The sequence below is a fragment of the Vigna umbellata genome, chromosome 5 (genome assembly GCF_029865625.1).
Source record: "Vigna umbellata cultivar VRB3 chromosome 5, Vumbellata_1.0, whole genome shotgun sequence".
NCBI lineage: Eukaryota > Viridiplantae > Streptophyta > Magnoliopsida > Fabales > Fabaceae > Vigna > Vigna umbellata.
The window spans coordinates 22,328,078-22,472,256 of NC_142169.1; the positions used below are offsets into that span (position 1 = coordinate 22,328,078).

Here is a 144,179-nt window from a genome sequence, read left to right on the forward strand (position 1 = left end):
GTCGTTCGGTTTCATACCGAGCGTTCGTTATAAATGAGGCTCGGTCTCCAACTGAGCGTTCGTCCAAATAGTGCTCGGCCTCGAGCGTTCGTCCTAATAGTGCTCGGTCTCCAACTGAGCGTTCGTCCTAATAGTGCTCGGTCTCCAACTGAGCGTTCGTCCTAATAGTGCTCGGTCTCCAACTGAGCGTTCGTCCAAATAGTGCTCGGCCTCGAGCGTTCGTCCTAATAGTGCTCGGACTCCAACTGAGCGTTCGTCCAAATAGTGCTCGGCCTCGAGCGTTCGTCCAAATAGTGCTCGGCCTCGAGCGTTCGTCCAAATAGTGCTCGGCCTCAAGCGTTCGTCCAAATAGTGCTCGGCCTCGAGCGTTCGTCCTAATAGTGCTCGGTCTCCAACTGAGCGTTCGTCCGAATAGTGCTCGGTATCATTTTGAGCGCTCGTTCTCTTTTCCCATAAAATAGCGTTCGTCCAAATGAACAGCATCATACTTGGCCATTTCCCGAACTTAGTTGTTTTTCTGCCGTTCGTACTTTAATACGAACAAGCGTTCTATTGGTCTCGTTCACTGCGTTCGTTCTCGGTCTCCTTGGGTTGGGACGTTCGGTACATGATATTAATGAACAGTACATGATGAATAGTAATTGATGATGAATAGTAAATGATGATGAATAGTAAATGATGAAGAGATGAATGGAAATGTTGTGACTTTTGAAAGAGCGTTCCAAGGAGGAACGACTCAAGAATTGATTATTGAGATTTGTAAAGTATGAATGTGGTAAGCTTATCCGGTAGTTCATCCTGATGTTCCGTGAGTACTCGTCCTCACGTAGAGGGGGTATGTCATGTGTGGGAACGGCAGGAGGTCCTAGTCCTGGTGATTATTTGGACAGATAGGACTAACCTCGGGTGGCAGCTGATGAGAGTTCCAGTTACTACATCACCCGGGTGCACGAACACCGAAGCTACACAGATTTCATACAGTCCGGACAGTCAGTCGTGTTGAGTTTTATTTAGTCAGTACGTTGAAGTGGGTTGTTATGTAATGAATGTGTATGTTGAGATATGCATGTATGTTGAATTGTTTACCTGAAATTGTATGTTGATGCATGAGTTAAATTACGTAAGCTTACCCTTTCGTTTTCCTTGTGTTGTCCTTTGTCCTTGTACGTCCGTCTTGTCATTGCGATGATCATCCGTGTGGATGTGAGCAGAGGGAGACGAGCGTTTAGAAGAGTTGCTGGAAGAAGTGAATCTGGTAGATGTGGTCGTTCGATCACCTCTTGCTTTCGTTGAAGTTTAAATTCGACCATTCGGTAATTGTTTCTGTAAACCGTTCGGTCAGCTTTCTTGTACGTTCGGTTTATTCAATTGTAACTCTTGTGGAGACGTGCGGTTTTAAGCGCTCGTCATTATTGTTGAAGTTGCACTCAAGGACGTTCGTCCTTGAGCGTTCGTTTGTTTCAAAATTTTAAATTTTTAGTGGAAAAACTGTTTGAGATTATTATGAAATGTGATTTTTCTGAATTTATAGTTATGACTGTATTTTTGGGATGTCACAATTACAATATAAACTAATTAAATATTGAATATAAATATAATTAACAAAACAGTGACTATATAATAGTGTCTTTAATTGTGAAAATGGTTGTTAAATAGAAAGAAAATGTAAGAACAGAAAGAAAAGAAGGTTAAAAAGATGAGAAACATCACATTTTGTGATTAGAAAGGATTCTCTACAATGTTGTTCTCCAATGATTCAGATAAGTGTTTAATTCTGCAACACGTAGAGATTGCAATGCATGCTCAAGTACATGTATGTGGACAAGCTGCATTAATTCTGTACCATTTTTCAACTTTCTCATTCATTTATTTTCATTGTCATTCATTTCGAGCTTCAAAAAATCCTTAGTCATCTTCATTACTTATAATTTCTTTTTAGTTCTATAGTATTATATCATTTTTTTTTAATTTTTACGTTAATATAAGAGTTTTTAATAATTTTTATTTACTTATTGGTAAGTAAAATACTTTGAAGACAGAAAAACGTTTTTTTCATTTATTTTATGGTCAAAGTTATAAACTTTATGTCACCCTACCGTGTTCTAATAGGACTTGTTACGAAATTAAAATCTTAAATTGATAGTTTTAAATATGGTTCACGTCATGAATATATACATCTTTTCATAGATAAAATGAAAAAAAAAAAATCTTCATAATGAATGAGAAAAAAAAATTATTGAAAAAAAAATTAAAGTCGTTAGCTGAAAAATTAAAAAGGTAAAGATATACGTAAAAGTAAATAATAAATAACTCAATAAGTTATAACTTTTAAAATGATTATTCCTTTTTTTCATTAAGATTCTTTTTATCTTTTCTTTCATGTAAACCAAACCCAAAATTTAATTGTTTCGATCTCAAAACCTTCACGCTCTAGTATAATCAGTATTACTTAGACTTAAAATTCATTTAACTTCACAAAGTGGATGTATAATTATATATATATATATATATATATATATATATCCAAGTGGGATTTTCAAAATTTAAAATTTATTATAAATGGTTAAATAAACCTAATTCAATTCCTTAATACCTGTTAAGAAATGAGAGTTAACTATCTCACTTCAATAGGTACTCTACTTTACACCTTGGAGAGGATAAGAAATGGTGGAAGAAAATTATTTAATATATTAACGTATATGTTTAGCAAATCAAAGATAAATACTCTTTAAAGAACAGTAAACTTTATTATATAATATAAAATTAATTAATTTTCTCTGATTAACTTTGATGCTAAATTAGAATTTGATCTTTTCTTAAATTTTGATATGTTTTAATTTTTTAATCTAATTATATTAAATTTTTTTCTTCAAATACATTTTTTCAATAACCATTGAAATGAAAATATGTGAAACAGAATAAATAATTATTAAAAACTAAATAAAACATGTTTGAAAAGAATTTTTTTTAGCATAATTAAATTAAAATAATTATTATTAATTTATTATTAAAATTTGAGTATTAAAATTTTCAAAATTTAAAAACTACGAAGGTGCTTAATCCTGTCATCAATTCATTCTTACTCTTTTATATATAGTTTTGTTTAATCAACGACTTTAATATTTAGTACATGAATATATTTAGTGTTAAAAAAGCGAAACGGGTTGCATGGCCGAGCATTAGAGTTTCTCAACTAACTCCATAATTGCTGCATGTATCCGTACGTGTGAATTGTCACGATTATTACACGTCCATCTACCTCGAAGTGCACACTTCTTTTTTCTACTTTTTTTATCCCTTCCACTCGCAAATATATGTCAATTCTAATAATCTTTTAAGGAAAATGTTTTTTTAATAACATGTTTTTATAATATTTTAAAAACAACTGATATATTGTGATTAATTCATTTTAAATACACGGATTAATAAAATAATGACATATCATCTATTATCAAAATATTATTAAAAAAATGAATGTTATTAAAATATCATGGTACTTTCTTTAATTCTCAACAAACTTAAAAGGAAAGCGTAAAAATTAAATTAATTTTAGTTATTTAATAAAACATAAAGAAAATGAAAATAAAACTAAAAAGTTATTCAATCCAAAGATTACTGAAAAATCAATTTCTATAAATTACAGAAAATTAAAACCCGGTTTTATTATTGTTGAAATGTACAAAATAAGTCAATTATTTACTATAAATCTGACATCAAACTCACCTACCAAATGTACTAAACAACTTTTTCTTTTAAATTACATGACATGAAACAGTAATCTATTAATCTATCTTTATGATATCATCTTACAAACTGAAATTTTTAAATCCAACAAAAACTTAGTTTATAAATTCTTATATTTCAATATAATTTATATCAGTTAATGATATAAAAGAGGCGGTTTATACTTTAGCAGATGTCGTGTCTTGTACTGAAAACGTAAAATGCATGAAGAGTGAATTTCTGCAAAAATATTTCAAATTCAGAAAATATAAAAAAAAGAAAGAAATATCGATCCCTGTCAGATAAAGACGCACTCTTCAATAACTCCTATCAGGAAATCTTCAACTAACATGAACGTGTTCATGCAGTGCCATAATGAGATATCGATCCCATACAACCTAACAACGGTACTAATAAAAGTATACATATCTATTTATATATATATATATATATGTTGAGAGAGATATGTATAGCTACGAAAATGGAGTTGCAGAGTGATGAAGTTAATGCAGTGGAGAATAAGAGAAGAGTGTGTCTGGTTTGGGAAGATTTGACAGTGGTGGCTTCAAATGGTAGCAGTAGTGCAGAAAAGGAACTGCTAAAAGGTTTAAATGGTTATGCAGAACCCAACAGGATTATGGCACTCATTGGTCCTTCAGGATCTGGGAAATCAACTTTGCTTGCTGCACTTGCTGGTGCCTATGATTCTTTCTTTCACTCATACTTTTCTTTCTATTCTGGTTTTCTATTAGCTATACCTCACAATATTAACCATGAAATCACCAATTCTTCTCTTTAACTATATTTTCATACTTTCAACATACTTCAAGAGACTTCTCCACAAGTATTTTTAAGGTTAGAAAAGATTGAATAAGTTAAAGTTAATTTATGTAGAAATTGTTTCCAAACTATGATTTTTAGTTTATGTATAAGTTAATTATAATTTGTGGAGAATATTAGTATTTAATTTAGTTTTTCTTATAGTATAGAAAAAATTATCCAAAAGTATCTTTTGTCTCTTAATCCTAGTGCATAAATCACGAGTCCCTAATGATTTGTTGATTCTTTTTAGTTTTTAATCCTTTTTAATGTAAAAATGAAAGCAAGTTGGTGTAAATCTAAACTTCGTTAAATTATACCAATTCCCCTTTGTACCATGAGAATCCCAATTAGTGTGTAGAGTTTTTATCTAACAAGAATAATAACTTTAGTTATTGATTTGTGAAGTGTAATTCTATATTTAGTTGATGAGAGATTTATTTAGTGACAGATTTTTATCAGTGTTTAGTACATGCTGATTATTGAACTGAGGATTAGTTGAAAAACTTTATTATTTTTTGTCTTATTTAATTTTCAAATTTTAGAGTATTCTCTATCTCAAATGATTTTTCTTTTTTAGAATATATATATATATATATATATATATATATATATATATATATATATATATATATATATATATATATATATATATATATGATGTATAATTCTTTATTGTAACCTCAAGAGATAAACCTCCTAATAAATTCAGGTCCCACAACATTATATATATTCAACAGAAATTTTAAAAGGAAAAATGTTTGTCTAAATAGAAGGTACTTTTTTTATATAATAAATTGCTCTAAAAGATATCTACTAACATAAAAAGTTATATTGTGTTCAAAAAATTATTTAAATTAACTACTTTGAAATTGATATAAAAAAGTTAGGCGGCGATATTTCTTCAATTATTTTAGAAACTTTACATCTGGTAATCATGAGGAACATAAAATCTATTTTTGGACAGATTGTTATCAGTTAAAAATGTCACTGTTTAGGTAGATTGAAAGTCATAAATAAATGAAAGCAACCGAGAGAAAAAAAAGTACTTTTCATATATCAGCATCTGAGAAAAATGAAAGTAAAAGTATTTTTTTTAAGCATAGTGACAGTAATTATTAATTTATACTTCATCTATGTTTTTATTATAGTTATTTAATTTTTTAAAATTAAACTAAAAAAATTAATTTTTCAAATTGTAATTTTAACTTTATGCCATTGGAACAGGGATACTTCCCAACAATGTTAGGATGACCGGAAATGTGGTACTGAATGGGAGTACGAGAAGGACGACAGGCTGCAAAGACGTTGTAAGTTTACCAACACAACCACAACAATGTTTCTACACTATTTTATATGGACAATCTTTAAAAACGAAACCATTTCTATAAAATATGTTAGATATTTTATGATAAAATATATTGTTTTGGTATAACGTAATTTTAGAAATTAATAATTTAATTACTTTGAATTATAAAATTTAAATTTCACTTTAAAGAAAGCAAGAATTTATTTTTTATATTTTTCTTTTCATATTTTTGTTGGATCGATTTTAGTGGACATATTTTTAGTTTAGCTAAAATTGAGACTTGGTAAACTCAATCACAGTCAGGTTGTTGTTTTCAAATGTTAACTAGTATTATCTTTTGGTAAAGATTTTCTCTTTATACTATATATATATATATATATATATATATATATATATATATATATATATATATATATATATATATATATATCAAATGAATATAAAAATAGATCACTCTATCCTTCGTAATTAAATAATCATGTTATTTTTAAGAGTCATATATTCCCGATAAGAGAAAGTTGCAGCAGCTTATCTCTTACTCAAGCTTCACTTCATTGCTTGAGTTGTACAAGCTCGAGGCCATGTGTCAATACTTGAGCCATAGTAAGTTACCTCTGGAACATATTGCTTAAGTTACATACCGTTTGAGTGATACCGACTTAGATAATATATTTTCATGAACACATGTATAATTTCTAATTTTAATACTAATTATATTAAATACTTCAAAAATTCTACTTAAAATAAAACAACATTTATAAACTTATAAATATTCATATGCTCCAACAAAACCCAATCACTTAATATGTAATCTGTTTTTCATATACAATTTGTCAACAAATTATTTTTACATTTAAATACTATCTTATTGAATCAATTAACTTCGCTTACCTGAAAAATAATTAATGTGCCAATAAGAAAATATTCCTTCTACAATTCCAAAAGTCTTATCAAGCTTTTGGTAAGTTCTAAGTATCAAATCCTACCCTAACATCATCTGATCTTTGTGAAACACTTTAGAGACTGGAAAAAAATATATTAAATTCTTAGTAGAAAATGAACTGCTTATCGGAATCAAGAATCTGATAAATTAAACTTGATCTTTACCTTACTATCTAAGAACCATATTCTGATATCACAATAATATCTTAATTATTCTCTCATCTTAGAGAAAACTCAAAGAAACTGAAATTTATAGAAATACGAATAAATTATAATATAATAGTTTTGTTAAATTAAATTAAACTTAAATTCACCCTCTAAGAATATTAAGAATAATAACCAGTGTGTGTAGAATTACTTTGAGAGGTTTACCTCTGTAAATTTATTATACTTACGTTTAATACAACTCTTTATTTGATAGATTATGAAGATGAAATTCTATTTTTGATAGCCAAAAGCAGTAATTCTAAATCTAAGTTTCATCAATTGCAATAACTACACTTGTATGCACAAATACAACACTGGTTCATAGATTGTATTTCTGATGTTTTTGCAGTGTTATGTTACTCAAGAAGACTATTTCTTGGGAACTCTAACTGTGAAGGAAACTCTCACATATGCAGCTCGTTTGAGACTTCCTTCACATACGACCAGAAATGAGATTGAGAAGGTGGTAACAAATGTATTGTCTGAAATGGGTCTTGAAGATAGTGCAGAAAGCAGACTTGGGAATTGGCATTTGAGAGGCATAAGTACAGGAGAGAAAAGAAGGCTTAGCATAGGCATTGAAATCTTAACTCAACCTCGTGTAATGTTTCTGGATGAACCTACCAGTGGCTTGGATAGTGCAGCCTCTTTCTATGTCATTTCTTCTCTATCTAACATAGCACATGATGGAAGAATAGTCATATGCTCCATTCACCAGCCCAGTGGTGAAATCTTCAACCTTTTCGATGATCTGGTCCTCCTTGCAGCAGGTGAAGCTGTATACTTTGGACAAGCAACTATGGCTGTAAAGGTGACAAATTTTTCGACTTTTTACCATTTCAGAACACAAGATTTTAGCTTTTCTATGGAGCTGCTAAATTCTCTTCTTGTTCAGTTCTTTGCTGATGCAGGGTTTCCTTGTCCAACCCGAAAGAATCCTCCTGAGCATTTCCTTCGTTGTGTTAGCCCAGAGTTCGATAGTGTCACAGCCTTAATAAAGTCGAAAATTGAAAACGTTTGTATTGCAGCTCATGCAGCAGTTTGTTTCACTATTTTCAGCATTCTTCAGCATGGTTTTGTGGCTCATATGTAATGCTGTTGGATTGTGTTCAGGACGCTTCATCGTCGTGGAATTCTCTAATGAATATGACGACAGAGGAGATTAAATCGGAACTCGTAATGAACTACAAGAACTCCATACATTCAGAAAATGCAAGGAGAAAAATCAGAGAAATGAAAAAAATTGTAAGTCAATTTGCTTCATACCAAGAGCAGGAAATGACAATTACAATATTTGTCATTACCGTTTTTTCTTGACTGGAGTAACTGTAGTTATTGAAGGCTAGTGTGTTGTTCTCAGTTGCAGGAAGAACCTTTAGTTGGGAAGATATATGATACCAGCTGGCTGAAGCAGCTATGCACACTGACAAATAGATTCTTCCTAAATATGACTAGAGACTTTGGTTACTATTGGCTAAGGATTGTATTGTATATCATCATATCAGTGAGTGCTGGTTGTCTTCTTTTCAACATAGGAACAAGTAATGAAGCAATCATATCTAGAGGCAAATGTGATGGATTCATCTTTGGCTTAATGATCTTTCTGTGTTTAGGAGGCGTACCCTTTTACCATGAGGAATTAAAGGTATTCAAAGCATCTAATTTATCATACATCTCAATTTTAATTTGGTTCCATTAGACTAAATTCAACAAATAAAAATTATGGATCTCTTCTTTCATGACCATTAAAACCAGGTCTTCAAACGTGAAAGATTTGGAAAGCATTATGGAGAGGCCATCTTTGTACTCTCACATTTCCTCTCATCAGTGCCTTTTGTTCTTGCAATTTCCCTCTCTTCAGGGACAATACTTTACCATATGGTGAACTTTCATCCAGGCTTCTCTCATTACTGCTACTTTTGCATGAATATATTTTGCTTCATTTCTGTCACGGAGGGCTGCACATTACTCGTTGCAGCACTTTTACCCGACCTATTGGTAGCAATTGGAACTGCAACTGGTGTAATTGTGAGCAAACTCAAACATTCTCCTCTTCATTGAATTCTCGTAAATTTGAAGTTATATATATTTACCTAAAGAAATTAAGTTGTCTGCACAGGTATTCATGATGGTGCCATCTAATGTATTCAGAAGTCTAGCAGACATTCCAAAATTCTTCTGGCGCTATCCAATGTCCTATCTCAGCTACATTACCTGGTCAATACAGGTACAAATGTCTCCACAACTCTACCATGTTTCAATGAATTCTTCATATATTTAGACAATGATGTTAATGATACTCTTTTACAGGGTCAATTCAAGAATGACCTGATTGGTCTTGAATTTGAACCACAGGTGGCTGGGGATACCAAGATAAAGGGTGAACATATACTTCAAGTTATGTTTGGAATCAGGACTGATTATTCAAAATGGTGGGACTTAGGAGTTTTAGTTTGCTTCTTGGTATGCTATAGAGTGCTGTATTACTTGGCTCTTAAACACAAAGAGAGAGCTTCATCATTGTGGCAGATCAAAAGGACCATCCTACACATTTTTCTCAAAAAACCCTCTTTGAAGGACAAATATACATCTTCCAAGCGGCATCATTCCTTGCACCCTTTGTCAGTTCAGGAAGGTCTTAACTCTCCATTGTCATAATTCTCCCACTTTTCCTATTAAACCTTTCTCTTCCATGTCTCTGTATATAGATACTGTACTTACCAATCCTTCTTTTACACATTGTGACATTGAAATGTCAGCAACATAAAATTGTAACCATGCTATGAAGTATTGTTTAAGTCTGAAATAACGTGTACGGCATAAAAGAGTACCTTTGTAGAAACTCTTGATAATGGAATTTATGATAAAGTCAAACATTTTTTGTCCGTAGAAAATGTTGATCGCTATCTTGAACTTTCTGTCTATGGGTGATGATTCATCTTAAGTAGAAGATGGGATTGTTTTTCATGTGTTGAAAATGGGAAAATAAAGGAGGAAGAATTGGTAATGTGAAAAGTAGAACACATAAACGAGGAAGAAGAAGAAGAAAGGGTGATAAAAATGAATTGGAAAGGAAAGTCAAGAAAGTTGAGCTAGCTGCATTAGAATGTTCCATTTTAATGTCCAAGTGCCTCCGCCCCACACGTCGTTCTTTTACTTGTTGCTAGCGCCTGCGTGCATGTCATAAAAACTGATAAAGGTATAATTAACTTGTCCCAACACATGCTGATATTAGATTAGTTTGACTATAATCGGAAAGATTATTTAAGAAAGTTCTCAAATTTGACTTTCATAATAAATGAAAGAATATACTTTGTCAAAGAAGATTAATTAACTAAATTACTTACTAGAAGTTGGTCACTAATAATGTTGGTTGACTTTTCATGCCAATAATAAAGGAAAAAAAAAACTTATCCTAACACATTTGTTATTATTAGAATTAATGTTATTGTAGGATTGACATCACACAGACATCAATCTTCCTCTTCGTCAGTCAATCCGATCGGTAACCTGTCAAAAACGTTTTGATATTCAAGTATTGGATTAAGGCAGAATAAAATAAATATTATTTATTAAATGTTTTACCTACGTATATTTATATTAAAATTAATTTACTTTTCATTTATGTTTGTACATTTATTTTTATATATTTATATTCTGTTTTTATATTTATATTCTATTTTTATATTGTTTTAAATCGTTACATATATCAATTGTACTTTCTCCTTATATGATATAATAATATACATAATTTCATACTTTCTTTTCTTCTAACATGGTATCAGAAGATAATTAATTATTGCTCACGTTCTTCCGCAACCCATTCTATTACTGTCAAGATCTTCATCTTCTACCTTTTCCTCTTGGCCTTCCTAAAATTTATTCTCCTTCTATGACTACTCCATATGTTACTCTCGCATCGTTATGTTTTATTTTTTGACTTTGTTTTCTAGGGTTTTCAATGAGAAACAATTGGATGCTTTAATCACTCGTAGCCTTGGATTGATCTTTGAGGAATCTGGAGAAGTTTATGGAGATTCGGGTTGTGAAATTTTTTGTCCAATTTGAGGTTGTGAAATTCAATGGCTTCTACAGTTGTTCCTTCTTCTACTAATTCTCAGGCGCAACCACATTCCTCAACTCTGGGACTTTCTCAAGAGCAAATTCGTGGTCTATTAGCACTTCTTCCTCAATCTAATCCCACAGTCACACATTCTACCGATCTAGTGAGTTCTCATAATGTTTCCACTTCTTCTTAGGATCAAGGTAATATCTATTCCCAATGGATTCTAGACACAGTTGCTACTGATCATATATCCAGTTTTTTGTCTCATTTTATTTCTTATCATAGAATCTCACCAATTACAGTATCACTACCCAACAAGAACTCTTCATTTGCTCATTATTTTGGCATAGTTTCTCTTAGCCCACACCTTACTTTACATAATGTCTTGTTTGTTCCTAATTTTTCAGTCAATATTATTTCGGTCACAAAGTTAACTAAGTCTCTATCTTGTAAACTTACCATTTCTGAATTTTCATGTGAAATACAGGACAAGTCAACCCTGCAGATGATTGGGAAAGCTGAAGAAAGAGATGGCTTGTATATCATGATAGTTCCTGCATCCACACCCCTTGGTTCACCAGCTTCTATTACTCCTGAGAATTTCATTACTTGTTCTACAATAAGACCTAACTCTATAGATATTTGGCACTCTAGACTAGATCATCATTCTTCTTCTTGTTATATCAAATTACGCACCATGTATGCCACTTTACCTTATACAAAATACACTCATTGTAATACTTGTCACTATTCTAAGCAAAGGAAATTGCCTTTTCAATTAAGTACTACTGTTTCAAAAGCTCATTTTGATTTAATTCATGTTGATATTTGGGGCCCTATTCTACTTCTTCTGTTGATGGTTTCAAATATTTCTTAACTATAATGGATGATATGTCTAGACACACATGGATTAAATTGATGGCAAGTAAGTCAGATACAAGATCACAACTTATTGGCTTTGTTTCTTATATCAAAACACAATTTGGCATTGATGTGAAAGCTAATAGATCAGATAATGGTAATGAGTTTGCAATGACAAATTTTTATAGACAAAAAGGGATACAACATCAATTATCTTGTGTTGAAACACCTCAACAAAATGGAGTTGTTGAGCGAAAACATCAACACATTCTCAATGTTGCTAGATCTTTAATGTTTCAATCCCATTTGCCCATAACTTTCTGGTTTTATTGTTCGTTATGCTGTGCAACTCATTAATATTTTACCTTCCAAAGTTTTGACATATTTTTCTCCATCTCAACTGTTACACAATGTTAAACCTAACATTACTTACGAGTTTTTGGTTCACTTTGCTATGCTTTAACTCTTCAAGCTCATAGAACAATATTTCAACCTCATGCAAGAAAATGTGTTTTACTTGGTTTTAAAAAAGGAGTGAAAGGCTACCTTTTGTTAGATTTAAACTCTAGGGAAATTTTTCTATCAAGAAATGTAGTATTTTATGAAAACATATTTCCTTTTGTTACTAGTGACAAGCACTCACCTATTGATACACAAAATTCCTTGGATTTTGTCACCAAAATCATTTCCTCTCCATCACCTATTTTCTCAGAAGTTACTGGTCAACCCTCTTTACCACCTACATCTCTTCCTTCTATTGTTCCAAACCCTGTTATATTTTCTTCTCAACCTGTTTCTGTTGAATCTGTCACTGCTACTCCACAAAGGAAATCAACCAGGCCAAAACATAAATCATCTTATCTGTAGGACTATCATTGCAACATGTTATCTACTTCTTCCGCCACTCAGTCATCCACAGGTACCTTATATCCTATCTCTTCATATCTTTCTTATGATGCATTATCATCTCTTCATAAATCATATGTCCTTAATCTTTTCCAAGTTAGTGAACCTAAAACCTATAACCAAGTCATCAAACATGATTGTTGGAGAAATGCCATGGATCAAGAAATTGTAGCTTTAGAAAATTCCAAAACTTGAGCTTTGACTAATCTACCTTGTGGAAAGCAACCTATCGGATGTAAGTGGGTATACAAAATAAAGAGGCATAAAGTGGTCTTGTAATAAACTTTGACATTTATAAGTCTTTTGATAAACTTTTATATTAATAAAAACTTATTTACTGTATGATTGCCTGTTGGATTAAGGAATCAGGCGGCCGGTGACCAACAATTCAATATCCGTAAAGGTAATAAATAAAGTAATTAAAGAGTAGTGAATAACGATATTAGTGATTGATTCACAAGAATAATAACAATCATTAATAAATAATTAATAGGTCTGATTTTATTAAGAAATTTATAAATATAAGTTTGATATTGAAGTAAATGACATTTTATTCAAAACCCAATTTTTACTAAATTCCTAGAGAAATATTGTTGACTTGAGCATTAGAGTACTTTTTGCAAGTAAACTTTTGGGTGGACCGATCAGTTCAAGAGTAGGAGCCTGCAAGTTGGTGACTCATACTTCAAAAGAATAGAACTGCAAAGTAAGGAGACCGATTCTCGACCCCTTGAACATAAATATTTTGATGTTCACTGGGGTGCCGAAGACAAGAGAAAAAGTCCAATGGTAACCATAATGAACATGGGAGATCAATTGGATCCGATGGAGTTAATTCGAGAAATGTATAGACAAATACAGGAGATGCAAAGGAGGACATGATGAGGAGACAACGGCCTTGAGAACCAAGCGTACTGCTGGGCAAAGGAACAATATGTCCAACAATTGGTATCGCCTACTGATCATCTCTTTTCACGAGAAAAGATCGATGCCTACAATCACCTTTTCGAATGAAGATTTTCATGTCCTAAATCTTGATCAGGACGATCACATGGTCACAACATAAATAACTCGTTCCAGTATTAGTAAAGTGTTAATTGACCAAAAAAACTCCGTTAATAACCTTTATTAAAAAACTTTTGAAAAGAATGGATCTATCATAGGACTGATTATTTATTTCAACGAACATATTGTCGGATTTGACGTAAAAATGGGTTACGAATAAACTGCTTGTGAACAGTTCTTGAAGGTATATGGTAGGTGGAATTAGACTGTGAGCACCTTAGAGATGAATCATTCAAAGGGAGAGAGGAAACAAAGTCTTCACTGTTTTCGCAACCTAGGACACCTCAATCTAACATCATTTGCTTTCCAAATTTAACATCACAGACTTTCATGTCAATGATGCCATCACTCTGTTACAATTTTTCTGCTAACCTCCGTTCTCATTCTCATACGTATTTACTTAGCAAAATACCATTTTTTTTTCTTATGTATTTAAACTTTTAATTTTAAACATGAAATATTTGTTTACTATATTGTTTTTATAATTTAGGATTTTGTAATTATTTATATTTTACTTTAAACTCCTAAACCTTATTTTTTTTATTCTCATTGTTAATTATTATCTTCTTTTTTAATTTAGATTAAAACACGATTGTGTTGCTATTAGTTTCGTACAACACCACAAGTGTAAGTTCCTAGACAATTCATTTATGAGACTTCTTGAAATCAAACATATATTCAATGCACATCCAATTCTTTAATGAAAGAACCAAAGTTAATGTGCAATTGCGGTCAAGAAGAGTCATAAGCTATAATATATTTTTTTCATAGATTATAACTTACGGTAAATTAGATTTACAAAAATATTAATGTGGGTCAATTGATGGAATTATTTTAACTTACTTAACTACACTAAATATTGGAATGCTTTTATTATTCGACTTAAGTAAAATTATATATGTTAATTTCAAATTTTATTTATTTTTTCATAAAATTTGATTATTAATAATAATATTATATACGGAATAATAATTTAAAAATCTGCTATTAGTTCACTTTAATTAAACTAATATATAATTAACAATTCTTACACTCACTTATTTAATCCATTTTTATTTCTATTCATTCTATTTTTTTCTCTTCTTTAGACCCAATCACTGATATTAATTCCAGGACTGTGATAGTGATTAGGTAAAATCATATCTAAAAGTCAGTTTTAGGATTAAAATTCTTAGCCTTGCGAATAAATGTACTTCTGCTACGACTAATTATTGCTAGGTCTTTAATTTATATTACATGATTAATTATCTACAGTTTCATAATTTAATTTCTTCTGCCCATGAAGATTTTTTTGACCTTTTGATATTAAATCTATTTAAAATTGCATTTCAAGTATTTGGGTTTCTTACGACGACTTTTGCTTATTTTGTCATTATTAAACCTAACTGATGAAATTTCTTTTTAACCCTTATATTATACATATTTATTAAGTGACCCATAAGATTTGAGTTTGAATCTCAAGTAAGAATATATATATATATATATATATATATATATATATATATATATTTTGTAAGATCTAAACTCACATATTATTGTGGATTACTTAATAAATATGTATAATATAAGGGTTAAATTTTTTATTTCTAACTATTTTAAAAAGTTGTATTTCATCTTTAAATTAAATTATATATTATTTTTATAAAAAATATAAAACATATTTCTCACTAAATTATGTATTATAATTTATTATAAAATTTCATTTCTTAGACGAAAAATACTTCACAAATACTATTTATTGTGAAAAATATTTTGCATAACTTACATAAAATAAAAATCAAAATAATGTATAATTTAATTAAAGTAAAAACACAAACTTTTTTAATAGTTAAAAAAAACATATATTTGTTTATAATATATTGAGGTATTTAGTAATTATTGATTAGTATAGATGCTTATATTAAAAACTAAGTGTATTATATAATCGTTTGATCAGTCTAAAACAAATGGCCAATTATAGTTTTTGACGGTTAATTACCAGTTCAGCTAATAGGTTAGTGAACTGGTCATGCACCAGTCCGAGTGGTTAATCATAAGTCTGACAAATAGGTCGGTAAGCCACGACAATCATGTACCAGCCCAATGGTCAATCATAAGCTTGAAAAATAGGCTAGTGAGCCTAAATGGTAACACACCAACCTAGGTGGTCAATCACCAGCCTAACAAACAAGTCAATGAGCTCGCATGGTCATGCACCAACTTGGGTGGTCAATCACTAGCTTGGAGAGCAAGCCAATGAGTTTGACAAACAAACCGTCCAACCATTCATCTGACCAGATTGTCAACCATCAACCCGACAAACAAGTCACTAAGCCTAGACGGTCACCTAGCAAACCCGTCCAACCTTGAATTGAATCAATCAAACTATATAGTATTAAAACAAATTAATCTTAAAATTGATTAACTCAAAGTTAAAATATGATTATTCATATTTGGATCGGTTAATTATAATAAAAAACTTACTATGAAATATATAAATAAAAGTTTGAGATAAGAAAGCATGTTAATTACTTTCATTAACTAATATTTTCCTATATAGAAAACCACATACAAGATGCACAAAAGATCAATCTAGAGAATGTTGAAGATAATGTTTGAACATCGAATAACACAATAGAACGTATACCGTTAACCTTGATCCACACCTAATTAAATTAAAAAGTATATTTAAATTGGTTTTTACTTCATGACTTAATTAATGTAAGACTATCAGGTAACATGGCTGATAAAAAAGAAAAAGTAGAGTGAGAAGCTGAAAAAAGTGACTGTAAAATGAAGTATAGTTTTTTCTTCCAATAAATTATTGACCAAACCAATTGTTGTGTTTGCTGCATAATGGTCCGTGGGCGAACCAATTGCAGCAAAAAGCAACGCTATATATTAAGTATATATTTTGTCTGCATTGAAATTGATTGGTTTTGAGATAGAAAAAAAAGCTGAATGTGCTTCTTCTTCTAAAAAACGAAAATAAAAAGTGAAGAGAAAATGCAGGGGATGGAAGCAAGCACATTGATCAAAGTGTTCCTGTGTGTTGGAAGAAGGAGGGCTTGTTGGAAGACATGGAAAAACCGAGAGGGTCAAAATGGACATTTTAAAAAATACAATTATTTCACTTAAACAAATTAAAAATTGACATATGGATATGTGTCCAGGAATGTGTAAATACTTCATATTTGAAATTTCCTTTGTCAGGTAAGATCAAATTTAATGATGGTGAGACTGAGAGAAACTAAAATGATTGTTTCCTAAAATTAGGAAATTAAATAAAATTAAAGCTTTTAGTAGAAATCAATTTCAAATTTGCTTATAGTTGAAATATTAAAAACATATATAATTCTTAATTTATTTTTCAATTTAACTAATTTATATATTTTTCAAAAATATTCAATATAGTCCCTACTCACGCTAACAACTTCTATCTTGTGCAAGGCTAGCAACTTCTACATGTTCCAAAAGACGGAAACGACATCGTTTTAAAAATGGAATTGAACTTCTATTATTGTCCTTTGTTTTTTAATACGATTACATTAAATTTCTTTAACAAGAAATATCAGAAATAAATTAAGTAAAAATTGAATTGAGAAAAAACATTAACTAATTAATTGCCAAAAAATGTAAATATTAAATCATATATTAATTTTCTGATTTTAGTATGGTTTTTAGTTTATCTAATATTTAGTTGTATATTTGGTGTAATCTCTTGTATGTAGTAAGGGAGTGTTTACTCTCAAAAGACAATATAAATGTTCTGAAGTTCACTAAGATAATATGATTAAGATTAATTATTATATCTGAGATATTATTTGTTTTTGAAACTAGTATTATTACAACTTTATTACTAAAAAATATTTTAAAAGGTTAAAAAAGAAAAATATTTAAATATTTATTGATTTTGACTTTTAAATAATATAAAATTATTTTGTATATTGAAATATTGTTTGTTTGTTTGTTTTTTCTATATAGAGAGTATTTTTAAAATGATACATGATAATTGAAATTTGAAAATGTTAAGATTTATGTAACATATGTAAACTTTTAAATTTTACGAGCCTTTGGGTGAATAAAAATAAATATTTGAGTGTTTGAAACTTTGAATTAGTTTTTTTGAGAATAATATTAACTTTTCAAGAAACCTTTTTCCGAAACACCAAAATATACACTCGGCGGTCCCTTATTTTTCGTAATTAAAATAAGCATTTAGTTCAAATATGCCGAAAACGACTCTTTTAAAGATAATATATATTACAATTGTTATATAGGATAAAGATAATAGCTAATTTCAAAGTCGTATCCAAAGTAATTAATTTTAAAATCCCATCCATTTTATTTAATAGTTCCGTATGTGACTAGACTAGTAAAACACAACCTTAAACAATGCAATTTTGTGAGTTCACATTCATCTATCATATTTAAAGTGATGAAGGGAAAGTGACAGAAAGAATGAAAAGAAGAATTTCCTGCCTTGGAAGTTTTTTACATATCAAATATATTTTCAACTTGTTTTTTTCAATAATGTTTACCTCTTCAGTTTTCAAAATATATTAAAATATTAAAATAATTTTTAATATATTTCAAAGTATCAAAATTAGTTAATATCGATTAATATACCTTAAAAGTGAAATTAAAGAACACAAAAACAATACTATAATAATTAAAAAAAAATCAAATTCATATTTAACTAAGAAAAAAGTGACCATATTCGAATTTAATATCGTGGCACGTCATAGTCAATATAATTTTGTTGTGGACGCGGTTAACTTTATAGAACAGAGAAGCATCGCATTTGAATGGAAGAAAAAAAAGGTTATGAAATTGCACAGAAAGTCAAAGGAAGTCGCTTCCTTTCATGGAAAACCATCGAACCATTTCATCACTTTTGATGAAGAAATCAAACTCAAGTATCCAACTGCCAGTGATGGAGGAATTTGCACGAAAGAATATAAACAAAAAAAATAATAAACAATGGAGAAATTAAGAAAGTATCATCACACCTAAATGACTTAAACTAACATTATTTATGGTAGAAAAAAATGGTACATTGAGACAATCCCACCAAACACTCCCACGTGCAAAGTTCATCTTCTCCAATCTTCCATTCAAAATTTTAACAACGCCTTTTATAATGGGGTGCTGTTTCTCTCATTTCTTTAATCATCTTAGTCAAGTTGCTTTATCACATTTAATAAAACATATGTATTTATATTATTGGGTGTGCATTATTTTTAACTTTATGGTAAAAGAATGTGCATGCCATGTATAATATATATGTATAAATAAATAGGGTAGGCTTAGTTCTTACGTTTCAACTATTTATTCATTGTGAGAGAGGTTGCTATAGCTAAGGAGAGAAACAAGGAAAATCAATTAAGGTCTTGCAATTCTCATGAACTGTGGAGTCGTGTTGGGCTTCTATTGTTGGGGTTGGGAGTTCTTAACTGCCCTTCTTCTCTTCTCTTCTTATCATCCTTATTGATCTTTTCCTTCTCTTCAAAACCAAAAACTTACCATTCTTTCTTTTTAGATAGAACCACCAAAATGAAAATAACAAATAATAAAGGGTTGTTGTTGGAAGGAGGAAGAAAGTGTACTCCACCGCCGTTTTTGCTCAAGACCTACATGCTTGTCGAGGATCCGGCTACCGACAACGTTGTCTCGTGGAATGTCGACGGGACGGCGTTCGTGGTGTGGCAGCCGGCGGAGTTTGCTCGTGATCTCCTCCCGACATTCTTCAAGCACAGCAACTTCTCCAGCTTTGTGCGCCAACTAAATACTTATGTACGTAACACCATGAATTAACTCACTCTATATCTAGCATATAATTCTAGTAGTTACATGATTTGTGTTTTTTGTTTGTTTGATGTCATATTGTAAGTTTTGATGGTTTGAGAAGATTTTGCAAAACCAGAAAAATTTACGACACAATTTATTTGGTGGTTTAGTTTTACTATTTTGACAGCTTGACTTTAATTAAGTTACGTATAATGTCTTAAATATATATATTATAGACTCCATTTTCAAATTGGACATGAAGGGGTGAACGGAAATTTCCAGTGAGAAAGAAAAATAGTTAGCTTTATAATAAAAAGTGTTAAATATCTTCCCCTTTATATGAAGCAAGAGTGAAGTGAGGACACGAACATTTATATTTATGAAAATTTTATAGGTTAATTTTATGGTAAATATAGCTCAATTTTCTCACTTTTAAACATGTCTATGTTGTTGCTTTAAATGGATTGAATCCTCAATTAAAATTTCGTCAATAACAAGGAAATAAAAGGAAATTTTTTGGATATTAAGTTTTATTAGAAAGGAAAAGAAAAAGTTTTCTTGCATTGATGGAACTGGTTACCGATATTTGTTTGACCTGGCTTAGACTTTAATTCGTTTATACTATTCTTCATTTATTAGGAAGGAAGATATTTTATCTTTGTCCTTTCATAGTGGAAAATTTTTGTATTCCATTCTTCAACTTTTGTGCCAAAAAAAACAAAATCATTGAATGAACACGAACACGAACACGAACATTAAACAGTACAATAATACTGATATGAATGTGATGACTTTGATCATACTACTATGTTTGTTTGTTTTGAATTCTTACCCTATTTACGCTATACATATATATTGATTTGATGTGTCTGGTCAGAGCTCATCATACCTACTTATCAAACTTTGAAGACAAGCACTAACAAAATTCAACTTTAGTGGGCGTGAAGCCGTGCATGACTTAGTAACATTTTTTCTATGCCTTAAAATAACAAAAACAATAGAAATATGATAAAGTATTTTAAAAAAGATAAATATTCGTAACTTCATTTCTTAATTTTTTACCAAAAGATGAGTTGGCAAGTTATAAGGTTTACCTAAAGAATGATGAAATGATGTATGTATTTAGACCTACTTGTGTTGTTGGTGCATAAATTATTATATATAGCTTGTTCTGTACATGTCTGATTTGGATTTTGGTTCATGTTAATTGCATATTTTGCTATCAAAAGTTGGCAGCAGAACTAAAAAAGCATTTGATGATGTTTAGGGTTTTCGTAAAGTTGCAACAAGTAGATGGGAGTTTTTCAATGAGAGGTTCAAGAAAGGTGAAAGAGAACAGCTAAATGAGATTCAGAGAAGAAAAGCTTGGAGTAACAAGCAACAAGGAAATGGAGGAAATCAAGTGACAGCTCATGATTCTGATGAAGATCAAAGGTCATCATCAACTTCATCTTCTTGTGGGTACAGTACTCTGGTGGATGAAAACAAGAGGCTTAAGAAAGAGAATGGAGTGTTGAACTCTGAGCTAACGAGCATGAAAAGAAAGTGCAAAGAGCTGGTTGATTTGGTGGCCAAATATTCATCACATGCACAAGAGAAGGAAGAAGATGAAAGGCCAATGCTGTTTGGAGTGAGGTTAGAGGTTGAAGGAGGGAGGGAGATTAAGAGGAATAGAGCTGAGATGAGTGAAAGCGCAAGCATTATGCTGTCTCAGTCATGCAAATAGATCTGCTATATATATATATATGTAGAAGCTTAAAAGTGTTTCAGAATAGATGATATACTGAAAGGAATAATCATAAATTTTATTAGTTAGCTAGGATTCTTGGAAAGAGTGTTTGAGAATACAAACGAAGACACCCTCAAGCATATGCTGTAATTATGTAATGTGAATTAGGAAGATGACAACTAAAATAGGCTCAGGAGGCCATTAATTAGAGAATAAACAAAAAAAAAAGTGCATTGGATAGGGTCTTCTTTTTCACTTTACCTCCCCATCAAATTCATTGTTACTTCATGTCACTGACTCCATTTGCTTTCTCCTATACTTTTTCATTTTCGTTTTACTGTGTTCCTGTTGCACTTAAATATGTTAACCAATTATCAACGATTATTTCATCGATAATTTACCGTATTAGGTTATGTTATTACTGATGGATATTGATTGTAAATAATTATCGACAATTATTATTTGTTGATAAATATTAACAAATAATTGAACCCATTAAAAATATATCGAAAATCTAACATCATCGACGAATTTTCGTGTCATATTCCATTTGATAATCCACTTATCAATGATTATTTCATCGATAATATACCGCATTAAGTCCTGTCATTATAAGTGGATACTGATTGCCGATAATTATCAACGATTATTATCCGTTGGTAAATATTGACATTCAATATCCATCAATAATTGAACCCATCGAAAATATGTTGAAAATCTAACATTATTGATGAATTTTCTGATAAAATAGCAGAGTATGAAATTGACCTAAACATGTTATATTAACATCACAGTAACACATTCAGATCAAAAACAGCGGAAGAAAAAATGAAAGAATAATGTGCGTACCTCCTGCCATTGCAATTTTGTAAATCTAAACACAAGACAGCTTTGTTTTCTAAACCTTGACTCACTCAAACTCGATGGTGTGTTTTTCTGAATAGAGGAGTAGGCTTAGTGATCAAAACTGAGAGTAACCCATTCCCTTATATAAAGTCTGGCCATCACAGGTTTCAAAATAAATGGGCTTTACGTTTAAAAATTAATAACTGCTCTATAACCTCTATGCAGTTAAAAGCATAAAAAAAATGGCTTAATGGACCACTTTATGTTCCTTAAAAATAGGAACTGAAAATGCTATAATATTTATTTTATATTTAAAATAATGCTAACATTCTCCCACTTGGTCCATTTATCCAATTATTAACCACAACAAGTGACAGAATATATACGAGTCATGGCGATAGGTCCTCTGATAGTGAGTGTTATCTTCCATGTACCACAATATATATTTCTCTCAACATTAGCTCTCAACTTAATGCATAAACCATATGTTTATGCTAGATCAAAACTAAATGATATCTTCTCAAAATAAATGTGCACAAAAACATATGAGAAAAACATCAAACTGAATAAGAGTTTTATCAAAATGAAAGTACTTACAATGATTGTCACGTCATGGAACCAAGTCCCATTCGCGTTACATGATCCTTAAAATTCTTTGGTGGCATGCCTTTAGTTAAAGGATCAGTGTCGCAACCGGAATCGCGACGGGACGACGATCCAAAAAAAGAAACGGTTTTGGAAAAGAGATTTTGGAGTCGCCACCATAGTTTATTATGGGAAACTACGGAAAAACCATAAAACGATAAAGCACGGTCCACGAAAACCAGATTCTGGGTTCGGGAGTCGGTTACGCGTGGGGAAGGTGTTAGCACCCCACAACGCCTGCCCTAAGGCAGTACCTTTAACTAAATGCGCGAATGTGATGTGGTTTTCAAAATGTTTCTATCCCCTAAAATAAAATTTTAAAGAAACAAAATATATTTTTAGTTTTTTGGGCCCGACGAGGATTGACCTCGCTCCTACGTATTCTCATTCGGAATGAGAAATCAGGGTTACGTAGTTCTTTTTGAAAATGTTTGAGAGATTTGTTTGAGAAAATTGTTTAGAAAATTTTGTTCGGAAAATGATTATGGATAAATTTGGATTTTTGGGAAAGTGAACCTGACAAGGGCTAGCCTTGCTCCTACGTATCTCCATTTTTGATGGAGAATCAAGGATCACGTAGTTCTGGGTAGCAAGACTATTTGTTGTTTAAAATTGTTGATGTTTTCGGTTTTTTTGAAGATTTTATACCTTTTTTTGTATTTTGTTTAAGAAAGAGAAAAGGTTGTTAGCACAAGGACGATGCGTGCGATCACACATGTGCATAAACCTTTAAAACATATTTTTTGTAATTTCAATTAAGAAAGAGAAAAGGTTTTCAGCACAAGGACGATGCGTGCGATCACACATGTGCCTAAACCTTTAAAACATATTTTTTGTAATTTCAATTAAGAAAGAGAAAAGGTTTTCAGCACAAGGACGATGCGTGCGATCACACATGTGCCTAAACCTTTAAAACATATTTTTTGTAAATTCAATTAAGAAAGAGAAAAGGTTTTCAGCACAAGGACGATGCGTGCGATCACACATGTGCCTAAACCTTTAAAACATATTTTTTGTAATTTCAATTTAAGAAAGAGAAAAGGTTTTCAGCACAAGGACGATGCGTGCGATCACACATGTGCCTAAACCTTTAAAACATATTTTTTGTAATTTCAATTTAAGAAAGAGAAAAGGTTTTCAGCACAAGGACGATGCGTGCGATCACACATGTGCCTAAACCCTTAAAACGTATTTTGATAAATTACTTTATTTAAATTGTAAATATTGCATTATTAAATATATATTTTAGGATAAGTAAATATGTAGAATGAGTAGATAGAAGAAAATAAAATAATAAATAAAATAAAAATAAAAGAAATAAATAAAACAAATGAAATAAGATAGACAAAATAAATGAAATAGAATAAAATGAAATAAGAAAAACAAACGAATAAAAATAACGAGCGTTGGGTGGATCATAAACGGACTTTGGGAACGAAGTGAAATAACGAGCGTTCGTTTCGGGGATTAACGAACGTTTGTTGAGAATGAGGAGGAGGAACGAGCATTGGGGACGAGCGTTCGGTTTGGATTTGAATGACGAGCGCTCGTTGGGACGAGCGTTCGTTGGGGACGAACGTTCGTTTGGGAAAGGGTTGAATGACGAGCGCTCGTTAAGGACGAGCGTTCGGTTTGGAGTTGAATGACGAGCGCTCGCTGGGACGAGCGTTCGTTGTTGGCGTTGAATGACGAGCGCTCGCTGGGACGAGCGTTCGTTGGGGACGTTGAATGACGAGCGCTCGCTGGGACGAGCGTTCGTTGTTGGCGTTGAATGACGAGCGCTCGCTGGGACGAGCGTTCGTTGGGGACGAACGTTCGTTGGGAAAGGGCTGAATGACGAGCGCTCGAGCGTTCGGTCAGGAGTTGAATGACGAGCGCTCGTTGGACCGAGCGTTCGTTGTTGTCGTTGAATGACGAGCGTTCGCGAGCGTTCGTTTTTGGCGAGCGTTCGGTTGGGAGTTGGTCACCAAATGGTCCGTCCAAGAAGTGGACGGACAGACGTTCGTTGAGGAGGTAGGGGACGAACGTTCTAAAAAGGCTTAACGTGCGTTATTTATGGGCTTGGCCCACCCGGGTGATTTCTAACCTAGAATCTCCTAGGGGTTTGGCACCTTCCCTTCCATTCCTCACCCACTCAGATTCAAACACTCTCCCGCAAGCTCACTCCCACGACTCACACACTCTCCAGAGACCCAAGGTCTCTTACTCTCTTCGCGGGCTCGCCGCCGCCTACACCAGCGCCGGCCACCATCGCCTCAACCAGCACACGCCTTGGCCTCGCCGGTGACAACTCGCGCCACCAGCCCAACTGACGACCGCGGCGCCACTGCTTTCACTCCCTCGCTTCTCCCACACTAGCCTAGGGTTGAGGCTTTTCCACGCTGGGCACCTCCTGCCGCCGCCTCTGCCAGAGCCGGCCACCGTCGCCTCTAACCGGAGCGCGCTTCCTCACCGGCGCTACCTCCGTCACTTTCCTCCCTCTCCGTTCGAGGATTCTCTCGACTGCTAACCGTCCCTGCAACACCACCTTTCCCTCTCTTCTTCCCCTAATCTTCATCGTTTCTCCTTTTTATCTACTGATTGATTTGGCATTTGGTTTATTCATTCTTTGTTTTCCTATCTTGGTGCTCCTGCTTACACTATTATTTACGTGTTTTCCTGGATGCAAGTGAATGGATACTGGATTTTTTTGTGTGTTGATTAGATTATGAGAAAATGATGAATGAAGCTGAGAACTGGATTCGTACTGGAAAGCGAATAGGATGTGAGAATTGGGAGTGGAAGGAAAAGGTGATTGGAAGGGTGTTGGTAGTAGCCGTGAGTGCCAAAACATGGCCGTGGGTGAATCTGGATGGTGAAAGGGGTATCCCACGAGTGAATGGAGGCAAATAGACTTATTATCTGAATGTGGTTGCTGCAATTGATTCTCTGGTTTTCTGGTTTTCAGGTGATGGGATACAGCAAAGCCATGTCTATGGTGTTGGAGTGGTGTTAGTGATGGAGTTCTACGTGATGGGGAAATGGTGGGTTCGAAGCTGGCCAAAGAATCTACGTTGGTGATGGATGAATGGAAAACAAGAAAACAAGGGTAACAGAACCAGACCAGACGTAACAGGCGAAGTAACCTCTCAATATAATTTCATGTTTAATTCAAACACCATCAGACAAACCAAACCAAGCATCATCAAATCAAATGCAAGCCAATAACAATACTATGATCCCAAGATTGTAACATTTACGCTAGTGACCAGCGAAGCTTGAAGCTTGAAGGATGAGGACTTACCTTTTACGTTTTCCCCTTGTAGGTTTGGATGGAACAAAAGAAAAGGAAACCACTTATGTGATAATGGCAGGAAGACAACAATGGGATTATGAAGGAGAAGATGCGTCGTGTAGTAGCTACAGTTGATGCTCGTGCTACTTCTTCCCTCTGTTTTGCCACTCTTTTATTTCTTTCTTTCTAGCTTCTATATTCCTCTTCATTGTCTCTGTTCCAGTGATCCGTTCCTCACCAAGACCCTCCTCTCTTTGCTGTGAAAAGCTCCCCTGGTCTCTCTGCTCTCTCTGAGTGTTTTTTGTGCCAATTCTCTGTGTCCGAATCCCGTACTGATTTCGTACGTAAAAACCAAAACGCTTCTGCCACCCCCGCCACTCTGCAGAAAACGGTTTCTTGCTTTTCTGTTCCCCACGTTCCAGCCAACCTCCCTTTTCTTTTTCAAATCTTTTTCTTATATTTTTCCTTTACTTAATACTAAAATGAAAATAGAATAAAAATAAAAGCAATAACTAAATAGTAAAATTTTAAAATAAAAATAACGTAAGAAAAATATATATACATATATATGAAGAAAAATAAGATAACATATAAAAATAGATAAAACAAAAATGACGATAATAATAAATAAAAACAAAAAAAACAAATAATAATAAATAATAATAACAAACAAATAAACAAGTAACAATAAATAAATACAAGACAAAAACGAGAACAAAAATAAAGATACAAAGAAATAAATAATAGATTATAGTAAAGCCAAAAACGATCCGGACGAAATTTGGTATTGACAATCAGCAATCATCAACTCAGTGCTAACGTGCTCAATAACCACTTTCTTTTCTTTAACACGTTCTCTTATGGCCAGATATTTAATGTCGATGTGCTTACTTCGACTTCCACTTTTATTATTCTTAGCCATGAAAACAGCAGCAGAGTTATCACAGTACAACTTCAATGGCCTAGCAATTGAGTCCACAACTCTAAGCCCAGATATAAAACTCTTCAACCATACACCATGTGAAGAAGCCTCAAAACAAGAAACGAATTCAGCTTCCATAGTAGAAGTAGCAGTCAAGGTCTGCTTTTTGCTACTCCAAGATACTGCTCCATCAGCTAACATAAAAATGTAACCAGACGTTGATTTTCGTGAATCAACGCAGCCAGCATAGTCTGAATCGGAGTAGCCAATCACTTCTAAATTAGCAGTTCGTCTATACATGAGCATGAAATCTTTTGTTCCTTGAAGATATCTCATTACTTTCTTTGCAGCTTTCCAGTGGTCAACACCTGGATTACTCTGATATCTTCCTAAAACTCCAACTACAAATGCAATGTCAGGTCTAGTACAAACTTGAGCATACATAAGACTTCCGACAGCTGAAGCATATGGAATATTTTTCATCTGTTCCCGCTCAAGATCATTTTTCGGACATTGACTTAATTCAAGTTTGTCACCCTTTACAATGGGAGCTACACTTGGTGAACAATTCTTCATATTAAACCTCTCTAAAACTTTGTTGATATAGGTCTCTTGAGACAAACCCAAAATGCCTCGAGATCTTTCCCTATGAATCTTAATGCCGATGACATAAGATGCCTCTCCCATATCCTTCATGTCAAAGTTATTTGAGAGAAATTGTTTCACTTCATATAGCATACCCTTGTCGTTGGTTGCAAGCAAAATGTCATCCACATATAAAACAAGGAAACAAATCTTACTCCCACTGACCTTTTGGTATATACATTGATCCATGATGTTTTCTTCAAAACCGAATGAAGTGATAACATCATGAAATTTTAAATACCATTGGCGGGAGGCTTGTTTTAATCCATAGATGGATTTATTAAGCTTACATACCAAGTGTTCACTGTCTTTAGAAAAGAATCCTTCAGGTTGTTTCATGTAAACCTCTTCCTCTAGATCACCATTAAGGAATGCTGTTTTCACATCCATTTGATGTAACTCAAAATCAAAATGAGCTACTAATGCCATAATTACTCGGAAGGAATCTTTCTTAGATACAGGAGAAAAAGTCTCTCTGTAGTCAATTCCTTCTCTTTGAGTGAATCCTTTGGCAACAAGTCTTGCCTTATGTCTCTCAATGTTGCCTTGTGAGTCTTTCTTGGTTTTAAAGACCCATCTACATCCAATGGATTTTACACCATCAGGCAACTGAACGAGATCCCAGACTTTGTTGGATGCCATAGAATCCATCTCGTCTTTCATGGCATCATACCATAGGTTTGATTCTTTAGAACTCATGGCTTGTGAAAACGTTTCAGGATCATTTTCGGCTCCAATGTTGTAATCCGATTCTTGTAAATACACTTCATAATCACTAGAAACTGTTGGTCTTCTGATTCTAGTAGATCTTCTTAATGTTGTGTCAACATCTTGATGAGAAGCTTGTTGTTCAACTGGTTGTTCAACATTTACTTGTTGCTCCTCGTTAACAACTTGATCTATATTATCATTTTCAGCAATTTGTGGAACATCAATTATTGGTTGTTCAATACGCTTTTGAACTGAAGGAGCGTGAATGACTACCAATCTTTCATTTGATTGAGAGGTTTGAGCTTCATAGTGATCTTTTTCAAGATCAACGTCTTGATTTAAATCACTCCCACTAATCAAGTCATTTTCAAGAAACTTTGCATTTCTTGATTCCACAATCCTAGTGTTATGGTTTGGACAATAGAATCTATACCCTTTGGACTTTTCAGCATATCCAATGAAATACCCACTAATAGTCCTTGGGTCTAGTTTCTTCTCTTGTGGATTATAAATTCTTACTTCAGACGGACATCCCCAAACGCGTACATGTCGCAAACTAGGTTTCCAACCTTTGAATAACTCAAAAGGTGTTTTTAAAACAGCCTTAGTTGGGACCCGATTTACTATATACACAACCGTCTTAAGTGCTTCAGTCCACAAGAACTGAGGAAGTTTTGAATTACTTCTCATACTTCTCACCATATCCATCAAGGTTCGATTTCTTCTTTCTGCTACACCATTCTGATCTGGAGAGCCAGGCATGGTATATTGGGCAACAATCCCATGTTCTTGAAGAAATCTAGCAAACGGACCAGGTGCTTGTCCATTCTCCGTGTATCTACCGTAGTACTCTCCACCTCTATCTGATCTCACAATCTTAATTTTCTTTCCGCATTGCAATTCTACTTCAACCTTAAAAACTTTAAAGGCATCTAAGGCTTCATCCTTAGAACGAAGTAAATACAGATACATGTATCGTGAGTAATCATCTATAAAGGTGATAAAGTATTTCGGACTACTTGCATCCATATCCGGACAACAAATATCTGTATGAATAATTTCTAGTAAATTTGAACTCCTCTTAGCACCTCTTTTGGACTTGTTAGTTTGCTTACCCTTAATGCAATCCACGCAAGTCTCAAAATCAGTAAAATCCAAAGTACTAAGTACTCCTTCATTTACTAATCGCTTAATTCTCTCAATGGAGATATGTCCCAATCTTCGGTGCCATAAAACAGAAGAATCCTCATTCATAACACATCTTTTTAACCCAGCGGAAACATGCATAGAACTATAGGCAGCATTGTTTTGCAATTTAATAAAGTAAAGACCATCGCATAATTCCCCAAAGCCAATAACCTTGGATTTATTCAATAAAGTAAAACCAGAATCCGTAAAATTAAATGAAAAACCCAAAGGTGCAAGTTGTGAAATAGAAATCAAGTTCTTACTAAAACTGGGAACATAAAAGGTCTTTTCTAAACATAAAACAAATCCACTGCTTAAAACTAAATTGCACGTCCCAATGGCTTCAACATGTGAACTCATCTTGCTTCCTGAATAGATGCATTGTTCACTTCCCATCGGTTTCCTTAGGTTTTCCATACCCTGCAAGGTATTAGAAACATGGATTGTAGAACCAGAATCAATCCACCATGTGTTATGATTAAAACTAGTCAAATTAGATTCATAACAGACAAAAGCAAACAAGTTACCTTTCTTTTCAAGCCAATCCTTAAACTTTTGACATTCCTTCTTCATGTGTCCCTTCTTTTTACAAAAGAAACATCTGGACTCCTTCTTAATAACTGGCTGAGCAGGAATCTTTTCCTTCTTATTAACTTGGTTCTTCTTATTCTTAAATGAAGTAGTCAAGTTCACCTTCTCCCCTTCTTCCATCAATAGCCTTTCTTCTTCTTGAACACACATAGTCAATAATTCATTAATAGACCATTTGTCCTTATGTGTGTTGTAAGAGATTTTAAAGGGAGCATAATGGTGAGGCAAAGTGCACAAAATATAGTGCACTAGGAAAGAATCAGACATGGTAACTTCCAAAGCTTTCAGTTGAGCCACAATGTCCCTTATGCGCATGATATGATCACGCACTCCTCTAATTCCAGTGAGCTTTAAGGATGAAAACTGCATTATAAGAGTACTGGCAAGAGATTTGTCAGATGTCGTAAACTGCTCATCAATAGCCTTCAGTAAATCCTTGACATTCTCATACTGATCAACCGAACCCCGGATTCCAGCGGAAATATTGGTTTTTATGAACGTTACGGAGAGACGATTTGACCTCTCCCATTTTTCATAAAGTTCAATGGCATCTGAATTGCTAGTCTCAGTAATACCCGGTGGTTCAGGTTTTCTAATAGCATAATCTATGTCCATCCAGCCTAAATGAAGAAGAACTCTCTCCTTCCAAATCTTATAATTATCTCCTTTCAATTCGGGAATACCACACTTGATATCAGAAAAATTCACAGATTGAGAAACTGCAAATTCAAAGTTACATGCTTATTATATAATTTGAGACTAAAATAAATGTCATGTTTACCAATGTAAAACATGTCTTTACCAATAAGTCTATTAACATAAAACTTGCCTGTGGGCTAAAGTCTTACTCAATTAGACTCATTTAACCTAATGATAAAACTATTAAATTATATCACATTCCTAATTCCTGTGGGAAATTTAAGAATTATAATAAACATTTTATCCTAATTAATCATACAAATGTAAGGAAAATCCTGTGGGTATATTTCATCACATTATATATAATTAATTACAATTAATGTTTCAATAATGTGATCTTTATAATATAATTTAATTAATTAAAGATGCTGTGGCTACTCTCTAATTATTAAAAAATTATATTTATCACTAAACATTAAATTATCTTTAGGTCTTATATTTAATCTAAATATAAGAATTATATTATAAATATAATTAATATTCAAACTTTATTATACTAATATAAAATATTAGTAAATATTCCACGCATTACAGTAATATCCACGCATACCACTGGTATATATATTATATATATTATATATATTATATATATTATATATTATACGCATAACAGAAAACATTATATATTTATGTGCAGAATGAAAACAAAGCAAAGGAGATAAAACCAGAAGCGTACATACCAGAAGCAAGCAGCGTACCTTCATCACGTATGTGTACAACAGATAAAGAAGAAAAATAAAAACTGAATATATTTTTCTGAAAGATGCCCAAAATGAAACGCAAAAACAAATGTCGTTTCAATCATCTTCAACCTCCAGTATGGTTCCAACAAGCATGAACCCAATAATATGTGAGGGTTTTAGCATCAAAATTTCACAGAAAATTTCACAGAAAATTTCTTCTTTCTCCAGTTTCAAAACAATTAATAAAATTAAAAACACAATACGCAAAGGAGTGAACCAAACAAGGCAGAGGAAAAATAGCTCTGATACCAAATGATAAAATAGCAGAGTATGAAATTGACCTAAACATGTTATATTAACATCACAGTAACACATTCAGATCAAAAACAGCGGAAGAAAAAATGAAAGAATAATGTGCGTACCTCCTGCCATTGCAATTTTGTAAATCTAAACACAAGACAGCTTTGTTTTCTAAACCTTGACTCACTCAAACTCGATGGTGTGTTTTTCTGAATAGAGGAGTAGGCTTAGTGATCAAAACTGAGAGTAACCCATTCCCTTATATAAAGTCTGGCCATCACAGGTTTCAAAATAAATGGGCTTTACGTTTAAAAATTAATAACTGCTCTATAACCTCTATGCAGTTAAAAGCATAAAAAAAATGGCTTAATGGACCACTTTATGTTCCTTAAAAATAGGAACTGAAAATGCTATAATATTTATTTTATATTTAAAATAATGCTAACATTTTCGTGTTTATCGTCGAATATTCTGAGTTGGTAAGTTCCATATTTATTGTCAAATTTTCTAATATTATCTCATCTTCGTGGGTTTCTCCTTCGTTACGTTTGATGCCCTCGTCACCACCGTAGTTGGTGTTTTCTCTATTTTGTTTTGCGGTTTCCCGACACTCTTTGATTCCCCAATCATTTCATTTTGGCATCCTCGTCCATTTTTTAACCACCTTCCTAATTTGTTTCCTTTCCTCTTATTTTTAAATTCGTTTAGAAAATGTATATGATAATGTTTGTATATTGTTTGGATTATTTTGTTATTTGAATTTTTATAATTTTATTGTTTTAATTTATTATTTAGTATAATGCTTAGATGATGTTGTTACTTTATAGAATGAATTTTGTTTTTCATTTGAGATTCAATATAAAAAGGCTTAATTATATTTTTGGTCCTAGATTAATTATAACACGATTTTTATTTTCTTCTCTATCTCAAATGTTGATCCCATTAGGTTCCCATACTTAAGGAATGCATGACCTCCTTGTCCAATAACGTTAACTATTTTCTGGCATGACAAACAACGAATCACACTAACATTTAAGACATTGACAAAAAGCGAAACTTGTGGACTACATCCAACGTGATTTGTCATTTGTCGGTGGAAAATATGATAACTTGTTAGGTTGAGGTTGTCAGCGGAAAAGAATTAAAAAAAAAACTATGGAGGCAAGACAACTTGATACAAATTACATAGGTAGAAGATATAGCCTCAAGTACCAACCATCTTCTTCCACTTGCAGTGTTGAGGAATGTTCTTATCTCGAGAAGCTACTACAAGCACCTAATGACCCTGATGAGAATTTGAATTGTCGCTTTCAATCAAAATCTAGTTAGGAATTCCTATCTCCTGCTACCCATACTCATCTTAAACAACATCAGCCCAGCTTAACACTGTCCCAACAACACCCTAGTCTAGTCCACCTAACCTAACTTGTTTAACCGTATTAGTAGTAAGAACAAAATCTTTAGTGAAAAAACAATAATTCTTATAATTATGTAGAATGTTAGGAATTTATTTACATACTTATAAACAATATTTTATTAAGTACTTTTTAATATGTAGAAACATTGTCTATCAACATATATATTTTTAGTTTAGTAACTTATATTCTACTCTATTTGGATTATGTGATATAATATTGTAGAAAATTGAAACATATATGTAAGGATGTTTAAATGTTGGCAAATATTGTATGTTTCTATTTAGGTAAAATTATTGACAAGTCTGTATCGGTATAGAGAATATAACTCATTACCATTACATGTTTGTTTATATTGGTTGGTTTTTATTGTTTTAGGTGTAAGGAATATAGCTCACTAGTCAGGAAATATGCATTACATTTATTGGTAGATTATTCCATCGCTAATATAACATAGAGTCAGCCATCAATTTATTGACGAAATAATTTTTCAATAATCATCGATGATATTTGTCGGTAAATTAAGACTCATCAACACCAAGTTTACCAACTTAAATATCTCTCGATAAATACTAATGGTACAATATCCTTCAATAACACAAATTTGGCAACAAAAAATTGATTGTTTGTAATTAATGAAAAGTTTAAAGTTTTCGTTAATAAAATTTATTAACGATCATTTTATCGAAAAAATTTTATTCATTAAAAATTAATCCAAAATTTAGTTAACTAACAGTTAATTATCAACAAATTTTAATTGTTGGTAATATTTAATTTTTTTTAATGTAAGTTAAATGCATATTCACTAACTAAACAATAAAATCAAGTAAATGTTTTGCAATACTACATATTGATATCGATGACATGATTTTAAGAAGTTAGATGTAAGGTCTTATTAAAGATGTCAGTAAATAGCCTAACTAGGCAATTAATTTCATAGAAATTCGTGATATAAACTCAAAATGAAGTAATGACTAAAAAAATCACATGTTTATGACCCTAATCAACAATTAGGAGTATTAACACTAATGGGCACACACATTTCAAGATGATTGGGAGACTTGTAGAGGGGAAGAGGCGAACTCAAATGTTATGAATATGTGATTTGAAGACCTTTTTCGAACAATCATATTATTACTAAAGCTTAATACCATTGTTGGTCCAAATTTTTATCAACTTTGTTCGAAATTGTCTTCATTTTTTAGAATGTTCAATGTAATTCCTTATATCATAATTTATGTTCAATTTAGTTTTTTTGGAAAACGACGATTAAATCATTAATGACTAAATATCTAATTGAGCATGGACACTTTATTGCATAATGAGCTGGATTTATGTTTTTTGAAACTTATTTTCTGATATTTAATGACTCCCGGCCGCCATCGTGATATCCATAACCACCTCTATTTGTAAAATGTCCCCCGTCACCCATTAAAAAATTAAAATCATAAATACAAGTGTTATGCTTAAGGTTGAAGATGCAAGATGATGAAATAGTCAGGATGAAGATGAAAGGAGACAACCACGTCAGATTAAATAGATTACATCATTTACTAATTGTTTACTTTGACACTGTGTCGTTAACTATTTAAATGTAATTTACCAAAAAGACCAAAATTAAACATAAATTACGATATAAAAAACTACATTGAATATTCTAAAAAAATGATAACCATTTCAAACAAAGTTGACAAAAATTGAGACCAATAATGATGTTAAGTCTATTACTAACTTTTATTCTGTGAATTATGCCAACAAAGTTGAATATATTTATTACGTAACGAAAATACAATTAGTTTCGTACAGACGACATAGAAATTATATCAACACACGAACTCTCTAAAAAGCTTCTCAAATGCTATGTATAAAATACAATATGATGTTGGGTGATCCATGTTGCAATCGGACAATAATTTATAACAAAAATGGAGAAACAAGAATTGACATGATAAAGCAAAGACTAATACCATTAATAGAAATTCCTCAATCTTGCATCAGAATATTTTAAGAGACTGTTATGTAAAATAATTTTGCTATTATTTTTCATTCAAATTACAAATACATCTAGCTTGTTTATTTTTGGTCAGAAACAAAAATGCAAATATCACTCCAGTATGTTGGGAACGTTTTTAAAAGATCCATAAGACTGTTAAGGCTGATGGTCTAACACCTAAACCTTTTGTAAGATGTTTATCATACCAGTTAAAGCTTTTCAATCATTATTTATGCATAATTGATATCTAACTGATAATTAATATAAATTTCGTAAAATTTGAATTATTAAAAGTTTAGAATGTGTAAATGATGCATTAATTATATTCAAGTACTAATGAAATAAAAAATTATTTTTTCAATATGAAAAAATGATTGATAATAGAGAATTGTTGCATAACACATTAAAGATGATGCGTCTAATCGTCCATATGACGATGACATCTTCTGCTACACATCGCACAAACAGACAAAAGAGAACGAGCCTATGACTTGGGATGAGCGGATGAAAGATTCAAACATTTTTCTTTCTAACAAGTTCTTCAAATGTCATCACACAAGATGAATATGAACAATGAGACATCTTGTGTTAAATATAAATGGAAAAAACAAGAATTTGAAGGACATGATAATTGTCACCTTAGGAAAGTCACATCTTTTCAACAATAAATGACACATCTTGGTCAATCTCACCTCATTTTGCACAAGTTCAACCTTTTTCTAAATAAGGAAAACAGACTCTGAATTCAATTCTTTCCACTAATATTTTGGATTCCGTGTGTAAAGAAAGACATTTATAACAGAGTTATTACAAAATTTAATAAATTATTCATACGTCCATACAAAATTTAATAAATTATTCATTAAAAATAAATTTGCAAACCTTAGGCATTCTCAAATATGGAAGAACGCAATGTGTTATGACAACAAGTTGAGTAATTTAACCAACTAGCCCGATTTTAACCTGCATTACTTAAATTTTTAAAATCTAGCAATTCTAACATAACACAAATATATATTTTTTCTAAATAATTTGTTCTTTTGCACATTCAAAAGTAGATTAGTCATTCTCATTTCTTTCCATGATTCATTCTACTTCAATACCATTTCTATTTTCAATAAATTTATATTTATAAATTATAAAATTATTAATATGACTTATTTTAAAAAATAGACTTATATAAATTATCATTTATGCTAATTTAATTAAATAAAAATAAACTTCTTAAAATTTTTATGCGAATCATAAACCAATCTACCAATCAAGAGACCAAATGTTATACAGAACAAACTAAAAAAATGAACTCACAATTTTTATGTCCGACATGCTTTTTGTGGATCAAATACAAGACAAACCAAAACGGAACATGACCCTCAAGACTATCAAAAATCAAATTGGATGAATATTTCTTGTAGGCAAAAGTGATTAAGAGAATCTAGTTCTTGGTGCATAGCACAACAGTGAAAAATGCTGCCAATCCAAAATGTACATTCTGAAAATACATTTATAACTATACAATTTAAAAATATATTTAAGATTATACAATTTTATAAATATAATAAATTGAGTAATTAGTTATAAAACAAAGAGGAAAAAGTGACAATTTTTAATATAAATGTATATATAAGAAGAAATCATGAACGTACTAGAAGAAAGAGCTTGGTTAGTCCATAGAAGGACGAGCTCTTAAATTTATACTCACCGCATCTTCATCAAAATTAACGTTGACCAACTTTAAGAAGAACACCTTGCTCTACAAGGTCTTCAAAAAAAGTGCTAAAATGTAGCCTGAAATTTTAATTTACATAGATTTCCAGAATTTAGTTTTCAAAATATATTGCATTCCAAAAATTAAAATCCAGAACTTGAACTAACAATCAAAATTACGTTCTGTACACTAATATGGATAAAAATGATGTCCGGAAAAAAATTACAAAGGGTAAAATGCTATTGCCTGAGAAATAATAAGTATATTCATGATTGGAGCCCATTTTTTGAGTACGCTGGTAGCTAGTAGATGGCTGCGGTGCGGAGTGCATACCAGCGAACAATAACGAACTCCGTATTCTCCATCATTGGGTGTTAGAACGGAAAAATATTAATTGAGGATAATCCCAAGATGGATCAGCCCCTACCAAACAGTTAGATTGATGAAGGGACTTAGTACTAGAAATCTATTTACGATTCAGTGGCACTATAATCATTGACTGTACAATATACATCCAAGGACTCTATGTTTAATCCAAGCAGGAGTATCATCATTTTGATACATTTAGCACGTTATAACCAACAAACAACATTTTATGAAAGGGATTGTAAAATGAGGGCACCTCATGGATTAGCTGCAAAATGATTAAATATTGTCTCTAGAGTTGACTGGCTGATGCTGTACTCCGCAATCCCGAATGTATTCCTGTAAATGATATTTTGCTCAAATTTGGTCACTTTTTTTTGATGAGCAGGAAAAATAAACAAGAGGTCCCTTGCATTTTACCTATTTCTTTCAAGAACTCCAAAAACGTCTGCCAAGGAAAAATCCTCATTATATGGTAACTGCAGTCAACAAAAGATAAATTACTCTATCCACTGTAAAACTGAACCTGGATACACTGCATTCACATGCATATATAAATGTTCCACCTTGGCAGAAAAAAAGTGAAGATAAACTGGCGACCATCGATGGCAAGATATGTCTGGCATTATTCAAGACATCAAAACCTTAACCAAACTCTCTTTAAAAGGTTAAGGTATCAAGTAAAGAATCATGAATGATTTTACATCTCTACATACTCCCTCTTCATGCATCAGATATTAATCTTGATTTAATACGGATACAGAAATATGACAGTTTTTCTTAAAGTTTAGTATTAACAGATTTGGTATATAATACATTTTTGGATACGTTAACAAAGATTATAAAATATTTTATATGAAGTATAATATTGATAAATAAAGAGATGTTGATTCTAAGAGGCGAGAAAATAATGTATTAGAAGTGACTGTGTTCTAAATAATGAGACTAATTTAATTTTAATATTAAAAGTTCAAGCATATAAATAGAATTTCAGTTAATGAGTTTCATTATCTAAAACATACTATCTTTCTAAAAATTGTTCCCTAAGAGCTCTTTACCATTTCTCTAAGCCTTCTCATTTCTAGTTCATCTGTTTGAAGATCAGAGAGTGCCTAAGTGATCACAACGACACCTTCAAGTCAGTCTGATCAATTTTTACAAAAGAATAAGTTATGTCTATTCTTTTTCTCAGTTATTGAGTTTTTCCCTTGCATGTGTGAGCATTGTTCAGTTGCATGTGTCATTTGAGTCTTTTATAAGACTCTCTATTGATCAATGGTACTAACAGTATGCCATGATCATGATTCTGTGATTTGTAGGAACAAATAGAGTTCCTTGAGCTTGTGGAGTTGTTTTAGCACTTGTAGAGCAATTTGGTCCTTTAAAGGTAAGAGAAGCTAACTACCACTTTTTGATATTGTTGATGCTTTGTTAAAATGTGATGCATGTTTAATGTAGTTTGAAATTGATAATTTGGTATGTGGAGTTGCTGTTGTGGTTGTTGTTGGATGTGTGCTTGTTTTGGTTGAAGTTGGTGTTGAGTTGAGGAATTGAGAATTTGGCCACTTGAATAAATTGGTATTCAATTCGACACCTAAACCTATTTTAAAACCATGTATTGAGTCACGAATACCAATTTGGTCATTTGAACAGGTCTCTGGTTCACCAATTCAGAGTGTTGAAGTTTCCATCTTATGGTATGGTGCCGAGCAACCCTAATGTGGGGCTAGGAGCATTTTAGCTCTAGACCGTTAAGCGCCAAGTTTGTGCCGCTGGGCGACCAAAAGTGCAAATGGTATGGCGCTAAGCGGTGATAGGGTACCATTGAGTGCCAGGTTGGGAGCTATTTTTTTACTTTTTCGCTGAGCGACGAGATTGTCTCGCAGAGCAAGCAAAAGTGCGAGAGCTTTTGTGCTGAGTGTCAGTCTGAACACCAATGTATTGTTCTGTGATTTTCTGAAGTGGTTTACCATGGATGCTAAGTATGTTTAATGTGAATTTGTGATGCCTTATGAATTATATTATGACTATATGTATGAATCAAGTATGTAGTGATGAAAATTTCAAGGAGAAATTTTGTGATACGGTAAAGTTTAATGTATGCGTTGACACAGGGGGTAAAAAGGAAGGTATCTTGAACTCTAACAACTATTCATTGCTCAAATAGAGTGGAATGAGTTATCTGGTGAGAGTGGCAGGATGTCCTAGTCTATAGACACTGATTTGGGTTTTAGGCGCGAAGTAGACTAATCTTGTAGGTGGTAGGTGATAACCCCTTTGTTCATGACTCCACATAGTATAAATACCAATACAATTGCATGCTTGCATTGAAGCCCTATGTCAAAGGCATGTATCCGGATAATTGAATTAGTGTCAACTGTTTGTATGGACGTATGAATATGTGATATGTTTAACAAGCATAGTCGATAAAATTGTACATAATGAATGTGTTAGATTCTAAATTTTGGCACATTAGCTTACCCTTCTTTTTGTGTCTATTTGTTGTATTTGTTTTCTTGTTTTTAATGATCACCTTAATGGTGAGAGCAAATGAGGAGGTTTTGTTGAGCAGGTGCTAAGTGGTGATGGAGCTGAAATAAAGAGTAGGATGATATTCTTTTGTTTCTGAACTATTTTGAAAGACCCCATTACACTCTTAGTTTGGGTGTGATAATATTCTTAGTATCATAGAACTTGTATCTATATATATATATATATATATATATATATATATATATATGTGTGATGTTATTGTTATATTTTTGGATAACTATAATAGAATATTATATGTATTTCTTTAAGTGTATGTTTTTGTTTATTGAACGTGTAATGCTTCCTTTAGTAGTTATACACTATTAAAATGGGATGTTACATTGATCAATTCTCACTAATCCATAATTATGATGATCACAATTTTACAAAAAAGACATTTGTGAGTGTTAAGAAATGGACTTTAAGCCTAGCTCAATCCTATAAAACCGGCTTGAGTTAAGCTTAATGTCCACTTCTTAACACGGTATCAAAGTCATGAGTTAGAGTTTATCCTAACGAAATTTGATGTTTGTTAGGTCTATTATTTCACTCGCCATCAGGCTGTTATCAGACCATCTATTAATGTCTAGTCTCAAACTTGAGATGTATACACCTCTACGGAGGTGTGTTAGAAGTCCTACATCGACTAGAGATAAAGTCAATTTAAAGTATATACGTGGGTGCAAACCTTACCTTACAAACCGATGTTGTAGGGTTAAGTTAGGATTAAAGTTCACTTCTTAACATGGTATTAGAGCCATGAGTTTGAGCCTATCCTTGCAAAATTTGTTGTTTGTTGGATCTATTGTTCCACTCGTTATTGGACCACCCATTAATGTTTAGTTCCACACTCGAGACATATATACCTCAGTTTGAGCGGTGCGTGTTAGAAGTCTCACATTAACTAAAGATAAGATTAATTAAGAGTATATAAGTGAGTGTTGTATGAAGTCCCACATCGACTAGCGATAACGCCAATTTATAATATATATATATATATAAGTGGATACAAACCTCAACTTACAAGTCGATTTTGTGGGGTTAAGTTAGACTTAAAGTCCACTTCTTAACATGGTACCAAAGCCATGGGTTAGAGTCTATTCTAGCGAGATTTGTGTTTTTTGGGCATATTATTCCACCCGCTATAGGACTACCCATTAACGTCTAGTCCCACGTACGAGATGTATATACCTCGGCGTGAGGAAGGGGTTTTGGAAGTCTCACATCGACTAGAAATAAGGCCAATTTATAATATATAAGTGGGTGCAAACCTCACCTTACAAGTCAGATTTGTGGGGTTAAGTTAGGCTTAAAATCTACTTTTTAACAAAGTATCAGAGCCTATCATAGCAAGATTTGTGTTTCGTTCGGCATATCATTTCACCCGGGCCGCTATCGGACCACCATTAAAGTCTAGACCCACGCACGAGATGTATATACCTTGACGTGAGAGGGGTGTGTTGGAAATCTCAAATCGACTATAAATAAAGCCAATTTATAATATATAAGTAGGTGCAAACCTTACCTTACTAGCCAGTTTTGTGGGGTTGAGTTAGAATTAAAGTCCACTTCTTAACAAGTGCAAACCTTACCTTACAAGCTAGTTTTGTAAGGCTGATTTAGGCTTAAAGTCTACTTCTTATCCTAACCAAATTCGATGTTTGTTAAGTCTATTGTTCCATCCGCTATCGAACCACCCATTACTGTCCAGTCTCGAGATATATATACCTTGGCGTGAGTGAGGTGTGTTCAAAGTCCTATATCAACTAGAGATAAAGTCAATTTAGAGTATATATGTAGGTGCAAACCTCATCTTACAAGCCGATTTTGTAAGGTTGAGTTAGGCTTAAAGTTCACTTCTTAACAGTGAACATAGCAAGAGAAATATAGTTTCCACCTAAACATTAGTCTAACTCCAATATTGACTATAATAGCCTACAATCTAGAAACATCATTACTAAATTATTGTCTAACACTAGTTGTTTCATTCTTCTCTTCTCCATAACAGTCATACAAGAAAGAAAAAAGTGCAGTCTCTAAATTTGATTCATCAAGAGGTAATTCCACCAATTCAAGAAGTCTAACACTATGCCCCAGTAATGTCCCACAAATTTGTCTCTCCATTTTGATAGTTATATCTTTCATCTTTTCAACACAAAAGGTCAAAGGTTAATATTAGAAACTAGACTTTAAACTTAAGTCAATCTCACAAACTTACCCTGCAAAATGAGGTTTGCATTCATTTATATACTATAATTTGATCATAATTCTAGTCAATGTGAAATCTTCAACACACACACTTTCATCAAAGACTAGACATCTTGAGCGAAGGACAAGACATTTATGTGAGGTCCAATAGTGGCCAGATTGTAGGTGGCACAAAAAGCCCAACAAACTTTGTTAGAATAAACTTATATGTCCACATAGTTCAATCCCACCTCTTCCTTACTCATTCTTGAATGATTTTGACTCAAGGTTGGAAACTTCAGAACTAATAAAAGTCTTTCAAAACCTCTCAGGTTACATGGAAGTCATGTTGGAGAAAGGTAAAGATTCATTATTCTCGTCTACTTCTGGCACTTTGAATTCCTAGGATGGGTATGTAAAAGAAGGATCCAAATATCTCTAGTTGTAGGGCAAACAGACATACCTTACAAGGTGCCTTGATTTTAGAATAATATGTGCATTCACCTAATATCTTCGGTTTTGGTATACTTGATATTGGTGCGGCCTCCAAGACTAGATTATCAAGAAATGGACCCCTGTTGCTCCCATTCTTTTAAATAAAAGTTAAGTTTTAGCACAAGGAAGGGTAGGCTAGCACATTACCCACGCTTGATGTACAAAGGGCATTTGCATGAAGGGACATGACATCTAAACTTTTCACGTGCTTTTCACCCAACAACTCAAGTGTTTGAAATGTTCTTGTTCATGACTTCTTCTAAAGTAACATAAAATAGGGGATTGCTTCCATTTAATTCTGCCCTCTCTACTCTGTTCAAAGGCATTCCACTCCCGTTTCAGCAGATTTAAAGTAATTTTGAACAATACATATGACAACTGAACTTATTATCTCTGAAATGAAATCAAGAGTACATTGGCGCTGGATTAAGGAAGATTAGAGAGGCAGAAAATAGATATTGGTGTGGAATGCAAGAGTTGAGAAGATATGGGGATAAAATCCAAGAGAAGTGAGATTTTCTTATCTGTATGGCATTAGTTTCCCTGAATACGAAATTAGTTAGAAAGTAAAACTAGTCTACTTCAAGTGTAAATAGTTAAAAAATTAAACATGCCTTCCGAAAATCTGATGCTTTTACATCATAACAAAGAATTTTTGCATTAACAAAGCTCTTAACCTAAAAATACCTGATATCTGATGCTCAAACCATTGCACCCTTGGCACCTTGCTCCACGAAATGAAGAGAGAATAAATGAATCAATTTCTGAGAATTTTTGTTTAGACAGCCACCACTCAGAAAATACTGGCAATGGAATGCCACCTGATTACGAACACAATTAAAAATAAAATAAGATGTTTACGTTGTCGTCATGAACCAACTCTCTTTAAAGCTACTATTAGGTGAAGGCCCACGTTTGGCTTTGTATGAACATGTTCGGATAAACTTCAATGTAAGCCATTGCATTACAAAGTAGAAAACAAATAAAATAAGTGTTTCCCATAATCTAAAACTAGCTTATACATAAGATAATTTGTAAAAGCTATCTTATTTAGCTTCTCCAAATCTGATTTTAACTTTTACAACATAAACTAATTTGAACTTATAGAAGAAAATTTTATCACATTTTCTTCTCCTGTAAATGTTTGTGGAAAAAATTATCCAAACAGGATTTAGGTATGAAATATATGTCTGTTTCTTCATCTTTAGCTCAGAAAGAAAATGATGAAGAATGTATAAAGAATTTGCACACTATTAAGTACAAACAATAAACAATGATAATTCGTTAGTTGAAAAGCGGACTATAGTTTGAAAACCATCATGCAATTTACCCACATTTTTTTTAATGGAATACACACAAGACATAAGAGGAATTGGTACAGCCTAAGCGGCACCTAAGGGATTTTTGTACTTGCAAAAGCTGCTTAAAATATACTACTCACACAACTCTGCTTCTGTTATTATAAGATAATTAAATAAGGATTTTGGTCAATACATGTATACTTACAAACACGTAAAACACAATACGAATTCATTCTTGATAATGAATTCCACAAAGAAAAAAAGGATAGTTGACTCTGAAAAGTTTTCAATGATATAGAAGATTCACACATACCACCACGAAACAGTTGTTCTGATAATTGTTCCTGAGAAGCTCCTTCAAAGATAGGAGTACAAGAGATCAATGTCTTTACTCTTTCTTCATTACCAAGCCAGTGCCCAATTAAGCTTATCATTTCTCGTGTCAAGCTAATCTCCGCAATGGAGGTATTTCCTGATGTGACAGAGTCAGTGCCCCCAATACAAATTTCAAGGTCATTAAGTAAGCTTCTAGGATGAGACGGGACTTCAAGAAGTCTTTCTTGAATATCTTGGCAGAGGGTTTGCAAGTCTGCAGAACTCACTTCGGTAGGTTTGACCTGGAAACAGGGTAACCAAGAATTACATATTTTGAAGATAGTTTTTGTCTAGGAAAAAGGAAAAAGCATAAAAAATGCCTTTTGTTACTATAACCATAAATACCTCTAGTTCTAAATGATTCCCAAATCTTGTTTTTAGATGCTGTGGACTTCCAATACATCGCAATTGTCCACCAACCTTCAGAAATTAAACAAATAATAGGTAGATGTTTGTGGGTTCAAGACAACGCTTCACGAGTCAAGAGACACGAAAATAAGTTTGTACCATTATCCCTATTTTGGTACATAAGGCTTGGGCTTCATTCATGCTGTGTGTAGTCAGAATTACAGCAGTCTTTCCTCGTCTTGTTGAGATCCTAGATATTACATCCCACATGAATCTTTTGGCAATGGGATCCATACCTAGAATTATAAAAGATCAGCAATCGTAGATATTACTTCTGTAATTCATCAAGCATAGCAATATATTTTTTTTTTGTAAGCAAGTGTTAGTTGTTAGTATTTTGTTAGTGGGGGGAGTTGAACCCTCAACCTCTCTTCCAAACCTATAAAACCAAACCTTATAACAATTATATCAAGCATAGCAATATGTCTCACATGGCTAATCTATATATGGCTTAAAAAGCTCTTTCCTGAAATGAGAGGTCCAGTTGCTTTGTGTGAAAAATCATTAGACCTATGCTAAGATCCATGAATGGAGAACATGCCCGTTCACTTCAAAATAAAAATCACTAACAAATAAATATGCAGAAACTATTTTAAAACAATTTTAATCAAAGAATTGAAGGAAAAAAATATTCAATTCTAGACCACTTGGTGAACTAGGATTTTATAGCATCACAAGGAACCAAATGAGCTAAAAGTTTAGGCTTATAAATCAAGGACCAACCTAGATTTAAATGCGATTCTAAAAATTAAAATGGTAAAAATGCATTTTCATTATGTTTAAAGAAATATGATAATTGAGAAGAACTGTTATTGTACCTGTGGATGGTTCATCAAGAATAACTATAGGTGGGTCACCAATCATTGCAATTGCAACAGACAATTTTCTTTTATTTCCTCCACTAAGCGAAAACGATGGTTTATTGGCATGTTTCAACAAGTCAAACTCGGCCAACTTTTCCTTAACAACCTGCCCAAATAATAATTGGCGATGAAAGAGAATATATGAACATATGCATGCGCACGAACACACACACATATATAATATAACATAATGAGGAATCAAATTACTCCAACTCTAAGCCTGAAAATTTTAATCTGCATTATATATGTGTGTATAAAACAATGTTCATGCCATTCTTCATTATTATGTGTGTGTGTAAAAAACAATGTTCATGCCATTGAATTTAGTAGTTTGTTCTAATATTTTAAAAGTATTGATGGGAATCAAGCAAACAAAACCATATAAAGCATATTTTATTTTGTTTGAATGTTAAGTGTGTTGGACGATTTGAATGAGAAAATGGAGGGAAAAATGTAGCATGAACAAACTGATTTTATTGAATTATCCCCACTTTGAATATGCTCTACATGTATTTATACTACAAGATACAAAACTAACAGCTGTACTTATAACTACATCTGTACAGATTTAAAAGAAAGAATGCAAGTTAATCATTGACCATTGACCATGGTTGATTGTAGATAACAAAGTGAAGGATAAACTCCAACTAAAATAACTAGGTTATGAAGAAAAGGGTTAATGGGAAGTCACTGGTGCTATCATCCTATAGATCAATGTTGGCCATCATTGACTGCTTTTTAAGTCTTAGACTGTTTAATAACCACTATTTCAAGAGTTGAAGAATGGTTAGACTAACAAAAAAGATTATATTTAACTTCGGTGCGTAAATTAATTCAAACTCTGATTTCTTTATAAATCTTTCATATATTTTACATTTTATCAGAGGATTCATGGACCTTTACTAAAGTGAAAATATAACAAAATTAAATGTATTCTTATAAAAAGATGGAGATGGGTAAAATTGGACAAAAGCAGCACTGGTTTCTTTCCTTGCATTTGTTGTTAGTATTCCAAGTGCTTCAAAAGTACACAAGTTTTTTATGTGTAAATTTTGCTTGATGTAGTGGAGTTTGGTTTTCTCCCGGTCTCATGTACATTGTTCATGGCTAACACAAATATGTTTGATCTCATGGTTAGAAGTTATATTTAAGAACTCAAATATTCGAAATGATCGACTGACAGCTAACATGATATATTGTTCAATGTTTGTGCTAAAATATTTGTCCAAAACCCTTTTTATTTAGGGTACTTTAAATCATGTTGTTTTAATAGAATTTATAGATTATATAAGATGTAATGCCTATGTTCATATATTGTAACTACTTTTCCTTTTTATTAACTTTTATCTCATGAACCAGATGAAAAAGAATGCCTTTTCAAATTTTTAAGGCCGTTAGCAGGAAATTATGAATTATAAATAATTATGAACAAATGAACACTATTTCATAAATTATCCTAACCATAAAGATAATTAGAACTTTCTTACGCATACATTTTCAATTGCAAAATCTGGAACACCTTTTATTCTGGCATAAAGTTCAAGATGCTCTTGAACAGTTAAGTATTCCAATAGGGCATCAAATTGTGGACAATATCCAATCTGAGAGTAAAAATTAAGATACACAAAGAAGGGTCAGATGTATTCAAGTATATGTTAAATTTCTCAATGTTTTTTTTCCAAAGAAAAAATGACATACATATCGACGAGCAGCCTTTGGATGGGAACATATATCTTTGCCAAAAATAAAAGCAGTCCCATCAGAAGGAGATTCTTCCCCTGTTTGGAAAAGCAAAACATAATTTAGGAATAATAAACCCCTAAGAAGATGAGAGAAAACCTAGTTCACAGCTATTCAACAGTGAGAAATTACAATTACAAAAACCTTTTCTACAAGTATAATTTTTTGAAATCTATTATATTTTGCCTAACATAAAATTCGTCACCTTGGGTTTCTTCAATAGAGGATTGAACTTATTATTAGAATAAGAATATAAAAAATATTGTTTTCTCTTAATACCTTATATTTCAGTTACCAACAACATAATATTTTCCTTTATTAAGGAGAGGACTTTAAGTCTAACTCAAACCAGAACCGGTTTGTAAGGTGAGGTTTGTACTCATTATATACTGGAAATTTGCTTTATCCTTATTGATGTGGAATCTCTAATACATTCCTCTTATGTTGAGGCATATGCATCTCGAATATGAAATAATCTGACATCGGCGTAAAAATAGGTGGCACAATAGGCCTAACAAACAATAAATCTCGCTAAGATTGACATTTAAATGACTTCAATACCATATTAAGAAATGAACTTTAAGTTTAACCCAACCCTACAAAAACTGCTTTGTAAGATGAGATTTACACACACTTATGTACGGTAAATTTTTCTTATCTCTAGTCAATGTGAAATCTCTAACTGCCTTTAATTCATTTTTCCACCATAAGCTTTTCGTGTTATACTGTGTTTGCTTTTGATCTATTTGTTTTTGCAAGGGTAGCTAATATAAATGCTCCCTTTTTATAATGCTTTGATTTAATATAGAGACAATAAAATAAATGTATCTCTTTTTATGCTGTCATCTTTCTCAGTGATGGAATATAGTCATCTTTCCTTGTGGCAACCCACTGCCCTTGGGTGCTAGTCATCTCCCAACCATATATGATTTGATGACCATAATTATCTTCAATGGCCTAAATGGTTCATACTACTCTCAAAAGGTGTAAGAAGCTCAGTCATTTTGAAGGGAATGGTCCAGCCAAAGCTGATGCAGATTTTGAAACCCGAGAAGAAGTTGTACAATTCTGCTATTAATATTGCACATATCTAACACCAAACATATAGCAATTGATAGAGAAGTTGGACATTTATGCTATTAATATTGCACATATATAAAACCAAATATATAGAAATTGATAGATAGTTCATCAAAGAGAATCTACACACCTATTCTAAAGTCTAGGAACATGTGAAATTATTATATACCAATGACACTCAACATCTTTATGGTATTTGTCACAATCTTTTCAATATTCTTGCTCCTCGAAGTCAAGACTCTATGGCTGATTATTTGGGTAACATTTTTGCTCTCTTTCATGAATTTAATGAGGTATTACCTTATATCTCTACTCTTGCCCAAGAAATAAGGCAACGATCAAAGTTCTTCATGAAATTGGCATTACACGAACTTAATGATAAATATTCCCATGTCTGGGATCAAATTTTGGGTTCCCTATTGTACCCAATCTTACTTCTACTTGTTGCATCCTTTTGTGTGTGCCAAGTAAACCCGTCAATGAAACAACTATATCTGTTGATGATTCCTCTACTTTGGCATCTCAACATGATGATCGCAACCGCTCTCACAAGCTAAGAAAAGGGCATCACAAGTGTGACCACTGTGGCAAGCTGGGTCACAAGATTGACAGGTGTTATGCATTACATGGTCCTCCTCCTCAATCTGTTGTTGTTGCTCATCCTCCCTCACAATCACCTACTGTGGATCCTCCTCCATTTGATACCGCCAACAAATATGCTCTCTTCAATGAGTTTCTTAAATGGTGTGAGTATCATCAACCCTCTAGTTTCACTACTTCTATACAGGTACATCATGCTCAGCTAGATCATCCCAATTTGGTCAAATTACAACAGCTTGTCCCAGGTTCTCCAAGTTGTCTAGTTTTGTGTATGAGTAGTATCAATCAGGAAAACATAGTCATAGTTCATTTCCTCGTAGTATCTCACAACGTTCTTCATCTCCTTTTACGTTCTTCATCCCCTTTTGCTTTAGTTCACTGTTACATTTGGGGACCTAGTCATGTTAAATCTAATTTAGTTTTTCAATATTTTATAAGTTTCATTGATGATTATTCCAGATGTACTTTGGTTAATTTTAATGAAAAATCGTTCTAATTTATGTTATATCTTTCAAACCTTTTATAATGAAATTAAATCTTAGTTTAGTGTTTCTGTTGTAATTAGAGAAGATATCTTTAGAATCTTCCTAATTAGAGAAAATAGATATATAATCTTCTATTTTATTTTTGTTTACCTAGTTTCCTTATTTCCCTTTTTAGGATAATTAGATTGTTACAAATAGAGGACATGAGAATGTATTTTTTATGATTCAGAATATAATAAAATCAGTCCTTTTTTTCAACTTGGTGTCAAAGCTCCCAATCTTAGGACTCCATTTCGCTGCAATGCCGCACCACCGCCGCCACTGTCCGACCACTTCCGCTGCCGCCGTTGCCGGTTGGGATTGTTGATAGGGCAGAAAGGTGCGCCCAACACCAGCGACCACATCGCTGGAAGTCGCTCCGTGAGAGAAGCCGCCATCGTCGCCGGCCCATGTAGCCCACGCGCCCACCTACGGCGAGATCCACTCGCCGTCGTTGCCACAGACAAAGTCGTCGGAGCCTCTTGAGTCTGTTCCTAGGGTCGGTGACGACCCGTTTGACCTATATTTGAGTAGATATGAGTTTTAAGTTCTGCTCCTTTTCTCGGTGTGACCTACATGCCGTTGTCGTCTCGGAAAAAGTTACCGGAGACTCCTGGTTGCGTTCTACGGGATGTCTGAAGTAAAAATTATTCCTTTGGGTTCTAATGACCTACCAAATATAGGGGGTACCTGTCGGTTGGATGGTCAGAATTTCTTAAAATGGAGCCAATTTATTCGAAGGGTTCTCAAGGGTCGTTCAAGACTTGATCACATAGATGGAGGAGGACTAGGACCAGACGACACTCATTTTTCAATTTGGGACAATGAAGATTCATTAATTATGACTTGGATGTGGCAATCCATGATTCCTGAGATAAGTAGAAATTATATGTTTCATTCTTCTGCAAAAGAAATATGAGATGATTTACAGAGTGCTTTTTCATTAAAGGATCTCAAGCGCTTGAAAGCAATGGTTGAATCAATCAGTAAGCCCTTTGGATTCATGTACTCCGTCCATAAAAGGTAAGTTTTGTCTCAATACTATTGGTCATATGTATCAAGGTATTTGGATCCTTGATTCGGGTGCAACTGATCATATGACACCTTTTAGTGTGTCCTTCGACTCATATGGTAAAAGAAATTAAGAACAACTTATAACAGTTGCGAATGGTCAGGGTATACCTATATGCGGCTCTGGGAATATAATTTTGGACTCATCTATTGTATTGAAGGATGTTTTACATGTTCCTCAATTAGCTAATAGTCTTATCTCTGTGCAAAAACTCACAAAGGATTTAAATTGTTCAGTAACATTTTTTCCAACTTATTGTGTTTTTCAGGATCTTGCCACGGGGAAGACCATTTTAACTGCTAAGGAGCAGAGTGAGTTCTATTTTTTAGAGTTTGATGACCAAAGCAACACAAAAATCATGAGTCAACAAGCTACATCTGAGACGTGGGCAAAATCCCAAATATGGTTACATCATCAAAGGCTTAGGCATCCTTCATTTAGTTTTATCAAGTCCTTGTTTCCCCACTTCTTTACCGAAGTTTTTCAAATTTTTGTTAATTTTTTCCATCTTGTCCAAAATCAATTTGGAAAATATATCAAAAGAATTAGGTCTGATAATGGTACTGAATATGTGAATCATGAATTTCTCAATTTTTTGTCTCATAATGGTATTGTTCATGAACTAACTTGTGTTAACACCCCTCAACAAAATGGGGTTGCAGAAAGAAAGAATCGTCATCTTCTTGAAGTAACTAGAGCTCTTCTTTTTCAAATGTCTGTTCCAAAAAATTACTGGGGAGAAACTGTGTTAATTGCCACATATCTCATCAACAGGTTACCCACTCGTATCTTAAATGGCATTAGTCCTATAGAGTCTCTATTGTCTTTTCTTCCTTCTTGTTCCCTACTAACGAGTCTACCTAGTCGAGTCTTTGGATGTGTTGTTTTTGTTCACTCTCATCATCCTAATCGTGGTAAATTAGATCCCAGAGCTCTTAAATGTGTCTTTATTGGGTATCCTTCTAATAAAAAAGGGTACAAATGTTATCATCCTCAAAGTCGTCACGTCTTTATCACCATGGATGTCACCTTTCATGAGACACAATCCTTTTATGTCAGTCCACCACTTCAGGGGGAGAAAGCACTTGAAGTGGATGAACTCTCCTTCTTGTCATTACCATGTTTGTCTTTGCAGGATGCCCAAGACTTGAGCAATGAAGCTACCATAGTCCACAGTGAGGAAGAAGAGGAAGAAGACAAATTTTTTGGCAAAAAATATGAAAGAAGAGAACAACCCACTTCGACTATTGAGCAAGAAAAATTGTCTACTCCGAAGGTGAGGATCCCTGAAGATAACAATGAGGAGGAGGTAAGTATTACTGAGGATTTACCCATAAGAATTACTGAGGATTTACCCATTGCATTGAGAAAGGGAAGAAGATCATGTGCTAAATATCCTATTTCTCAGTATGTTTGCACTAACAATCTCTCTGATAAACACAAAAGTTTTATTGCTGCCATTGATGCCACAAAAATTCCTACCTCAATCCAGGAGGCCATGAAACTTGAACATTGGAATCAAGCCATGAAAGAAGAGATGAATGCATTAGAAAGAAATTCAACTTGGGAGATTGTTGATAAGCCAAGAGACAAGAAGGCAGTAGGGTGTAGATGGATATTCACAATGAAACATATTGCAGATGGGACAATAGAAAGATATAAAGCTAGATTGGTGGCAAAAGGATATACCCAAACATATGGGATTGATTATGAGGAGACATTTGCCCCAGTGGCAAAGATGAATACAATTCGAGTTATTCTCGCTTTGGCTGCCCATTTTGGATGGGACTTAAACCAGCTGGATGTGAAGAATGCCTTTCTTCATGGAAATCTAGATGAAGAAGTATATGTACATGGAGATTCCCCCAGGTTTTAAAGTGAAAAATGAAAGAAACAAGGTATGCCTCTTGAAGAAAGCATTGTATGGTCTTAAGCAATCCCCTAGAGCATGGTTTGGAAGATTTACAAAAGCAATGGTTTCCTTGGGATACAGACAAAGCCAAGGAGATCATACTCTATTCATAAAGCACTCTTCTACAGGTAAACTCACTCTATTGCTTGTCTATGTGGATGATATGATTATTGCAGGAGATGATGAAACAAAAAAATTGGCATTAAAAGAAAAATTGGCAACTCTATTTGAAATGAAAGACCTAGGAAAACTCAAATATTTTCTTGGAATAGAGGTTGCCTACTGCCATTCATCTCCCAAAGGAAATATGTACTTGATCTCCTCAAAGAAACAGGAAAGCTAGGATGTAGTACCTCAACAATTCCTATAGAACAAAACCACAGAATTGGAAGTGAAGAAAGTGCTCCTGTAGAGAAGGCCCAATATCAGAGATTGGTGGGGAAATTGATTTATCTATCACACACAAGACCAGACATTGCTTATGCAGTTAGTGTACTGAGTCAATTTATGCATGATCAAAGAAAGAGACACATGCAAGCAGTTGACAAAATTCTCCAATACTTGAAGTCAAGTCCAGGAAAGGGGCTATTATTCAAAAGAAAAGACACATTGACTATGAAGATATATACTGATGCTGACTATGCAAGTTCTATTACTGACTGAAAATCTACTTCTGGGTATTGTGTATTTGTTGGAGATAGTCTGATAACATGGAGAAGCAAAAAGCAAGATAGAGTATCCCGTTCTAGTGCAGAAGCTGAATTTCGAGCCCTTACTCAAGGAATGTGTGAAGGACTCTGGATGAAAATCATTTTGGATGATCTTAAAGTCAAAGTGGAGAACCCGGTGCAACTACACTGTGACAATAAGTCTGCTATGAGCATAGCCCATAATCCAGTACAGCATGATAGAAGCAAACACATTGAAATTGACAGACATTTCATCAAAGATAATCTTGACAGAGGCTTTGTGATTACAACTCATTTTCCTACAGAACTTCAAATAGCAGATATTTTTACAAAAGGACTTCCTCTGAGTAGATTTCAAGATCTTGTAGGCAAGTTGGAAATGATTGATATTCATTTACCAACTTGAGGAGGAGTGTTGTAATTTGAGATAATATCTTTAGAATCTTCCTAATTAGAGGAAATAGATACATAATCTTTTATTTTATTTTATTTTTCCTTGTTTTCCTAGTTTCCCTATTTCCTTTTTTAGGAGAACTAGATTATTACAAATAGAGGGTATGAGAATTTATTTTTTAATGATTTGAGAATAATAAAATAAGTCTTATTTTCAACTGTGGTCTTTAAGAATGTACAGTTCTCCTACATACTTTGGAATACTTCTATTTGTCTTACAGGGGAAGCATCTAGTAAATTTACAGAGACATACGCATTCTATGTTGTATGTGTCTAGTACATAGTTTTTCTTTTTAATCTTTTCTTCTTGGTCTTCAATTATTTAGCTAGAGTATTTCTCATCCTCTATCTGTAGTTTTTCCTTTATCTAAAAGTTAGGATAAAAAAAAACAATGCAGGTTTTCAGAGGTTTTTATTAAAAACTAAATTTGATAGCCAAAAAAAAAGGGCTTAACACAAGAGATGCAGAAAGATATCATGATCAGAATTCTGACATACCACATAGCATAGAAAGAGTTGTGGTCTTTCCAGCTCCATTTGTTCCTAAAAAGCCAAAACATTCTCCTTCCTGAACTGAGAAAGTTAAAGAATCTACTGCAACCTTTCTTCCATGATGCTTCTCCTCAAAATATACCTTAAATTCAGAAAATACCACTTTAACTTAGGATGACACAATGATTTGAAATGCACATTATTTTTCTTTACACAAAATCATGTTTAAGTAAATAATACTAGGAAATACCTTGCGAAGATTGCGCAGGTAGATAATGGAATTGTCAAGAGAACCTGAAAGTACTCTATTTCTTTCTGCTTTTACATCTACATCTTCATCGAAGTCCGTAACAACAGTTTCAGAGGAAGATTCCAGCAGAGGTTCCAAATAAGGACTACCATGCCGGAAGATATTAATTTTTTCCCACCACTTTTTGATCATGAATGAAGTCAATTTGATAGAAGGTAAAATTTCAAGTGCAAGTGTCAACAGAAAATAACTAAAGCTCTGTCATCAAGAAAAAAATGGATTAGCAAAATATTTTTGTCCCAATTTAAGTGTATTTTATATCTACTGATGTTGATGAGGTTATTCTGAAACAAAGCAGCTATTACAGCTTTGTATTTTCAATGTAATAGATGCTGTTTCCCAATAACAACATTTTAGTTATAGGTTCTTAAAATCAGCCTCTAAGAGCTGATGTAAACAACTTTTAAGTTTTAAACTTTGATACATGGAATACGAAAAGAAAAAAACACAATAGCAGCAAAATTAGACCGAGAGATGTGCACCTCAACAGCTAGATAACAGATGGAAGCCCCAGTAACATTCCAATCAAACACTCCATCACTTGTTTTATCTTTCATTCCTTGCCGCAAAAGAGCTAATGAAGCAAGACCATCCGCAAAACAAAATCCAGGAGATATTCTGAAAAAATTCTGGAAGAGAACATCAAATGCATATTGACATCATGTGTTTTCCCAAGTGAATGAAAAAATTACTATTCAAGCAGCTAGAAACAAGATATATATCATTTCCAACAGTGTTCTTTTTCTTTGTGCCAATTAAATCACAACAATATTTTGCTAAAAGATATAATTTATTTCAATCCTAGAATCCAACTTCCTTTTACAAGAAGTTGCCCCAATCCCTTTTCATATATATTGTTAAATTAGAGGAAAATCTTCCTAATTAGAGAAAATATTTGTAAAATCTTCCTAATTAGAGAAAATATATATAGAATCTTCTAGTTTATTTTTTAGTATATTGTTTCTTTCTTTCCCTGTTTTAGAAGATTAAATTATTACAAATAGGTGTAAGGAGAATGTAATAGAAACGAATGATAATAATAAAATTCATTCTCTTTTCAAGTTATATATTGTAGGACATATGTCTTATTTGTGGTCACCCTTTGCCCACCTTGTAGCAGCTTCCTAATGAAGCTTCCTTAAATGCATTCTCAAAAATGGTTAGTCCCACACCAAGAGATATGACAAACAGAGCGTATACAACTTAGGCAATTATGACTATTGGGAGAAATTCAAATACCACCAAGACTTGAAATAGAGCCTGAAAAAAAGTAAATTAATGGAGAAACCAATTTTGTTGAATTAAGTTAGGCCCAAACCCTAATTTTAACATTGTGTGTCTATCCTAAATCCATTAAGGCGGTTGTGTGTATAGAGAGAGCAAGCCCACCATCGATGAAGATAGAGCTTGAAAAAAGTATACAGATAGGGGAGAACTCTCATAAGTCAAGGTTGTAGGGTAGAATTAGACCCAAACACAAACTCTAAGACTCATTTTATGAGCCAGTTTCGTAAGATTGCTAAAGCTTTGATTACATAAAATAAAGAAATAAGATATGATTTAATTAGGTCAAATAGGAAAATATCATAACCAAGGTTGTCAAACTAGAGAGTTTACATAAGCTCGTGGAACTTTGTAAATTCAAATAGTAAACTCGTAAGAGTTTACTTCACATAAAAAAATATTAAAGTACAAATAAATCAAATAATAATTTAATATTATATGACACTACACATAACATTTTATATTTTTCTACTAGAATATTATTATTATTATTCTTAGTTTATCATATTATATATATTTTTAAATATTTGTTATATTTTCTAATATTCTTCTCCTTTTATCATTATCCTAGTTGATTATATGATATATTACGCATTACACAAAAAAGTTGTTGGACTTAAATGGAGGCCCAATTTTCCAACATAGCAAGAAAGGAGTAAAAATCAAAAGCCAAAACCCCTACGTTTTAGCTTGTGCTGCCAACCCTGTATTTTGAAACTAGAAAGAGAAAGGAAATGGGACTTGTGAGGTGGCAAAGTGTGGAGGAGATTCAGAAACACAAACAGAGCAGACTGGAGCAGGGTTGAGAAGAAATCACGAGATATCTATAGGAGAACCCAACATCAACACCCATAGACAAAAACTTTATAGAGCAAACCCGTGATAGAGTTCCTCACTGTAAATATGAGTATTTACATGAGTACCAAGATAGTTACAAGCAAGTGATCATAGAACCATCCTTCATGACTTGTTATTTCACTCTGACTTCCTCTATTGGGTAAATAATACAATTAAAAAATCTTTTGCTCTCTGGCAGTCACTATGCCCTTTGAGAACTATTGCTCTCTAACAAATGTTACACACTCCAAACAATTTTGTTCTTCAGCAATAGTTTTTGCCCGCTGAGCACTTTTGCTCTCCACCAACTTACCTTTTGAGCATTTTGGGACTTTGGAAACCTGTATTCACTTTCAGGATTCTTTTTCCCTATCACACTGTCCAAGCATTTTTTTCATCTCAAGAAGCCAAGCCCATTGAATACTTTTTGCATTTCAGCAGCCATTGTGCCTTCTAAGCCTTTCTGCTATCATTTTTACTACGTTATTAAACTCACAACCAACTGTTACTAAACTCAAGATAAACTGTTGCAACATGCTGCTAGTTCCTAATGCATCATCTTCATTCACTATCCCACACCAAATCAGCACATGAGGCTTCTCCATTGCTGGTTTCTCAGCATGTCATCTTCACACACCTACACAAAATTGATTTGTAATGCTTTATAATGATTGATTTTGTCAGCTCTAGCAACCAACTAGTTGACATGTTTTCCAAATCAGCACGTGAGGCTTCTCTATTGCTAGTTGGCATGTTCGCCAAGTTCCTCAAGGAGTCTTGTAACAAACATGACAGATGCAATACAGCATGAGGGGTAATGTTAAGGATATGATATGTTTTGATCACATCAAATAGGGAAATGTCTAGATAAATATTTCTCATTATTAGTGATTGATTTTGTTCCTTAGGATAAACTAGAGTAGTCATGTGTACACACTCCACAATTATACAATTACATGGTAATAATAGATATTCATTCAAGCTTGAGGGGGAGTGTTGAGTTATGAAAAGATATACTGTTAGGTATCTGGTTTTGAAACCTAACTAAGACAACTCACTCACACAATCACAGCAAGAAAACAATTGGAAAAGAATGAATTATCTATATCTTCATCAACAAAAGTAGTGTTCAATCAGTATATGGGAGCATAACCTCCTCAATCTAACGGGAGCCTAACCCCCCTCACAAGGTCCAAGACCTGTCTATACAAAAGAATATGACAAACTTCCTTCCAACAATGAATAGAACTCTATTTATACAAGACCTCCCTTCCCTTCTTTCCTAACTACTAAAACAGTTAGGATATTAACACTGTATTAACTCTTCCTTCTCTCTTAAACCCATTATCTCCTATTACTTAGATCCTATCATATATTGAGTTTTTAGGAGATATTACCAATCTCTGCAATTATTACATCTAAGATATTAAAAGAAACTAAAGATATTATAAGACGCTAAAGGAGATGTTGTAATCATTATTCCAGGGTAGTATAGCTCTATATGTACCCTCTTGCCAGGGTTTACAATTGAATTAATTGAATCCGAACTTTTTTCTCATACACCTAAACTCTTTTCTAGTGTGTGTGTGTGGATATATATAGTAACAATGACAACCCATGACAGTGACCACTCACTAAAAACATAAAATATCCAGATCTATTACTCACCACATGAGATAGAAAGAAACCGGTCTAATTTTAGTATCCACTTATCATACAAACCCTGAACGCTAAAGCAGAAAGTGGTGACAGTAGTAAGCACTTTAGAAAACACAAAATTGGGAGCTCAAAGGCTTAAAACATTGTGTTTCCATTTCTTTTACTGAAAATTAGTCCCCCGAAAACTAACTTCTGCTTTTTGTGCTTCAAGAAAAAATAATTACCCAAGTAAGGCCAAATAAATCATGCTGAACATTTGAAGAAAATTGAAGGGCTTACCTTAAGAAAAGAATTGGTAGTCATTGTTGATGGCATGAGTCCCATAATGAATGAGATAACCATTAGTATCAATCCGGTGAAAAAGTGAATCAACAGAACCACGTTCTGTATAAAAGTTGAATATCTTAGCATTTATAACAAATGTAATTAAAAAAGGAGAAAACAAGATCTCCGCATACCTGAGCCATGGTGTGGTCAAAAAAGAAAAATGTAAGGCAATAGGTTGATGATGCAATTGCAAGTCCATATTCCAAGAGCATGAGGATTGTTGGTAGCAAAGAAACCCCTCCGACAAACTGTTCCAGACCTACATTCAGTACCAAGAATTAGCAGTAACATCCATGATACTGTAAGATAGAAACCGCAAAAAGGGGATTAAGGCATGGTAGTATTTAAGGGATCATACCTATTCAACCACCTGACAAAATCCCAGGTGGTGATGTTTCTAATATTTTTTATTAGTGATAGAAAGTTTAGGGATAGGGCTGGATTGAAAGGTTCTAACATTAAATTAACTAAATATACCAAAAATTTGACTTAAAAGAGTAAAGCTGTCTAAGAAATCAATTTATCTATCATGTTATGCAAAGGCTTTCTCCAATATGAAAAATATATGCAAATAAATAACACTATTATATTTTCCTGAAATTTAGTTGATATTTTAATACACTGGAGAAGTAGGAGAACGATCAAGATATGAGTTAACAAGACTTAGTACTATATCAAGAAAAGAATGAACTAAAAGATAAATAATATAAATGAGAGCTTATTAATATCCTTCAAATATCTCTCAGACCACTAATAGATCATCATCCCATGTGAGTTTTCCACATTTAATTCTCGTTCTTTACTTGGCCAAGTAACATGAAAAACACACAAGCATCTATTCCTCATCACAAACCCAACTCTACAGGTTGAACTTAATACAAGAAAAAAACGCACATATTTTATTAAGGATGAAAATAAACAGCTTAAGACCAAATTCAATACTTAACTTTTAAGAGAAAAGCAGTTTTAAAGTACAGGAATCAGGTAAAATACGAATTCAGGAATGATAAAAACATCGATAGCAGTTAATCCAAATAGCTGCACAAAGAAGACAAACCCAAAAGCACTACACCCGGATGACTTCTATTCTGAAGTTGATTTACACATTACATTAGTTACTACAAAAAAAAATGCTGGAAAATCTCCCCTAAAATTAAGATATTCCTAATGGAAGAATGAGGCCACCTCTGTTGATCAATAGGATGGAAAGTGAATACACAGTAAGAATCAGAAAAAATAAAAACTGAATGATTGAGAAAAGAAAAGACAATACTGAAAAAACACCTATTAGATGTTGAGAGAGGTGACAGAACAAAAGATAAAACATAGCAATGTCAGGGTTTGGCAAGAACAGTGACAAGCTATCCCATAAATGGCTGGAAAATGTTGTGTTATTATGGAAATCACACCAGAGAAAGGTTGATCTTCAAAAGAGAGGGTCCCTCTGAGCGAGAAGGGCACACAAGTGTAGGTGGGGATTGGGTTTCTTATATCAAAAATAGCACCAATCAACACCATTCTAAGGCCAGAAGGGTTATTTTCATTCCTGGGCAGTGATGGTGATGATTTCATGCAAAAGAAGCCACAATTGACACCCGCTTCTACATAAATGCTCCAACAAAGTCATAGGGGATTAGGAATGTGATGCAACAATGCTAAAGTGGTGTAATCACGTGTCAATGACTGAAATGACAGCTATGAATAAGAAATCCTCCAAAGTAGGAAAAAAATACAAGCATAAGCATGATAATATAAATTGTAACATTAGCAATACGTAAAAGGTAAAAAAATGAAATAAATAATTAAAAACCTTTGTTTTTTATTAAAACAAAAAGGGAAACTGTTAGGCATGTAAATAATGAGGAAGAGTAGACTAGGTATTATAGAAGGAATGATAGGATATGCAAGGTTTCTTGTAGAAGGAGAAATAAAAGGAAGCGGTGGAAAAGGTTGTCATAGAATATAAGAATAAAGGAAGTGGTGAATAAAGGAAGGAATGAAAAAATAAGTGGATGCAGTGCTGTCAGTTGGTCTATATAATTAGACCAATCAGTTCCTTGGAGGAGATAATGATAATTTTATAGGTTGAGCTTTAGCTCTTTCTCGAGGGAAAACCCTTAGAGAGAAAGTGCTCTCCTATTTTGTGTTCTTTTCAGTCTATTCAATAAAGAATATTACTCAGTTTCCTCTTCTGAGTTCTGGGTTCCTATCAAACTTACCAAATCCAAAGAGAAGGAAAAATTTTGAAAGTTGGCGAGCAAGCAAGGAAGGAATTTAGGAAGGAATTTATGACGGAGATGAAGACAAATTTGTCAATTTCCAAAGATATCCTATGGGACACGAAGGAGATTAAAGATCTTCTTCAAGATATCAAGAAAGGAAAAAAAAGAGGTAAAGACAGGTTTTGATAGTAGGAAAGATATCTTGCAGGACATGAAAGAGATCAAGGAACTGCTGCAAGATCTCAGGAAAAGCAAGAAGTTTTCCAAATGTGGGGAGAATTCAGGGAATTTAGAAGAAAAGAAGGAAGAACTGCTGCAAGATCTCAAGAAAAGCAAGAAACTATCCAAAGGAGGAGAAAACTTAATTAATATTGAAGTAAAGATGGAAGAAAGCTCTCTACATGGTAGTAGATCAAATGAGGAAGGAGAAGAAATGCTAAGGCCCTGAACTACAAAATTGGAATTACCCACATTTGAGGGGAAGGGATCCTCACGGATGGGTATCGAGTGCGGAGAAGAATTGAGGTTCAAAATATCACTTCAAGGGAAAAATTGGGTTTGGCTTCCATCAGCATGGAGGAAAATGCAATGATAAATTATGAGGGTGATGATAAAGTAGATAAGAACTAGGAACCAGAAGTGGAGGACGAATCACATGATTTAAGTACCAAAAGGAAGTTCAGACTCGTGTGATGAATTTGATGATCAAGAATTTGAAGAGTTACCTGTACAAAAAACTCATTGCAAACATTTTACCTTCTGAGATATATGAAGATGCTCTTGTAGGGGTTACTTACAAACATACTGCAACTTTGACTCATGTGGAGGCTGGTGAATATGTTGCTGCTTTGATTCCTAGGTCAATTGTTAATGATGACCCAACGATAAAAACCAATGGGTTGTAAACAAATGACGATGGGAACCGGCCTATGATGGAAACTGAACCTTTAAATTTGGCTTGTGGCAGCATAACAGATGAAGATTACCAGTATTTGCTTACTGTTGATGACTTGATAATAGGTTTCGATGGAATTCTTCAAATTGAACCAAATTCTAAGTCAATTGCTGAATTACAAGATGAAGAATTGAAGGCAGCTAAACCAGAGCAGATTGAAGTAGGGAAAACATTTGTGGAAGAAACAAGATCTTATGGAAAGGGATGAAGCACTCCAGCAGCTTAAATTTCCAGAGTACAGCCTTGAGGACAAGGTTATTCCAGCAAAGGAGAGTATTGTTAGGGCATGCAAATAATGAGGAAGAAAGGAATAGGTATTATAAAAGGAATGATAGGATATGGAAGGTTTATCGTAGAAGGAAAAATAAAAGGAAGCAGTGGAAAAGGTTATCATAGAATATAAGAATAAAGGAAGCGATGAATAAAGGAAGAAATGGAAAAATAAGTGGATGCAGTGCTGTAAGTTGGAGTTGATCTATATAATTAGACCAATCAATTCCTTGGAGGAGACAATGATAATTTTGTAGTTTGAGCTTTAACTCCTTGCAAAGTTGGAAGGAAAGGTGGCAAAGGTTGTGGGTTTAACTCTACCCACTAACACTTCGGAGTTATAAGATTGGTTTAGTGGGTTTGGAAGGGAGGGTGGAGAGATTGTGGGTTTAATTCCCCCCACTAACATAATACTAACAACTAACATTTGCCAATCTAAAAGCAAAAAAACGTGAATAAACTATTAGACTTGGGTTTGTGATCTATGTTAGTTTTCCCAACAAATTAAATAAGCAGATAAAAACTAACTATTAATAATTATTTGGATACATACCAAAGATATAAAAGAGAACTATGGCAACAGAGGCAGGAAACAAGAAGCTCACAAAGTCCCAAATATATGTAGAAGCCCAATATGACAGGATAGAAACCTATTAAGCAAGTTCAACATTAGATGAATATTCAGCATGAGATAGAAAAGTAGTATTGAATGCGGTCTCTTTTGACAAATTATATACCCCACTGATTAGTTGTTGCTGCTTAGCTTTCACTTCACGTTCCTGCATCAATCAAGAATTTATAAATGTTTAGAACAAGAAACAAGCAATTCGAGAATGTCAAATAGTATTTCACACTCTAGTGTCAAGAAATTCCCTCTTGTTAATTCATAACATTTGAAATGAAAAAATATAGACTCCTTTTAGAAAAGGGAAAATTTGAAAATAACTCCACAATTATCTAAGATTACTATGAAAGAAACTTCAAGGAATCTTCTAGGAAAAGTTGTTTTATGAATCGCTCCTGGACGAAGAAAAGGACACAATTAAAAAGACAGCAAGCAGAAAGTAGGTTTAACACAACTTACCTTAACAATTGAAACGGCAAATGAGGCAGGTATAAAAGAGAAAGCAATGTTGACAATAACTGCAGCAGAGAAAGCATCCAGATCCTACAGAATTTCATCTATAGCTCATCAAATCTATAATTTTCTGTATAATGTAAACGGGATTGGCACATAGCAATATTAATCCATTATTATTTAATTGTGCTGATAAGTATAAAAGTCAGCGTTAGGTGAAAATATGAAAATTAAGAACCATAGAACTAAAAAAGAGCATGAACTACAAAAACATTGCAATATAACAAGGCAACGCTCCCAAAATCCCAAGGCATGCCCATCATTATTAACAGGATAATGCATCATGAGACTTAAAGAATATCCACTTCGGTGAAATCAAATAAACATAGGCTTACATGACGTTGTAAGCGCTGGCTTTGTGTCGTTGGCAGAGGGTGGTTGCGTGTCCGAATTGTCATATTTGTGTCTTGAGTTGCAAGCCTAAGAATCGCAGAATTCATCAAATTGATAAAGGTGGGAGCAGCATGTTGACAAGAACAGTTGTGTAATACAGTGTATCCTAAGCTTCCATCATTACTTTGATCATCCATCACAATTGCCCCATACCTGAATATCAGAACATAGCAGTAAAATAACTATTCTGTCATATAAAAATTGCATTAGGGGTTTTATCCGAGTTGACATGTAATAACTTTATTAAAATAGCAAAAGTATCTGTTCATTATTTTATTGGAAATAACTATAAATCCCAACGGTACAAAAGTTTAAATACGACAACTGATCCCCGACAAGCAGACAACAACAGGACCAACATCTGGACACAGCATAGACTCACATCAGGCTTTTACCAAAGCAAACTACATAATGAATACAATTTCAATTTTTGGACGGTGACAGCAAGGAAAAAGCATTAGCATAATATTGACTTTTAAAGTTAAGAGAAATCACCCACCATCTCCATAAGGAAGTATATGTTAGTAACTCACATATAGATATTAACGAAAAAAAAATATAATCATAGATTCCATTAAGGAAAAATTGGCTTCATTTATGATAAAAATAATTTCAGTATAAATCAAAATTTAGCCTACACGTTACTTTAGATTTTCTCAAATTTCTCAGATGGTACACTTCATTTATGTTAGCAACGGGAAACTTTAGAAGCATCAATCTTAAATAATCTACACTAACAAAGTTGAACTAGGGAAAAATGATCAGTGAGCTTTATTCTAAGAAGCTTAACTTTTCTTGTCCTGTATTCATATAAGCACTCCTATTTTCAAATAGATTTTCATTGTCCCTATGATAAAATTAGAGACAGAAACATGAAAGAAGGACATGATAATCTCGTTTTCATGGCTACCCAATACTATTATGGATTTTAGGATAACAGCAACTATATGCATGGTTAGCACTAAAACTTTTCATAACAATTGATTGCCAGTTGTTTAAACAGATCAAATCTAAAAATGAAGCAAGAAATTCAAGTTTTCACACCTAGATTGGTAGGATTCATTAAAACTAGACATCAAATATTCACTCATAGAAAGTAGAGCAGGTCCCAGTGTTGGTCCCGCTACTTCCACTGCATCAGCCAATGCTTTTTCTGAATCAGGGAATCTGTATGAGCTCGACTTGAACCTCTGTATCCAACCTCCCATGACATTTTGTGCTACCTTTAACATAATAAAAATTTCAGAACTAGAGTCCACTTTTTTTAGCAGCCATAAGTATATGAAAACAAAAACAAAAAAAAACATAGGAAACAGAATTAAATCAGTGACAAACCTTTTCAGCAATTGGCAAAGAAACATTAAATGGAATTGGACCTCCCCCACCACCACCACTCAATAGAGGATTAAAGTGAGAAGTTGAAAGGGTCAGCGATTGCTGATCAGGATGTGGCTTGAGCTTAAGAAATAGAAGACCGACAAACAGGAAGAGAGTAGGAATCATTAGCTGGAAAACAATGGTTTTGTGATCTCTGCGAGCAGATATTGCCCTTTTAATGAATAAGGCTTTAAAATGTTGCCAAAATGTTGACCTAGTAATGAGACAACAACTGCAGCACTGCACACCCAAGAAGTTGATAAAACTAAAAAATGTAGCAAAAATTAATCGACAAGCTCTTCCCAACATGGTAGACACCAAACCCGGAATCCTCTTATAATTTCCAAGAATTTTAAGACAACTTATTTTTGTGGAAGCATCATCATTAGTAGGAAGTAAAGCCACAGAGTCTAATATCAGAGAATGGTTATTTTCTTCAAAGCATTCAACCTCATCAGCATCACATCCTGCAACTCTTAAAAATACCTCTTCCAGGGTTGTTACAGATATGCCATAGCTTTCAATACCAATATTGTCTTTTTCAATTTTACCATTCAATTCCATGTTCGAAACTGGTTTTTTCATGCAACCTTCAATTTCCCTAAACATCCTCTCAAAGGCTGATGAGGATGCCATTGGAAGCCTAAAAGAAATCTCAGTTCCAACCTGAAAATGTGTGTTGAGTAAGGATAAAATGGAATCAACAATCATAATCTCATATACAACTAGAAGTGAGATAGACAATTAAATGCTTCACAAAAAATAAAGGGAAAAAAAATTATGGCTATGGATACTGTTAAATATGAACTCACCAATATTTACACAATCAATTATCATGTTCATACTGTTCAAGTAAAAAAGTTATGATTTCTCTCATGAACTATATAACATGTAGAAAAAGTAGGCAAGTGAGCATTCATCCATTTCTATTTGTTCCTATTAAATGAATAAGACCCTGTTCCTCTCCATGCATGGCATTATGCCCCACCAATGCTCCCTTGCCCTTTTCTCTAACTGACTAAAAAATGCATATAGTACATTGAGAGCCCCGTTCTCTATAGAAGAAGCGATTCTGAGAATAGGTAAAAGGTAGTTTTAGATAGATTTTACATAAACTCTTCAAGAAGAAGCTTTTTCACATTTTATCACAATTTATACCTGAAAGTTAAAATAGTGCTAATTACAGCTGAGAAGGAGCTATTCGCCTTGCAAATATATATGCAAGAGCACAGCATATGTTCATGAATCTTAAGGATTTAGATCTGATACAGCAATCTACTATCACAACAAAGGAAATGACTGAGACAAGGAAAGAAAAAATCGATATTATTCTTATATGTAACAAAATATATGGTCATTTGTCCATCTCTTTGTATCTTCTTTGTATTTGAGACACTTATATATATACAATATTCCCCTGTTGTAATACACAGTGATTTTACAAGAACAACATAACAAGAATGAATATATTTTAAAGTTGTGCACTATGTATGTGATGAATTGGTGCTCGTTAGAAAAAAATATTCAAATTTTCAAAGGAATATTTGAATCTGGATCTAATGTATGGTAAAATACTCATCGGGGCCACATTGCTAAACCCAAACAATTTTTTTCTGAAGATATATCTCTAGAACACTAGAGACATGAAAACCAACAAGAGCTAACCTATGATAATTTTATTTTAGAAGAAAGAAACTCTTGATTAAAATAAACTTCCTTCATTAGCACACACATACTCATTACAGAGAGGGAAGATCGATACTCACGCACATTAACATTGACACATGAATACATGTATGATGTTGACATTAACGGGTATCTCAATGAATGATACTGAGGAAAGTACCTCGCTTACACATGTTGCATTTGGAACATGACGGTATACTATATCACTAGCAATGGAAGCAGTGGGAGCTGACTGAAAGCACAAGACAGAAAGAAATACAAATGAAAACAGCTAAAGCCTTTCAATTGTGAACCATCAGAGACTAGAGGAATTAAACACAAAATGATCAAGTGAACAAACCTTCACTAGGGTTAGAGTATAACCAACTCCATAATGATGCTTCAAGAAAAGGGAACTGCCAACAGATCAAACAAACAATTGAACTATGTAAGGAAATATATAATTATTTTCTTAATAAAAACCACACCAATTACATTCTCATCACACCTTTATGTTTAACAATAAATCTCTTTAAAATAAGAAAATAAAAATATGTCAAAATGAATAGAACCCTTTATGAAGATATTTTCTCATATTATGGAGATATTGAAGATATTTTATTCTAACAAACCAGTATTTATAACATTCCTCCTCATGTTGGTAAATAAATATCTATCATTACCAACTTTCTTGGAATCTGCCAAGGAGAAGCCCTAGAGTGAAAATGTCCACTACCTAAAATCCTGTAGGAACATAGGTTGTAACCACAAGACCTCTCTCAAGAGTATCATAATGAAGTGTCTATTAATTTCAATATGTTGGTATGCTTCTAACATTCATCAGCTATAAATGTATTACTGTTATATCTAAGTCAGTTTTTATTTTTATTTCATTTTGTACTAGCCGTGCCATTTCATCACTGCTCTGTACTCTTTATTTTCAGTTGTTTGTAGTTATTAAGAGGTTAGACGGTTTTATAACCATCACTAACAGTTTTGTAGTTTTCTGCCTATTTGTTCTGATGTGTACAAAACGTGTAAAGTACTTTTTCAGTGACAAATTTACTAGAATAATTTTCAGTACGTTCACCCAGTCACAAGACTGTATATTCATATATTCAGATTATGCCTTTTCTTTTTATGGTCAAACTCTAATAAAATGAAATGGAAGAACTCATTGCTAACTTAAAGGGTAAATACACTAAAGGTAATCAAAAGGAAAATTGCGTCCCTAAAATCTGGAGAAAATGCATGGGGTACACAAACCTACAGCATGCCATTAATATGTCAAGCAAACCTGTCTAGTAGATAAAGCATTTAACAAGTATTACTTAGATTTCCAAGTGGACTTGTCAAGAGTAAACTCTCTAGCAGGAATTATCACAAAATTAAAATACCAGGAATCCTTCAGAATAGCACCAAGACATAACAATATCTAAGAAAAAGTGGAAATGAAATTAACCTTCCGCAACATTTCAGAGATCCGTTGGCCATGATCGCTATCCGGTCACCTAATTCATCCGCTTCATCCATAGAATGTGTAGTTAGCAAAATTATCCTGCCCTTCTTAATTTTTTTTATTAACTGCCAAGTCAAGCGCATTGAGTATGGATCCATTCCACTAGTAGGTTCATCAAGGACTATAACCTGTCAAGTAAATCATCCAAAAGATCTATGCAGTTGTGTTCAACACATTAATACAAGAATGTGCTGTCGATGTTGATCCTACCTTACTGTTGCCAATCAATGCAATTCCAAGAGACAATTTCCTCTTCATGCCACCAGAAAGACTTCTCACAATACTGTTGATTTTATCAGCCAGGCCCACCTGTTTATGGAATAATGTTATCTAAAATTCTGTGTTGGTTGGATTGTTTTGCAAGTTAACAATGACAATGCAGGGTTAGTTATTGGTATGTTTTCAGGCTTTCATGATTTGCAGTGGTCTATGATGTCCCAGTTATCCCCCACCCATGGACCCTGAATTCAGGTCATGAGTTCTTTAACTATAACAAAGACCCATACAAAATAGGAATGCCCGGAAGCTTTCCTTGATTAGTAAACAAGCTGAAATCTAAACACTATTTAATATTTTGCATGTGCACTCACGCATAAGTAAATACACATTTATATAACAATAAATTTTATACTTATATTTTACAAACTATTTACAGTAAAGGAAAATGCTTATTACAGACTTAAGACTTGGAATAATAAGATTATACGAGTAACAATCTCTAAATCAACTACATACTCCGTACAAATTATCAATAAGCCTTTCTCAATCATACTTATTGGCGGAGATTAAACCTCATTCATAGGCCATGGCCCCTAGATTTTCAATCCTAGTTATAAATATATATGTCAGTAAATTTAAATAAAGAAGTAAAAATATCATTTAATTATTACATTTTACCAAAAACATTCTATTACTTTTTAGTTATCAATATAGAGATTAGTGTATTTATTTATCATCTCGACATCAATTGAAGGATAATTTAAATGTCTTTCTAATAGTTTTTCTTTCACAATGTTATCAAAAGTTTTTCATACTGATTTAAGAATTAAATATACTTTTTAACCTTGCTAATGGATAAAATTGTTGGAAATAACGGATTAATGGATAAAAAATCCTAATACATCTATAATTATTAGGAAAAATATCCATTGAATCTACACATTCTTATCACCTGATTTTTACTTCCAATTTTAAAAGTGTGCTTCTTCCAAATAGAGGAAGTAAGATTGTAATAATTACGAGTATATAATAAAATATTTATTTTCTCTCTTTTCTCAAGTTGGTTATAGAGCTCCAGATCTTGCGGTTTCTATTTCTACTGTCCCCACCACCACCGGCCATGGCCAATCACCAATTTTTTTTGTGTGTACAAATGATCTTCCAAATGTGGTGAGTCCCAACCAGTTTCATGGCAAAATTATTGGCAATGGAGTTTTTACATTTGGAGGATTTAAAAAAAAAAACAATAAACAATTAGACCATAATGACCCTAACTTCAAAATTTGGTACAACGAAGATTCATTGATCTTTATATGGATGTGGCAATCCATAGTAGCTAACATCACACGGAATTATACGTTTTAGTCTTTTGCTAAAGAAATATGAGGTTACCTAAATAACACTTTTTCTCTTAAATGGAATTTTGTTGCTCGATATGACATTGAAAGAAGGTGCTTGATACCTGAAAAGTTTCTCTCTCAATATTAGAATATCATGGATTGTTGAAAGGTATGTGGATTGAATTATATCAATACCAAAATTTGAAGAAGTGCAAAGCAAATCTTGCCACACATGCTGAAGCAGTTGAAATGCTAAGAATTTTAAATTTCTTCATGGTCTGAATCCTGCCTATGACCCTATTAGGGTACAAATCTTAGGGAGGGAAAAATTGTCTTCTCTATCAGAAGTGTCCTTTATTATCAGGGTTGAAGAGACTTAAAGTCGTTATGTTTTCTTAAGAAGTGGTTAATAAGCTCAACTCAACCCTACAAAACAAACATGTAAAGTGAGGTTTGCATTCATTTATATACTATAAATTTGCCTTATCGCATAGATGTGGGATTTCCAACATACCCACCTCACATCAAAATTGTGTGGGACTAAATGTTTATAGGTGATCTAATAGCATGTGACACAATAAGTCCAACAAACAACAAATCTTGTTAGAACATGCTTTTAAATGGCTACGATACCAAATTAATTGGACTCTAACTCAATCCTACAAAATCAACTTAAAAAGTATGGTTTGCACCTACTTATATAATGCAAATTTGTCTTATATCCAGTTGTTGTGGGATCTCCAACATGCTTAATGGAGAAACCTTTAAAACAAGCTTTGTCATGACAACAAGAAAAGGGGTCGTCCATGGATCAAATATTGGAGGAAAGATTGCTACAGTAGGCAACTTGCACAATATTGTTCATATTGTAAAAGATCTAGGCATAATAAAGAAACATGCTTCAAACTCAATGGGAGAGACAAAGTACTAAAATGCATACGAAGCAACAAAAGATCCTCACAAAAATGGGCAGGCAATACTATCTCAAAACACGAACAAACAAATCAACCCACTGCTAACTAGGTTTTGATATGAAAGCCTATAAGGTGGAACTTAATCATTAAGAACAATGATCGAAGCAGTGAATAAGTCCTGTGGATAGTGTACCTCGTCCATAAGAGATAAGAGTTTATCCAATATAGTTGGTTGTATGAAATTTAACATGCTAAAGATGATTATTCTTAAAAGTTTTGGAGTACATATACATCTTAGGAAAGTTGCATAATATGTTCCTATTTTTTGGCTTCGCTCTCCTTACCATCAATTCAAATTCAACAGTGATGGGGTGGCTGAAGGTTCTCTTGGTGTATCTAGTCGTCAAGCAATATTTAGAGATCATCATACTTCCATTATGCCATGTTTCTCTTTATATTTGCCTGTTCATAATGTCATACGGTAAGGGGTGTGATTCTAACTATGGAAGTTGTTATCTGCAAAAGCAAGAGTGATATTTGGATCAGTGTTATTCTCAATTAGTTATTTTGGTGTGATACTTCTATTATTCCCTAAGATCTCCTTAGTAGATGGTTGAAGTCTTTTGTAATTTCGAATATTTTTAGGGAGGTTCATTAATTTGTTGATAAACTTGATGAGTTTGACACTAGATCTAAAATTCTACTAGATGAGATAATGTCTCTAGCTTCCTTTGTCCCGAATTTTTTATAGAAAGATTTTGTTGGAGGTCCCACGTTGACTAGGAGTAAAGCTAAATTATAAAGAAAAAAACCCATAAACCCATTGCCATAAGGTTCTGGATAAGAGGTGATACCAATCCCTTGTATGGGTTTGGCTCATGTCGCTTTGTTACTGAATCTCTCCAGTGAATCTCTCCTCGAAAGATCTAACAATCATATCAGAGTTATTCAAAACTCATCCTATGTCATGTATTTTAAGGCTATTGTGCCATCATTATCAAGCCTTTGTTAGAGTTCCCACAACCATCTAATCCCATATTCAAGATTGTATTGGAAATCTCACATGAACTAGGAATAAGGTCATATTATATAACATATAAATCAGGAGCAATCCCCATCTTATAAGTTTTGAGATTGAGTTTGTTAGATGTTAAGATGTGTGTTTATGTTAATTGGGCTCAGCCCATTCTGTATTAAGGGCTTTGACCCATATTTTACATTATAAATAAACTACCCTATGTGTATGCAAAAGACACAAGGGAGATTTCTCCTAATCTTCTCTATTTCTAACATGGTATCTAGAGCTTCGGATTAGTTCCAGCCAACACCACAGTCTCCGGCACACATCACCGCCGCTGTCTCCGCCGCCGCCGTCGCCATCGTCGTCACCGCCGCCGGAGTTCTAGAATCGACCGACGACCACACCATCGGAATCGTCTCGGCCAGGCGACCACCGTGGTGCAAAGATCGCGGCGAACGGACCACCTAGGCGCCGTCGCTCCTCGTCGCGCATGCCGGAGCGTCGTCGGAGAGTTCTGCCGCCGATCAGGACCGTCGTGATCGCCTCCTCGCCCTCTTTCTAGATCTATGGTCATTGCGTCAATCGGAGCACTTTGGATTTTTAGGGTTTCTCCCTCTCCATGGCGTCTTCTTCGTCTACAGACACCTCTGTTGGTGGCTCATCTTCTGATCCCTCTATATACACCAATTATGTGAATGTACACTTGTCCATTGACAAGTTAGATGGCACAAATCCTTATATGGCCTAAAAAAGTCTCCTCGGGCCTGGTTTGATAAATTCAGCTATGTTGTTCAACAATTTGGTATGTCTCGCAGTGAAGCGGATCATTCAGTGTTTTATCGCCACTCAAGTGCTGGATGTGTCTACTTAATAGTGTATGTTGATGACATTGTTCTCACAGGAAGCGACTATCTTAGCATTTCTCAGATGAAACAGCACCTTTGTCATCATTTTCAAACCAAAGATCTTGGCAAACTCCGGTACTTTTTGGGTATTGAAGTAGCACAATCCAACACTGGTATTGTCATATCTCAGAGGAAGTATGCGTTAGACATCTTGAAGGAAACAGGGTTAATGAACTCTAAATCTGTTGAGACACCTATGGATCCTAACATCAACCTCCTACCAAATCAGGGGGAGCCTTTCTCAGATCCTGAACGGTACAGAAGATTAGTTGGTAAATTAAACTATCTTATTGTTACGCGTCCTGACATTTCTTTCGCAGTTAGCATGGTGAGTCAATTCCTAAACTCCCCATGTGAAGACCATTGGGATGTTGTTGTTCGCATACTGAAGTATATTAAAGGATCACCTGGAAAAGGTTTGCTATATGGTCGTAACAATGATACAAAAATCGTTTGTTATTCAGATGTTGATTGGGTCGGTTCTCCTTCTGATAGGTATTGGTGGCAACCTAATATCTTGGAAAAGTAAGAAACAAAGTGTTGTGGCAAGGTCCAGCGCAGAAGCAGAATATAAGCTATGGCATCAGCTACTTGCGAGCTTGTGTGGCTTAAACAATTACTTAGTGAATTGAAATTTGGAGATGTCACTCACATGACACTTATATGTGATAATCAAGCTGCTCTGCATATTAGCTCTAACCCTGTCTTCCATGAAAGAACCAAGCACATTGAAGTTGATTGTCATTTTATTCGAGAAAAAATCATATCCGGAGATATCAAGACTGAGTTTGTTAACTCAAGTAACCAATTGGCAGAGACATATTCACTACGTCCTTACGAGGACCTAGAATTGACTATCTTTGTAACAAGCTTGGAACATATGATTTATATGCTCCAGCTTAGGGGGAGTGTTAGATGTTAAGATGTGTGTTTATGTTAATTAGGCTCAGCCCATTCTGTATTAAGGACCTTGGCCCATATCTTACATTATAAATAAACTACCCTATGTGTATGCAAAAGACACAAGGGAGATTTCTCCTAATCTTCCCTATTTCTAACAGAGTTAACCATAAACTCACTTAATAAGAGATTTGGTATACCATTTTACAGAGTTAGGGATTAGTTGTAGATCAAGTGTGGTGCCCCAGTCTATTTTGTGTTTTTCCTTTTTTATTATATTTTGATGAGTTGCATATGATTAATGTTATTTGTGGTGCTAAGATAGTGGCATGGCAAACAACATTGTGTTGTCTTAGCACTCTGCACTTTTATTAAAAAAAACTGGAATCCATATGTTAAGCCTGTGCATTATGCAAGTAAGTATTGTGAAAGCAAATTATATATCAAAATTTTACCATAGTTTGGTTTTAGAGCTCTAGTATTTGCTAATCTTGCTCTATATTCAAATTGTCTTAAAACAAATTATATTTCATCGGTGCTCACTACAATTGTGTTCAAAAATAATTTAATGAATGATATAGTTTATTCTAATTTGTTTATTTTCGAGTAAAATTAATAAGAATTTTAAAAAAATCATAATAAAAACAAAATTTTCATAATAAATTCTTGAAGGGTGTGTAAATTGGTGATTTTATTTACATGAGTCTTCAAAAATAATTTAATGAGTATTCTAATTTAATTTATTTTTCAAGTATTATTAATAAAAAATATTAGGAAAGTATGGATGATAAAAACACAAATTTCTATAATAAATTCTTGAAGGCAAAGTAAAATTTGTTATTTTATTTGGAAGCTTTTATCTTTAAAACACTAATATCTAGTACAGTTGGTATTATATAAATTTTTATAAAATTGAAATATACAAATATTTTGTATGAATGTTAATACTAATATATTCATTGAATTTTAGCCCCTGTACTTCTACATCTTGGTTCCATCCCGTTTCTATTCATTAGCTGTTTCGTCAGCCGTCTTTTCTGTTTTTCTCAATGAATATTTTCTGATATTTATATACAGAGAATAGTCAGTAAGTCATTGTATTCTTTTCATTCAAAGAACCAATATATTTTTCTTTCTGCTCAAATCCTTATGGGTGTTTCTGGTAAAAACAGTTGTTGAAACTTGTAATTACTCAACTTACCTCATCAGCCATATTAATAACAGCATTGTCCAACAAGTGTTCCTCCACTCCCTTTAATATAGCAAATAGTTCCAAATGTTCTCTAACCTGGGTAAATTCAATGAAAGATTTCAGCATATCATACAATGTAAAGTTGAAAAGGCAATTTTAGCAAAAAAAAATTAAATAAAAGTAGCACTGCAATCCAATCAGATATCCGTTAGAAGGGTGTCGGTGTGCAAGTATCAGAGAAGAAAGACCCCCTAAAACCTGTAATACAAGCTGCAATGGACCTAATAATTTGAGGCAACAGCTGTAAGACTTTTGGAAATTGAGTATTTAATGTTTACTATCTTTCCAAGTAGTTTAGTTGATGTTAAGTATAGTTCAATGTATCTTACGAAGTTGGGACTTTTTAACTGTTCTCTTGAAAATAGTAGCGGTTATTTATTACCCTTGTAATCACTCTTGTTATAAATAAGTCAATCTAGTGAGTGGAAAAAAATACTCAAGCACGTTCAGAAAATTTCCTCACATTTTCTCCAAAGGACCTATGCAACATATAACATGGAATTGGTAAATATAGCATGTAATATACATAAAAGACATTTATTGAATTATGTCTCATTTTAATACTTTCTTGAATAATTAAAGAAAAACCACTCTATACTTTCTTGAATTAAAGAAATAAAATTAAAGAAAAACCACTCTTGTTATAATTATGTCTCATTTGTAACAAATAAAATAATTAAAGAAAAACCACTCTATACTTTCTTGAATTATGTCTCATTTTAATACTTATCCCTCACCCATAAAACATTTATTGCAGATCCAAACTGTATTTCAATTTCCACAAAATGTTTTTGTGGCATTATCTGATAAAAATCGGAAACAAGCTATGCAAGAGATAGAGACAGGAAAATGTGATGCCTTAATTAGGCCTAATTACGTTCTTAGTTCTACAAATATAGGATAATTCTAGCTTTGATCCCCCAAATTCAAAAAGGTTTTTTTAGTTCCTCAAAATTGAAAAAATATGATTTTAGAACCTAAACATTTAATTTGAGACTAAACCAACTTTTTCAGAGTTTTGGGTTAAAACTATGTTACTCCCTCTTTTTATGCAAAGGTAGGTATGCTAAAGCATCATGGTATAAACCCTAAAATGTAGGATAATTCTAGCTTTGATCCCTCCAATTAAAAAATGTATTTTTAGTACCTCAAAATTGGAAAAAAAGAGATTTTAGTCCTTAAAAAATTTTCTAAACATTTAATTTGGAGACTAAAATGACTTCTTCAGGGTTTAGGGTTTAAAACTAGTTTAGTCCCTCTTTTTATGGAAAGGTAGGTATGCTAAAATGAGATATAAAATATTAAAAAAAAATACAAGATAGTGGGCGAACTAGACCCTCAAATTAGTGTGATTAGAGACTAAAACCATATTTTACTAAATTTGAGGGACTAAAATAAACATTTTTTAATTTAAGGGACTAAAAAGGGACTTGTCTGAAAATGTAGATACTAGAAACATAACTAAACATTTCAGTTATTCTCTTAAAAATGTTAGTTGTTTATTATCTTTGTAATCATTCTTGTCATAAATAAATCAATCTAGTGAGTGGAAAAAATAATCAAGCACATTCAGAAAATTTCATCGCAACAATTCCTCACAGACCTGTGGCAACATATACATGATAACAGTAAAACATAGGATGTAATATATATATATATATATATATATATATATATATATATATATATATATATATAAGACATAGAAACAAAAAAATAATAATTGAAGAAAAGGTTACAATTATTTTCTGTGCTATTGTATAAAATAAGGGTATAAAATCCGTAAGATTGTGTTCCTTACAATCATCATCACAACTACATGATAATTAAGATGCAATTGACAATGGCTGAAAGGCCCACCAAAATGAAACAAAAAAAAAGTACTATAAAATATTGAGGATATGAATATGAATCAGCCTTTTAGAACAATACAAGCAATTAGTTACAGAAAAAGGACAATGATTAACAATTTAGAAATTAGAACTACTATCCAACAAATACGTAGATTGCAGGGAATAAGTACTCACAATAGAGAGAATAAAAATATATAAAAACCACTTCTACTTACTGTTAATTCAGGAAAGAGTATATCATGTTGTGGGCAAACACCCAAAACCTTCCGTATCTCATCCTACAACACAAGACGATTGCATTTTGAATGAACACAAGACTAAGAGCACGTGGTCAGCAAGAAAGGAGAAGTAACAAAACAAAGTCAGAAAGAGGATATCGATACATTTATAACAGAGTGCAGTTTTTGTTTGTTTCTGTTGCAATTGACAATATTCAGTTTCAGTTATTATTACGTTGATATATTGTATGTGATATCTGTTCAAAGATTAATTCTGATATCAATACAGGTTTAGCTTCTGTTTCAGATCAAATCTTCTATTTTCTCAGTTTTCCATTTAGTTTGTCTAGTTTTCTCAGCTTTACTGTACTCAGAAATTTTAACAAGCCTGATATCCCTGAAACTGTGGTTAGGAATTCCAACTCACATTAGCTCATCACAGCATAAAGACTAAAAATTAAAATATATATGAAGCCTACTAATGAGCAGATAGATTAAATGGTTTTTATTATTCCACCTTTATCTGTAGAAGGAACAACACAATCTTATCCCAATAGGTGAGGTTGGCTAAATGATTCAACAACGTCACTCAGCTTGGTTAAACATCAAGTTTTCAGGGATATTAATTATGAGATCTTAACAACTTCCTCTATTGTCCTTCTAGGTCTCAATGTCCCTTTTTTCAAAGATCTATAAACTATACCATCCAATCTCATTGGTGCTGCCAGTGTGGCCTTCTTAGTACATATCCACTCCAAATCACTTTAACTAATTCTCTGACAATTTTTTCCGAAATTTGTGCTACATCTATATCTCCTCATACACAATCATTTCATATGCTTTTTTTTTGTTTAGCCACACACCCATCTAACCATTCTTATTTCAGCAACTCCCGTTTTCCTAGTGTTATCCCTCTAAAGCATAACATTCACTACCAAAGTTTGCTTCAAGTAAATACTGTCCATGAAATATATCAGGGCTATCATATCTGTCTTAGCACGCATCTCAATGAGCATATTTTGTGTTCTCTAATCTTTATAATAAAACATTATAGAGAGAACTTTTGTCTGGAAAGCCCATATCACTCAGAAGTCAAAACTTTGTTTAGTAAATAAACATGCACTAGCATCACTATGCTATCTATCTATAACCGGCCTAAGTTGACATATAACCGTAATTTTGCTTGAATTTAGAAGTCAATCTAAACAAGACATGCAATTAAATTCTGCATATAAATTAAAAGCTTGATGTTATGTCATTTGTTGCAAGTAGGACATTAAATGCATTACTAGAAGTTGGTAGAATATTAAATGTACTACTAGAAGCTAATAGAAGTTGTTAGAAGGTTCTAGAGGTCACTTTGTAATTATTACTTTAGGGTTAGAGTTCTCTATATTTAGAGACTGAAATGTTTCAAATGAATTAATTCTTGAATAAAAATTTTCTTTCATTCATAATTCTTCCAAGTTCATTCATACATGTGTATCTGCTACCTCATAGTTGATAGTGTCAGGACACTGAGTTTGGGCTAAAGCCCAGCAACTAAGTTCAATAGGGGAGGGGTTTGACCCACATAACTTCGCTCCACACCCCAAAAATGTTCAACATACCCAGATTACACTTTTTCTGTCATACGGCAACGGAGTAGCCACACCATTGTTGGTTTTTGCGGAGGTTGGTGGGGAGGTGTTGACAGGTAGATTTTGACACACTGTTTTAGCTGAAGTGAAGATCATAAAGCCAGAAGGCAAGTAGATCTTGAGTTCTGGTTTTTTGTTCCAGGCAGCATGGGTTTTTGGGTCAGAGTTCATCCCACATTGTGCAATCCAAAAATGTTTCAAATTGTATAATCCGGAAGTCAAAAGTAGTTACTTCTAGAATGCACAATCAGAAGTCAAAATTGTGTTCCGGATTGCATGATCCAAAACACGTTTCTTTAGGTCAACTTTGACTTCCACTTAGTTTATTGTGTTTCTTATTGGAGGAAGTGTAATTCCATGGAATAGCAAGTAGATTGTTGTTGTTAGATCAAGTATAGAAATAGAGCATCGTGCTATGGTTCATACTAACAGGGACTTGCTTGTGATAATCAATCAGCTTTGTACCTTTACTCAAACTCAAGCTTCCATTACCAAACTAAACAATACAAATTTTGTCAGAGAAAAGATTCTTTGGAACACCACCAAAATACTTATTCTGTGAGCTCCAAGGATTAATTATTTGATATCTTAAAGTCTTACAAGGTCCTACCTACAACTGCATACATATATAACAAGTTAGATGTATATGATATAAGTACAACTTGCATGGGAGTGATGGTTGTGGTTGTAATTATATGCTAGTCTTTCCTTCAATTCATTCTTATGTTTTCATAGTGTCCATAAACAGTTTAGCCTGTCATTAACTCTAAAACCCTAACCATTAGGAAATTCATTCTGTTTCATGTAATATATTTGTATCAGTGTTATCAAATATAGGCTATTGTCAAGCCATGGAAGAGTTATAGCTTACCACCCAACATGGCAGTGGCAATGAAGGTTTTCCATGTCAACCCATTGCAACTGCTTTGGGTGTCACGGAACAAACAAGGGGGGTTGAGGAGTGGTAGCACGACACTTGCATTCAAAATGAAGGAAATGAAGGAGGAGAAGCCTCCTCACCCGAGGAAGTGAAACCCTAATCTTCTCTCTTTTCTACTAATTCTCCTAGAGTAATAAACCTAGTAAGCCCAAGTGCTTTTCTTTTCCTTTTAAAGGAGTTGGGCTATCCAACCCATCCAAACCAAACATTACAACAGAATATCAACCTTGGGTACCCTACCCACATTACAGCAGCCTCTATTTTTATTGTGCAGTCCCGCCCACAAGTCCTTTTTTTCTCTTCCAAATTCCTTTTTATTCAGCACCACCCACCCTTCCTAATGTTCTTTTCTTCTTTTCCACTCAAAACTCAAATTATTTTCTGAAAAAAATTATCACCTATTTTTCAGCAACACAACTGTCATTGATATTTTCTCGACATGATATTATTATTAATTATGGTTGTCTTCTATTATTATAACGTTACAATTATATTTCTGCATTTTTTTGAATTAAATATGTGTATATCTTGTACGTTGTTTTTGTCCACAATGCTTCTGCTATAACCCTCTAAGGCTTCTGATATATTTTCAAAAAAAAATTTTGGGTCCCTAATACTTTCTGTTATCAAATATCCATAACACTTTAGTAAACAACGCAAATTCCAATTCAGATTATCCAATTGACACATACACACTACATTAAATTACCATTGCTATGACACAAGACTGTAATTACTTAATAGTCTACTAAATTCCTCAAGACATACTATTTAGGACTAAGAGCTCACAAGAGACTATGTAGCACCTGACTTAAAACTTACAATATCTGATACAATATTCTTTCCAAATACCAAAGCATCCCCAGAAGAAGGAGGAAGCAGACCAACAAGCATTGAGATTGTCGTGCTTTTCCCAGCTCCATTATGTCCTTGAAAACAGAAACAAAATCATTGAGCAACAATCTCCTATCCCTATTGGTAGTAGATAAAGCTTATCAGCAAATATAAAAGTAAATTAAGAATGGGAATTAGATATCCTTCTAAGAAAATAAAACCATTGATAACAAGAACAATGACAAACGGGGATGAATGCATATTAATGAGCTATAGCCTTTAATTTCCCTTTAATTTGTTATTCCATTGAAAAAAAATATTTTCATTTAAATTGAAATACAGAATGTAATCAATGCTTGTGATTTTTGGAGGAATCAAAAGGATGAAAGGCAGGCACTTGGTATTGGGATGGTTAGATCCTCATGATACCATAATGAATTTCAGAAATGCAAAAAACTGAAAGGATACCGAATTTTGAGAAAGAATTATGGTATTTATTGAACTGAAAGGTGCAGGATACAATTATTTGTACTATTCCGGAATACTTGAACTTTGCTGTCATGTAACAGCTAACTGAGCCAAAAAATGAATTCTATCTGCTGCAAACTAACTATAATGCAGTAAGATGGCCCTTGTGGAACTGCACCGACACTGTTACTATAACATGTATTAAATATAGGTAGCTGTTAGAATGGGTATTTAATATAGATGATTAGCAGTTGTACCTATGAGTTGTTAGCATTAATTATATAATTGTTTTTCGATAAATAACAAAAATAAGCTGAGAAATAGTCAATCTTTTAAACTCTTTTTCTCATATTTTCAGTTTTAAGTTGGTATCAAAATGGATTAATCCCTCTCTGTTAGTTTTGTGATTCGCTGCCGCCTGCTGGCCACCAGCTACTGCCAGTACCGTCCGCTGGCCAACATCATCCGTTGCCAGCAACCCTTTTGTCACCAGGAATCTACATCTTCTCCACAAGCCTCATCAGACCTCCTTACCCTTGTTTCAACCAGTTTCAGCTTTGGTTGGTAGGCTCCTCTCTCCTCTCTCTCTCTCTCATACTCTTCCTCCACAACTGTTTTCCATCTTATAGTTGGAACTAGCTGTGGACTGTAGATTGTCATTTTAATTATGATTGCCGGTGAATTCTTCCTTCAATATGTCTTCCTTTACTCAAAGCAGATACAAAAGTCCTCAATGTTCTTTTTTTAGGAGAATTGGCCACATTCAAGATAAATGTTTCTCCTTACATGGTTTTCCAGGCAAGACAGTGTTGTTAGTAGGATATTAAATACATTACTAGAAGTTGGTAGAATATTCAATGTTTTACTAGAAGCTAATAGAAGTTGTTAGAAGATTCTAGGGATCTCTTTGTAATTATTACTTTAGGTAGTTAGAAGATGCCTACAGGCTACTGTGTTTTCATTGGAGGAATCTTGGAAGAGCAAGAAACAAAATGTTGAGTATAGGACAATGGCATTCCTTACTTGTGAGCTTACATGATTAAAACAATTTTTCCAAGAATTAAATTTGTGAGATTCAGCCAATGAAGATGTATTATGATATCCAAGCTATTCTCCACATTTCTTCCAATCCAATGTTTCATGAAAGGACTAAACACGTACAAATTGACTGTCACTTTATTTGGGAAAAGTTGTTATCCAAGGAAATTTACACTGAGTTTGTTGGATCAATTGATCAACTAGAAGATGTGTTAACAAAATCCTTGAGAGGATCTTGGATTGAATTTATTTGCTCTAAGATTGATACATACATTTGTATACTCCAACTTGTGGAGGAGTGTTAGAATATGTATTAAATATAGATAGTTGTTAGAATAGGTTTTTAATGTAAATGATTGCAGTTGTAAGTATGAGCTGATAGCATTAATTACCTATATATTCATGATGTAATTTTCTTTTATAAATAACAAAGATCAGCCGAGAGATAATCAATCTCAAACTCTTTTTCTCATATTTTAGTCTTATGTGACAAATTACAATGCACATGCCCAAGGGGACTACAATAAATAAATAATATCTTACAATATCTCGATTAAATCCAGAGTAACTTATAGTATCATAACTTATAAGATTAATTTTCATATGCCCTTACTGTCTCTTAAAATTAGTTTAGATGTTTTCTAATATTTAATGATTTGTTTCCTTATTCAATTACCATTATGATTCAGTATCATGAATAAGGGTCAATGGTTTATGTTTTGTAACACATAGGACAAATTACATAATGTTCCTGTGTTCTCTCTACCTAAAAGCCTATAATTTCAACGGTATTTAAGTCAAAGAATAAAAGAGAAACCGCACAGACCTAGGAGGGCAAGAATCTGGTTTTCGTACAGTGTCAGCTGTAAAGAGTTAACAGCACAGCAATCTCCTTTCTCTGTAGCATACACTTTATGTAAATTCCTGATTTGAATGCACCTGAAAATTAATAAAAAATCACAATGAGGCAACGCATCATATAGCAAATTGATGCACTTCAATTGTATATCATATACCTGCTATCAAGCTCCTGCTGTTTCATGTCTAAGCTTATTGGTTCAATGGCAGGTCTGGAAGTATATTCCCTTGAAATATTCCCTTCTGACTCAGAAGTCTTACCAGATACTTTAACATTAGAACCGGAGGAACTATCTTTTACAACTTTTTTCCTCCTCCAGAAGTCCCTTTGGAAAATAAAGCTCCATGTGTATCTCCTTCCATACTCCCTCGGAAGAACCTTTAAGATGAAGCGAGTTAAAATGGTTTTACCACTTACAGGACGGTATGGAAAGAGAATTCATGGAAATAAAACAAAAAGTTAATTTCATTGAAAAACAACAAAGAAATGGCTAATCTAGATGTGTCCCTTTTAATGATCAACACCAAGAAGCTGATACCATCAAACAATTTCAGTTGGAGTTTATATCAATCCTACAAACCAATTTGTAAAATTAGTCTTCACAGGCCACGCCCTCCACCCTTCTTTTTATATACTTCAGACTCTATCTCTGGTAAATTTGGAACTAGTCATACATCTTCTTGGAAGAGGTATATAACTAACCCTACCTTTCTTAGGTACATTCCTATTATAAAATGGTAACAATTTTAAAAGTTACTCTGACTAAAATCCAAAAAGGCAAAAGACACCTTTCAGGACTTATGGAGAAAAACTTGAATATTTTATACATATACATTACAATCTTACAACCAAGAATCAATTTTTATAAATATATATACATATATATATATATATATGATGAATATAAAATGACTTTGAATCTTAAATACATGAATGAATCTATGCAATTTCATATCATTGACATAAAATGACCTCAAGGTTTCATTACCTCCTCCTTTTTTCTACTTTTCTTTCACCAATTCTCATGAGAGAAATTGAAAATTAGTATAAACTTGAATAGTTAAATGAAAAGAAAATGAAGGAACACTTCCTATTTCATTCTTTTACTCTGTGTGTGTATTTCATTCTTTTACTCTGTCTCTCTGTATTTCAAACTACAATGAAAAAGCACACTAACTACCTGAGACCTAATTTACCAAACTAACTACCCGAGAGCTAATTCTAAAAAACTAACTACATGAGAACTAATTTTAACAGCTAACTACCTAAGAGTTACTTAACTAACTCAGATAATTTGTTAAACTAACTACTTGAGAGCCAAGTTTACTAACTCTCTTACAATATCCACAAGCCACGAAAGCACCATAAACAATGAACCACAGTGCAATGGGACCACAATGTTAAATGGGCATCCCACACTAATAGTGTTGTTGACAACCCTTTTCTTACAATGATTGAAGAAGAAATGCTTGAGCAATACCAGTTCTTTATTCAAGATTAAGTTTAGCAGTTTCTGTTATGGATAATTCAGTTACTGCTGTATGGTAGTTAGACGTTTTGTGGGTTAGAGGGGCACCCACACAACTAGTTTTGTTGACAACCCCTTTCTCACAATGATTGATGAAGAAATGGTTGAGTTATTTCTTCATGATTAAGTTTTCCAGTTTTGGTTGTGAATAATTCAGCTATACTTGTATGTTAGTTAGATACTTTGTGGAATGTTAACTAACTGCTTGTTATTGTAAAATAAACAGTAATGTTATATTGTAATGAATAGATGTAAGAAATAAAATTTCAGATTGAGTACCCATATCCCCTGTTCTCTCTCTCTTTTCTTCTCTGTTTTTGTACCAGTGTTTAGTTTGTATTCTAACAGTTTCTTCCTCCGTTCCCATGTGGTGGTTTTAATGAGTCCTGTGCTTTATTACCACTTCATCCTCCTATATGGTTTATAGACCTTGAGAGAAAGATAGTGTTAGGTTCTTGAGTTGGAGACCTAACTAAGACAACCCAATCACACACACACAAACAAGAATTAACACTGTAAAAGGAATGAGTTTCTGTATTGATATTGAAAGAAGGTACACAGGTAGCGTTAATGGAGGCCTAATCCTCCTCTTAACCCTAGCGGAGGCCTAATCCCCCTCAACAAGGTCCAGGACCTGTTTACAAATAGTAAAAATGATTCCCCCTTCCAGAATTACCCAAAAGGTTTATTTATACTCTCTCTCCCTCTAACAGCCTAACAAACTTTCCCGTTCTTCTTTACTCCTCTGCCTTCTATCCTAAACCCATTACCCATAATGTCCTATCACCCTGTATCCTAACAGATAGTGTATTAGATATACAATAAGAAAAAGATAAAGTTTGAAAATATTATTTGCATTTTGAATCGCTGTTGAAAGAGCAACAGAGTTTTGATTTTAAATATAATCTCTTGGTGGTCCAAGTAACCAAATTTGGTGGCCAAATCCACTACAGAGGAAAAATACAGCTGTCTAGCAGAAACTGCAGTAGAGTCAGTGAGGATTCAGTCCCTTTGTGCTGAACTGTGTCTTAGTTTCCACTTGTACCATCTATTACCATGCCAAACATACAATATTTTTTTTGTTTGAAAAAAGGAGTTGAACAACACCATCTTCATCTCGTATTTCAGCTTTGGATTGCATATATCTCAACCAAATCTCCATCCCAGCAAAGTTTTCAACATTGAGAGACAAACACAATGCATTGTTTTGAACCACACTGAGTTTGCAGGGGATGATAGATGAATATCTGTAGTTGCTACAACATTTAATTAGGTTGACCATTGGTCAACATCGCTAGTACTCAGTTTTTCGTGGTTCGTTAGTTCTGCTAGTCTTCAACAGCTGTTCACAGTAATTGTCATCTTTAAGAGATTGAGGAGCCTGTTAAGTAAGCCACTGTCTCCATAAATAGGGACTAATGTACTGATATAATTATTACTGTTCTAAGCAATGAAATAAGGTTCAAATTATGTCACTCTGACACCTAAACAATAACTGAAAAAATCAAAACTTCAACTATTTGTCATTCAGGAAAAGAATTATTTAAAGGCATCAGATTATGAAGTGTTCAATACATAAAAACCATGGACCATTCTCCATTCTTCAAGTGCCATGACACATAGCTATTACATAAACTAATACATCAGTAAATTGGTCAAGCTTCATTTTATCTGGTAAGAACCAATGGATTGAAAGGAGTTCATCTATACAGATGCAGGCTTCCAGCAAGGAGGTGAGGAGAACGCTTAGAGTGGTCCCCTTCCATTCTAGTCCTATTACTTGAATAGTCTAAATTAGAGGATATATATTCACACACCCAAAGACATACCTTGTCAAAATAAAGTCCAATCGCACAATATAGCAGTGTATCAAGTATCATCATCAGAAGACATGCAAGAAAGTTCACTCCAGATGATTCCTGAAAGATAAATATCTCAGAAATTTGGGGTAAAAAGAATGGGTTAAAAAAGTAATGTTAACAACCACTCAAAAACTCACCCTCCATATGTTACTCCAACGAAGTCCGACATGTGCACGCTCATAATCGGCAAAGTTGATCGAACCCAAAGCAAAGGCAGTAGGTGAAAGCAAAGAAGCAATAACCTTCAAGATTCTGAAGGTCGACGACCTCAATGAATAAAATGTAGACTAATATAAAAAATCGAACTACAAAAGTAACAGTTATTTAAAGGACAAGCACTCACATTGAAACTCCCTCGTCATTTACTGTGTAATATGGGAAAAAAGCTCCAAGAAAAGATAGAGTTCCAACAGCTACAGCTGTTTTAGCCCGTTTGAAAAATGTTGATATAAGGAATGAGAGCATGATTGCACTTAGCCCAAAAGCAAAAAAGTATGCAAACACCAGTGTCTTATCACTATACTTGAATAAATTATACATGGTGCAAGCTGTAAGGATTCCAGAAGAAATTGCAAACTGCAAACATGAAAATATAAAAAGATGAGAAAATAACAATTTCTTAATCTAGGAATAATTAGAATCTCATCACAGCATATGGTAATACAATTATTTCCTACTGGAAACACAATTTAAGGTAAGAGAATAAATAAAAGAATTGAGTTACTGTTAGGTTCCTGGATTTGGAACCTAACAACACACCCTCTCGATGCCGATAAAAGAGATGAAACCCAAACAATAACACCACTGACAACAGATAATAGAGATGAAAGAATGGATTCTCTTATTCACAGTAGTAGAATTGTCACTTTACAGAGAATGGGATTGGGAGCATAACCTCCCTGGTTGAGAGCATAACCTCTCTCTATAGGCTAAACCTGACTTTACAAAATAATACTCGATAATCCTCTACAGAGTTACAAGAGCTCTATTTATATCAGCTCTGACCCGCTACCCCTTTTACAACCGACACCCCCACACCCTTAACTCCTAAACTCACCTATTCTATCATCTTATATCCTATCATTACACCCCCCTGCAGAACAACCTTATCCTCAAGGTTGGAGCCGAAAAACTTGGTCTCTTGGCTCCTCTTCATCATCTTGTTATCATCTGAAGAGAACCACTGGCTACTGCCCACCAATTCAGGTCGAGAGGCTTAGGTGGTGGCAATTCCTCCTCCACTATCTTCCATTCTTCCTCTTTCCTTCCTATCACCCCCAATCCCACACCAAGATCCACGGGTCTACTTCCTTTATTTTTAACAAAGCTTCTGGCTCCCCCCACCTTCTAGCTAGTGTTGGATCCCCATTGTTGAATACCTTCTTCCCTCCTTGATTGAACACCCTAGATTGTGGCTGGCTCCACTATCGGTCAAAACCATACCCGTTCGGCTCCCTATCAAACCGTTTGGTTTCATCATTTTTGGCTGAGTGAGGCCTCCAGCCGAGAAAACAGACATCTCCATCTTCGGTCTCCGCTTCCTCAGTCTCCAACTCTTCATCCTCCCCCAAAATAACCGTCCCTCAACTCTTTTCTGGCCATTGATGGCCTGGACCGAACGGTCGTCCTGGATTATGGCGATCGGCCTCTGACCGCTCGATAACTTTCAATCGGCATGGGTTATAGCAATAGGTCTCGGACAGTGTCATCTCTTCGCTCGGTCGTCCCCGAGACGATTGGTCTTCAATCCCGCTCCCGTTCCCGACCTTTTCACCTCCCTGGAATTCTTCAACATCCTTTGCAATCCGCATCGCCACCATCCCCGTCTGTTTCGATGCCCCCAAACGCTCAATGTAGGTTCCAAACCTTGTCACCAGGGCTTCCTTCAACCCATCCCATGAACAATTCTTGGCTTTCTCCTTCCAGGCTCTGAACCAGTAGCCCGCTCTGCCCTCCATGCTTATGTCCGCGAACCGCACTTTCTCCTCCTCCGCTACTCCTTGAAGCTCGAAAACCCTCTCCGCCCTATTGATCCAGTTTAACGGGTCTAGACCTTCGAAAGAGGTTAATTCAACCCTTTTTCGCCATTGATTCTGCACCTCCTAGTGATCAACATCGTGATCGTGGGTTTGGGTCCCACCGTGATCGCCACCCACTCTCCCTCCAATATCCTCCTCGCACCGTCGCTGGTTCCCGTTTACGGAAGCCTGTTGTTGGTTCCCGTTTACGGAAGCTTGACTTCCACCTGATTGTTCGTCGTTGTTGTGAGCCCGCGCCCTATCATCCTCATTATTTCTTGCAAATCTTGGCGTATTGCAGCATAATTTTGGCGTCTTGCAGCATAATCTTGGCATATTGCTGCATAATCTGGTCACAGCTCCCCTGTCTACACCTTCATTTTATCAACTGCAATTTCCTTCACCCTCACACGATTCCGGCAGCGTCTCGATCCGGCAGGTTCTTGACTACTTCTTAATTCTGGCACCCCTCTCCTTAGGAAAATCGGCAGTGCTCCTATTGAAACGGCAGCGCTCTGGATGATCGGGCCGCTTTTCGAAACGGCAGGTCGGACCAATTTGTTAGGTTCCTGGGTTTGGAACCTAACAACACACCCTCTCGATGTCGATAAAAGAGATGAAACCCAAACAATAACACCACTACAACAGATAATAGAGATGAAAGAATGGATTCTCTTATTCACAGTAGTAGAATTGTCACTTTCCAGAGAATGGGGTTGGGAGCATAACCTCTCTCTACAGGCTAAACCTGACTTTACAAAATAATACTCGATAATCCTCTACAGAGTTACAAGAGCTCTATTTATATCAGCTCTGACCCGCTACCTTTTTTACAACCGACACCCCCACACCCTTAACTCCTAAACCCACCTATTCTATCATCCTATATCCTAACAGTTACAACCAAGATTTTCAAACTAGAGAGTAACATAAACTCGAGGAGTTTCAAGTTACATGAACTCGTGGGAGCTTCGAGTTTACGTAAACTTGAATAAACTCGTCGAAGCTTCAAGTTTACGTAAACTCGTCGAAGCTTCAAGTTTACGTAAACTCATGGGAGCTTTGAGTTCACTTCATATAAAAGATATTAAAATACCTATAAATGACATAATAATTTCATATTATATGATGCTATAAATAATTTTTATATTTTTTACTGAATTATTATAATTATTAGTTTAACATATTATATATTTTTAAATATTTTTTCTAATATCATTATTTTAATATAAATCTAATTCACAAAAAGAATTGTTGGACTTAAATGGAGGCCTCAACACTTCAACATAGTAAGAGGGAGGCCAAATAATCCAACATAGTAAGAGTGGATTAAAAATGAAAGAGCTAAAACCCAAATATGTTATGTCTTCGGCCCTAAAACTATAGCAGAGAAAGGAAATGGGAGGAGTGGGATGGCAAAGGGTGGAGGAGAACCAAAAAGCACAAAACGGAGTGGAGTGGTGCAAAGACACCAAGAGAGATTTGTTGGTCCAACAGGCAAATGTAACATCAACACCAAAAACAGCCAGATTCTTGAAAGAGAGAACCAATGAACCACGAAATTGTCCCCTAGGTATGTTTTGCATATATGTTGAACTAGAAACAAACAAAGCCAACGTCACTTTTGGCTAATTTCTAATGTCCAACTGAGCTCGCTAAAAATCGCCTCTATACTCACGCTTTTACACAAGCTTGTTTGAGTTTATATGACCCTACTAAAAACCGATTCTACATGCAAGTTGACAGGCTTTAAAGGGGTGGAAACATAAACACGTCCGAGTTTACGACTTGACTTGCGATTTTGATAACCATGTTCACAACACAAATTAACACATCAATTTGCATCAAGTCAATAAACCAATAACTTAAAAGTACTACATTTTCTAGAAGCAATAAATCAATCCCTAAGATTCATTACAATTAGGGAGATCCCTAAAAAATATTCTGCACGAAAAATAATTAGAATGTGAAAACGTATATAGAAATATACAAGCTTAAGGTTGTGTTCGGATCAGGAATTTTATAATTTCAGAGAATTTGAATTGCTTTGATTTAAATTTCTCACATTTCTAAATATTGTTTGGAAAAATCAGTTCAAATTTTAAATTTATCTTGGGGAGTGTAATTTAATTTCTACTATATCCAAAAAACTCAAATATACATTTAAAATTGAAATTTTAATATCAAACATTAGACCATTTTAAATATTTAACATAAAATAAGAGAAGAAAAAAATATGAAATTTTTTTGTAGAATTTGATATTCTAGAATCTTAAATACTAAAATATCCTTGACCATTTCCAACATATATTTGAGTTAACAGAAGACAAAAAGGAGGAAGAACCAGGTCCCTCAATATGCAAACCTTGACCATTTGCAATAAAAAATTTATCTTGTCCCTCAGATGACCAAGTTGATATATTTTGTGACTCCACACAAACATAAAAAATAGCACAAAAATTGGAAATCCATGGAGAATTGGCACCACCTTGAGAAGATGTGTTGGTAAGCATACTGTTGGGAGTGACAGCATGAGTATATGGATTTAAATTAGGATTGACCTACCCGTTAGGAGTTCTTTTGAGGAGTAAACTGGACAGGTGGCACTACAGAAGGATCATAGAAAATAAGAGACTCGTGTGGTTGATAAGAGGCATCAATCCTATAGAAGCAAATGAATATGACCATACTTCAAACAAATTTGGCATTGAAAATTGGAAAAGCTTCCAGTACAGCCTCAACCACACCCTCAACAGCCATTGATGGTGCTGCCACAGCCTCTCTGCTCTAAACACCACCACCTTCGCCACATTTGTCACCAGCACGAGCATGGTCATTTGTAGGACTAGATCCAAGATTAAGGGAGTTGGTTCGGGCTACTGTGTTGAAAACACCGTCCCGACCCACCTTTTTTGGCTAGGTTGGCAGGCTAGCCCGCTTGCCTTGACCCTAACGATGAGCACATGCTTTCTTCTGAAGTTGAAGGTACTCATGAATCATGTGCCAAACCTTATAAAAGTGTATCGAACCAACAATGAAAGAGAGACTTGACTTCAATAACGTTGGCTGAAGCCAAGTAAGAAACCTTTGATCCTGAACTTCCCAAGCTTCATATGGAGGACTTACACAATCAACATCGTGATCTCGATCAAAGACATACACAGAGGAATAGTAGAATTAACAATGAATCACTGAAGGCGATGCGATTTAATAATGAGCTCAGCAAGGGAAGAGGGAAACTAAAGAGAGGAAGCATTGGGAGTAGTGGCAACCATGTACAATAAAAGATATTAAAGATCAGAACTACAATGGAAGCCTCCATATAGCATCTTAGAGAAAAGAGAAACTGATATAATATTTTATTATTTATATGATGTTTAAAGCTGAATGCAAAGGAGCATTTATAGTAGCTAGCCTTGACAGCAAAAAGAATGAAAAACCCAAAAACAGATTCACCAAAAAGGTCAGCTGGAAATAACAAACTAAAGAGGGAAACTAGCAACAAAAACACATGAAAAGGGAAAAGAAAACCTTTTATATTCTTTACTCTAATATATCGTAATATCATGTAAAAAATAATTCACAAAATATACAGCAATCTTCACCATTACAAGGACCTGACCAAATCTTCATTGGTCATGGGTAAGCTCTGACCATCTCTATCACTAGTTCATCTAATATCCAGTCACCGTATACTATCCAACTTTTTTCTTCACAATAAAAAATCTCATTGGCGTAAAGAAAGTGCATTCATGATAATCATGTCTATTTGTAATTTAATGCTAAAAACTGTTTTGTTTTCTAATCTTTGGCTTACTTTACCAAGGCCTTCCAAAGAGTCTAATTCTCACAGTCCCTGGAGTTATCTGTGGTTTAAAACAAGCCCCTGGAGCTTGTTTGAAAAGTTCAGGTCTACTCCTCTGTTTGGATTTATAGATTAATGCAACGGATGTTTATTTGTGCTCGGCAAGCAATCCAGTATAGTATTGTAAACTTACAAGTTTATGTTGATGACATAATCACGGAAAGCTCCCCAGCACTTATTTAGCAAATTGTCAATATCTTTCCATACACTATTCCTTTGTTTTTTTGTGAGTTGACAATATCTAAGTTGGATAAACTTCGCAACAAGCACTTGTGGAATTAAAAAAAAAAAAAAGGTGGTAAATTGAATATAATAATTGCTTGAAAAAAAATTGAAGGGGATGGGACCAGAATGCCTCCACACAATTTTGGCTCCTCCACCTCCCACCCCTTCATGCGCAGAAAAATTGGGAGAATTTGAGGGGTAGAGAAATTTTTATACTAATTAACTATCCTTAAGTAATGGCTTTATTTATCTATTTTAAGTTTATAAAAGTTCAACATTCTATTTCCCTCCCCTCCCTTTGTGAACTCAACAAGGTGTCCTCCCATTTCTTCCCCTCCTTTAAAACCAAACAATGCATTAGGGTAGAGTAGATTTCAAGTTTCATTCTTGAATTGGAAAGCCCAATTCATTAATCCCGATAATGAGCAAGATTGTAAACATTGCAAAAGAAAAGAAAGTCCTATGGAAAAAGAATCGATTTACCTGCAATGCATATGTGATAAACCAAGAAAGATGAAATATACCATCTTTTAGGCCCATCATATATAGTCCTTCTTTAATCTTCTGTTCCTGAAATATTACATCAATAAATTGAGAGATAAAAGCAAACAAGAGATGATGGCTCTTCATAACTGACAAATTATTAGAAATAATATTAAAAATTAAAAATTAAAGGGCCTTAGAATTCTTCGTGGAAATCTAGTGAAAGAGGATTAGCCCAAGTCTTATAATAATAAAGAGTATTCTAGGCATATTCTTATCCACTGTAGGATATTTTAACACACATTTCTTATGCCTAGAAGTGGACTTCTAGTGCATTAAATTTGCAAGACTGGACATCTGCTATTAGCACAAACTAAGATAGGACGGGTCATTATATCATATTATGAAAAAACAGACTAGGCCTAACGCATTTCCAAAATATAGCTCTAGGGAAGGATTTTCCAAATCTTGTGGGACATTTAACAAAGAAAATGTGTAAACCAAAAAGCAATACTAACAAAAGAATCAAACCTTTTCGAACACAGAATAACTGATTAGGCGAGAAATTGGATAGAGAAACCCCAATAAGTACCTACACATAAAAGTCTTCATTAAAAATAATAGCTTGTTTGAGATATAATCTAATAATATTCTAAACACGATATAAAAGTTTCCAAGACAAGCTTACAATATTCCCATTACTTTCTTTATGATTGACTGAAACTGGTCATCAGTATACTCTCGCGTGGGAAATGGAACAATTCGTATGTGAGCAGGGTTAAACTGAGTCCATGGATTTTTCATAGAGAAATTAGAGTTATTGAAGCCTGGAAGAGGAAGATCCAGACTTTCAGCATTCAGATTTAAGTCAGACTGCTGCGCTGTTAATATTATGAACGAATCAACCATTTGCTGGAGCTACAGAACCAGAACATATAAATGCATTAATAATGAACAAAGTATATATACCAAATTCACACATAGCAGCGACGAAGATGTAAATTTATAACATAGGAAAGCAAGGAAGGACAGAAGAAAGCAAGACTCCCCCATTCCCACCGGTTGAATCACTACAAAACTAATGGATAGTTTTTCCTATATTTGAATTGCCTAACTACAACTACTTAAATTTTTTTTTTAATCAGCACTATTTAACTATAAATATGGGTTTAGGTCTAACTCAACGCTCCAAAATCATCTTCTAAGGTGAAGGTTGGCCCCATTTGTATAATCTATTTTAGTTATATTTCTATAAAGATCTCCAACAAACACCCCTGAAGTCAATGACTAGACATTTCGAACGTGCAACTAGACATTTTGAACGTGTAACTAGACACTTTGAACTTGCAGCTAGACATTAGTGGATGATAGACAGCAACCTGATAGTAACTAGCACAATAGGCCAATAACAATCACTAGGATATATTATAATACCATGTTAGAATTAGACAAAACTTAATCCTACAAAACCAGCTAGTAAAACGAGGGATAACCCTTGCTTATACACTTTATTTAATCATATTTGTAGATGTGAGATCTCCAACACCGAGTAATTTTATGTTACAGTGACTCATAGGCGTAATTCCCCTCTAGGAGTTTCCTATTCCTTCTACAACACATTTTAGTAATTGGGTTCCTCATCACAACACAAGCAATATTACACTTTCCAAGTTCCAACAACCCCAATATATAGAGATAAAAAATAGGCAGGAAAGAGACAAGAACAAATAAGAAATTGAATGAGAATAAAGCAACATACAGTCAAAAACCCACTGATGCTGTATTGCATTGTCGGTATAGCACTAACACCAAGTTCCAAGTCATTAAGAAAAGGACCATTGGTATCCATTATTGTTGTAACATCAGGAAAACCAGAGAAAGCCCATGTATGATTGAGGCGTATGCTGTAATCAAATGATTGAGGGCCTTGTTCATAAAACACGATTGCTCCTTTAATTTTTGGAGTTGAACAATTCCTAAATGGGTTGAAGAGAAACAAAGAAAAGTAATCAGTTAACCATCCATATGAATAAATGCATCATTTTCATGTGTCATGTCACTGACTAATAAAATTGTAGTAAAGACTAAAGCTAAAAAGTTTGTTATAATCTAAGGTAGTCATATGAATAATTTCAATTTTCAATAGAAATATGTACATACGAGAAAAAGAAAGCAACTATAATAGGGGAGAAAAGATGGCGGAAAAAATTGACTCATTTTCCTTCTACGTGAAAAATATATAACAAGAGATATGCATCATGATCACTCAACATAGACATCCATGTATTCATTCAACATAGTAAAATAGAAGCAAACACAAATTAGTACACTAAACTAAAAATCCAAATTTCAACTAATAGCAGAAGCTTTATTTATCTGATAGGAGAGATTATTTACAAGAATAAAGCACACAAGAATCCAAACTGATGGTAACCCAAAATACTAATAACAAAATAAATAATCTATGAAGCAACTTAAATCTCAATATCGAAGAACTAAAGTATGTAGATAAGGTAGAGAACATGTAGAAGAACAATTGTACAGCAGCAAAATAGAGAAATTGGGAAAAAGAGTCAGAAGAGAGTAAGTATTATTGTGCAGCTATCCAAGGAGACTGTCTCCTTACAACTGAGTTAAATCAACAAGAATAAAACCTAAATTGCTATCCACAATTGCAGCATTCCTCCAAATGCATATAAATCAGATACTACCCAGATTATTAATATATTAATTGCCCTTATAATAGCCAGCCTGTCATTTCTTTCTCCTTGCATACACCTGCCACTCCATTTCCTGGGCTGGACCTCACTCAGCAATGCCTACACCACTAACAAGATATCTCAGAAATTATCCTACATTTGCTTGTTAGTATCCTTCATCCCTTCTAGGTATGTAACAAGAATTATTTTTTTTACCTTGTACCCACTGCAGCATATAAAAAAAATAACATATCACTCCAGCAGGATTTATTGCCAAAATAGAAAAGGAATTTACCTTGCTTGATTGCAGGTGCCATAAGCATCAGAGCGGATGTAGGTTTCCAACTCTACCTCATCTTTGTATATTCTATTAACATACTGCATATAGGAATCAAATTTTAGTAAGAACAGAGATTATACTTACCTGCTTAATGTAAAAATTCAGAAAGAAAGAAAAAATAGGAAGAGAATTTTGTTTGATGATGCATTTAGTTGCAAGAAGATACCCCAAAAATAAAGGCGAATGACTTAATTTACCAAGTTAAATTAGCAGCAAAGAAATAAAGCTACGACTTAATTCAAAATTTAGTACGACAATACTTCTGTATAAAGGCATTGGAAGTTTGTAAATTACTTCTTTCATTAAAATAACCATCACTGAAATTTTTTTAAAACTTTCATCCTTCCTAAAAAGGAAAAACGTTGAAAGTGCTGGTTTGATGCTCTGAGAAGCTTTTCCAAGAAAATAGCAGTCACTAGTTAACATTTTGTATACACTAGTTAACTTGTTTTAAGATTAGTAATTTTACAATAAGATACAAGAATGCACATTTTTTTTAAACTTTGGAATTTGATGCGTACCAGATAAGTTAACAAAAATTTATAAAGAATTTTTTATAGGTCCAACATAGTAGTGAAGATTGAGACATTGATCATTTCTCATTAAATCATAACTACTCCAATTGCTCTCACAACATGAGGAATGATATGGCTTCACAAGAGCGATAGAAGATCCATGCATCAACCACCAATTTCTCCAAGGCTCAAAGGCAGTGCCAGCCACTACCAATTTCTCCAAGTTTCATATCATGAATCATCTTCATCACTGAAATTTCAAAACTGTTCTGTTTTCTTTCTCCCATGTTCAAACATGGAGGAAAACTTCATATGCCCAGGGAAATGTCTTGCCCCTTCCTTGGAACAACCATCATTGATTCCAAAGCCAACTGTCATTATCCCAGTTACCTACACTGCGTAGGAAAGGCTATCATTTGGCTATTACAATTCCTGAAGATCTTTACAAAGAAGGTTTACCACAATGTAAACGGATACTTACTCATTTTAACTCAAACTACATTATTTGAATTCCCAAAGAACCTAATGCTAATGAGATTGGTTTGCTTTAGCTAATTTCAAATACAAGATTATGTCTAATTTACTTACTGATAGAATGGCGGGATCTAAATCCTTTAATTTCCCTACTCATACTCATTGTGTTGATGACATCATATTTTTTGCAGAGCTACGATGAAAAACCTAACAAATATTAGCAAGGTGTTGGAGGATGATGGTTCAGCTTCTAATCAGATGGTTAAGTGTGCTAAGTCAGATGGCTCAGTTTCTACCTTCTAAGACTTTTGTTCTTTGGAGACTTTTACATAGTACAATTCCAACAGATGATCTTCTCAGGAAATGTGGCATTATTGTCCTCATTGCTATAATTCTTGTGAAACTGCAAAAACAGTGCCTTTTTTCAGTGTACTTTTGCAATTAATATAGGGAACTGACTTGGGAGCCTCGCTGAGCAGCGTATGTCCACTACTTCTGTCATTACCTTGTAACAGATTAAAGGGAGTGATGTTGTGAATACTGTCATGTTTTAGCTGACATCTGGAATAGTACAAATAGGATCAAGTTTGATAATTTTATCATTCCATATCAGCATATTAAAAGCAGGATATTTTCTGCAGTTAATGGAAGTATGAACTCTCTTATGTCTGAAATAAAAGTTTCAAAAGCTTTTGCTGCTACTTGCACGTCAAGAATACAGAAAATATCACTCAAGTTAATGGATATCCTCCAATTTATGGATGGGCTAACTGCAACACAGATGGCACCTTCTTAAAGCAAGGGAATTTATCAGCTTGCGGTGGTATTCGGAGGAACTCTAACGTTGAGAATATGGGATGCTTTTCTAGTCCACTTTAGGTTGGCAATACTTTTGAAGTTGTCGGATTGAAATAAACTCTTTACTCGTTGTACATTTTTTCAATGATTATATGTTAGTTCCTTGTAGATTTCCATAACTTTTCACTTAACTTCTCACATATTTCTTGAGTATAGTGTCAATACCCTTCTTTAAAATAAAAAACAAAATCAAGCCAGAATTCTTAAGGTGATCCGTGAGTTTCTTTGTGTCACAAAGACTATCAAATACCACCACTAACAGTCGAAACCAAAATAGGCAATTTACCAAGATATAGGCTACAATATCATATCATATTTTGCCTTAAAACCAATTGACATCAAGCAAAGTTACCAATAAATATATAAGTTGCACTCCAAAAATTGAGGAAAGCAATTTGAGACTTCCCAACAAAGAACAAAGGCTAAAAAAATCCAAAACAGGGGTTTAAGTGTGGAATCATGCATGACACAAGGAGAAACTGCATTCAAGCACTCAACCACAGCAAAGTTTAAGCTTGGAAGAGGGTACATTTCATCAAATGGAGGAATCAAAGCAAAATACTTCCCCTTCGTATCAGGGATAAATTAAGCCTAGAAAATCAGAAATTACGCAGTGAATGAATGGGTACCTTCAAGAGTGGAAACTTTATTGACACTACGTCTATCAACAGCTTCGTCTCATCAGTATCTGGCGCAAAAGCTAAATACTCTCCCTTTTCCAACAACGATTGCAAAACTAGTTGAAAGTTGGGTGATATGTCTTTGCCCACTTCCACAAACATATCTTTTTGAATGTGCCTGCTCCATTTCCACATAAACGTTACTCCTCACAAAATACTAAATGTGAAAAATATTTAAAATTTCCCTCCACATAGACCAGTTTCGGAAAGTCATTTCCATTCACTTTTACTTTATAAATAAACGAATATTCAAAATGCGTATTAGAAAAACAAATTAAAACCTTCCACGGTCCTCCATACAACACGGGACAGAGAAATAACTAAAACACACTCACACGGTAACACTGAGCAATGAACAAAAACACTCACGGTTGAGCAAGATGAATTTGTGTATCCTCTTTTGTCCTTACAGCTACTAATAGCAACAATACAATCGTAGGGAGCAAAATCTGCCATGGATAGAGCGATATGGATAAGAATTCCGGTATTAACCAGATTGAAATGCACTTGGAAGAAAAACCGACAAAAACACACACACTAAATCCTAAACACATCTTTAAAACAATATGTAAATGAATATACACACACACACACACCATAAAAGAAACATTACATTGCATTACATATCCAGAAAAATAATAAATAACTTTTATCAAATCCAAAAAAAAAAAAGTCAACCGTAAAAAAACTAATAAAAGCAGAAATATCAAGCAAACATCATCCCGCACAAGCAACCAAACGCAGGAAATCGTTCAAATTAAGCAAAGGATCAAACTCCTAAAACAGAGAGTATGTTTGTGCGTGTAAGGAATAAGTGTGTGTGTGTGTGTGTGTGTGTGAGAGAGAGAGAGAGAGAGAGAGAGAGAGAGAGAGAGAATTGAGAAACATGCAAAGGAAAGAAAAAGTTGAAAGTGAGAAGAAGAGAATGCAAGAACCTCGGCGGCAGTGACGAAAGGATGACGAATTTTGAGGAGGCAGTTCTTGCGGAGCATGACCTTCAACTGCCTCCACGCAGCTCCCATGGCTGCGAAACCCTAGAAGGAGAAGCGACGAGGTTGTGGTTCAGAGAGAAAGAAATCAAAAAGCGAAGGAACGAAGGAAGAAGAAGTGTGCAGTGTTAGTACTCTTCACGTTGAATTCTCTCTCTCCCTCCTGATTTGGCTGTAGTGGGAGAAGGTGGAGGCTTAAACGGACAATACCAAGACCCACCAGCGTCTCTTTTTTACTTTTTTCTTTTTAAACTATGTAATTAATTACTATTATTCTGTGCCTGCTTGCGAAAAGTGCAAGGAAACCAAACAAAATAACGGTGTTCGGATAAGTATGGTAATATTTATTTAATTTAATTTCGAAATAATGGAGGAAACTAATTAATTAACTGAAGTGTTCTGAGCAGTGGTGGGGTCTGTTACTTGTCGCGAATTTATCATTCCAGGTTTCGGTTGAGACTTGGCGCGCCGGTGTCGTGCTCTTCTCGCGAGAAAAAAACGAACGAATGAATGCAAGCGGTATTATCTTGACAGAGTCATAGGCTCAAAGGGCTGCCCGAAAAACAATAATAAATGAGATATTTTCATTTAAGATTCTTTTCTTTGACGGGTTTTTCTACTGTTCATCGATGAAACCTAGGATGAGAAATTTCGTAAAGCAACAACGGTTATTCTAAGCTCTCAAAATAATTTTTATTTTATTTTTGTGGGTTATACAAAATTTATTTTAGTTTTTGCTTCAACGGTAAGTCTTGGAATTTAAGTAATTTTGTTAGTCCACAATGGACAGACAATTTATATTTATTTAAGATTTAATTTAAAATACATTAAATATATTTAATTACTAAAAAATAAAAAATATATATTAATAATTGATGTTTCCATTAATAAAAATAATGAAAGATTAAAAACAACTTAAAATGCAATGACTTGTAAATAAAGTTACACATAATATCTATTAAATATGTTTATGATATTTCTCTTGACAACTTTTTGTCTCATTTAGCTATTAATATATGATGGTTTACCACTTTCTAAAATATCATTCAATGTTTTTGGATTAGATGACAATGAGTATTTTTTTACTATCAGAAATCTATTTTTCAGTGTTATTGTGGCAAGAAGGTAGAAAATGAGGACTTTGAGAATTTTCTATAGTTGGAGTACAAGATTTTGAATTTTTTTTTTGGAAATGTAGCATAGGGTAGTTTTGCAAGAAATTGAAACAAGTTTGTCAATAATATTTATTTCGATCTATTTCAAAAGAAAAAAAAATCTAAAATTAGAATTGGGTTCCAAGAATTTAAGATTAAGCATGATAAAAATATATCAAATTGCATGTAAAAAATATTTGATCACTTATCCGATTCATAACATTTATATAACTTAATTTTACAACTTTTGAAATAACATATAATATTACATTTTTTTATATATAGACTCGAGATGAATATTTATTAGTTAAAATTGTTAAAATGTGATTTGATTAAGTTTTTAACATACAGATATTACAGTAAAGATATTTAAAATTACTTTTTTTAAATAGTAGCTCATAATCGAAGTAAGAAAAACCAGTGAATTATAATAATACATGACAAAGTTAAATGTGTGATTTTAATTGAAAGATAATATATAGGTTGTAATGCTTTAATTTGTTAACTTGATATGTTAGATTAACTTTTATAAGTTAAATGTATAATTTACGATTTTATAAATTTCTTACCATACTTAATCTTAATTTTGAGTTTCTTGCTAGTCGGAACATGTCACACCTAACCATAAATACGGTTCGTCATTTTCTATATGCTTAGTTTATATATAGAACGAATGTTAGGTAGAAAATATAAATATGCTTGCGTCGTTTTCTAAATGGTTACGTAGAAAACAAAAAGGTTTATGAGGTGGGATAGGGAAATTCATAGAAAAATTGTTTAATACATACTTTATACTATTTCTTTTATTTACTGTATCAAAAAAAAAAAATATATATATATATATATATATATATATATATATATATGAGTAAAAGTAGAATTATCATAATATTTAGGGAGTTTTTCTTATCAACAGTCGACCGTTAGCTATTTCAAATACATAAAAAACACGTGATGAATTTTGTCCTTTTTTTTAGTAAAATATCACCTAATTTCTGTTTTTGTCTTTTTTTTTCAGACTATTACTGTAATTTACAATGAATTATGGTACCCGAATGAAACATGCATTATTGTAGCCATTTGGTGCATAATATTTATATTTAACTTAGTGGGACTTGTGTGTTCATATAAGAAACATTGAGAAAAATAAAAAGGAAATAAGAAAATCTCTTATTGTAAATCAAGAACGGTTTGGTCGGCTGTTTTATAATGTATGGTGATTATTAAAATTTGGAGGAATTGTTTAATGAAAGTTGCATTATGAGAGTTTGCACATTTTATAATCCATTGTCCTTTCCTTATCTTCAAACATTAAACGATTTTTTTTTCTAGAAGTATAGGAGGTTTCATTCTTCATTTGGTCAAGAATAAATCAATGTCAACAACAAAAAAATACAATGACTTTTGTCTATTATTTATCCATTAAAAACTCTTGAATTTTAACTCTAGTCGTTCTATTTAGTGTCATGAATATAAAAATTGACACTGACTCTGGTTTTAGCATCAAGACTTTTATGATTTTTTTTCTCTATATACTGTACCTAACTATTTTTACACTATACTATATTTGAATATTACAATTATTCTTATTAAATCAAATAGATATATTAAATAATATGACCTAATAAAGTTAGTTAAACATTATGAAATAGTTTAAACTTATTTTTATTAATGCAATATCCATATTTATTATTTATAATTAAGTATTATTATATTTATGATTAAGAGTATCATTATATTATTATTAATTACATTAATTGTTATTATATATTTGAAATAAATATTATTTTAATAAAAACATAAATTCAAAATACATGATTATCTTAAAAATATAACTAATATTTTTTATAAATTTTCCTATGTATCTCTTCTCTTGAAATAGTAATGAATTTCATTCCTATTAACATACACTTTCAAAATTATTACTAAGTTTTTGTCATTTATCCACAAATTCACATTAACCAATAATATTTTTTTATTGAACATTGTAACTAATTCAATGCAATATATTTCAAATTTTGTAAACGTCATATGCTTATTATTAAGCATAGATATAATACTAAGTTATTATTATATCTGACAAGTGTCTCTTTTAAAGATAATTATATTTAATGACTAACTGCTTGTATTTTAAGCTCTGTTCACTTCAATGAATTTTATTGTTCAAGTAAATTTGGAGAGACGGATTTGCGGAATAATTCGTGTTCATTTTCATGAATTTGGAAAGAAGAAAGAGTGAAGATTTGCGAGATACATTACATTTTTTTTTATCTATGGTGAAGGGAAGGGATTTGCGTTGATTATTTATGAAAAATTCATTTTACCCTTCCATTTATAAGGTACATGATAAATTGATTGGTGGTAGACCTAGAATGAACAGGGTGATGTAGAGAACCTGGGGAAGAGTGTTCTCTTCATTATTTTTTGCTTTATAATTTATCATCAATTTATTCCATTTTTATTGGGGAACTAAAATACATTAAATTGAAATAATTTTTTAATTTAAAATGGTTTGTTTTTTTAATTACTTTATTTGGTTAAAATATTTCAAATATGAGTATTGAATAAAATAATACTTTATTCTTAAAAAATATTTTAAATATAATTATTTAATTTTACTTAAATACAATTTTTTTATTGTAGAAAATAATTTTGATTTTTTTCCTCTTTATAATATTTTTTATCAATAAATATATTATTAATAAATATAATTTTATATTATTTTTATCACATTGTAATTTTTAATTTTTACCAATTAAACAATTTTTTTTATCTCTCACATCAATCAAATTCTACCGTAATCCTCACAAACTTTACTTCAAATTCACTTTCACTTGCTTCCAAATCCACTTAAATAAATAACAAAAAATTTACCTCAAATTCATTCACTCGCTCTCCCTAAATCATCTCCTCCAAGTGAACAAAGCCTTGGAGTCAAGCAAAGTGGCATTGTTAGGATTTTGAAAAGAGTTTTTTTTTTCAAAAGTAGTACTTAAAAATAATTTATATGTATAATAATGTAATGAAAATAATTTTTATTTTCATAATAAATATGAATGAAAATTTTATCATAATTATTAACTGATAAAAATAAATAAGTATATAAGTACAGATTAATAAATATACAAGATGACGTACCCCTCAATAACTAGCTAGTTATAAACCCCTCTAAGTTTATATAAAAAAGAACATATGAAATAAAAATATAAGAAAATAAATTTAGAAAAAACTACCTTATTGTCTTACAAACTCATCTTCCCTTAAACTATTGTAAAGCTCTTAAATTTTTTTTATTATCCTCACGAATTAACTATTTATATTTGTCCTTTTAAGATATTGAGAGCTCAGACTACACGGGTTAGGTTTAGTATGTTATTCCAAATCATTCTTTTTATCATTATTGTGTTGCAAAAATTTAAGAGAAATACTAGCATAAGGGTGTTGCACTCAAGAGGAGTGATAGTAGAAAAATAGTCTATCAACTAATAATGATATTTGATATTTGATTAATTTGTTGATTAGACATAATTTCAAATCATAATAAAAATATATATTGTGTTTCCTCCCACAAACACTTACTTTTTTTCTCAACCATTGATTCATTTCTTTATCATTTGTACTTTGTTTACTTTTAGTTTGATAGTTTTTAACATAATTAAACAACAAAACATATGGCTCTGAACTTTTTTAAAAGACTATAAAACACAGTTCAATATTTTATTTTTGTGGTTTTACATTGATAACGTTGATAAGAGCAAATCAATGTATTTTAAGTGCATTAATGCAATATAAAGTAGGTTATAAGAAACGAAAATACGATACATCAAAACAAATAAATTAATATACTAAATTAAGAAACGTTAGTTAGCACAATTATATCAATCATGAATCACATCATTCACAAATTAATATATTTGTGACCAATTGTTAGGGAAGATAAACATATACTTCCAAAGAGTAATCAAATCATTATGGTACATTTTTGCAAAAATAAATAAATAAAAATCATTATGCAAATGAGTAAATTATGTTTGGAAAGTACAAGTTCTTATTAAAGAAGACGTGTTTAAATACTTTGAAGAAGTTAGGTTTGATATAATCAATTTTCATTTTATTATTCAATGTACACAGCTTAGATTTGATTTTTTTTTTCATAATATTATTAAAATTGTATTAGCAAGCATGATTATTGTACATTTTCTTATATTGAATTTGTGCATGACAAAGATTACTTGTAATTTTTATAATTAAAGTCAAACAGTTTTATATTTGAGCTAGAGTTGTGTATGACAAACATAGTTTATGATTATTTTTTTTAAATCAAAATCATTCATGATAAATGCCATTTTTATTGTTCTATAACTAAATTGATATTACGTGTCTCAACTATAATTTCTCTTGTATTATATTTGAAACGATGTTATGCATGACAGGCATGATTTTTTATATATTTTTTAACAAAAGTTATGTTTACATACACAACATTTGTTTAAAAAGTAGTCTAAATGACATTTGTTATGCATGACTCTAACTCATACATAATATAATAAAAATTATATTTATTATACACGATTTTAGTTCAAACATAAAGAAATTGTCCATGCACGATTTAAGTTAAAAAAAATTACTAAGTCAATTTTATTATGCACAAATTTAGTGTTAAAAAAATTATAATCCAAGCTTACTATATACCAAAAGAAACATGAGAAAATTAATCAAATCAAGATCGTGTGGGAAAGAAAACTTTTATAGTAAAAGCAATTATAAGTTTTTTATGCTAAAAATAACTTCTTCAGGAAAATCAGAAAGTTTAATTGTATGTAAATCTTAAACTCTAAAATATACTTTTTTTTTGTTCTATGAAATTTTATTTGTTTCGGTTATTGAGGTTAATGTTAACGGTTTATTATTACGTGTATTTTAAATATTTGAATGTTTATTTTAGTTATCTTTTATTTTAGATGTCTGTTCGATCAAATTAAAATGTTACTTACAAAAGATACTCTAATATTAAAGTTATTAAATTTTTTTATCATTTAAGCAATTAATGTGTATTAAATACACTCACCTATTATATTTATAGTTTTCGGAATGATATTTGAATTAACAATTGTATCCGTAAAAATTTGGTCAAACTTGTATTTATAATTTTTCAGATTATATTTGAATTAACTGTGATTTAATTAGGACTCAGTTATTAATAATTACATTTTATTCTAAACTAATTAATGTTAATGATATGATTTGAGATCACTAGTTCATGATTGGTTGTCTAGCCTTACGGTAGAGTATTTATTGAACATAATTTACTCATTTATTTAATAGAATTAAAATTTGTCAAGTAATTTACTGAAAAATTACATCGCAATATACAGATTTTTTTGTTTGTTAAGGATACTATTTTGGTGCAGTATGTAATAAAATGAATTTAGCAAAGTAAACAATGTGAAAGTTCATCCTAAAAAGAAATTAGTAGAAAGGTTATAGAAATTAAGGTGAAGAAAGCAATAAAGAACATAGCTTGTTCTTTTTGTAAGATAGGTATTATAGTTACTTTTTCTTTACTTTTTTCGGAGTGGTAATAATCATTCCTATACAAGAATCATTCGTTGCACCTATGAATGAACTTAGTAGACTCTAATACGATAACTTAGAAAGAATAAGCTCTTAACTAAAAAAATAGATGATTAAAATTGCTCCAATTTCAACAAATGAAACCATAACTTTTATTCATAAACAGTGACAATATCTTCTTGTATGATCTAGATTTCTATAATCAGTTTTTACATACATTTATTGTTGAAAGTAAAATATATTTTTGACACTTAAATAATTTGATATTGATATTATAAATTGTCGGTATAATTTTTCAAAACAAAATTTAATAATTTGTTGACACATCACTAAAAGAATGTAAAAGTATATAATGCTAGTGAGAAAAAGACGATTAAATATGCTTTTTGTTTATCAGTTATAATGCAAAAGTAGAAGTAAAATTAGTTTTGTTTGAAACTTTGATTTCATTTGGTTCCTTAATTTTAGAAATCAATCAAAAAATTTAATGCCATTCAAAGTGAAAGACTAAATCCATTCATTAATTTCTAAATTTAAAAAATCAAACAATTAAAATTTCGAGTAAAAATAATTCCAATTTTACATTATAATTGAGAAGAAAAAAAAACAGATTTTATCCAAAAAAAAAATATGTAAACTTTTTTATACAATAACCTAACAGTTTCTTTAACACATAATTAGTAAACAAGTATAACTTTTAAGTTTTGAAAATAATAAACTATATTGGGATGACAAATGTTTAACTTATGTGCACTCATTATATCAAATGATATTATTTATTCCTCCTTTTGGTAGTGTTAATAAACCACACCACTATAATGATTAAGAAAACCGGTATAACTTAAACTCGAAAGCAACCTTTCTTCCTTAAATATAATGAAATAATAGTTTAAAAATGTATAATATTATTAAATTAAGATCGATCATTATATTATAAGTGAAAGTATAATTTCATTCAACTAAACATATTTTTAAAAATTGCATGCAGCCTTTTGTTATTTAAAACAATCATGAGAATAAAAACACACATCTATGTTAATTAAAATTCAAATATCTGGTACTCAATAATGAGAAAGAATATAAAAACAACTTGACAGCGATGATTTGTATCTCTATTTTTGTTCTTACCAAACTTTGGACATGAGAAAAACATCTCTCGTGGAAAATAAAGTTGTGTGGGGCGGCTACAAAATGATAGGGTGGGGGTTGTGGCGTAAAGCACACGCTCAATTGATGTGTGTTAAGTCAAATTTGGCTTTCTTCCGAAGACCAGTGCGAGAAATATTGGTATTATGGCGATAAATACATAAATGAGAACACCTTTGAGATAATAATTATCTCTTCTCGTTCTGATTACAGATGCAAATACACAGTTTATTGTACCAAAGCTAAAACGTTAATTAAAATTTTCAATCTTGTTTAACTTTTTTAACACTCACACTTCAATCTAATCTCACTTTTTAACTGTAAGTCTGAATCACCTTGCTTTCTCTCCTTATTCTCCTTTGCTTGACGTAGATGTGTTTTTTCAACCCTCATACAACAAGGTGCTATTATTACAAATCTGGCGATCCCAAAAAAAAAGAGGCAAATTCAAAAGTTATGTATAAGAATAAGAATATGTTTACTAATTAAAAATTTTCAAAGACATTATTAATTTATTATAATTAAAATCTTTTAATTTGGTAAATGATGAATACTCTTCATTTTTTGTTTACAAAAATAAAAATAAAAATCGAAGAGGCCCGAGGCAGAGTAAAACAAGGGTATCGCTTCCTGCACCCCATATTTTCCGAGCATGCACCCCATAGGGTGATGAAATGATGTTCACATTCTTAATGAAAACTTAAATTTTATTCCCATCTCTCACTTTCCTTCTAGCAGTGGTGCACCTCCAATTCACCTCCCTTCGTCGGTAAGTTTGTTCCAAGAGACATTGTTTAATTACACAGATTGAATAAGTTTGTGCTCGAAAAAGTTTTGTTTATGCATGTTCAATAACGGGTACTAAATCCAAAATTCATTGTGTTTTCTTAATACATTTGTACAATCATAAATATATTACTTTTAAAAATATATTTTGAATTACACAATTTTAATATATATATATATATATATATATATATATATATATATATATATATATATATATAAATTAAAAGTTAAATTATCGGAAGTTGATTCGGAAATATATTTGCAAGTTCCAAAATTAAACTAGAAATCTATTTAGGGTTCCGAAATTAAACTTCTAGACATCTATTTGTCAGATTCTACTATTAAACAGAAACAATGGTATAAGAAAATAGCGCCTAATAAACTCAAGGTAATCAATTAATGAACACGTTCTTGCATAATTCTACTCTTATTCTGTACAGAATATGCCGCATAAAATCAAACCTTATCTAACTCTGATTGCATATACATGAAGGAGATGTTAACTGATACATATCTGACTTTAAATGAAAATATTCGGCTAATTCTATATTGTATCATCGATGAAAAACCACCGTAAATATATTATTTTCTCTGACCTCTAAAAACCCATGTAATCTTGCAAAAAAAGCCATGGGAGCATTCTCTTGGTAGACCTGCTTGAGCACTTCAGACCAATACGCTGTTCTTTTGTTTGATACAGGGCTCAGCTTTCAGGTGCTTTGTCTTTAAGCCATTTTTCGATTAGAAATTCAAATGTCCAATCATTCCTCTGGCTGAAACATTGTGTACGTTGAACTGGTCTCTGTCTTGGTAACCTGCACATCAAACCAAGTGTTCTTGGTAACGTGAGTTTACAAGAATGTTACAAGCAATTCTTATCTTACCATATACAATCAATTGTTTCGTGTAACTGACGATTTCGAATTGAACAACTGTCCCCTCACTAATCAGGAAACTGCTTCCTCTTTAAAGTGTTAAATGATAATTAGGGAATTCTGGGCAATCAAATCTCCAGGAAGTAATAGAAGGCTAGAAATAATTGCCATGTATATAAAATTACAACTTCGGCCTCTGTAATTCAAATTTCATCCATAGGGACCTTTTGCCTCCACATTGTGTCAACACGAAGAGAAAGGGACCTTTTGGTGTTAAGGCTCAGAAGAAGTGAGAGAAGCACTCGTAATAATGTTCAGCTTTACAATCATCATATTCAAGAGATAACAAATTAAATTTGTTGATACCACCTTTCTGGCTTAATAGCATAGGAAATCAGTTCGTCTTAAACACTTAATACCAGACATAAAAGAGATTGTTATAGATGATAATTGAAATCATATTTTACTGAGAACAAATTTTAATTGCTACGCTCACACAAACTCGGGCAGATTATTTTTGTTTTAAATACTGTTTTCTTCGGAATTTGATGAATTATTTGTTTTGAATATCAGTTGACAATCTATTATAAAATTACGCTCTCTACTATTTTAGCTCTGTTAAATAACTTCTCATGTAATTTCAATAAAGTAAAACACTTGGTCATTACACCAACCTCATCTGTACGAGAAAGGCCGGCAGGAAGTACGGGAACAAGAGATGTCCAGAGAACAGGATCTACCATTGGATCAACAGTATTGTAAGCTGTCAAAAGTGGTGCTGACAAGAATGGCGTCAAAGGGTAGATATTTCTTTGAAGAGGCATTGTCCCACTCATTCCCATTGCAATGTCAAGCCGATCACTGCCTCCATCATGATTTGATGGTTTCTCAACTGCCTTTCCATGATCCAATTTGTTGACTGTATTTTTGTTTTCATTCTCATCGTTATCAATACTATTTTCCTGTCTCTTTGACGCTTTCTCCTGCAAGCTCTTGTAAGCAGCAGATTGAGAAAGAATCCTTAAGGCAGAGACTGAAGAACTTCTTTGCTTTTTCTCATTGTGTGGCCTTCCTAACTGTGGCATCTGATAAGGTTCTGTAGGTTGAACTTTCTGTTCCAATTGCTTTAGCTCACTGCAAATATCTCCAGCAGAACCAAGCTTTTTTTCTTCCGATGATAATCTTGTCCCAGAGTCAGAATGTCGAGTCTTATTAGATCCCCACCATTTGATGTGACTTGTTAAATCAATCTTTCTTTCTATGCAGAAACCACTTACATATTCACTTTCTGCTGCTGAATCATCCCCTGCACCTTTAACGTTGTAAACCAGTGAGATGATATTACCAACCAGAAAAACAGGTGAACATAAGTTGAAAATATTATTATTTTTCCAATAGCCACATGTGGAGCAGAAATGAACATGGTTCATATAACTCTGTTCGCTAGAAGATTAACTGAACTTTAAATTTGATTATAACATACCATAATGCATGCTATTGAAGTAATCAGATCCAGATATGCGGCCATATGACGACTCCCACCGACTAATTTTGTTAGCACCACATGCAAGATGAACGTTTAAGTTAGCGGTCAAATCCACATCAGATTTTATACACTGGATGGATGACAGCTATACCAGATCATAAAAATCTGTAGCTGTGAGCAAAGCAGAGAAGAACTAGCTCCACATATATAGCTAGCCAAACCCAAGGAGATGTGGATATAGATAAGAAGTTAATTTCCAGACAGCTTCAGTAAAAGAGAGTTGATAGATTAACACACCTGGAGAGTCCACGATATTTTGATAGTCCTCTAGAAAAACCACTGCTCTTCCTGCAGAAAGCATCACGTGTAAGAAGCAGCACGGATACATGATATAAAACATTTTTTAAGTATACACACACCGCCGTAAAGATGCAAGGTACTCTTCTCTCGACACATTCTGCATTTCTTCAAGATCTCTTGTATAATCAGTCACCTGCAGCACACACATCATAAGTGATACAAAAAACTACATTCACCAGAGAGAATAACAAACATCCTTTTCCAATCAAAGGGCACCGGATCTATAGTCTCCACGGTCAAAACTTACTCACCAACAAAACAGTTCAATCTTATGCTACGTAATAACTTGGGCAAAGAAGGCATAGTAGATATTGTACTAATAGTCCATAGTTATCATACATTATTAATAGGACACAATTTTCATTATCTTACTGGAAAGTTAATGAGAGTCCCTGGACCCCAGTATTTGAGAGCAGCAAGATCATAAGCTCTAGCAGCTGCTTCCTCGTCATCATATGCCCCTATCCAAAATCCATCAGCAACTAACATCATTACCTTACAAAAGGGTGTAGAGCGAGAAATTTCAATAATGATGATAAGCAAAAGAATAAGACCATATTTGGATAAACTTCTACTTATACATTTAGAGAAGAGAGCAAGATAAGAAAGTTACTAAATTAAACTCATCCCACACACAAGCTCTTTCATCTAATTTCCCCAAGAGGTGTGCATAAGTTGATTTCAACATACAGAATAAGTTTAATCCATTTTGCCATTTCTTCTCCTACACGTTTCTTTATTTCGAAGTTTATCCAAACATGATCTAATAAATGCGAACTGAACTGAGCACCGCATTGCAAACTCACCCAAGTAAACTGGCCCCACCACGAACGAACCATTGTCCAACGAACCAATTCCGAAACAACAGGGGAAACAAAAACAGGTAAGCTATTTCAGTCTGACACAAGTCCAAACCCGAAACGAAGAACAAACCAAACCAAACCAAACCTTGTTTTCCCTTCTTATTCTGATTCTGATTCCACGTACTCTTATCCCAAAGATGAGCTTCGTAACGACCAGTCCACCTATGCCTAGTCAATCAATCCACAAAATTCCGTCAGCAACAATCAAGATATATATTCATTTCATTAGTCGATCGGCTTAACTTCCAAGAAAAAACTCCATTCATTTCCTCCAAACCGAACCTTACTAAGTAACTACCTGGTGACGCCGCGGTATATAGAGCTACGTTTTCCAGCTGCGCAGGGAGGCATTTTGCTGATTCGCTCTTTGGCGGTGCAACCTCTCTCCTTCTTCGCTTTCTTCAATCCTCGGTAGAGCAAGAGCTGATCAGTTGGCACCGCCGCTTCCGACGTCTCCGCAGACTTTCCGGGATCGGAGGAAGACGAAGCCATGATTGGAGAAAACCCTAACCCTAAACTGAGAGAGAGAAGTTCGTACGTTCGTTTGAGTGATAGCGATTGGAATTTGGGAATGGAAATGAAGTGAAATGGAAGTGGGAGTGAGTGAGGGGGAAAACTACAAAGGAAGAAGGAGGAATGAGTGATGAGTGGAGTTAGTTACTGAAATGCCCTTTCCAGGTTTTGAAATGACCAATGTGTAAAGTGGTACTGTGAGGCGATGTAACGGCTAGGACCCCCTGAGGGTACTCCTGTCATTTCATGCCGATTTTGATTAGTATGACCATTGTGCATGTTAGGTGCCACTTGTTGTCTGCTCCTCATTCTATTTTCTAAACTCACCATCTTACTTACTTACTTTCCACCAATAATTTTTTTAATTATTTTTTATCTTTAATAAAAAATAGAAAATGAAATTAGACCAATTCTTTTGTGGTAGGTTTTATTGTTATTAAAGTAAGTATTTAGTCGCATAAATAAATTAATCTCATGAAATCTGTTTGTAAGAAAAAATAATTATAGTTAATTCCTTTAAACCTATCTATCATGCCCTAAATTCATGTTTGTAATAGTGCGTAATTATATGACAATTTCATAATAATTATTTTTAATCAAATGATCATCAAACAATTATCTTATTTGGATATTTAAAATTTTCTAGTTTGGCTATATTTCTGTATAATTTGTTTCAAACTATAGATGGGGAAGAATGTAAAATTAATTATTTTTTTTTATCAAAGATGTAAAAAGTACAATTTATGAAGATAAGAATAAAGTCTTTTCGTATATAAACACAGAAAAAATGTGAAAATTATCGTAGCTAAGTATATAATAAATATAGTAAAATATTTATGTTACATAATCATGTCCTAAATAGTTTATTAATATTTCTATTTTGTAATAATAATAATAATATTAAACGAATAATTAATTAATTAAAAATTAATACTAAAATAATAAATTAAATTAAACTATTAATAGAAAAAAATATAGTTAATTCTATTTTTTCCACCTAATTCAAACCACTTTTTTTTTTTCATTCTTTTTATTTTCTCACCTAATTCAAACCACCTCTTTACATATTTGTTTAGTAGTAACTTTTTGTTGCTAGATTTTCACTCAATCTACTTTAACAATTTGTTAGTGTTCGCAACAAGTTTTTTTATCTTTATTCTCTATTGTGTAATCAAATTAAGTTAAATTGAAATGTCAAACAAATGCATCAAGTCACATCAATCAAATGTGGGTGTTTAAATGTTTAAGATTTCAATTTCAACGGGGGCTAACTGAAAATTTGTTTGAGATAAACGAATAAGAAAAATATTTTCTATTTTAAATAAAGCATGTAAAACTATAAATACAATTCAAAATCTTTGGAAATTCTCTTTTCAAAAATTGGAATATCTCAATTTCCAAAAAATGGAAAATCTCTTAGGAAGCTTCCTTATGAAAAAGAAAAAGATAATAATAATACTTTGATAGGTAAGAAGTAACATGTTTGAAAATTACAAAAAGAAAGAACAAAATAGAGCACGCTCCCAATAAATTTAGAGACAAACGAATCCAAGATTAAAATAAATTCAGAGTGCATAGGTTGAAAGAAGCCGAAAATCTCATAAAAAATGTAAAAAAAATAACTATAAAAAATAATAACGGAGTATTTTAATTTTATTTAGAATTAAATATATTTTAAGTCTTATAAAATTGATTTTTAAAATTTTTTTAATTGAGTTTGTTTTTATTTTTAGAAAATGTTAATTGAAAATTTTTAATTAAATTTTGTTAAATTTATTTAACGTTTTAAATGTTTTGTAATTTATGTATTTATAAAATTAATAAAATTTTAAATTTTAAAAATTTAGTTAAAGAATTAAATTCACACCATTTTAAAGTTGAAAACTAATTTTTTTAAAGAAAAATAATTTCCAATTTTCACCAAGTGAAAGAGCAAAAACCATATTTAATCTTTTTATTTAAAATTGGTTTTGAGACGGTAAAACCTTTTCACATTATCGCTCATCCATGCATAGCCAACATATTAAATAAATATATTATATATTCACTAAAATAAACTACGACATATTATTTTTAAAATGTAATAAACTAAAAATAATATTAATTTCGGTATCATTTACCCTAAGATAAATTATTAAGAAATTGAAAAGAAACATGAAGAAGAAAATAAGAGAATAAAGACTTAATAGCATTTTTTTTGTCATGTAACAATGATTTACTATTTCTTTTATTTATTTTTTAGTCGGTACGGTTCTTATAGTTTTTAAAAAAGATGCAATGTGTAGTTTTTTTAGACGAACGAGTGAGAAGCTAATATCTATTAATACAATTGCTCCCTTTTTTTTATGTTCATTATTAAATTTCAAAAATCAAATAAGTAAAAAAAGTATAATATATAACCAAAAAATCACATTAAATTTCTTTAGAAAATATAAATCACATGAAAAATAAGTAAATAAAATGATATTTTATTATTATAGTTGACACATTTTTTTTATATTTATTTGATAACATATTTTTTATTTTTTTACTATGTTTTAAAAATATAAAAATTCATTTTTTACAACTATTTTATTTTTATAATACATATTAAATGAATGTAAATATACATAATTTCATCATTAATCCTATATTTATATCTCTCAACGAGTTTGTCGTGAAAAAAAAAAAATCAGTGAACAGGAAGGACCAATTGATCAGAAAATTCAGAGAATGATTCTGTTTGATTATTATGTAGGGGAATAATTTTGACCACTTTTGAGAAACCCTAAATGGTGAAGATGGTACATGATTGCATGCAAAACTTTAGTTAACGGTTTGATGGATGTAGAAAAATCGATGAAGGAATCACATGGTCCTGGCCATCACTTTATCCTTTTGTGCTCACATATTCAAACATCTCACCCTTTGTTTTTAACTTTTTACAGACACCTTTGCTTTTAATAACCTTTGCACACAGTCAAATTCCCATTCATTTATACCTCTAACTCTTATCTTCTTTTCACTAACAGATTCCTTCTATTATCTCTTAGCTTTTGCTACTTATAGAATCAAAATCTGAACCCTCATCATACTCTCATTTATTTAATGGAACAAATCCAAAACTTTGGTCAGAATAACTAATTGTTTTCTATGCAAAATAATGTTTCTATTTTACGATTTTTCAACGGTCTGTTTTTATTGTCATATGGTTCCACGAGCTCAATAAGGGAAAGAGCAGCTTCATTGTTTTTTGTTTGCTGAAGGGTCAGAGAAACTTATGGTTTTACCCTTTTACTGTTTAGATTATTCTAAGAATACTATTAACATAGTCATTATTTATGGCTAAACATGGTTAAGATTCAGAGATAACTCTTTTCTTTTTTTTTTCAAAAGAAATAGCTGATACCTGTACTGATATTGAGAAGTATGTTGTTCGAGTTTAAGAGATGTAAGTTTTCAAAAATAAGTCAATTTACTAATTTATCAATAGTTAAATTACAAAACTTCTATTTCAAGTTGAATTAATATTTTTCAAGTCAATCCGTAATCAACCATGAATTCGGTTGGCACATTTTCACATTCAATAATCTTCAAATTTTTTTTCTTGCACCTTTATACAAGCATTAGAATAAACTAACCTCTTCCAATGTGGTCCTCCAGAGGGTAGCACTATTTGACAGGCAGCTAAGGCCAACTTGGATTCCTTAAAACTGCCATAAAAGCCATAAAGAAATAAACATAAACAGGAATATTTTTTAGTGTTGCTTTATAATACTGACCCTACCGTATCATCATCGAAACTAAATAATATTAAGTGTTACTTTAATATTCTATTGCAATCTTATAAAATTCTTAAGCCACTTAGTTTTCCTTCTTTGAGGGCCTATTTGGGCCATAAGTTTAGGTAATTTCTTTTAGCATTTTCATACTTTTTTTTCCTGCACTTTTATAAGTGTGAATAAGTTCAAATTATTTATAGGTAAGAAACATTCCATGTTTCGAATTATATAACTTAAAATTTATCATTATGAATTATATTATAAAAAAATTTAAAATATATTTTACATCACATAATTTAAAAATAAATTTTAACTTATAATCCAAATTTTATTATCATCTAAAAATATATTGAATTATACAATCTAAAACATACTTTCAAATTTTGCAAACAAAAAATATAAAATACAGGCATTTTAAACTTTCTCAAAACATCCCATGAAAATACATGAAGAAATCAGGAGGGGCAGAAGAAAAAATAACCTCGAGTTTATACAGTTTTTGAGAGGGTCAATTTTTCCTTCTACCCGCTCTTTCTTCTCATATTAATACGTCTACTAAAATACATTTATCTACAGTTTAAATATATAAAAATCTCACAACTTCCAAAATACGTCAACCATCTTTCGAATTATATGTTTCAAAACTGAAACAATTTTCTGAATTAAAACATTCAGAATTATATTTCAGATTCCAAATGAAACAATTTGAAATATTTACAAATTACACAACTTAAAATGTATTCTAAAATTATATTTCAAATTTCAAATAACAGTTCAACAGAAAAAAAATATGGACCATGGTTCCATATTAAAGAATCCAAAATATAGTTCTAAATTATGGATTACTAAATCCAAACATTATATTCCAACAACCTACACAATCCAGATTCCATAATTTAGAACATAACTTGAAATGACAAGATAAAGGCACGTTGGTCACCTTTTACGTTATGGAAGTGGAAAAGAAAATATGAGTGAGAAGGAATAATTAGAAGAGTGATCCAGTGGAGCTTACATTTTGTGTGCTTATTCCTGCAACTCTCTCTACATCCAATCAAACCAGATTTTCTTTTCCGGAACAATTAAACCAATTCCGGATCAAAATTTCCAGAAGTCTGTGATGGGATACAAGAACAAATTTGACAGCAGGAAGTAACACCCTTACATTTTACAGTGCAGCACTAACGTATCAGTAGTATATATACAGGAGCAAAACTTGATATTATTTACATGTTGCAGACCTAAAATGAACAAAATGTCTTTGGAAAATGCTAGGAACTCAATCACTCACACCCTTTTGAACATTTTTCTATTACCCAGTAAAATTTATTGATCTAACAAAATTTTGTAAACATCACTTATTTAATGAGATATATAGTTTTCATAAAAAAATTCATTTCATTCAATAATGAAATGTGTATTATCAACATTTACCCAAAATCTTTATACAAGAGTAGCGTGTGATCCAATAAATTGAGTTCTAACTTCAATCTTCAAAAAAAATCTCAGAGGCTGAACTTCAGCAACAGCAGGACCTGCGTGTCACAGCTAAGCAAACAAATTGTGATTCCATGACAATGGTCAACTAAGAACCGGAGTTTCACCTGGTCGGCTGGAAGAAATTTGATCCTCAGATTTTCTTTTCAAGGATTCTGTACAAATTTATGACCAGGATTATTGTATGATCTGTGTCTCTCAATAATGTCCACATACTATACGGAGTAAAGCAGTAGCTATTGAAACACAGATGAGCAATGAGCTATCATGAAAGCTGATCATAAGACAGAAAACACCGGGGCTTTTTATTAAAAAATGATACCGGCAAAAACATGCCATTAAAGGTGTTATTCTCTTCTAAGTGTAAAAGAAACCATCACTTACATTTATTTTCCAGGAGTGGCACGAGAAAATAGGATATGTACAAGATGTCTATTGACCAATGTAAGTGTAATTTTGAGGCTTCTGTTGTGAACTTAGAAATCAAGTCAAGATATCAATTGATTACCCTAATTATTTTCTTCCTGTTCCAAGGGGATAAATTTGGTAGTAAAATGGAACATTTGCTACAATTGATTGTAATACAATCAATTCCCACCTGTAGCATTTGTCCAAACGGTATATCCACCAACTCAAAGTAACCCCATCAAAAAGACATACCATTGTCAATTCTAGATTAGGTTCCATAATGTTCCTCCATGTACATGACAGTAAGTGGGAGCACAAACAGTATCAGTGAGGTCTAACTGCTACCCATTTTGAGCAGGCAAAAAAAGTAGAAAAAATAACTTCTTGATAAGAAAACAGTTTGAATAAGAAAGAAGTCTACGATTGCACCCACACATCACTTCTACACAGTTGAAGTTGACTAGGATAAACCGTCTGTATTACACAAGGAGCAAGCAAAATAGAGGACACTGCAAGAAGAGGTTTGAAGTAGCGACTCCTAAGTATTGAAATTCGAATATATCTAGCTAATGCAAACTCTTGGTTTCAGATCCAGGTAGCAATTTGAATCTCCCCCTTTCTGAGTCTTTCAAAGAATCATCAGTTAATAGAATTCAAATTCCATATGACAGGCACCGACCGTAATATAGTTGATAATCATTGAAAGCAGAGGGACATAGAAGCATTGTTGTGATATTAGTATTGAGCCTGATTTTGGTAAACCTCCCCTCCCCTCCCACCCTCTAAAAGGAGCACATTCATCCAATTACATGCCTAAGCAAACCTCTACTAAAAGAATAAAAGCACGTTCATATGAACATAAGGAAAAACAATCATCAATGCAACATTAATATTCATACCAAGTCTTTCTTTTATAACAGCAGCATTTTCGTGCCCACAGCATTTTTGTGAAAACGAAGATATATCATGGAACATTTCATTTGATGGATGAATGCCTGCGTCCTCCATCCATTGCAATACCTGCTAAGGATTTGCGTATTTTTCAGATATGGTTTATTACAACGCGAAATACCCAAAATGAAATTAAAAAGCCAAATATCTACAGTAATGAAAAAAACAGAAGTTTTGATAGTTCTGTAATTTGCATGGTTCTAAATCATGTAATAATTTTGTTCATTTAGAACTTGTTAGTCAACTTTCAAAGCAATTTGCTGGATTGGAATAAAAAAATTATAGTTTTTTTAAGGTGTTCCTAGTTTGAAGTTATTCCTTATTTCTCCTCTTTTGATTTTAGCAGAAAAATAACACAGTAATACTTCGAGATAAAAGCTAGAACTTGAAAAACTAAGATAAGCATCTAAATACTTGGGGAACCCACACTTAAAAGCTAGTTGACATGCAATTATCTATTGAATTTAGTTCTTTCCTTATCTTCGGTTTCTATTCACTAGACTGTTTTGCTAAGACCTACAATCTTCTATTGTTAGCTATGAATAGTCGTGAATTTTGGGTAATTCCCTTCTAAAATTTTGAGCACACCCGCATAATTATTTAATCTATAAAGAAATATTTTGAATAGAGATCATCCCTCTATGCAGAATCTTGCTGCTACAGGTCACTATGCAAAATTGATAGTTATGGTTTAAGTAAAACAATAACTGTCAACACAAATCCTAACGTGAATGTTACTTCACGTTCACTGGAAGTACATTTTACAAACTAGTACAATTGCCAGAGTGTAACATCTTCATAAACAAGGAACTAGTGTGGGATTTGAAGCACTTTGGCAAAAAAAGATACTGTTTATTTGAATATTAAGATTCTTTGAAAGTTGAAGTTCCTTTTGTTAATATTGTTGTTGGGTTGGGCTTTGTAGTAATTGTCCTACAGTAGTATTTCACCAAGATATTTAGTATAAATAGGAATTTTAGCACTTTCCCCTCATTTTCCATCAAAACCATATATTTTCATCTTTCAACTATAATAAGTTAGATGCTAGAACTCTTAATATTTGTTCTAGCTACATATATGAACTTCTCTGCATCAGATTAATCTTAAAGAGAGAGCAAGATCTTACCTCTAAATACTTCCTCCAATTTCCAGATGATAAAAGGTTCTTCAATAAAATAGAGTAAGTGTTTAAGTTAACATCAATACCTGACGCCAACATTTTGAAGAATAACTGCACACATGAAAAATAAAATAAAAAAAAGGTAATGTAAAAGATATCAATGTGGTGGGAAATCATACTTATTGTTCTTGATGACATTAATATCTCCTACGAGAATAATTGACTGACCTTCAACATAGTTTCAATCTTTCCACTTTTTCCTAAAGCATGAAGCAACTGATTCAAACATCCTGATGAAATTAGAGGAAGTGAGGGCTCTATGTACTTGATCATGTCAACAGCTGTCCTCCAATCTTGTAATCTTATGGCACAAGAGACACATTCAGTTGATAGGAACATAACAGTAAAAATCATTAACTAAAGAAAAAATATTATGCTAATCAAACCAATGTAATTTGAGTGAAGGCATCTTTCCTTTTGTTTCTTGCCCACTCTTCTCATTAAATTCTGAGCTTTGGCAAGTAAATATGTACCAAAGCATCAAATTTCATAATATGAAAAAAGAACGTATAAAATGTATCAATTCATCATAAAACCAAGCTATTCAACTTCAAGTTCCACCATTAATATAATTAACAAGTACCAAATATTATTGTGGAGAAATATATTTTCTGCTGAACAATAATAACAACAATGTGTGCAAACAGTGGATAATATGAAAACTACTTAATTGTCATTAAAATAAAACCCTTTTACAGCATCTACACCAATCAAAGCGGCAAATAATAGAATTCTAACTATGAAAAGTAGTAGCCATGAGAATTTAGCGTCAGATCAAGTTCCACGATGTCTTGATCAGGAATATAGTAGCTACATTCAGGCTTAATTAGCTCAATTTAGACCTAACATAGGAGGCACTATACCCATGGTAAAATGGACATTTTAGAAGTTTTCAAGAAAACCCACAAAAGAGTAAAACAGGGAAAGACAGGTTTAGTGCAATACTTCTTGTAAAATGAAAAATATATCATAAAATCTGTACTTACATGCTACAGGCAGATACCATTTCAAAAAATATGGTATCAGTGAAAGGAATTTCTTTTTCTCTCATGCTTTGTGCTAGACTAAGAACCCTTCCCGGTTGACCACCTTTATTAAAAGATCTCATTAGGGCTGCACAGGCAATGGTATCTAGCTTGATGTCACTTGCTTCCATTTCATCAAAGAGTGCATAAGCTTTCTCCCAATTCCCTGATCATAGAATATTGTTATTCAGCATACATATATTAATATATTAACAAGACCCTAATATTTAACTCATTAAAAAATTATTTTACCAGCTGCATTGTAAGCATCAAGCATGGAGGTGTATGTAACCACATCAGGGTAACAACCAGATGATTTCATCAAGTCAAATGTAGACTCTGCTTCTTCAATTTGGCCCTAAATCATTATCATGAAAAAATGTGAAGGAAAAGAAACAGAAGTCTCAAATTTAATGGATTCACACCACTGAAATTCATCTTAATTATGTACTTACCTGTTTGCTATAGGCACATATGACAGAAGAGTAGACCTCTTTGGACAAAGGAAGTTTTAGATGCATCATTTCTTCCATAAAAGATAGGGCTTCACCATATTTTGACATCTTACAACAACCACTAATCAACACAGTGTAGGTAACAGTATCAGTTTTAATTTTTTTCTTGGTCATAGATTTGTACAAGTCTATAGCTTTGTCATATTCCCCTACATTCATATAGCTTCCTATAGCTGAATTATATGCAATGGTGTTTAACTTAATTCCTCTCATCTTAGCAGCTGTTAGGACTGTGTCAATCTTCACCTTCCGACTGCATCGTCCACATGCAGCCAAGAGTATGCATATTGAAACAACATTTGGTTGAATTCCATCTTCTTCCATTTCTCGCAAGACTTCAATTGCATCTGTCAGAAAACCACTAGATCCATAGGCATCAATAAGTGAATTGTAACTGACAAGGTTTGGCTTCAACTTGTTTCTCTTCATCATATCAAATATTTCCCTTGCTTTTTGGGGTTTTTGTGACCTTCCATAAGCATTAAGGAGAGACGTATATGATACAACATCAGGGCGGAAACCATTTCTTTTTATCTCATTGAAAACCAAAAGTGCCTCATTGTCCATCCCACAAGCAGCATATGCACCTATCAGTGAATTATATGAGACTATATTAGGTTTCAGCCCTTCTGCAAGCATCATATTAAATGCAGCTTCACAATTTTCAACTTGCCCACACACAGAATACAAGTGAATGATACTTGTGAATGTAACAACATCAGGGGTACATTCTGATTTCTTCTCCCTCATGGAACTAAAAATATCTATAGCTTTGTCATATTGTTGAAGCTTTACTAGACAATGGATAACAATATTAAGTGTGGTTGTGTCAGGACGAATATGAGTTCCCTTCATTAGTTCAAAATATGACAGCGCTTTCAAATACTGAGCACCGCTTTTAAATGCAGACAGAATAATATTGTGAGTAACAAGATCGGGCCCAACACCGTTGTCTGTCATTTTCTTGCAAACGCTGAGTGCTTCTTTCCAATTCCCACTAGATCCACAAGCATTTATCAAGTTGTTATAAGTATACCTACTCGGCGGTATCTGCAAAAATATGTCAGTGTGTCAAAAACAGGACTTATAGTTAACATACCATACCACCAATTGAAATGTTTATTCTACAAATTGACAGTTTACGACAGCAAAGGGTTTGAAGAAAATGAAATTAAAACCGGCAAGATCACTTTGATCACAAAAATCTCATCACCAGGACTAATAATTTATTTCTAACATGTACATGATGCATGAAGCAATTCAACAGTAGCCAGAACAAAACCTAAGGGTTCCTACACCAGCATCGGGGGACAGATATTCTGTATAATCTACTGAAACAAATTTAATTAAATGTCCAAGTGACCATTAAAGATGTAAAAGTATTACAGCACTATAAAATATGCTCTCTTGCATCCTCTCCTTCACCAAATATACTTAACTAAATTTAACACCATAATTAAGTTAAAAAGTTGATCACATCAAGTTGAACTCACTAAATATGACTAGGGAAGAAAAATGCATAGTACACACAGCTGCACGCAGCATGTCATCCATGATATTCAAAGCCCAACGCCACTGTCCAGCTCGACCATGTGCGTTGATAAGAGCATTGTAAGTCTCAACATCCGGTTTACACCTACAACCACGACAACGCAGAAACAATTCAATCCCCGCAACAATAAACCCTTGTTTGAATAAGCCTTTTCATAAGAACTTAAAATAATAAGCATAAATAAGAAAAAATGAGAAGGTAAAATGAATATAGCTTCTCCCATAAGCTAAAATCAACAATGTACTTAAGTTGTATAAAAGTTCTCTCAATTAACTCTAAAACATTGAGGTGTGCAGATTGATTTTACCACAGTGCATGCTTGGATTTCAGTTGAGACAGTTCAAAAAGTATATTTACTCCAAAAAATTCGGAAATGTACAACGGAGTTCGCAAAAGTACTTTTTCCTCCTATGAAACTTTTAACAATCCAGAACTTAAATCCATTAATTCACCTCCATTCCTGCATCTCAAAAAACAATCCACGCGCATGGTCCGTTCGGTTGTGACGAGCGTGCAACCTAATCATCATGTTGTATATATCATTACGCGCACAGTAGTTCCTCTGTAACTTCATCCACCTGAACACGCGATTACAGTGTTCAATGGACCCTCGCTGCGTCAACTCCTACAAAATCGAAAACGAAAAGACCCAATGCTGATTATATTATAAACAAAAACACTCAAACTGGTGCACACGAAAATCGGAAATTGCGGAATACCTTAATGAGGTAGGGGAAATTCTTGCGTGCGAAGCGGCCTATCCAACGGTTGAGTAGGCCATCGATGTCGTCGGAGAGGTCGAGTGAGAGGACGAGGTCGGCGACCTCGGAAACTGTCCAGTCCTTCTGGAAGCGGTTTCCGGCGACGCGGACGCGGTAGCGGGTGGCGATGTTGTCCTTGCGGAGGCCGGAGATTTTGGTGGAGACGTCGTGCAGGCCTCGGTCGTAGTCGACGAAGCCTTCTTTCGTTTCCTTGAATGCAATCTTATCCGATTTCTTCTTGCAGGAAACGGAAGTTCTTCGGTGAGTGGATACGGTGGCGCCGGCGAGTTGGAGACAGTGAGTTGCGGTGGTGGCCATGGACTATGACGTGGAGGGAGTGTAGTTGGAAGAATGGATTGTGGATAAATGTCCTCACAAAAATTAGATATTTCTTTGGCAGCTTCCTCGGCATCTCTACACATTTCCTCAGGTAATATAATTTTAATTAAATTTATGTTCTGAAATTCATAATTCAAAATATAAACTTCGTATTTTGAGTTATGTATTTTAAAATATAAATTTGTATTTTAGAATAGAATAAAAAATTTGTATTATATATTATATATTTTGAATTTTTCAAAACTAATGAAAATCTTATATTAGAGAATAAAATTGAAATTTTTAAATATATGGGATGCATGTTGAAATTATGGAGTGCAGAAGGAAGCTTATCCTTTTGTTGTGACAAACTTGAGTAGTTATAATTGGGCTCGTATGGGTTTGCCATTGGGCTTTATCCGGGTAAATTGAGAGGTAATTTTTTCTTGCAACTCTTTATGTTTCTTCCTGCATTCTCATATGAAAAAAAAATCCTCATTTTATTATTTTTAGATTGTGTAATTAAAAAATTTCTTAAAAAATTATTTTTAAATTATGCAATCTGAAAATATAAAATGATTAACTTCTAATACAATTTAAAATATTTAACTTTTATATTACATAATTTGAAAGCCATTTGACTTTTGAAATGTACAATTTAAAAATATCTTTTCAATAAAAACAACTACTTCTATATTCTTAATTCGAAATTTATTTTTAATTTCCGTATTATAATATCCAAATTTCGTTTTAACTTTCAATTTACACACTCCAAAAGAAAAAAAAAATCAAAATTTCTTAATATAATGAATGAATCTAAAATTCAATACATATTCTAAACATCTCAACAACATAGTATTTTCTATTTGGAAATAATTATGTCTAAAAGTCATTATATCAAGACTCATCACAAAAGTACATATAATCACATCATTATTTCATTTCCATGTGTATCTATTCATATTAACATTCAACACATAAGAAGAAAAATAAAGAATAGAAAAAAAAAAGCTTGAGCGAAAATTTACTTGAGTTAAAAATTCATGGCTTGAATAAAAAAAATTGCAAATAGAAAAGTCAATTACAATATTATTTTTGTTTAAGTGAAAAATTCCTTTACCTTGACATTAATAAGAAAAAGACAAGAGTCATTTGCAATATTATTTTTGTTCAGCGAAATTTTCTTTATTTTAGCAAAAACAGGATTAAGAGGTACTTGGATTTTTCTCCTATTTTCATTTAAGCAAAAATATCATATATTAATATTATTTAACATATCCAACCAACTTTCAAAGCTCTTATCCCATATATAAAACTTACAAATTTTAAACAATTTAAAAAATTACTAACATTTTAAATTTCTCAAGTATAACTTACATTCTCATTAAACTCATAAATCAACATATGTATATCTAAGACTTTGAAATTTAAATTGAACTCAAACTAACTTGATTACTAACACCCATAATTATTTAAACATCAAATAATTCATAAAATAACTCAACATCATTCAATAACCTGTACAACATCAAAATCAATATTTAAATATCAAACTATCAAAATTTAATATATTTGCATTTTCAAAATATATTATTTTAACGATTTTTATCAAATAATATCTATGTATAAAATATATATCAGTATGATCGAGACACATTTATATAATTAAAATATTCTATGGGAAATCATGAGTTAAGCTCTTAACTCCAATATTCTCCCAAAATAGAGTTACACTTGTAACCTTTCTCTTTTTTCTTATACCCTTGTAACTCGCTTTTATGTCTGCGAAAAAGAAACCTTCCTTAAAATAATTAATCCATTAAAAAGATTTTAAAAAAAAAATTATTTATTTTATTCTATTTTTCTATATAGCCACATGATGACCAATGATATTGACATCACAACTTTTAACTGTTTTTAACTACATCCTTATATCCTTAACAAATAATATTAAAGAGTTAACATGATGAAAAAAAAATATAATGAAAAATATTACCGTCTTTATTTCATCAATCACCTATTAAAAGATAAATACAATGAAAAAAATATAACAGAAATTCTAAATCCGAAAAGAAATCATAGTTGTTATCTAAAATACAACATAAATTTCTCAAATATTTCTGATAATGTCAGCAAATAACTCTAAAAAAATACAAAACAAATGAAAGCCATATATACTTTGAGCACATATAATATCCTTACAGATGGAAAACCTAGAATGGTAATGATTAAAGAATGATGAAAATCCACTAACACTTATCCTATGCTATGTATGTCTTTCTTCATGTTTGCTTATTCTCCATCACACATGGCTGCCGAAAACTTTCTCCCAACTAAGAACAAGAGAAAGAATAAGATGGCATTGATTAATAGATGCCGAAAACTTTCTCCCAATCAAGGACCCACGAACAAAACAATGATAAAATCGAATAAAGGGGATAGACCCAAACCATTTTTATTGGCTATACACTAGTGTAGAATTGACCTTTAACGTCATCCAATAGACGTCCCTCCACAAAAACACCAACGTAAATAATTGACCGATGACATATCTGTAAATAAGTGGGACTATAAACGTCCGTTGTGGGAGGTCGGACGTCTATAATATTATAGACGTCCGGCCCCCCTAGAACGGACGTTTAAGAGGCTGAAGCAATTAACTCTTCAACTTCCCTGTCAGCCTCTTAAACGTCCGTTCTGGGTTGCCTCTGACACAACCGACGTCTATATAGACGTCCGACCTGACACAATGGACGTCTGACTAACGTTACCCACAAAGACGTCGGGTACAGGTCGGATGTCAAAAAGTCAAAAAAACAAACGTCTAAAGTCCTTTATGCACTGGTGATAGGAGTTACCTTTGACCAAATAATGTACCAAAGAAACTTAAAATTTTCATTCTGATAAGGGAAAAAATTGGACAAATCGGCGCAATCTTTCTAGCCCTCAAACGTGCTGAAAATATGAGTAATGGTGTGTGATTTTCCACCATACGGTGCTTATTTGGTCGGTTTCAAACCCACATGAATACTCAATTTTGATTTGGTGGCTTCATGAACAACACATACACACACAAGTGCTTTGCACTTTGCAAAATCTTTCTGTGGAAATAGTTTGATGAAGCTGTCATTGGATGCACATGGACACAATTGTACAAATTTTATTTACTCCAATAATTCCGAGCTTTTTTATTTTTATTATTATTTTCTTTTATGTTTCACTTTACAATTTACATCTCTCTCTAATCCCAAATGATTGATTTTCTAATTCTCATATGAATCGCTCAAGAGTTATTCTAAGACCTGATTTACTTAACATTATTATAGTTAATTATTGAAAAAGAACGACTTTTCCTTCTTCTTTTTTTATAAATTCAAGAGAGAAAAGAATATGGTTTTATTTAACTTCAACAATTTTCTCCTTTATATTCCACAAAATTATTAGAAAAACATGTTTTGAATTTCAATACTTATTTATCGAACTTGATTTCAGTTTATCAACTTTTAAATTGATAACTCGCTTCTTAAACTTTAAAAATATAAAAAATTGTTTTTATGTTTAAATTAATGATATTACTTTTTATTGCAATAATATGATCCAGGTCACTAAATTCACATTTTTTTAAATTTAGAATTTTTTTCATTAATATAGAAACTGGAATTAAATTTGACTATCAATACACAAACTACAAATGCATTTTCTTAAATTATAAATATATGATTACTTTTTCCACTTTAATTTTTTAATCATTTTTATTATATTATTATAGCATATGGCTTTATTTTATATTTTTTTCCCTTTTTCTTCTCTCCCCTTTTCACCTGAAAATACCCATTTTAGATGAGTCATAGTTAAAAAGTTGACTTGTTTTTCGTACTTTCTTGTCTCTCTCACCCAATTAGTTTCCATATTAAAGAGTTACAGCGATCCAGACCAACCATTACTAAACAAAAGGAGAAGAAAATACCAAAATAAATTGAAGTAAACATAAAAGAAAGTAGTTTTCAAGTTAAGCATAGTTAAATATTATAAATCTTCTTTCGATAACTTTTTCCTAACTGTAGTCGCATGAGCGGATTTACCAAGTTTACTGATTTGGTACTATGGATATTGAGTTTCATTTGTATTTCAATACAATAATTTTCAGAGACAGTATGTGGATAGATTTCATGGTAGTATGTGGATAGATTTCATGTTAGTATAATGTAAGAAGCTTAGTCTTCAGGGTTATTCTGATATTTTAATAATTATTTCATCTCAGATAGAGAAGGAGATTATGTGGTGAGGAGTAGCAAGATATTTTAGTTTATGGAATGATTTTATTTGTCGAGAGGTGGTTGACGAACTTAGCTTGAGGAGAGGAGGCCACTGTTCTTCCACCATAAGTGCATGACCCGTCATAACTCGACATCAATACATTTATTCAGATTTGTCAAGTCTAGAATATGTATATATATGCTTAGGTTCTTGTTTAATTTTAAAGTGAAATGTGTTATATGCTGAATTATAATTGCATGATTTGATCCGATATTAGCTTACCTTTGTTTTTTTTTTTTTGTTTTTTAAAGACCTTATTTTGTTTTTTGGTTAAAGATAAAATTCTTTTAGGATGTTACACTAATTTGTACATTTGTCCTACAAAATTTTAAAATAATTGAAATTAATATATCAAAATTGCAATCGCTAATGTATTCTATTTTTACTCATAATATAATAATATAAATAATTAAGGTTTGAAGGCTTGCAAGTGGAAGGAATTGAATGAAATGACATGTAAAAAGAAATAATTAACTAGTAACATAAATACTTGACAACATGTTAATATAAATATTGTTTATATTCATTGGACTTAAGATATTTAGATAAATACTTCTATGAAATATATAAGGTAAATCTAGTTTTCATACCAATTAGGTACACTTACATACATATGTTATATACATTGACTATATATTATGTTTTCTGTGTGATGTTTTACAGTGGTAGTATATATCACAAAGAAATTATATTAAGGTATTGTTTACTAATTTAGTTTTAAAATAAAATTTAAAATATAAGAAATCTCTCAAACGCTGTATATAAGTTTATACCAATATATTGTTGGCTTGAAATGATATTTATTAATTTACTTTGTCAAAACATACATTTATGGGAAAGACCAATTTCCTGACCAATCTTGAATCCATATTGCATTAAATTTGTTCACTTGTATAAAAGGACATTGTCGTGGTATAAGAAACATGAAGTTATTTATTGGAATTTATATTCCGCCAAATTTCTTGTTACATGTGAACTAGACCTTAATTATGGTATATATTACCCACGGTTTTGTGCCTCCACCTCACTAGTTTAATGAACAATATACCTTCTTTTTAACATCACTTGATGTTTCAATTCAAATGTATACCTTGGTTTTAAAGAATTATATTGGTTTCATAAAGCATGAAGCCAACCAAATCTTTCATAATCTCTCCAGCTAGAGATCTATTTTTTTAAAACATTTCTTTTAAAAATTTTCTAAATAATAATTAAATATAAGATTTTGGTTTTTTTATTAAGGATGACGATGCGAGGTGTGTCAGACGAGTTAGTCGACAAGCCGTAGTGAAAAACAGAGAATACATTAAGATTTTAAATTCGTTAACTCGTTTAAGCTCGACTTGTATAATCTAGTAGCCCATGTGGGTCTGGGACGTGGCGAGGCAAGCCAACCTGTTTACCGCATTCTTTCCAAAACTTTTTTCTTTTGTTTGAAGCAACTCAACACAAGCTAGCAGTTCCAACGTTTTGTTTCTCTCCATACACACGTCTCTTCTTTTTCCAAACACATGACACATAACATTCACTTTCTCATCTAGTCTCGCATCGCACTGCATCTCTCACCACTGATTCGCCTCATCTGGATTGACCTTGCCATGAAACTTGGTCGGATGATGTTGGAGGAAACTCTCTAAACTCCACTCTTGAACTTGAGCAGGTGGAGTATGTGAAGGCCTTGTTGATTGTTCATCATCTCCACATACTGCCTCTAGGATGTCTCAGCTGACAGCCTAACAACTTCTAATTGTTGTAAGGCAATCATATTCTTCTGCATAAAGGATGCATTCTGCTATTACATCGTCACCACAAAAGACTCCATCATACGGACTACGTTAGGAACCTCGGGATTTGTGGATGAGGGAGGAGGAGGTCAAGGTGTCATCTTCTGCTCACACAGAGAAAAACCATCAGTTCAACTCAAAGAAACAGAGATACTGGCTAGTAATAATTATGAGTATACAACACAAACATGGTACACTCATAACCTACATGATTCCTTAGGAAAGTACTTCTCTAATACAAAAAATGTAACATCCCAAAAATATAGTATTAAACTAATAGGAGTTATCCCATATTTAATAAAATAGAACAGTCGTTAAACAAGGAATAAAAGTTTTGTCATAGTTATACAAAACATAACTATAAATTTAACTTTATATACAAACCAACATAAAATAAAACTATAAACATAGAATACTAGTCTATATAAGACTAACCATTTGTCGTCCCGTCATCCAATGTTCGCTCCACGGATAACTCAACACCCCTCTGCTCACACCCACCACATGATCATAGCCAAGATCACGAAGTACAAGAACATACAACAAAATACAAACAAAAGGGTAAGCTAGTGTAAACATAATTGTTCTAAAATAATTAATACATCAACCAATCACAATTCCAAGCCAAGATAATCACACATGTTATACATTTAATCAACCTACACTTGACTCATCTAGATATAGTATGAATGTCAAACTATGATAGTTTATGCACTTGTAATGATAATACCACTGGTTCAATCCAAACTACCACATAAGGTTAGTCTTTTACAATTGTCTTTGGCTAAGGTAAATCCCCTAGACAAGAATCTCCTACTACTCTTACCACATGTCTCATGCCTCTCTACTTGAGAATGAATGATGATTAGTGTGTCACGATAAATTCCAACACTTAATTTTATACATTCATACACTCGACACTAGATAACAACATTAAGAAATTCCTCCTTGGAATTCTTTTCCACAACCCTTCATTCACATAATTGATTTCATATAAATCCATTAGTCAATCATTAACATTCAATAAAGTATCATAAGCAATGCATCAAAGCTCACAAACCAACATAAAATACACTAAAAAAAAAGACCTGAGGATGCTCAGCGCCATTCTTCTCGGGAGAAGGGGCGCTCAACGCTATTCTCCTCGAAAAAAGGGCACTCGACGCGACACCAGATTTTGATTTACATTTAATATGACCTTAGACACTCTCTACACAAGTTCAACTGACTCCTACGACCTTCTAGGTACTCAAAAACATATGTAAACACCTTTCGAACTCAAAGTAGCTACCCCAAACTAACTTGACTAATCTAAACTTACCCAAACTCAATTCTACTACTTCTAAACCTATTTTAGAAAATCAAACTTTTAAACAAGTCATAAATGACTCCACAACAAACTCCAAATCATCATTTTTAGTATCGACTTTCAAATTGAGAATTTGACCATTCAAAACCTATAAATTACCTTTGAAACAACATTATAAACACACTAGAATAATTACCATTTCATTCTAAACCACATATTAGATAACTTGCATCCTGAACAAGTTACTAAAGACTATATTAACTATTCTAAACCAGAAATCATTACTGAAGATCAAGATTTTAGTAAATTACCTTTCAAACTCCCATTTTTGACCAAAATCTACTTTCCTCTTATATTCAAGGTTACTCAACTGTCTAGATCAATTTAGAAACTTAGAATGCACTCAAATTACCATCATAGCTCACCCAAGACAACTTTGCATATTAGTATAACAAGTACATACATATTTCATAAATTTTCACATCATAACATACAATTTCAAGCAACGCACATAATAAAACTATCAGTTCCATTTTCATATTACAATTTCATCACATCCTCATCATAAAATTCATGGATCAAAACCTGTTTATCATGCAACGTAATTAAACTAGCCTCCCTAACCCCAAAGGAACTATCAAGCTCTATAACTGCACACTCGTTGCTTCACTCACAAGGAACTCTAGAAATGCTTACGAAACACCAAATTGGAAACGAAAAGAGTCCTTAAGACCTCAAATTATAAAAGAATCAAGAAAGGGACAAAATTGATACATGTGAAATGTTTTCCCTAAACATGATTATAAACTGAGGATTTAAGGAAAAAGAGATAGAAACTTATTTGCTTTAAAACAGAATCTGAATGGTAGAGAATGAAGATAACTCAACTGTGATCACATAAGAACTTCATGATCATCAAACAGATGATCAATGAGTAAAATAACTTAGAGAAAAGGGAAAGAGAACTTAGAAGAATAATTATAGAGAAATGATTTGTGTTTTAAGTAATGAAATAAGTTTAAGAAATTTTATTTATATTATTAAATTATTTTAAAAAAATATTTAGTCTCATTATTTTAAAACACCTATCAACTCTAATATTCTATTTTCTAATTTTCTAATTTTTTAGGTTCTTACATATTTTTAACTCAATTTATAAATATAATACTAATTATTTAAACTAGGTTTAGATTAAATCTAAGTTTACATGCTAATATTTTTTTTATTCAGTTTTTACAAAAATAAGATTTTGGATTTTTCTTCTCATATAACAAAAACATAATTTGTATATTTTATTGAAAGATAACACACTTTCATTATGTCAATTTTTTTCCTTTATTGAAAGTGATGGGTGGATTTTCTGACGTTAATAGTTAATGTATTTGGTAAAAATTTCAAATCAATGTTAAAGTGACAAAAAAAAATTACACTAACATTAATCTTTTAAAATTTTAAGATAAGTAAAAACAAACGTCTACCAATGATTGCAAATAGTTATGAGTTATTATATTCATTATTAATTTTATTATAAAAACATAATTTACTCATTTATTAATTTACAACTTTTTAATCTTGTTACAATTATATCGACGCCATGTTCAGTTTAAATATAAACTTATTATTGGTAACGAACAAATTAAGCTTTGGTATTATCCCTTATTTTATTAGAATAATTATGAACAATTTGAATTGTAGAATAATTTTAATTTTAATTTTAATATTATAAAATTATGATTTTATATTTTTGAATATTATTTTATTCCCATTTACTTAATAATAACAACAGTAACACTTTCATCATAATTCAATTAAAATTGGACCATTAAATATTAAAGTTGATATAATAATCTCTGATCATAAAAATATTAGTTATGAATAATTTAATACCATTTTCATCAATCATAGCTAATCGATAGAAGATTGAAAATTTATAGGTTTGTCAGATTTGAATGTTTAGAACAGACTGTAGTTTCCAAGAGAACCGACACAGTAATTAGTGGAAGAAGCCAAAGAAAAATAACGAAAAAATTCTCTTACAATTTAAAACTATTTTACAGAATTTCTTTTTTATGTAAAATATTATGTACGTCGCATTAATTGTTTATGACTTTTAGAAATATTTTGAAAACTATTTTAGAAATATGTTTTTACATATTTATCTATGAATTATTAGTGACAGTTGAAACAGCAATCTTTTGTACTAGAAAGTGTTGAGGACAAGACCAAACAGTTCCTGTTACCACGTGTATTGTGTTTCCTCGAACCTTCCATTAGATTGCATTTGCATCTAATTCTCCAACAAGATTCAATGCCTACATCTTAAGCTTCGGTTGGACCCTTTTTTTTTTCATCAAATAAAAATAAAAATAATAATAATAATAATAACAATAATAATAATAATTATTATTATTATTTTACGGTTTTGAATGTGTCAAATAATTCGTAAAGAAAACAGTTTTTAGAATTTCCCACCGACAAAAACATGTTGTCATTATGTGGATTTTTTTTGTCTGAGACATCTTCATTTACCCTTTTATTTTCATGTTCCATCATCTTCAAATGTTCGGTATTTTCTTTGTAAAAATTCTCCCATCATTTTCATAATTTGTATTTATTTATAGATATAATCATGCCCATATATGTGCCTTACTTCAATTTATTTACCAATAATCAGTCCTCGTGTTTCATGGAAGTGTTATATTATTCTTCCACCCTTTTACTGTTGGAATAATATTACATTGATATTAATTGATTGTTTTGCACATATTGATAGTCCATTCTGCTCGTACCCTATTTATATATATATTATTGCCATATAGTTATTCATTTGTCAGATGCCCGGTGTCTTACAGATTGAGTTAAATCATTGCGTTAATAAAAATGTAATATTTAGACATTAACTGATATTTGTCTCCTAACATTACAAAACAAATAAATATTTAGCATTTGTATTTAATTATAATGTTGTGATTATATGAGATGATTTAAGAGAATAATTTATTTACTTTAAAATTTTTGAAGTAAAATGATTTTTTATGAGAGAATTAAAAAGAACTGAAATTGAAAAATTTTAAGAAAGCATTTTAAATAACTAAAATAATAAAATTAAAATTTACATAAAATGAAATGAAATTAAAACTTTACAAGTTGTTATCCGCGGAAGGTTAAGTCAAGTTAATTTTAGTCGAAAATGCACTTAATTAGTTAATTAGTTAAAGGTCGACGACTAAAAATCAAACTAAATTAATAAAAGTTAAAGATTAAATCGAGTTGTCTGTGAATCGATTTTAGCGAAGGAAAATCAATTATATCTCTTTTGAATGCATGTAACATGTTCTTCTAGGCATAAAAATCAATTCTTCCACTTTTTCAACCTATCCATTATTGTTTATTTTTTATTCTATTTCTCAAGTAGTTTGGAACTGAAGTTTTTTTTTACTGTGGTACTTCCAACAACAAGGTTGTAACTAAATTATTTATTTTATTCTTACTTTAAAAATAATATTTAGATCTATAAATAAAAATCATGAGCGACACACTATAAATATAAATATATATATATATATATATATATATATATATATATATATATATATATATATAAATATATATATATATATATAAAGTACCGATAACCATATGTTTTTCATTAGATTCATTTTAAAGATAAAATCAGTTTTTATTTAGTTTAAAACTTGCTTAATCCTCTCTTTTTATCTTGTTTTTGTAAATAATTGTACTTTAAATTACACTTAGGAGATATCATCACTAATTCCCTTATTTTGTAGATTAATTCTGTGCTTTGGAAGAACATCAATCAAATCAAGGCGCTCGAACCCAAGAAAAGCACATAAAATAATAGATGGACATGGATTTATATACACACAAGATAACCTCCATTGGTAAGAGGTCTTTTAGAGTGGTACCAAAAGTAAATCCGTGAGGGTTTGGCCCAAAGTGGACAATATCTTATCAGTATGGAGATCTATGTGTATGTTGTCCCTCCCTACAAATGATATCAGAACCCATGGTTCAGGTCTGGTGACCGGACTCAAGACGAGTATGTCCCTCCATGATCAGGTGAAGCTCTAGCAAGTGGTCAGTGGCAGCCAGATGAATCATGAGAGGTAGAGAGCAAGAGATGCTCAATGTTTGACCATTGATCGTGAAAGAGAGTAAAGAGAAGTGGCGACCATGGTGTATTCGAGAATAAGGAAAGACTTTCGTAGTTGGGGAGGTGGAGGTAGAGAACCATAGTCCTTTGTTTGAGGGGAGGATGTTGGGTGTAAGACCCATAAAAAAAAAATCTATATATATATATATATATATATATATATATATTTATAGTAGTAAATTTTAGTATTTTATTAGTAATAATAATTTTAATGGATATAAAATTGTAAATTTTGGATATAAAATTATAGTAATTTTAGAAGGAGAGGTTCAAATTTTTGGTAACTTATTTAGTAAAATTTTTTTAAATGGAATAGTAAAAAGTAAATAGTAAATAGTAAAAAGTAAATAGTAAAAATAAATTTTCAGCATTAAGATTCCTTAGCATGGAAGAAAGTAGTAGGTAGAAATTAGGATCAGATTTGGTGAGAAAATGATTGAAATATTATTTTTAAATAATATTAAAATAATAAATAATATTAAAATATTAATGAATAGTAAATTTTTTTTTTACTATAAATAGCCATGGGAGGGAAGGGTATTTTGCACCAAGAAAAGAGGAATCAAGTGAGAGCTTGAGAAATAGAGAAGAAAGAGTTAGGGAGAAATTTTTAGTTGCAAGAAGAGTAGAGGTTCTGAAGGGTTTCGGGGAAACAAATTCGGAGCAGGAGATTAAGTCTGGAATAGAGGTAGGGGAGCTAACCTTTATATGTTTTTATATTATGATTTAATAGTTATATGCTTTTATATTATGATTTAGTATTGTTTTATTACTATTCATATATTGAAATTCTGCTGTGTGAATACTGTTAATGCTTACTGTATGTTAATCTATATTGAAATTCAGTGTTAATATTATATGCTGTTGTTTTGAATCTGTAAATAAGAAATTTGTTAAAAACTAGTTGAGGAACACTTTGGCTAAGGAAAGACTTGGTACTTAAGTTGTCCATTGTGACGCACCTCTCTTTCCTGGAAGTCTACTCGACAAGTTTTTAACTTAAATCCTATTGAACAGATTGAGTACTGTTTAATTATTATGCAATATATTGAGTTTGTGTGATTTATGCGATGATTGTATTTTATTATATTGCATTTGAATTTATGCATCTGAACATGTTATGAATATTATGGGGAGATTTTGTAGGGGTATAATGTGAGTTGAGGAAAATGAGTATGGCATGAGTCTCGTGGAGAGATTCAGTAATATTATGGTATTTGTGTATATGTTGATGTTGAGGGTCCCGTAGTTGGAGGTTATCCTGATACTCTAATAATCATCTAGTCTCAAGTAGAGAGGGATGAATTATGTGGTGAGAGGAGCAGGAGGTCCTGGTCTATGTGCCGGTTTTGGACATAGTGAGGGGATTAACCTTGTGAATGGTATGAAGTATTTTGAAAGTGTATTTGTAAAAAGAAGTAGAAGTCATTACAAGTGCATAACCTCCCGTGACCGCTCATCAACGTATCATCCGGATGAGTGTCTATTGGGTATTGTGGTGTCTATTGGGTATTGTGAGACGAGTATCTAATAGGAATTGTGGTATGAGGGTGTCGAACATAATTATTATATGATGTTTATATCAAGGTAATTATACATGTTTTATAAATGATTTGTTGCATGTTAGCTCACCCTTACTTGTGTGTGCATGTGAATGCGATGATCGTATAATGCGTGATGTTATACGGGAGCAGATGAAGGAATGTCGTCTGATCCAGTGCCAATGAAGAGAGAGACAGAAGAATAAGTTAGAAGAATTCGAATTATATTTATGAGTTCATAGTTGAAATTTGAGTTTAAAACATGTGTAGACATATATTAACTATGAATTTATAAGTGTGAGATTACGGGATATTACCGTAAATGTAATGTTACAATATATAAATTATGAATTATCCAATGTGAGAATTTGGGATGTTACATTAATGGTATCAGAGCAGTTCGTCCTTAGGATGACCTCTGTGTTGTGGGTCTTCCGTGTCTTCTCTGTGAAGAATTGAGTCTAAATGGTATAATTTACCATTTCCTCCAAATCTAGATAGTAGAGTATTATGTCTAACTACTCATGACTTTTACCATAGATGATTTTCCTTTCTTAATTCTGAGGGTTTAAGGAAAGATATTAGAATTAGTTAAAGCCTTGATAGGAGATATAATATTAGAGTTTAAGTTTTGATGGACAATTTTGTAAGCACCAAAATATGATGTCACAAACTTGTTTCACAATCGGCAAGTATGACCGAATCGTTCAAGTAATAAAACTTGGTAAGACCAAGTATCGTTCTTCCCAAAGGACTCACGGCCTAGTTTAGTTATGTGATTTCTTGATTAGCTAAGACTTAAGAAAACAATGATTGAAATTTTAATATGCAAGACGAAAATAAACATGTATGCATGAATTGATCAATGGCAAAGACATAAGATAAACACTTTCAATGGATTAAATGAATGAATATGTTGTTGGGGGTCAATTTCATCTCATCCACTCTCATATATTTTAGGAATTCCTCTTTCAAATCATCATTGTTAATGCCACTCTCTAATGTACCATTCTAGATGGCTTCTCCCTAATCAAATAGTTCATACAATTCCTAGCATTCCTAATGATTAGTTCATGAGTGCAGGAGCTTAAGGCAACCAATATAATGTTGTCAGTAAAATATTGGGAGAAATTCCCCGGATCTAGATTTCCCCGTACGTGTCCGTATCAACAAAACCAATAATCATGCATTAGAATGAGTTAAACAATGCAAGCATTGAGCAAAGAGGAAAAACCCTAACTAATGATGAAAGGAAAGCATATGTCTTAATTCAAAGATGTATTCAACAAATCCATATATGAGAGCTTCAAGAGATTACATTGATTCCCCAACAAACATACAAGGTTTAGTTCACCATATTCATGGTGAACCTAGATGAATAACAATGAAAGTATGAAAGAATAAACCCAATAAAGGTGAAGAGGTAGCCTGAGCATCCAAGATCCTCCTTCAAAGGGGTGAAAGAGAGAGTGTTTGCCTCGTTTCTGCCAAAGATACCTAACTATAGGACGTGCAAGCCCTTATATACTAATCTAGAGTTACAAAAGATTACAAAAGCCCAAGCCCAAAAAGTGCCGCTCAGCGCCATTTACCGCTCAGCGGTGGTTACGCGTCTTCTTTCTTCCCCTCAGCGGCCATTTGCCCCTCAGCGGTTCCAACGCCACCTCTTGAGTGCCGCTCAGCGGTAGTTTGCCGCTGAGCGGTGCCTTCGACTTCTCCTTTTTGCACTCTTTCTTGTCTTTTCTAATGTCCTCTCTCTTATTCTTCACTTCTTTCACCAAATTCACCTCAAAACCTGCACAAAAACACTTAAATCAAGCATAAACCTGTCCAACTCTCTTATTTCTGAAAATATAAACAAAAGGCATGATTTCAAGCTAGTTTCTAAGTCTAAAGGTTGCTTTTAGTATCAACTTTAAGCATGAAAATAACAGTTTTTCAACTGTTATCACAACCCCAAACTTAGAACTTTGCTTGTCCTCAAGCAAATAAAATGTAACTCCATCTCCAACCAATTCATATGATGGTTCACTCATTCAAAAATCCTCTCTTTCAAGATAAGTAATAACTTCACTCAAACTTAAGACCAAGAGTTCAATCAAGATGTGCACATGCTTTAGTGTTCACAAAGTCATTTAAATTCCAACAAATGCTATTTTTCATGAATGATCAATCAATTAAGCATGGATGTTCATGTGCTTATGGAATATTTCCTCACTAGGTAAAGTGTTTCACTCAACACACAAGTGTATAAGAGGTAAAGTGTTTCACTCATTCACTCCACTATCACAATGTCACATGAATCAACTTTGCCTTTCATTTAACCACAATCAAATACATTCACAAGCATGCATCATCACAAGGACTTTTCAATGGCTTATAATGTGGCTGGGCTAACAAGAAAATTGGTTTTTCTGGATCACAAAATCCTTGAGTTAAGAGAATCATAACAACACAATCTTCTTATTCATTCCCAACTTTCTTTTGCCTTTGCTTTTGCATTTGCATTGAGCTTTGCTTCTTTTTCTTTTCTTTTCTTTGCATATTCTTACTTTTTAGCTGTTAGCTCAATGCTTTTTCCTTTTTCATGTTTCCCCAATAACCCCAAACTTGAACATTTAACAATACCACACAAGATCTTCTACTTAACTCAAGGTAAAGATTTTCAATCAAGGGTGTTCAGTGTATATTTAAGGCTAAGGGTTCAAAGGATAGAACACAACGTGTTCTCTTTTAGAAGGCTAACTTTATGAATTTGGCCAATAAAAAGGGTTTCAAAAACACGGCCTTTGATCATATGATGCAAAACAAGCAATTGATTCAATCATAGAAAACCTGGGCAAAGTCATTCATGCTTTCAAAGTAATAGCATTCAACAATAACAACTCTGGAGCTCAAAACCTCACATATAAGCTCATTCACATTTGACATACACATCCTGCTTAATTTCACAATCACAATCATGATATCATGCATTTGTTCACAAAGCTTGTGAATCACCTGTATAAGCATTTAATGTGCACATCATCTCAACATCAATCAATCAATAAGCATCATCAAGCATTACTTATCACACAATCACAGTTAATAGCAAACCATCATAAGGAACCAGGTTTTCAATAGAGTACATCAAACCCTAATCTAAAAACAAAAACAAATAAGTTCAGAAAACTTAAACCACAAAAGCATAATCATATGATAGCATTCATCAGTAAATGCTATCTCAGCTCCTCATCAGTCCGAGCTCTCTGTATCTTCCTCTTCCTCTTCATCATCATCTTCATCAAATGCATCCTCCTCCTCAGCTTCATCTTCATCCATGTCTCGGGCTGAAGCTTCAGCTGCTTCAGCTCCTCCATGCCATGGTTCTTCTGGCCAAGCTACCACATTATGGAATTCATCCATAGTCCACCTGTGTGCTGGAGGGGTATCATACATCCCCACTATCATCTCAGCCGTGGCCACCTGGCCTCTGTGGATGGACTGCAACTGAGCACCTATAAGAGACATATACATGTCCCTCATCTGGAATGGTTCTGCCTCATGAGTATCAGCAGAAGTCCTGCTCTGTGCTGGCCTTCTCTCTCTACGAGCCTGGCGTGGTGGCACTGGCTGGGCTGCCTCCTCACCTCCACAGTACTGTCTGTAATAGGCCTCATCTATAGCTTTTCTTGGCCTCTCAAATGGTGGAACAGAAGTGTCCACCCCAGCTAGCTTGCAAAGGTGAGTGATCAAAGAAGGATGTCCCAGTGGTGCTTTGTTGTTTGAGGTGTTAGCACACACACTAATCTCATCAGCTATCACCTGCCCAATATTAACATTCAAGTTTCTGATAACACAGTAGATGAATAGTGCCCTGCTGAGAGTAATATCTGACACATGTGAACATGGCTGAATGTTGGCATGAGAAAACGCCATCCAATACTTTGCAAGAGGAGTCAAATCTGTCCTCCTAATGTTAACCACTGAGCCAGATCTATTCCTTTGGAAGTGTCCTCCAGGTATACACAATACTCTCTCCACATCCTCATAATCAGCACCTTCCTCCATGCTAAGAGCAAACTGGCATTGCTCACCAGCCCACACAGTATCCAGAAAGTTATTTATGGAGTCAGGATCATACCTGATAGCATGGCCTCGAACATAGCCCAAATAATTCTCAGCTGGATAATCACCAATCTTCTTTGCATTGGTGTAAAATTCTTTCACCACAGCTATGTTGGCAGGTGATGGATAAGTGGCTAGCTTCCCCCAATCATTCCCTAACACTTGCTCTCCAAATTGAGGAGCAAAGTTAGGTATCATTCCAACCTTTCTTTCCATTAGAAGTCTCCTGTCCTGAACCACCCTAAAGTGCTTCTCATGTTTCCTAGAGAGGAACCTGCCATTATGGGGCTGCTCTGGTTCCTTTTCCTTTCTCTTGGTTGCCATGGTTTTCAATCTCTTTCCTGAAGAGGATGCCATTCCTGCATTCAAACACAAATCCAAAATCACAGAACATGATGTTCATCATTAGTAAACTCAGAACACAACTCCTTTCGAAGCTAAACCACCGCTGAGGGCCAGAATTTCCCCTCAGCGCCACCAGTGCCACATTCAAACACGCAACAAACCAGAAAAAGCAAATCTGGCAGAGTGCCGCTCAGCGGTAAATGCCGCTCAGCGGTGATCTGCAGATTTTTGCAAATCTCTTTTTAAAACAGTCCTAACTCCACCCAAATGCAATTTTCAGTTTTCCAGTTCATAATCAAGCAGTTTAATCGGTTCAAACATCAAATATATCATCAAATCATGCATAGAAACTAAAACCCCTAAGTATTCATGCTTTGACAATCACATTCAAATTCAAGAACCCTAGAATGAACAAAATGCATTTTACTTACTTGGGTGGAGATGCTAGATGATATGAGAATGCTTCCAAACTAGAATGCTCTCTTCCAACCCCAAACTTTGATAGCACACTAGTGTAAAAGTGAGTGGAAGAGAAATTTTTTAAAGAGGGAAGAGTAAAAAGATGTGGAAAACCTAGGAGAAGAGGTGTGGAAGTGTTTATGCAGAGAAGAACTTGAAAGAGTGTAAAAACGCGCAGCTTAGGGTTTAAAAATACCCCAATGGGCTCGGGTTCCGCTAAGGGGAACTTAAGCCCATCTGCGTTAGTACCGCTCAGCGGTAAATGCCGCTCAGCGGCACTTTCGTGATGTGCCCTTCTCCTTCTTTTCTTGACCTACGTGCCTTCCTAGCATACCCCTCATAGGTTCCCTGCAATTCAATGTTAAAAATGCTTATGCAAACCTTAACTAAAATAGACAAACAGAAAACAATCAATCAACTGGGTTGCCTCCCAGGTAGCGCTTGTTTAACGTCACGAGCCTGACCCAAAATCCACCAACACCCATCAGTAGGTGTTTCAAACTTACCAGCACCCATCAGTAGGTGCAAAATCTTTTCACCAACACCCATCAGTAGGTGTTACAAACTTAGTATCCTTCAGTAGATACTTAATCACCTAACATCCTTCAGTAGATGCTAAATCACCTAGCATCCTTCAGTAGATGCTAGATCCAACAAAATAATGTCCAGAATAATGTTCACAAATTATAAATTACAAAACCAAATCAAAAGTTTGTAAATCCACTGGGTTGCCTCCCAGCAAGCGCTTCTTTAACGTCACTAGCTTGACCCAGTAAAGCTCAAGTTCCTTCTTCTTTTTCTTCTTCTTCCTACTGAACTTCTTCAGAAATTTGATCAAACCAGGAACCTGTTGCAGTGTCTCAATCATAGGAACTTTAATCTCCAATTTCTTGAAGATTTCCATGAAGCACTTAAATTTCTTTTCCTTCCTATGATTCTTCTTTAGATGAGGATGTGATTTTTCATGTGATTTCTTCTTCTTTCCTCTCATCTTCTTTTTCTTCCTTTTTCTCTCCCTAAATTTTCTCTTTTTCTCTTCTTTTATTTTTTTCTTCCTTTCTCTTTTTCTCCTCAACTTCTTTATCTTCAAACAAATTTTCTTTCTCTCTTCTCTCTCAACCACTTCTTTCTCTTTTTCTTCATCTTTATTTTTCTCACTCAACTCTTCTTTCTCTTTTCTCTCTATCTTTTCCGCATCTCCCTCTATTTTTTTCTCATCAAGAATCTTGTCACTTTCAGTGACATTGGTTTGCCCTTCCTCCTTAAGGTTAACTTCAGTATTAACCTCATCATCCAATCTCTGACTAATGTAACGAAAGTGCATCTCCATCCTTTTACATGATTCTTCAATGCTTTTCTGAGTAGAGTCGGAACTTTTCAAAAATCGTTGAAGGGTGTCCTCCAAACTTTCTGATAGAGAGGATTTTTGCTGCCATTGTTGTTGTGGTTGGTTCTCAAATTGTCCAGCAGCTTGCCAAAATTGGCTTTGATCCATGCTTGAGTGAGGTTCCCACCATTGGTTGAGATTACTTTGGTAGAATTGAGTGCCCCTATAGTTAAACTCTTGACCAAATTGCATTCTGCAGACATTAGGCACAAAACCCTAAAAACAATTGTTAGCACAAAAAGATATAGAAGAAAATAAAGATTGAAAAGATATAAGAAGATAAAAGATTTAGAAGATAGAATCAAATAAAATAGAATAAAACCTAATCTAAAAAAATAAAATCTAATCTAAAAGATAAAATAAAATAAAATCTAACCTAACCTAAAAGATAGAATAAGAATAAAATAAAATCTAACCTAAAAAGATAAAAAGATAAAATCTAATAAAATAAAATAAAATCTAATCTAAAATAAAATCTAATCTAAAAAGATAAAATAAAATCAAATAACATACAAACTGAAAAATATAAACAGAAAAATAAAATAAAATTAAAAAAATTCGAAATTTAAAATAAAATAAAAAAAAAATAAGTCAAAGATAATCAATAATCACACAAATTAACCAGTTAAACCACGAATCCCCGGCAACGGCGCCAAAAACTTGATGGACAATTTTGTAAGCACCAAAATATGATGTCACAAACTTGTTTCACAATCGGCAAGTATGACCGAATCGTTCAAGTAATAAAACTTGGTAAGACCAAGTATCGTTCTTCCCAAAGGACTCACGGCCTAGTTTAGTTATGTGATTTCTTGATTAGCTAAGACTTAAGAAAACAATGATTGAAATTTTAATATGCAAGACGAAAATAAACATGTATGCATGAATTGATCAATGGCAAAGACATAAGATAAACACTTTCAATGGATTAAATGAATGAATATGTTGTTGGGGGTCAATTTCATCTCATCCACTCTCATATATTTTAGGAATTCCTCTTTCAAATCATCATTGTTAATGCCACTCTCTA

At 32.8% G+C, this 144,179-nt stretch overlaps 6 protein-coding genes across 11 annotated transcripts; 2 read left to right on the plus strand and 4 right to left on the minus strand.

Moving 5' to 3' along the window:
- Positions 1-4,190: 4,190 nt before the first annotated feature.
- Positions 4,191-9,894, plus strand: LOC124846265 (ABC transporter G family member 15-like). Its single transcript, XM_047323491.2, has 9 exons — positions 4,191-4,418; positions 5,770-5,852; positions 7,350-7,811; positions 7,896-8,015; positions 8,114-8,245; positions 8,361-8,645; positions 8,756-9,028; positions 9,120-9,227; positions 9,311-9,894. The coding sequence occupies exons 1-9, from the start codon at positions 4,205-4,207 to the stop codon at positions 9,656-9,658; spliced, it is 2,025 nt and encodes a 674-aa protein (XP_047179447.2). The 5' UTR covers positions 4,191-4,204; the 3' UTR covers positions 9,659-9,894.
- Positions 9,895-19,279: 9,385 nt separating this feature from the next.
- LOC124822792 (heat stress transcription factor B-3-like) lies at positions 19,280-21,689 on the plus strand. The gene is made up of 2 exons (XM_047294858.2): positions 19,280-19,673; positions 20,935-21,689. Exons 1-2 carry the CDS (start codon positions 19,434-19,436, stop codon positions 21,391-21,393), a joined length of 699 nt encoding a protein of 232 aa, XP_047150814.2. The 5' UTR covers positions 19,280-19,433; the 3' UTR covers positions 21,394-21,689.
- Positions 21,690-29,777: 8,088 nt separating this feature from the next.
- On the minus strand, positions 29,778-32,253 carry LOC148197937 (uncharacterized). The gene is made up of 3 exons (XM_088091735.1): positions 32,023-32,253; positions 30,155-30,937; positions 29,778-30,047 (listed from the first exon to the last, which is right to left on the minus strand). The coding sequence occupies exons 1-3, from the start codon at positions 32,030-32,032 to the stop codon at positions 30,013-30,015; spliced, it is 828 nt and encodes a 275-aa protein (XP_087947861.1). The 5' UTR covers positions 32,033-32,253; the 3' UTR covers positions 29,778-30,012.
- A 4,839-nt stretch (positions 32,254-37,092) lies between these two features.
- ABCA1 (ATP-binding cassette A1) lies at positions 37,093-99,251 on the minus strand. Of its 3 annotated transcripts, none has more exons than XM_088116215.1 (41): positions 99,134-99,251; positions 98,945-99,043; positions 98,379-98,458; positions 97,959-98,127; positions 95,438-95,520; positions 94,203-94,419; positions 93,132-93,361; positions 92,975-93,035; positions 92,444-92,530; positions 86,196-86,428; positions 85,990-86,104; positions 85,820-85,909; positions 82,620-82,840; positions 82,430-82,542; positions 80,086-80,192; positions 76,681-76,743; positions 74,562-74,648; positions 68,272-68,370; positions 68,005-68,189; positions 66,904-66,958; positions 66,724-66,795; positions 64,836-65,543; positions 64,545-64,723; positions 63,443-63,653; positions 63,054-63,137; positions 62,707-62,748; positions 62,523-62,619; positions 58,654-58,781; positions 58,475-58,579; positions 54,898-55,044; positions 54,356-54,613; positions 54,112-54,247; positions 47,242-47,321; positions 47,037-47,144; positions 45,499-45,649; positions 44,780-44,916; positions 44,618-44,692; positions 44,211-44,514; positions 43,284-43,417; positions 37,803-37,861; positions 37,093-37,721 (listed from the first exon to the last, which is right to left on the minus strand). In XM_088116215.1, exons 2-41 carry the CDS (start codon positions 99,029-99,031, stop codon positions 37,640-37,642), a joined length of 5,679 nt encoding a protein of 1,892 aa, XP_087972341.1. In that variant the 5' UTR covers positions 99,032-99,043; positions 99,134-99,251; the 3' UTR covers positions 37,093-37,639. The 3 variants fall into 3 exon arrangements, with proteins under 3 accessions (XP_087972341.1, XP_087972342.1, XP_087972340.1); XM_088116216.1 differs by having other exon boundaries at positions 37,093-37,439; positions 37,639-37,721; positions 98,945-99,233; XM_088116214.1 differs by having other exon boundaries at positions 98,945-99,230.
- Positions 99,252-108,021: 8,770 nt separating this feature from the next.
- Positions 108,022-111,900, minus strand: LOC124843412 (Integrase-type DNA-binding superfamily protein). Of its 3 annotated transcripts, none has more exons than XM_047320154.2 (9): positions 111,544-111,900; positions 111,331-111,413; positions 111,189-111,197; positions 110,755-110,843; positions 110,442-110,515; positions 110,320-110,370; positions 110,020-110,081; positions 109,211-109,842; positions 108,022-108,476 (listed from the first exon to the last, which is right to left on the minus strand). In XM_047320154.2, the coding sequence occupies exons 1-9, from the start codon at positions 111,735-111,737 to the stop codon at positions 108,423-108,425; spliced, it is 1,248 nt and encodes a 415-aa protein (XP_047176110.1). In that variant the 5' UTR covers positions 111,738-111,900; the 3' UTR covers positions 108,022-108,422. The 3 variants fall into 3 exon arrangements, with proteins under 3 accessions (XP_047176110.1, XP_047176111.1, XP_087948249.1); XM_047320155.2 differs by having other exon boundaries at positions 109,211-109,848; positions 111,544-111,897; XM_088092123.1 differs by lacking the exon at positions 111,544-111,900 and having other exon boundaries at positions 109,211-109,848; positions 110,755-110,877; positions 111,189-111,347.
- A 4,772-nt stretch (positions 111,901-116,672) lies between these two features.
- On the minus strand, positions 116,673-123,811 carry EMB2654 (Tetratricopeptide repeat (TPR)-like superfamily protein). Of its 2 annotated transcripts, none has more exons than XM_088116453.1 (10): positions 123,367-123,811; positions 123,100-123,272; positions 122,626-122,731; positions 121,036-122,145; positions 120,833-120,938; positions 120,542-120,746; positions 119,724-119,856; positions 119,502-119,606; positions 118,324-118,447; positions 116,673-117,171 (listed from the first exon to the last, which is right to left on the minus strand). In XM_088116453.1, the coding sequence occupies exons 1-10, from the start codon at positions 123,724-123,726 to the stop codon at positions 117,101-117,103; spliced, it is 2,493 nt and encodes an 830-aa protein (XP_087972579.1). In that variant the 5' UTR covers positions 123,727-123,811; the 3' UTR covers positions 116,673-117,100. The 2 variants fall into 2 exon arrangements, with proteins under 2 accessions (XP_087972579.1, XP_087972580.1); XM_088116454.1 differs by having other exon boundaries at positions 118,324-118,444; positions 123,367-123,810.
- Positions 123,812-144,179: the final 20,368 nt, after the last annotated feature.

Excerpts from the sequence above, each read along its gene's own strand:
- LOC124846265 (XM_047323491.2), top strand. The coding sequence starts at position 4,205 with ATGGAGTTGCAGAGTGATGAAGTTAATGCAGTGGAGAATAAGAGAAGA. Across the intron at positions 4,419-5,769 it reads TTTGCTTGCTGCACTTGCTG|GGATACTTCCCAACAATGTT; the intron begins GTGCCTATGATT and ends CCATTGGAACAG. Across the intron at positions 9,029-9,119 it reads GAACTGCAACTGGTGTAATT|GTATTCATGATGGTGCCATC; the intron begins GTGAGCAAACTC and ends TTGTCTGCACAG.
- LOC124822792 (XM_047294858.2), top strand. The coding sequence starts at position 19,434 with ATGAAAATAACAAATAATAAAGGGTTGTTGTTGGAAGGAGGAAGAAAG. Across the intron at positions 19,674-20,934 it reads TGCGCCAACTAAATACTTAT|GGTTTTCGTAAAGTTGCAAC; the intron begins GTACGTAACACC and ends GATGATGTTTAG.
- LOC148197937 (XM_088091735.1), bottom strand. Across the intron at positions 30,048-30,154 it reads GGATTGGCTTGAAAAGAAAG|GGTATGGAAAACCTAAGGAA; the intron begins GTAACTTGTTTG and ends AATACCTTGCAG.
- ABCA1 (XM_088116215.1), bottom strand. The coding sequence starts at position 99,031 with ATGGGAGCTGCGTGGAGGCAGTTGAAGGTCATGCTCCGCAAGAACTGC. Across the intron at positions 64,724-64,835 it reads CTTTGCCAATTGCTGAAAAG|GTAGCACAAAATGTCATGGG; the intron begins GTTTGTCACTGA and ends ATTATGTTAAAG. Across the intron at positions 63,138-63,442 it reads GCCAGCGCTTACAACGTCAT|GATCTGGATGCTTTCTCTGC; the intron begins GTAAGCCTATGT and ends GAAATTCTGTAG.
- LOC124843412 (XM_047320155.2), bottom strand. The coding sequence starts at position 111,737 with ATGGCTTCGTCTTCCTCCGATCCCGGAAAGTCTGCGGAGACGTCGGAA. Across the intron at positions 110,082-110,319 it reads AAATATCGTGGACTCTCCAG|TCGGTGGGAGTCGTCATATG; the intron begins GTGTGTTAATCT and ends TAACAAAATTAG. Across the intron at positions 108,477-109,210 it reads GCCTTTCTCGTACAGATGAG|GTTACCAAGACAGAGACCAG; the intron begins GTTGGTGTAATG and ends TTTGATGTGCAG.
- EMB2654 (XM_088116453.1), bottom strand. The coding sequence starts at position 123,726 with ATGGCCACCACCGCAACTCACTGTCTCCAACTCGCCGGCGCCACCGTA. Across the intron at positions 123,273-123,366 it reads ATTTCCCCTACCTCATTAAG|GAGTTGACGCAGCGAGGGTC; the intron begins GTATTCCGCAAT and ends TCGATTTTGTAG. Across the intron at positions 119,857-120,541 it reads ATGGTATCTGCCTGTAGCAT|ATTACAAGATTGGAGGACAG; the intron begins GTAAGTACAGAT and ends TTGTGCCATAAG.